This window comes from Hippocampus bargibanti, linkage group LG04 (assembly GCF_051943395.1).
Source record: "Hippocampus bargibanti isolate YZ-2025 linkage group LG04, ASM5194339v1, whole genome shotgun sequence".
In the NCBI taxonomy this organism is placed as follows: Eukaryota; Metazoa; Chordata; class Actinopteri; order Syngnathiformes; family Syngnathidae; genus Hippocampus; species Hippocampus bargibanti.
In genome coordinates, this window is record NC_142737.1 from 18,301,109 (window position 1) to 18,415,666 (window position 114,558).

Here is a 114,558-nt window from a genome sequence, read left to right on the forward strand (position 1 = left end):
CCGAAGAGGAGGTTTATGGATGTTGTCAAAGAGGACATGAAGGTAGCTGGTGTGAGAGAAGAGGATGCACAAAACCGGGTTAGATGGAGGACATTGATTTGCTGTGGCGACCCCTGAAGGGAAAAGCCAAAAGGAAAAGAAGAAGATTGAAATGATGAAGTATTGGCGCACTGACTTGCGCAATGACCTGCATCAGCCTATACGTGTGTGTGTGCGTGTGCGTGTGTGTGTGTGTGTGCGTGTGTGTGCGTGTGTGTGTGTGTGTGTGTGTGTGTGTGTGTGTGTGTGTGTGTGTGTGTGTGTGTGTGTGTGTGTGTGTGTGTGTGTGTGTGTGTGTGTATGTATGTGTGTGTATGCGTGTGCGTGCATGTGTCAGCGCCTGTTTCTATGGGACAGCAGTCACTGCGTATGCACTGCAGAATCATGCACCTGATGGTCTTTGAAACTTGGGGAATTGTAAACGAGTCAAAAGGCACAAGAGTCATCATCCATTCATCGGCTTTGAACATCTTTTCTGATTGTGAAAAGGCCCTACAGCCTTCTCTCAGAATTGCAGAGTGAGAAGAATACATTCCATAATTATTTTAAGCAAGCCTAAACCCATCGCTTCAATCTATTTTAATAACCTATAGAAGTCTTGCATAATCTAGAGGGTGACTTGACACAAGCGCAGCTAGTTTCAAAATGTCGAACTTTTTCTTTCGGGCGAGAAGAGGAGGAGATTTTTGTAATCATATAGGAACCATTCAACAATTATACTCACATCACATGTGAATAATAAGACATTTTTCAATGCAATGCAGAAAGAGAGCATTTAACACAGAGGCGGGCTGTGGATTTCATCACTAGGCTTTCAGTAGTGCTATGTCTGAATCAATGCAGACGCAAAAAAGTGTGGTGTGATTTAACACAAGGCCATTAGAGGGTACAAATAGCCAGGAAATAAGTGACCGACTATTCTTAATGCTTTTCATTGATTCTTGAAAAGTCCGTCTTGAATGGCTTTAACAGTAAATCTCCAACCAAATCCATTTATCCCCCTCCTTAAGCCATTGTGGGTTGACAAAACTGCTATTAAAGGACAACCGACATCACTTCAAAAAAACGTTTTATAGCATCTAAAATACGCAAAACACGCAGGATTATATTTTTAGTCAAATGCAAAACACCAATAAAAATGACTAAGTGTCTAAAAACTACTTCAATTTGAAACCGGAAATGGCCGGTGTCAGAAGGTCCCGCCCCCTTGTTCGTGGTGTCACGCCAAGACATCTTGCCTTGCTCGAGAATCAAAACTATGGCTTCAAATTCATATAAAATGCTTTTTTGTTACTCATCCATTTATGAATATGATTCACATAGTCCTGAAAAGGAAAGCATACATGTTTGCAATTGATTAAAGAATTTATTTCGTGTCATTTTGAGGCATCTGGAGATAAATGTTGCACCCACAAGATGGCGACAAAGCTCCGAGGAAACAGGCTGATTTTTCTTGTTGGCATTTTTGTCAGCGAATATCAAATAGTTGTTCGGTGTAACACACAACGATTCACCATTACGTTATTTATGTTTTCCTTCTAATTTCGCCATCAACACGGATCAACACGAAGTTTTCAGACCAAACAAAGTACCGCAAAAGGCATTGAGGTGCTGAAAGGACTGCCACAGTATGTCCTTTCTCGGTCAGGGGTGTTCCTTCCGTGCCATGACGTCAGGAATCGTCACCAACTCAAAAACAAGACTTCCAGAATATTCAGCGCGAGTCTGAAAACGTAAAATATAGCTATAGGAATCTTTGTAAAATGCGCTCAGTAGAAGTCATTTGAAGCGATTTTAAAAATTAGGGACACAACTTGTCCGGAGGCGTCGGTTGTCCTTTAAATCACCACAATATATTTGCTTATGCAGCTCGCTACCGATGCTAGCTCTGACCTGTATGCTCTTGTCACTTGTGGCTTATGATCAGGGGAGTTTTGACATTTTGACGTTAACCAGCGCCTTGTTGGTACCCCTTAGGGTTGCCAACTCGAAATCTGATTGGTTAGAGCAACAGTTTGATCCACACATTTGATGCGACAGGGCCCACAGAACTGATTGTGAAGGCGTTCAGGTCGATTTCTGACCCTGGTAGTAAATGATGGCTGAAATGTGATTGGTTCTGAAAGACAATTTGGAATTATTATAATGAGAATTCATTGACAAAATATCATTAGCATTAGTTCGTGATTCAGATATTTTTAGGCCAGCAGAGAAGGCTATGCAGGCCTTAACGGTCCGCCACTGATGTATCCTCCAGGCAAGACGGCAGAAACAGTAGCGCACGCTGCCCCTGAGGTGTTCTATGCTCTCCGTATCTATCTATGTGCATCTCGTTTCAGCAAAAACAGAATATTATTGGCTTTGAAAAATTCTGTGTAATATAATTGTGTGTGCCTCTCTCTGCTCGCATCGCCATCATTGCTGCAGTCGTACCTTACCTTAAAAAGAACGACACGTTTACCTGTCTCTCTGCGTTGACACACCATGAGTCATGCTGTGGCGCTATTTTAGTATGCCCACTGGCAAACTCAGCTTCTTTGTCACTCCTCCTCTTCTTGCGTTGGTCATTTTCTTCTCGTCTTGCGGCATCATTTCCTTCTAATGTACACTCTTTGGCTGCCACAAAATGTGCCCAAACAAGCATGTTATGCAGGAAAGATATGAACTCTCATATGATTGTGATAGTTGGGTTTGAGAAAAAAAAGGCTGACGGCCTCGTCTGATTCAGAAAATAATTCTTGACCCTAATCGGGTCTCATCCAGTTTAATGGCCCATACAGCCTATGTGGTCCCACCATGATTCCGTCGGACCGTCTGCCCGTGAATGCAATTGCCAGGTCGAGACAAGATAATTAATCACCTGCTGATGAAACAGTCATCCAGAACAACATTCCTATCCTCTTGACATTTGCCGAGTCGCTCACGTTCACATAAATAGACAGGTTTATCGATGCGCCCCACCACCCGTGAAGTCTTCATGTGGATCAGGTGGGAACGCGAGAGTAGAGTCTGTGATTCCTGATGCAGTGATCCAGCTTCCCACTGAGCGTGACTAATTTGTTCATCTCCTTAATGAACATTATTGCCAGAATCACATTAAGTCGGCACTCCGCTGTCTTAATGACTACCGCCATGCTCACTGCTCACGTCATCTGCATGCCGCACGCGCTCATTTGATCGATAAGTTCAACTTAGTCTTTTCATTTGGGCATCATCAGCCGCAGTGAATCGTAGTGTACCGTAGTATCACGCTGGTTATGTAACCCACGGCGCCAAATCGTCAAAGCTCCGGTAAATCATTCACGGATGATAAGAAGTGGAGACCAAATGATAAGTCAAACAGGAAAACAAGTGAGATCCTTGATTATGAAGGAAAGGCTTCATTTGTCGCTCAGTGCTGCAGATAGTCTTAGATGTGCGCTTGTGTCTCCTTGGCAGTGAGGGCGGACACACACACACACACACAAACATCTTACCGTCTTTGTTCTGTGGGCACACTAACAACAAAGCGTATTCATAAAAAGGTGTGTCAATAGGGTGTGTTTACAGTCTCCTGCTCAAAGAATTTACAACTTCTCTTTAAATTCCCCAATGCTGACCCGCACGCTGTTGAAAATACAAAGCAAAATTGAGTACAGAAATCATTTTGGTCTTCTGGCTCCCCTGAAAGACACGCCAAACTTTGTTGTGAACAAAGTCGTTAAAGTCAGAGGGCACATGAGAGCATGAGAACTTGTGCAGCAACATAGTTGTGTGCGTGCACAACGCCGAGGCAGGCGATTCCTCATCTCTGCCTTCAACGCCTGCTCCGAATACATTTGTAGACAAGAAGACATATCAAACTCATTTCAAAGGCTGCTTTCTGATTAATGGCTTTGATTAGCATTCATAATTTAGCACTCTCGCGCTCTATTTTACACCCCCACATCAAATACAAACCTTTCTTGGATGTGAGCGTGGGAGTGGCCATGAGGTGCCCTCTGGACAGAGAAGGTGTGTTTACAGCTGAGTTTCATCTGACAGCTAAATCTGCACACTTCACCAGAAGTCAACCTCTGGTGGGCCTTCCACAAAACAACATTCATTTGGGGGTGCTTTCTCTCTTGAAAGGTACGGTAGTGATCATAAAATTATGATTTTTAAATATAACCTTTCCCTATTTTGCTGCAGAATATCACACTATAAAGTGCTGTGTTTACGAAAGAGGCTGTTTCTCTTACTACTGTTTGATTAGCATTGCGATTCTGGTTTATTCAGCCTTCAACAAGGCAGGAGGGTGCTTGTAATGAGGTTTTCCTCAAACACAAGACGGCGTTCTTAGAAGTCAACTGAACCTTTTACAGAGGCGCATGACTAGAAAACATGGCGTGTGACACATACAAAAGTAATTTCCCAACTTCTCCCGGCGTTCAGGCGCTTGATGGAGCCGTGGCTGAAAATGACGGTGTTTTTTCTGCTAAGTGTTCATCTCAAGACAGGTGAGTCAGATGATTTTTGTCATCCAATTTATGAGCCTTTTCTATTTATACAAGCAACTGGCTTTTGAACAATGACAGGCTGAATAGGCCTCGCACAGGAAGACAGTCTAGTCGGTAATTCACGTAGCGTATTTTCCAGTGTATAACGCGCAACGGAGTAAAAAGACCCCCACCCCTATGAATGGTGTATTTTCAAACATTTTCCTATATACGGCGCACGAGACTATAAAGTGCGCATTCAATGAATGAAAAAGGTTTTCCAAATATAACATATAGATACATAAAGGTTTTCCAAATATAAGACACACCACATTATAAGATCCTACAGTGGAGTATGGGGTTACGCACAACTTCTTCTACAGGGGGAAATGGAGATGGGTGCTGCCGACAGTAGTTGTAAGACCGTAGTGGCTCAATATTGTTGTAAATTTTCCCATTGTGGGACTATTAAATTACAGGATTTCCGATTCTGATTATTTCACGTCCAGCATAAGGTGTACCCGCGTATAAGGAACAGGGTCATCTTTTGAAGAAAATCAAGGCTTTTGGGTGTACCTTATACACCGGAAAATACGGTATTTGGACATCTAATAGTGAAGGTAACGTCGACTGCTTTGCAGATGTGCATTGCAGATGTGCATTGAAGCGTGCGGGTGTGGTGTCATGTCGCAGGATGCCCAGACCACCTTTGTAGCTCTTCATGAATTCCCTGAGCAAAGAAAAACAAGACCAAGCTTAAAACGCCAAAGTTTCCATATTGCATCATCTAATTCATTTGTATTTATTCTGAATAAATTGGTCCATCGTGCCTAGCGCCTGGCCATTTCCAGTGCGTTTGAATCCTGTCAAGTCTTTAATTCATCACATTTCATGACGGGTTTAGTTGCCTCCGTGCTTGTAAGACACATCATCTTAAGGCGACAGCATTTAGCTCAAAGCGGTCTGAGGTACTTTTCGAGCTGTAAACATTTGACTGAATAATCTGAATTTTTCCCAGAATGCCTTTATCACATTTGTCACTTTCAGGCTCTAATGAATGACTCAGTGTACTTTGTTTGTGGCGATAGCATTAAGGTGCCTTCGTAGGCTTTGTGAGGAGATTTAACAGCGAGGGGTGTCAGCAGAGGGGCTGGTTGGATTTATCAGCATTCTCCATTTAGAAATTAGGCAAGGTCGAAAGATCTAAATGGGAAAATGGGGCGAAGATGAATGACGACATTAGAAGTTTAAATATGCAGAGTGCCGTTGTCTTCTGCGCCTCCATAAAATGTCGACTTAAGATGCGTACTGTGTCTGAGGGCTCGTTTTTTTTTTGGGAATACATTCACACGCGATAGTTCTGAAGACTGCAAAATGTGAAGAATGTATGGACAGAGGTGGCATAGGTTATAATGTCAACACAATCATATGACAAATGTTTTAAAACTTACAGCATGGAGGTCAATTACTTTCAAAGCAGTGCTCCACTCTTTTTAGGAGTGCGGGCCTTGAGCTTGAATGCCATTAAGCAAAAACTGTCATACATTTTAAAGATATTCACTTGTCTTCTCATTGCACGTCGATGGTGGTTTTAGCTTCTGCAAACCGGAGAACAAGAATAGTAAGAAATCCGCCTAATAGTGATAACATAAACACTGTCAGTTAAAAGTATTGTGTATTTGTCTGCAGCAATAGCTTTATTGTTTAAAAATATTGTTTTGACATCGTGTTTTTGCATTTTCATGTAGATACATACAGGTGGATTTCATCACAAGCAGTAAGACAACATTTCTCAGAAAATCAACTAATCAAATAATAATAATATTTTATTTTAGTAGTCCAACACCCAAAACCCACGAAAATTAAGTTATGTATTTTACTTTACGTGTTATGAATCAGCTTCTGATAGAATTTTAACCCCTCTTTAAAAAAAAAAAGTATTCACCATTTCAAGGGTTTTCCAAATTATTTGGGGGAAGATTTTTGTATACCATTCTGAGTTATATATAGTTAGTCTGAGTTATGTATAGTTCTATCTGCTATTTTATTATGTATCATTTTACTTATGGTTTTATTGTTATGTGCTTTGTTTTATTGTTTTTATTGTAAAGTGTACTTGGGTGTTTTGAAAGGCGCTTGAAATAAAATGTATTATTTATTATTATTAGTTATGTTTACATGGTTATTTGATAACATTGTTAGACTGCGAATATGTGTACGGTATATGTATTGATTTTTAGACACATACACAATGCTGTGCATTAGCTGTATTGGTTGTTATTTTCATAGTGATCTTTCTGATTGAGTAGAAGAGTAGTAGGACAGGGTAGGATAGTCCGCAGGCCTCTCGGAGTAGTTCACTAATAATGGGACAACTGTAATTTCTCAGGAATGTTGCGGTCATGATCTTTTGACACTGTGAACACTGGCAGAAATAAAAAATGCATCATTTAGATATTGTCTGTTTCCTAATTATTATGGGAAATTATTTGTCTTTACATCAAAATAATAAATTGCACATTATAACAAATACCATATTTTCAGAGGTATAAGGCGCACCCAAAAGCCTTTATTTTCTTCAAACGATGACCCTGATGAGCCTTATACGCGGGTGCGCCTTATTTCTGAACTAATATTGAACCACTACAGGTCTCGCAACTACTGTAACCATCCACCAACTCCATTTCCCTCTGTGGAAGATGTCGTGCTTCACTCCAGCCTCTACTCTAATGTGGTGTGCCTTATATTTGGAAAATATATTTATATATTATATTTGGAAAACTTTTTTCATCCATTGAAGGTGCACCTTATAGTCCGGTGCGCTTTATATATGGAAAGAGTTTCAAAATAAACCATTCATTGGAAGTGCACCTTATACTCCGGTGCCTCTTATACACCGTAAAATACGGTAATTCTTTGTAATAAATGCTGTCAATATGATTTTTTTAACCAAATACTGAATCTGATATTCGGCACAACAAAATTACTGAATGTTTTTTTCCCATTAAAAAAACTGATACCAGATGTTTGAAACATAGCCTCACATTTATCAGTAGCCACAAAATTGTTCTCAGCTTCAAACAAGTTGGTCAGCTGAGTTGTTTCAAACTTGTGTGAACGCATAGATGTGACACAGGCCATGCAGGTGACATCCACGGGTCCGCAGACCATCCAGAAGGCCCAGGGTGAAAACCTCCTGATCGGGTGCACCTACACCCCCGGGTTCCAAGACACCGGGGAGCTGGACATTGAATGGTCCAACGTCAGCCCGGACATGACGCAAAAAGACAAACTGGTGGGCGTGCTATGAACACCGTAGGAGGAAGGTTTTGTGTCTTTGCAACCATCCGATGTCATCTTCTAACTTTGAGCTGTGTTAGTTGTAAAACCTGCTTTGCTCTTTCTTGTTTGTTTATCAGATCTTGGCCTACACCGAAGGGCGTATACACAGCTATGACCCCAGCCTCTCTGGCAGGCTGAGCTTTATAGGAGACCCCAAGCAAGGGGACGCATCTATCAAAATCACCAATTTGAAGGTTTCAGACACGGCCACCTACCAGTGCAAAGTCAAAAAATCGCCAGGTGTCGACATGCGGAAAGTTACCCTTGTCGTTATGGGTGAGGAAGAATTTCTCCTCAACTGGTTTTACCAGTAAATTTACTTGCTTCTCACTCAAATGGAATGTCCTTCTCAAGCTGTCGTCACGTTCTGTCTCCCACTTTCCAATGACAGCGTGATTTCCTTTTTTCCTCACCAGTTCCCCCGTCTGTGCCAAAATGTTGGATTGACGGCAAGGAGGAGAAAGGCAGTCCGGTCACTCTCCGCTGCAAATCGTACCAGGGATCCTCGCCTCTTACGTATTCATGGACAAGAGAAAGCGGCGGAGCAAAACCACCTCTGGCTGTGCCTCTAAGTAAGACACTTTCTGTTAGCTGAAATGTAGCACAGCCAAAGCACACTGCCTTAATTACATGTTCCTCTGGGATGTCTCTTATTCAGACACACAAAATGGGGAGTATTTGATCAAGAACCATTCAGACAGCTATGCTGGAAATTACGTGTGCGAGGCCAAAAACCCTGTTGGCAAAGCTCAGTGTAAACAGGCACTGCAGGCATACAACCGTAAGTAAAGGGGGACATCCATACTAATTTGACTTTCTGAACCTCTCAGGAACATCTTACAATCCAAAAATGCTGCCTTTTGATTAATTCCTGAAGCTACGTGAAATTTCAAACGGTTCTCAGGTGTCTTGAAGCGATGTCCTTTTGTCATAATACTCCAAGGATAACAAACTACACCAGAGGTGAACCCAAATTTGGATTGATTCAGCCTTTATTAGTCTCACAGTGGAGGAATTTACATTTCACAGAAGCAAATTTATGGAACGAAGAGGAAACGAAGAAGTAGAAAAAATAAAATACAGGAGTTGCTGGAAAGGCAGCTACTCTTGTGGCACCATCTTGAAGTCAAAAGTACAAAAGATAGATAAATATGAAAACACAAAGACACAGTCATTCAATCGTAAGCACTTTCTGCACATTCTTTGTTGTATGAAGCAGTTGTAGATGAAAGAGGAGAGGATCAAAGCGTCCTTTTCACCAGTGGATTAGGGATGTCATGGTGAATTGTGCACATCTGCTACAAGCTAAATGTTGAAAGCAAATTGTAGCGTCCATGGAAGAAAGAGATTGTCTCACAGCTCCTTTCTAATGTAAATCCGCTTCAATTCCAAGCCGCAACAGTAATTTGTGAGTTCCATGCTGGCCCCCCTTTCATGCAAGTGAGCGACCGGACATTATAGGGGGGGATTACTTAGTAAATAAGCAAGACAGAAGATCAGTTTACTCCAAACACATTTTCCCAAAAGAGGGTGATAACAAAGATTATTGTTGCTCAGTTGTAGGCCTTCAATAAAAGAATATTGCGGCCATCGATTAACCTGTTGATTGGTTTGTTGAATAATCAATGGGTCCGAATTTTTCTCGTCACATATTAATTTCGATCGCTTTAGTCAAAAATACAGGACATTATTTCAAGCTGACAGTGGATAAACATCAATGTTTTATAATTCCGTTATTGGTGCATGCCAGAAAATATATTGATGATTGTATTCCCAAGTAAGATCCATTGTTTTATTTTGATTCAACACCAAATCAGTCTGCTTGTATAGAGAGCAACAGAAACGCTTGTTGAGAATCTTTCAAGTACAGTAAAGTCTCGTTATATCGATATTCAAGGGAGTCCGAAAAAATATCGATATAACCGGGACTATCGATATATCCGACCCTGTTTGCATGTAATTTTCTCCGTGCGTGCATAGAAATAGTATCGATATAACCGGGACTATCGATATATCCGATATCGATATAACGAGACTTTACTGTATTTGGATCACTTTAATTCATAAACCATTCTGAATTATCTAAACGAAATGACAAGTGGGTAACGGACGGGTGAATTATTAATTTGAGATTCAATTATTTCTCTATTAAATTGATTAATCATGCATCTAAAGCACTGAAAAAGTACTTTATTTTCAGTTGTACAGGCACATGATTAAATGTGGTTAACTCACACATGTCATTTGTTTGTTTTTGATGAAAACACAGGAAATTGACATTAAGTTACCATATTTTAATCTCGCACAACCGATGTACATGTGCGACGAAAGTGAATCCTACGGAAGTGCGTTAATTTTCCCATTGTGAGTTGTTTAACTCATCCACTTAATTCACAAATTAATTCGGGAATTGAAAATGTGACGTGGAGCGCCATTCCTGAATTTGTTTGTTTTTTTTTTTGTTTTTTTTTCTTGGGTGCCGATGTAGCGCTGGTAAGACCTCTGCCAATGTTTTTTCAGTACACGAGGGGGCAGCATTTACCTATCTTCCATGTAAGCGCTTAGTTCGAGCTTCAGCTGTTGTGAAAGCCCTATATAAAGCAATATGTATGTATTGCATTGTATTTTGTACAGCCACCCTCATTTCTAGCTCATATAACTCCAGACTCATAGAATTTAGGAATTAACTTTTTTTTCTAATGAAAGAAAAGAGTCCAAGGTTTCTTACTCTGCATTGGATGTTTATGTAGTCCTAAAACTCAATATTCTGTGGGCCCTGCAATTTGAGTGAAAATCACAGAACACCTGGCACTGGAGTGGACACATTTTTGGACATCGTCTGGCAGTGAATCAGTAATTTTCCCCTTCATAGTTGTAAACAAGCAATTCAAAGTTGTATTTTCCATAGCTTATCCCCTCATGACTATTGTTAAACGTATACTCGCAATATGAAGCATAATGATCTTTTTGGAATCGTCTCTGTGATTGCATCTCATTGGATTGTGTGATGCGGTTATCATGCTGTGGCTGTTGTCTGTGGGACATCTGACAAAAGTGTGTCGAGTGAAATGACATCCTGTCTTCCAGCCACCAATCGAGTGGGTGTCATCGTCGGGGCTGTGATCGGTGCTCTTCTCCTCCTCCTCCTCCTGTTGCTGGCCATCTGGCTGTTGGTCTGCTGCTGCCTCAAGTTACGCTACGAGAAGGAGGTTGCCAATGAAATCAGGTATTGCAGTGGAGAGCATACTGAGAGCATTCGGTCGCGTTCTCTGAGTGAAACCCGTGTGTTTCTTCAGGGAGGATACCCGTGCCCCGGAGAGCCGCCCCTCGAGTAAGAACTCCAGTTACCGCTCCGTCCTGGGCTACCGTACCCACCAAGGGGTGTCCTACAGCTCGGTGGGGAACCGCCTGACGAGTGTCAATGAGTCCAATGGCAGCCACCCTAGCAACAGTGACAGGGGGTCAAAACAAAGCGCTTCAATGAGAAAGCCCCTTCCGCCACTCAAATATGACCATCGCTATGGTTATCCTGTGTAACTGCAAACTTTACACAACAGACCTCTGTAATGAAGCAGAAAAAACATTTTTTTTTCAGTGCCAAACATGTTTTTATTTTGAAGTGTCGCTGTTGGAGAAACTGTTGCCGAGATAAATTGTGCCAAGCAGCCTCTTAAACACAACCGTGAAGGTATTCATTTAATCTGCAGATACTTGCAAGACTTTGATAGAACCGGACCGTATCTATTCGACTGGTCATTCTACATAATGCACTGTACATGTTTTGTGTTGCTGTTGCTGTCAGATCTCAATATTAAGTGAATGTTGCACAGATTTATATAAAAGTTGTAAATAACAAATAGTTTGTATTATACTTGATGTATTCCTTTTACATTGCCTCAAGCCAGTTCCGTGCATTTTTATCAATAAAATAATGATCAATAAAATAATGTGTTAACTAACATTCTCAAGAGCGGAATACTGTGCATTCTAGATCTCGCTTTTGGTTCCTTGACCTCATCGTTGAGTTGCAAAGTCGGATATAATGAACCGTCAGAGATGGCACTTTGGGTCCTTTGACTGGCCCCTTAAAAACAACCGATTTGGGATGTAGATGTAATTCTGTTGTAAACAAATTGCCATCTAAAATTCTGATGATGTGCGGAAACAAGACGCTTTCCCCTGGCTTTGTATTCGCCTTTTGGAAATTTTTATTTGCACAGCGACATGTTGCACCACTGCCTTGTATGCAGGGTTTTTTTTTGCACAGCAACTGGTCAACTACTTTATAGTCTCATGGCTCGTGGGGGCACAAACCCTCTGTGTCCACCCGGTTAAGGCAGTCAGCATGTTGCTTACGGACCATTTTCTCTCCGAAAGCTCTTGATTTAGCCTGATCATGGTTCTTTTTATATTGCATTTATAATAGCTGCAGGAAGCAGGGCACACAAAGACCATCAGTGACAAATTCTGGGCCAGTAAAATAATGCACTCAGACGAAGACTAAAACTCTTCCATGAATGTACAGTATAACATTATTGTATGTATACTTAGCTGCCGCTGCTCACCCGCAGAAAAACTTGTGACTGTGAAGTGTCCTTGAGCGTTTTGAAAGGCGCTTATGAATGAAATTTACTACTACCACTTGCCTGTGCTGAATGTACTGTACTTTTTGCTGACAATGTTGTACAGTATTCATGCTCTACATGTTTTGATAATAATTATACTATCATAAGAATTTAGGGTCATTATCATTATTATTAACTCATTCACTGCCATCGCTCAATTTACTCAGGAATTGAAAATATGACATTGAGTACCACTCCCGAATTTGTTCAGGTTTTGGTTTTTCTTGGGTAGGTGCCGATACAGCGCTGCCCAGACGTCTGGCAATGTTTTTTCCCCTTCCACAAAGTGCAGCATTTCCCTTTTTTCCGTGTTAGCTCTTTCTTGGATCTTCAGCTGTTGTTAAAGCGCTATGTAAACCAATATCTATGAATTGCATTGTATTTTGGACAGCCACCTTCATTTCTAGCTCTTATAACTCCAGATCCATATATTTTATGAATTAACTGTTTTTTTCTGATGAAAGAAGAGAGTCTAAGGTTTCTTACGCTGCATTGAATGTTTATGTAGTCCTAAAACTCAATATTTTGTGGGTCCTGCAATTTGAGTGAAAATGACAAAAACTCTGGGACTGTAGTGCAGTGTTTTTCAACCTTTTATGAACCAGGGCACGTTTTTTACATTGGAATTTTTTTGCGGCACACCACGAACCATCTCGCAGGAAAGAGGCAATCAGTGACGTGTTGCCACACGGACGAATATGAAATTACCCTCCCAGTCTTTTGAGCACGGACACAGGACAATGAAATAATATTGTCAGAAAATGATTAATATATGTTTGTAAAAAATTTAATTTGAAAAAGGGGCATTGGATAGTTTCTCGCGGCACACCTGACGATCTCTCACGGCACACTAGTGTGCCGCGGCACAGTGGTTGAAAATCACTGCTGTAGTGGATACATTTTTGCACATCATCTGCCAGTGAATACGTTTTTTAATAATAATAATAATAATAATAATAATTGCAATTGATTTTAATGAACTGAATTGTTGTGTTCACTTGTGTTGTGTTAGTGTGTGCTCTAAAATAAACAGCTATAGTATAAATGAGCATGGAGAAGGGTGGGAGCCATGTTTTGGGGGTTCGTAATGGCTTAGCGGATGTGTCAATCAAAATACATAATTAAATAGATAAATAAAAAAAGGAATGCCACCTTGGTTCTATTTTAGCACGCCTGCCTCACGGGGCAGAGGTGTACAGTTCCATTGCGGCTTTCCTGTGTAGAGTTTGCATGTTGTCCCCGTGCTTGCATGGTTTATCTCCATGAAATCTCTCATTCCAAAAACATGCACGGCATATTCGTAAACCACTTTGAATCATCTCTAGGTGTGAGTGTGAGCGTGGATGCTTTGTTCGTCAATAGATGCCCTGTGATTGGCTGGCAAGACAGAAGACAGCTGAGGATAAACGGATCATAAATTAGATACATTGATGTGTGTGTGTGTGTGTGTGTGTGTGTGTGTGTGTGTGTGTGTGCGTGCGTGTGCGTGCGTGTGTGTGTGTGCGTGTGTGTGTGTGTGTGTGTGTGCGTGCGGATGGATGAATAAAAAGTAATGCTCTATCAAGTAGATTGTGGCTTATGTGGATAATTTTTGGAATGTACAATTGTTGGGAATCAGATTCAAAATTCCAAAAAAGGAAAAGGTTTGCATTTTGATTTGCATCTGAAACATTGTTGCTGTTCTTGTAATTTTTTTCACTTAAGGTCCACTTGAACACTGTGAGCTTCTGTGTTATGAATTTTAAATGTTCCTCTTTAGTGTTTGCCCAAATTAAATGGTCAAAAGTTGAAATGAGAATGGTTTCAAAGATTGAAAGTGCACACAGAAGCCTGTCCTACAGTAATGAAGCCAGAAAAATGTGTTGAAATGAAGACGAGCGCTTGCAAATATTTGTCTGGCAGTTTCAATCAGGAACCTCATTTCCTGTTAATTTCACTCTGCGGTGGTATGTGATGTTCAAATGGAAAAGCTCAGTGCTTTCTCATGATTTTTTTGAGGGGGGTTGTTTGTTTCTATGTGGTATATAATTGAGATCGGGAAACTTTTAAGTTCCTGTCAGTGCTTTTTCTAAGGGGGAAAAACAGGATATCAAATATCTCGTGAACCATAATGATGTACTGTTTGACGATTTGTGCATGCAAAATAAACAAGAGATGGCAAAAAGAGGTTATTGTACTCTTTGTGTGATTTTTCCCATCGCCCAGTCAGAAGTGAGTTAACTTCACCTATTCCTCAACATGGTAGAAAGGTTATGTGCGTTTTGTAGCATGCAAATGGGAGTGTGCGGACTGGTGTTTGTAAATATGTGGCCAGGCTGCGGGAATACGCTTGCGTGAGAAGTCCCACTTATCCATCATGGCGCACTGATAAAAATACAGCAAAGTCACAGGATCAATCGCACTGACCACATATCCTGTGCATGCCGTGTGACTGCAAATACAGCCTTATCACTTCCCGTGGTCACGGCTGATGCAAATCGCATGTAATGTTCAGACGTATAAATGTCCGTCGCGTCTCCTCCTGCAGCCAACTTTGGGCAAGGATTAACACTTGCAGCAAGAAAACCAAATGTGTGATTCTTCAGGCAGAGCCAATGATGCTGAAAAGGACTGTGAGGAAAATGTAAGAAGAACCCTCCAGTAGGATTGAGAATGGTAAATTAAGAAATAAACCCAGCCACTGTATTTTAACACAAGATTCGGACTTGGCCTACAAAAGAACAAGCGGGCAGATTGTTACTGACGTAGAATAATTGTGAGAGTCATCACCTTCAGTCTCAAGTATACCAGGGATAGGAGGAGCTTCTCATCATGCTTGAAACAAACAAAATGTCCATGTGGCTCTTGACGGGCACGTCAGCTGTCACCACGGTGTTTTTCAATGTCTACATTTTCCTGACGTGCGCGTTCCACTCCAGGCAGAAGAAACAGTGGAGCCCCAGCGAGAGTATCATTGTGGCTTTGTCGCTGGCAAACATCACACATCAGCTTGTCTGCTACTTCTGGATGAGCATGGACGAGGTGGACAGCAAGTGTTACATCGCTCAGGTGCCCTACACCGTCATGCTGGTCATCACCTTCAGTCTCAAGTTCACCATTGTCCGGTTAAAACTTCGTTTGTCTTTCCTGGTTCGCGCATTGTCTGGAGTTCACTTGATAAAAAATATCAGCAAGTACAATAGATGGTGAACAAAAAACTACTTTATTCTAATGAGACAGAGAAAGCACTTCTCGTCTCGGTGGGACGAAGACATGAGCACGAGAGCACAAAGAACAAAGAGAAAGAGCTCCCGCTCTGACAAGTTTTTAAACATACAGAGTGGCGATCTGTTGTCCAATCAGTTGCGAACAAGTCGACCTTTCCCGTCCAATCGGTTACGAGCAATTCAGCGTTGGGCGGGTCTCAGATTGAAGTTGGAGCTGTTGCTTTTTCTCCACGACTATTGACTAATAAGACTGATAGTTTTATTTAACTAAATTAGACTGAAATTAAACGTGCACAATTCATTATATGCTAAGCTAAACATGAAAAAACATATGTTTACTTAATCTAAACATGAAATAACGTAATATGTTTACTAATGTGCATAAACACTCTATCATTCCCTCCTGTTGTACATTTAAACATCAGTTCATACATTTCCAAAATATTTCATGCATGCACGTCATACTAATTGCACAGGGAACCATTCTAATCTCATCTATCCAACGTCTAATATTATTTAACTTACCATGGAGAAGGCGAAAAACCTCTATCACAATTTTGCTGCTGTGATATATAACCTCTCCATTTTTGAGGGTTTTTAATGAGGAAAACTCCTTCTCGGCTCTCCGTTTTCTTTTTTTGCTTTTGTTCTTTGGAGCAACCACTCTCTGGCCATGGTGTACTATCCCTAGCTACAGCACTGGGTTCCCTTCACGCATTTGTTGATACAAAACCTTTGCGTAATTCACCTGGGAATTAGTTATCATATTCATTAGCATTGTTCTTAAGCATGGAATAATACAACCAATGACTAAGAAAATAAGTACAATCACAATTGCGAATGGGATAAACATTCTGAGCAAAGTCTTAGACCAAGAGCCCCCAAAGAGCCCGTCAAAGATCCACGGTTGATCAGGCCGGTGATCTTTGGCCATGGCATCTCTGAGATCCCTGACAACAGACAGAGCATCAGTCATGTTTATGGAATTCGCTTCTTCGGGTATGTACGTACAACAAGTATCACCCACCATAGCACAGACGCCCCCTTGTGGCGCTGTCAAAAGGTCCAAAACCATTCTATTTTGCAGCACCATTTGTCTAATTGCTGCAATTTCAGTGTTTTGCATTTCATCTACTTCCAAACTGGCGTTTACAAACACTTGAAACCTGTAGTCAATTGTTTCAATTCGTAGCATGTTTTTAGCTACTCCAATTTGTGGAAAAAGAGCTAACATTACCTTACTTCCCGTGCTATGGTGTTTGAATTGTTCTGGAACATCAGTTCCCCAGATCGAATCGTGGGGCTTAAACGACACTCTTCTTTTCACATGATGGTGTGCTGGACGACTGGTAATGATGAAAGTATTGTCAGTCACAGTAACAGGTGCGCACATACCGTAGGCTTTCGGAGGAATAAAAGAATATACTTTCCAACCACATAACCACCAAAGATGTGAAGATACAGGTAAAATGGTGACATTGGTGTTTAACGGTAGCACGTATAAACATCTATTCTCATCTATAAAACCTAGATTTTGACCTGTACCGTCATTGTGCCAGTTCCAGTTCCTAACCAGTTCCCTGGAGTTACCTTTCTGACAATTCGTTTTGCTTCTTGGGCACAGCTATTTTGAACCCATTTTGTTTTGGGCTCAGAATGGACCACAACTGAGTCCCAACCAGTGGTCCAAGTCTTCCCTGACTTGATACGAGCGTACCAAGAACCATGAGGGTAATCACTTCCCGTTTGTCGTGCTTCGTTCCTGAGGATGTTAAGAGGAAATGAGATGATTCCTGCATCTTGTAGTGGCAAGCAGGCTACAGGATGTGCCATGCTAGGGCACTTTTCTGTCATCGTTGGTTGCAATGGTGGAGTTTGGCAGGCTGATGGAATGGGAGGCTTTACGTGCGTCATCTGGATTGCCTCCACTAATTCATACAGCAAGATGATGTGGACCAAACCCATGGCTATTGAGTGGTTTGGCTCCGTCTCTCTTCCACCTGCTCCGGATCTGGTTGGTGAACGATTTTGCAGTGGCTTTGATGCACCCAGGTGGACCTCTCGGCGATTTTGATGGCAGTTGGCGTGGTTATCAGCACGGTGAATGGCCCCTCCGACTTTGGTGCAGACCTTGATCAGCGCCTTCGGGGAGCCCAGCAGCCTCTCTGTTCCTGCAAAGGGAACACAGGACTGCGGCAGTACACGTGCTGTGGACCTCTTTGTTGTTGTACAACATTTCACACAACCATTTTGCCAACAAAGCGCCTGGATCTGAATTATTCTTTTAGAATAAAATGCAACTGGTCTCAGCTTTTGTCCATGCTTTTGTAACAGGACTGAAGTCATGTATTTGTCTTTGCAGTCAACTGTTTGAACAAAAGGTTTGTCATAGTCAGGTAAAGCTAAGACGCTAGTGTTTGCTATCAAATTTTTTAATTCTGTAAATGCTTTACTGCCCTCTTCGGTCCACTGAATAGAGTCTTTCAGTGCCATTTCGTCTTGGTATATAAGTGTCAATAATGGTTGGGTAACTTGTGCATAATGCGGAATCCAAGTTCTGCAATAATTGCACAGTCCCAAAAACGTCATCATCTGTTTTTTCGTCTTAGGTCGAGGAACCTGCAAAATTGTCTGTTTTCTCTTAGTTGTCAACTCTCTTCCCTTTCTTGACAAAAGATGTCCTAAGAAAACTACTTCTTGTTGACAGAACTGCAATTTATCCAAAGAAGCTTTGTTACCTGTATTCGCTAAATATTGGAACAAAGCTATTGATACAGTCTTGTTCTCATCTTCAGTCGGTGAAGCAATTAAGATGTCGTCAACATACAAAAGAATCTGAGAAGATTCAGGATGTTTAAAATCAGCAATACACGAAGACATTTCCTGTGAAAAAATTGTAGGACTATCTGTAAACCCTTGTGGTAATCTTGTATATGTATATTTTTTCCCATTAAATGTAAATCCGAACCAATGACGTGAATTTTTGTGTAACGGAATGGAGAAAAAGGCATTGCTCAAATCAATCACTGTAAACCATTTTTTGTCAGGTTTTAAACTGTTCAATAATGTGTGCGGGTCTGGCACACACGGAGCACGTGATTGTATGGATTTATTTACCTGTCGTAAATCATGCACCATTCTCCAAACTCCAGATTCCACTTTTTTAACAGGAAATATCGGTGTATTACATTCACAAGTTGGGTCTTCAATCAAAATACCAGCTTTCACCATATCCCGTATTACAGGGGTGATGCCAATAATAGCGTCCTGTTTTAATGGATATTGTTTAAGTCTTGGTCGATAAGTCGTTTTAGGCAATACTTCAACTGGTTTTGCTGTTTTAAGTAAGCCCACATCAGTTTTTCCCGATGACCAAAGGGTGGCAGGGACGTCTGAAAAGTCCTCCGCCCCTAAAGTGGCCATCAGTCATAATTCTAGTGAATCGACCTTTATTGGGTCCCCCATAGCGTCAACTACGAAGGACTCCAGAAAATTCACTTTTTTGGGTTTATACCCTTCTTCTGTTGGTATTAAAGCTATTTGCAATTTTTGTAACAGGTCTCTCCCCAACAAATTTATAGGACACTCTCCACTCAAGACCATAGTGACCTTGTATGGAGTTAGTCCCTCATCTAAAATTTTTATTGGTTTGGAAATCGGTAACAATGTCACTTTCCCATCTGCAGATACCACATAAATTTGTTGTCGACTCGGAGTGACACCTGGAATGGTGTCTCTTAACACTGATCTGCATGCACCACTATCGCAAAGAAATTTGACATCCTTTTTCCCGATTTTTAGCCAATAATAAGGTTTTTCGTTTTCCGGTAAGGTTAAGGCAAACACATTAGTCAAATCCAAGATTTCAACTGGTTTTATTGATTCCCATTCCTCACTGTTGTGATTGTTGTCATCAGTGTTGAAATGGGGTTCCTCGCGTCAATCTGAATGTTTTGTTTTATGTCCTTCACCATATCGCGTATTATATGGTGGAGGTCTGTAAGATTTCCCATGTTTCCCTTTCGGTATAGGTTTCTTTTTGCAGTGGCGAGCAATATGCCCTACACTGCCACAACTGTAGCATCGATCATTGTGCGGCATCCGTCTCTTCATCCGATCCTGGTATAACACGTTCTCCATTATGTTACCCATGGTAGATGCCATCACATGTTCCATCGGCGAATCTGCACCATTTCCCCACTTTTTTCTCACCACTTCTTGGGCGTGTATTGCCCATTCCATGAGATCAACCAACCTTCCAGTCCGGTGTTGGACATAATGTTTGCGAATGAAATCTCCAATTTCCGGCGTCAAATTCTGCAAAAATGTTTGCTTGAATTGGTTGACATATATGGAATTCTCATCAGCAGATTCAGGAATACAGCAGTGGTTTCGAAAAACATTTTCCAAGCGTCCCCGAAAAATGTTAATATCTTCCCCACGTAACTGTCTACAATTCTGAATCAAGCCAAAGTTTGGTGTTTTTTTCCATAATGTTCGGACGTTTTCACAAATCAATCTTCGTTGGGTTGACGCTTCCTCGTACGTCATATTCGTTCCCATCGATGTTTTCCCAGTAAAGTCACCTTTCACCCGATTCCAATGGTGTCCCAAGCATCTCCTGAGAACCTTAAGTGTTTCTTGTCCATTCAACTGACAAGAAGCACATAATTCCTCAAAATTCTCAGTCCAACTTTCTGCATTTTCAACAACATCACCTAGTCCTTTACACGCCTCTGCAACATCACTGTCGCCCCATGGCCGATAAACCAAGATAGTTTGATCATGTATGCTTGAAGAATTAGGATTTGCTACCTGAATGAGTGGCAAAACGTCACAGTCGCTTCCATTATTCATTTCAATTCCATTCAACTCTTCAAACGGATACAATTGTCCAGAACAATTTGCTTTGCTCCTCGTACGCGAAGAGACACAATCAGCAGCAATCTGATTTTTAATATCAGGTTGTAATCCTCGTATTCCTCCAGTAGGGGTCATAAGCGCTCCATTCTGCTGGTCTGCCCAACAGACATTTGGAGTCATCACCTGGGGGGCCCACCCAGGGGGGCCCACCCGCCCCACAGGGGTTGAACAAATGGCGTCCTCCCCCTTCTTCAGCCCTGCGGAGGAGGGGTCGAAGGAGTGGTAGGAGGGGGGTTGTCGTGGCGCCTGCTCGGGGCAGCCGCCCCCCGCCCCTCCTCCTCGCCTCCCGTGGGGGAGCTCTGGGGATTGAAACAATGGCTGCTCTCCATTTTCCACCAACTTTTCATTGGGACGTGCAACAGACGAAGCCACAGTCTCATCGTCAGAGCTCACTTTGGAAGACATTGCAACTATCGCTTTCTCCTCTTTTTTCATCCGTTTGGCTTCCATTTCTCTCTCTCTGATTTTTGCTTGCGCAATCCAAGCTTCGCAGGCAATTATCTCGGCACGTATCTTTCCAAGAGATTTTTTCATCGCGGATGCTTCCTGAAGTTTCAATCGAAACATGACTTCCGTCAAAAGCTGTAGTTGCAAAGCACCAGAGAATGTACTACAGTCCATCCACTTCTTGCAATAAAGTTCGCTACCTGGGAACTTTTTGGACATAAACTCTACGTCCCTATGAATTGGGGTCTTTTTAGAAAAAATAGCACCCATTTTCACGATTGCAACAACAAATTCCTTCTTTAGCTATCACAAGAAAGGAAGCACACCTCGCGATGTTGATTCAAACCCAAGAACAAAGGGCGTGATTCGCGCCAATCCTCAGCCAGGATGCGCGTTCACGCACACACACAAGGAATGCTCTTACGCACACACGCACACACACACACACCAACGGCTCAAATGACTTCGCCCCCACCCTTTTTTCTCTCCGAGACAAAGAACTTTCTCTGTGCCACCATGCTAGCATAGACAAACCAAGTTAAGAATGTATTTTTGATCTTATTTCTTTCCTCTCGACTCAGTACTATAGCAGCTGCCCTAAAACACTTCCGCTCTTCAGAATAAAAGCGGTCCACCACACAAACTGAATTCCAGCTATCACCACCTTGTGAACAATATTCTTTCGCTGGAAAACTTCCGATTCACAATTCGGCGTGTGGATACTTCGTGCACATTAATATGCACTCCTCCACCGGCATACGTATTCTCATTTGGCCACCTTGCCTAACGAAAATCGCTTCACACCGGTCCGTACGTGAGTCAAGTGGAAGAGACCGTCTCTGGCCAAGAAGAGGTCTCACAATGCATTCAAACAATGGCTGCTAGCTAGCGCGCTACTTACTTAGTGAACTTTTGAATGCTGCCGTGTAGTCCTTCAGCCAGAACGCGAGGAGCCACAACGCCACCAGAAAGTTGTGATTCTTTCCGTCTCTCGCGTGGAGGATTGCACGAGCAGGCTTCAGTGAAGAACGAAAAAAATCTTCGTTTCTTCCGTAGGTCGCCCCAATCAAAGAGCAGGTTTGACGCGCATCTCAAAGCGTGCCTCCCGTCAAAAATCATAAAACGGGTCAACCACCAGGAGCTTCTTTAGCTCCCGTCTCGCCTTGACTGGTCACCCAGTGTGGTCCTCACGCAAAGACTGGTTGACTTGGCACGGGTTTCTTGGCACCAATTAATGTCCGGTTAAAACTTCGTTTGTCTTTCCTGGTTCGCGCATTGTCTGGAGTTCACTTGATAAAAATATCAGCAAGTACAATAGATGGTGAACAAAAAACTACTTTATTCTAATGAGACAGAGAAAGCACTTCTCGTCTCGGTGGGACGAAGACATGAGCACAAGAGCACAAAGAACAAAGAGAAAGAGCTCCCGCTCTGACAAGTTTTTAAACATACAGAGTGGCGATCTGTTGTCCAATCAGTTGCGAACAAGTCGACCTTTCCCGTCCAATCGGTTACGAGCAATTCAGCGTTGGGCGGGTCTCAGATTGAAGTTGGAGCTGTTGCTTTTTCTCCACGACTATTGACTAATAAGACTGATAGTTTTATTTAACTAAATTAGACTGAAATTAAACGTGCACAATTCATTATATATGCTAAGCTAAACATGAAAAAACATATGTTTACTTCATCTAAACATGAAATAACGTAATATGTTTACTAATGTGCATAAACACTCTATCAACCATCATGTGAGACAGCGGCTTCCTGACGTTCTACTACAGCACCAAGCTGGTGAGCACGCCCAACCAGTGCTACACGCACATCCAAGCCACCATCATCAAGCATGTGACACTTGCTGTTTTCATCATCCCTCTGACTGGCCTAGGGACCTGCATGCCCATGCTGGTGGTCTTCCACGCCGTCAATGACACCAGGGAAGACAAAGACTGCGGGGTCTTAATGCCCGACACAAAGCCTGGAAAGATATACGAGGCCCTCTATTTGATCCTGGCGGATGTGCTGCCGGGGATGTTCATGGTAAAATGCTGCATCTCCATCAGCGTGCACCTAGCGGTGCATCTCTGCCGCATGAAGGCCAGCACCAATGGCGCTCATGTCCCGAAGTTGGGCACTCAGATGAGAGTGATCCAAATGGCTCTCTCCCTGGTGGCCGTCTTCCTCCTCTTCCTCATGGTCGACCTTTATGTTAACTACCAGATAGTCGTGCATCACGAGAACGCCATCACGCTGACGTTATTCTTCACATCCATCTATACTACGGTTTCTGCCATGGTGCTGATCTATGGCAGAAAAACACTTTGGAAAGCTTTGATCCATGATTTTAACATCTGCATGGATGCATATCCGGGTTTGGCTTATCTGAAGGTGCCTGTGCAGAAACACCAATCCGTCCGATGTCCCGCAAAGATCAAGAATTGAAGGATCAGTTTATGAGAAGCAAATATTTGCACTGTAATCCAGCGATATCCCTACTCTCCATCCAACGTCATCTAAGTGGTTGGAAATGATTAATTATTCACGACAAATAATGTGCTTGTTTAACCATCTACAGGAGCATTGTACAGTGAAGGAGGGTACAATTCACTCTTAACACATGTTCATCTGAACAAGCCCAATTTTTGCATAGTGTCAGGCAATTTTTGATGAATTTGGAACAAGATCATTATTTTATTCTATCTTTTTTTCTTTGAGTTTTTTGTGTGGTGTACCGTGACAATTTTGTAATGCATAAAAAGTGCTTGAGCTCAATAAAGCTTGCAAAACATTCTATAATCCAACTGTGACATTGTAATTTTCTAGACCATTTTCTAGATTTTGTATTGTCATTGTGCAAGTAAGTACGACAAGTCTGAGAAAGTCAAGGTCTTTTTGTTTTTTTTTATATCCCTCAATCGTGAAAGGGTCTGAAAGGACTGCATCAGACGACAGTTGACAAATCCCCTGACCAAAATCCTCAAGAAGGGAACGTAAGGAAAAAAAAAAACATATGGGGGTGTGGGTGGTGAAATAAGAAAAAAGGAATATAAATCCGTATTTTGTATTCGTTTCGGATACAAAAAGCCAACCTCTGATTGAGATGAAATAAGCCAAAACAAGACAAGACAAGATGAAATGAGATGCGCAATGGAGAAATTACCAAATTACATCACCAAAAATATTTAATGTTTTTAATTTCTTTATATTAAAGGTGTAATGGAACCGGTGTTGTTTCGGTGATGATCATGGTTCAAAACTTTTATTGTATAGTCTGTTTCTAGCAGAGATATTTTCTATAAATTAGATTAGATTTGCCTTTAATTGACTCACACGGGAGAAATTTACATTTCACAGCAGCAAAATGATGAAAGGATGAGGGAAGGAAAAGAAGAAGTAGAAAAACAAAATGCAGGTTCTGCTGTCAAGGCAGCCACTCTCGTGGCACCATCTTGAAGTCAAAAGAACAAGATAACAAATAATATGACAACACAAAAACACAGTCATTCAATACGTCTGTGTAAGCTCTCAGTCGTACAGGAGTGGTCCAGCGATGAGAAGGTTTCTTCAGCCGTCATCTGTACTTTTTTGAAGGTGTCGGACGTTTCGCCTCCTACCGAAGAGGCTTTGTCAGCAAACTAAAGTCTTACTGTCGATGAGAAGGTTTCTTCAGCCGTCATCTGTACTTTTTTGAAGGTGTCGGACGTTTCGCCTCCAATCCGGATTGGAGGCGAAACGTCCGACACCTTCAAAAAAGTACAGATGACGGCTGAAGAAACCTTCTCATCGCTGGACCACTCCTGTACGACTTAGAGCTTACACAGACGTAGTCTTACTGGTCGTATCGGCCCTATTTATATATCCCTAATGTCCAGACATCGCGGCGCCGGACACAGCTATGATAGGTCCCTACTCTCAGGTTGACTTTATCAACATCGCAGGGATAATAATAGTGGGCCTCAATCGGCAGTACATTTGCACCTAAAAGCTAGCAACCACTCATTTGACGACAATGAGGTTAAAATCTTAGCGAAAGAACATAGATGGTTTGAAAGGGGAGTAAAAGAAGCAATTCTCATAAAACAACTAAATCCTTCATTAAACCGGTTTGGTGGGGTGAGGTTCAATTTGGATCGTTCGTACAACAGCCTGCTTAGGCAAAACAGGTTAGGCAACATTTGTAATGCTGATGAGGTGATGCCGGTGGGTGTGGGGCAAACAGGCCAGTCATTAGTCAGGAATGTAGGAACAATCAGTGGGACCACAGGGAGTGGTCCTCTGCTGCCCCCAACCTGAGAGTAGGGACCTATCATATCTGTGTCCGGCGCCGCCATGTCTGGACATTAGGGATATATAAATAGGGCCGATACGACCAGTCAGACTTTAGTTCGCTGACGAAGCCTCTTGGATAGGAGGCGAAACGTCCGACACCTTCAATGATGACGGCTGAAGAAACCTTCTCATCGACAGTCATTCAATCTTAAGCACATTCTGCACCCTCTTTGTTGCATGAAGCAGTTCTACATGAAAGAGGAGAGGATCAAAACGTCCTTTTCACCAGTGGATGAGGGACGTCATGGTGGAATATGCGTGTCTGCTACAATCTAAATTTTGAAAGCAAACACGAAGCTGTAGTATCCATTGATGAAAAGAGAGTGTCTCACATCTCCAGTCCCACATACATGCGCTTCAATTCCTAGCCGTGACAGCCTGTAGTTCTTCAAGGAATGCAGTGACTCAAAATATTCAGACTTAAAGCATTTTCTGTTTATGCATTAACTTTTCAATATTCATTTTAGTTACTTGATGTTTGGAGGGACGGTGAAACATTTGGTGAGCAGGTTTCACACATGGCCGACGACATTTCTCCTTTGGAGTTTACATGTTCTCCTTTTGCATGTGTGGATTGCCTCTGAATCTTACGATGTGAGTTTTGATTAATCTTAAACTTTTCCACATAGGCAGCAATTCAAACAGCTGGTGGGCAGGGTACAATTGGTCTTCAAGATCTGCTTTCTGCAATGTGAAGTGAGGGGGATGGGAGTTGAATCTTTGTGGGACAAGGCACAATAGACCTTTCATGTTTTGTACACTTTTTGGGATCCTTTGAAGAGACTGCAGAGCTTATGCATTTGGAACAGAAGAATAGGAAGTAAATATTTCATTGGTGCATAAAACTGAAGAACAAGCACAGAACCTTTCTGGCGCAAGACGCAATAGAGCAGCAATCGTTGTACTAAGTTCATCCTGTCTACTTGATATCTAATTTAAAGCAGATTCTTTACTTACAGACAGTGTAGGTGTTCAAATACCTGACATGTTCCGGTGTCTACTTGCGCCTTCCTTGTGGTTAAATGCCAAAGGAAGGCGGATGTCATGCTTAGTGAACGTGTGGAATGCATTATTTGTATTTGACAGGTATATCCGAAATTAATGTCATTTCAAAGTTTAATCACAGATTGCATGGATCAGTAAAAGCAGAGAAAGGATTGCGATATCTCACATTAATGATTTTGTCTGTTTCTTAATCACTCAATCATAAAATTAAGTACATCTGTAAATAATGATAATGATGTTTTGATTGAAACTATAAGAAAGGTAGTCATTTCACAACATGTGGTGAGTGTAGTTTGCATTGCTTAACAGTTTTGTATTTGGTTTTATAAAGTGTGTGAGGACGTTATAAGCTACCTGTGCCCAAAGTCGGCTGAGATAGGCTTAAGTTTCAAAGGAGCCTGACAAGATGAGCAGTCGTAAAAATGAATACAGTAAATAGATAGAGTGATGAATGCATCTGATTGCCTACCACCCCATCAGTGGCGGGCCGTGGATTTCATCGCATGGCCTTCAATAGTGCTCCATCTCAGTCAATCCCGACTGAAAAAAAATGTGGTGTGTTTTACTATAAATCCACTAGAGCAGTGTTTTTCAACCTTTTTCAAGCCAAGGCACATTTCTTCCGTTGAAATTATCTCCCCCCCAGCTGAAGATGTGGGGAAAGTATTAACTGTTAATGTATGCTTTTTTCACCTTTTTTATGATATTATTAATAATTAACAATATACCAGCCACAGCATACACAAAACACATAATGTGCAACACAATATGACAGGTCATAACATATTGTTAATAACAATTAAATAAAAAAATACATATATAACAATGTTATATTGGTAATATAAGCTTTTTTTAAACGTTGAAGAATGATGTTATATTATAACATAGGATTTAACTAAACACAAAGAAAAAAAGTATTTTATAATCTTTCATATTTATATTTACTCAGTGTGAAACCTGGGCCTGATTGGACGAACAGAGATCTGATATCCTGGCCGGGATGGATGAAAGACAGACACGAAGCTCTTCCTCCACAGCTCTCAGTCTTTCTCTGTCTTTTGTTATTACTGCAGTCAGGCTTGAAAAGCTCACCTCACACAGATATGTTGTGGAAAATGGGAGCAATGTCAAGATAGCTTTGTTTGCCCGCATGGAGAACTCCTTGGCAGTTGCCAACCAAAAACTGTCCAAAGGTAGATCAGCAAAGGTTAGCTTGAGGCCACGATCTTGTCTCAGTTCAGTTAGTTCCTCCTGCTCCTGTAAAGACATGTTTATTCCAACAGCCGATGCTGAGCTGAATGGGTCATCTTCTCCTCAAGAGTTTTCAGATGTTTCACTATTAACTCACACAGTGCAGTAGTATTGACATCTTGCCGTTTATTGGTGAGTGGGAACATTTCAAGATTGCCCCTTTCCACGTGTTGCTGCCAGAGGTGCACCTTTGAAGGAAAAACCATTTATTTTATCTGAACTTGTAAGCAGTTTTTCATTTCATTTGGAGAGCTTTTCACCACAGACCAATCACAATGGAGTCGGTGCCGCTGCATCTCCGGTAAAAAAAAAAGTAAATCCAAATGAAACATAGCTTTCGTTGTATTGCCTCGCGCCACAAACCTTGCTCGACGTCACTGTCTTTGCTAGGGCCTTCATTTGGGTCCGGGTTTTGTCCAGGGTCCACTTCTGAGTCAGCATTTTTCCTCTTCAAAAACCTCTCCATCACTTTCACCGTCGTCCCGCTAGCCACAATCTGCACTTGCCGCGCTATCCATGCGTCACTAATTCGCGTCTCTCAAAGCGAATTAGTGACGCACAACTACCCGCTGTTGCAACCTGCTGGTATGGAAGAGTACTACATGATTACTCTGCCAGGCGCTATACTGCACAGGCACACAAATCGGATAATTTCCCGCGGCACACCTGACGATATCTCGCTGGCAGAGGTACTGCGTGGGGGCGTTCATCCTAGCGGTCGACGGAGGTACTGCACCTGCATAGAAATGAATGGGGGAAATACCCTCCCATTCAAAATGAATGGGACGAGCCCCACCTAGGACGCCGAACGAAGTACTGCAACGCTTTTTATTTTTATTTACATTTTTGACAGAAAGGTTAGGGCGCCCTCAGGTGGTCAGCAGAGGTACTGCGTAGGGGGCGTTCACCCTAGCGGTCGACGGAGGTACTGCACCTGCATAGAAATGAATGGGGGACTACCCTGCCGTTCAAAATGAATGGGACGAGGTGTGCCGCGGCACACTGGTTGAAAAACACTGCACTAGAAAAACACTGAAACGCGACAGTGACCGCGAAAGAGAGGCTGAGGGGGTGTGTGACGACGTCTATATGACACTACTTCATTCCCAAACAGGACGATGACTTTGATGGCTTTAGTTCAAAGGAGGAAGATGAAGACGCCTTACTGTGATTTTTACCAGTATGTTCTTTTACCAGACATGTTATACTGTGTTGCTATTGTGTTTCTAGCGTGTTGTTACCATGTTGTTACCGTTTTACTGCCGCGTCACAGGCACTGTTTGGGAACAAAGTATCTTATTATTATTGTTAAATTATACATGCGGCTTATGAAGTATACAGGTGCGGCTTGTGTATGTACAAAATCGGTTTTCCTCTAAAAATGTAGTGGCTGAGGCTTATAATCAGGTGCGCTCTATAGTCCGGAAATTACGGTGAATCAACACAAAAAATGCTTGCAACAAATACAGTGTGATAGCTCTGACGAGTATGCGCTTATCACTCGCGGCTGGTGATACTATGATTGGCTCGTGACTAGTCAATCCTAATTTGCGAAAACTGACGTTGCCAGTGCCATCGAACAGGCCTTGGGTTGCCATTGTTGCACTCTCCACTATGGTAAAGGAGATACAGTGTTGTGTGATTCAGAAAAAAAAACACAAGACAAGCGGTGGTGTACGTCTTAACTGAACCGTGGTTTACTTCGAATGCAAACGTATGCGCACAACAACTTCCTGTCCAACAATTTAAATCGGTTCGACACGAAACACTAAACAAAGCAGGCGTTCCTTGTTTAAATAAACATTTTAGATGTTTACCATTTGCGATTTGCTTTACCTGTAACTAAAATATTAAATAAGGTCCTTTTTAACCTGTCACACCATCTCAAACTGTGATGAGTTAAAACAACAGCTTCATCACCATTAATTGTTATGCTGATGCTCCACAGCCGACAGACTGATTGTGAAGGCGTCCAGGTAGATTTCTGACTAGCAACAAATGGCGGCTGAAATGTGATTAGTTAAATGCTTAAATAGAAAAACACGTTTGGAAGCAGTGCAACAGTAGTGAAAGGAGGCTGAAAGACAATTAAAAAGAAAGAGAATTGTGTAAAAATAATTTCTGGACAAAATATAATAAATTAGTCTGTGATTCAGATATTTTTAGGCCATCAGAGAAGGCCTGCACTCCATATTCGTCTGGGCAATAACTTAAAAAAAAAAAGAGTTGAATTCTCTTAAATTACGGCAAACAGTGAATGTGTGATTAATATTAAGAAATGATGTGCTGACCTATACTTAATTTTGCTCTGTTTATGCATGTATTTGTCATTTCACGTTTTATGTGAAACTTGACAATCTGCATCGAGTAGATCCGGTGTGCACACATCACAGCCACCAAATTAAGTGTTCACTATTCGGATCACATGCTCACCACACAGTACCTGTCAATGTAAATATTTCATTGACGCATATAACTGAAGCACAAGCATAGTGGGCCGGACAGTGTTAGGCCCCTCCAAAAATGTTAAAAAATATATGTGACATTGAGGGCACTGAGGAAATTAATAAAACAAGAGTTACCCACAGTGTGAATAGTTTTTTTAGTTGTTTAAATGAAAGAAGGTTCAAGAGTTCTGCTTCAGGTCAGCAGATAGCACCCTCAGCAAAACACTCTGCAGTAAAAATACATACACGTGCAGTTTATATAGATTATAAATGAAAGCCGATGTAAATGCTCCATAGTGGGATCGTGTGTGTGTGTGTGTGTGTGTGTGTGTGTGTGTGTGTGTGTGCGCGTGCGTGTGTTTTATGTTAGTGTGAGACAGACCCCTGGTGTTCCTGAACAGTGCCGTCATGGTGAACAAATCTACCCTCAGCAACTTGGAAATAGAACATATTTGCCATACTTGAATGGTTCACACCCTGTGGCACCACCCACTGAGGTTCAAAGATGAGCTAATCCCAGACGCCTGCGATGCCTCCAGCAAGCCAACGGAAGGCCGCATTTTCTTTTGTTGAGAGCAGTTCAATCATACCTCATGTCACAGCCTCCATCATTTACTGCCTTATCCATTGGAGTGGAGCTATGCCTCACTTTGGCTCAACAGAACACACAACCAATAATAATATCCACATGGTGATGGATATTGGGGTTTTTCTTGTACATTTTCTGTATGTCCATTCAATTGATATTTTTGGATATTTTAAACATACATTAAAACTGAGCTCTCACATCTCACTCCAAGATCCACACGATAACAAGCATCAGCTAAAATAAGCATTATCCATCCATTTTCCATGTTCAAAATTAACATTAGTAATAGAACATTTATGTGACAGTGAAAATCAAAAGTAAACATTTGCCATGTATTGTTATTTGATGCAACATTTAGATTGCACACCATTATACAAATGACGTAACATGATTACTGCTCAGTATATCGGAATATTGCATCGTTATAGTTCTTTACATTTCACAATGAGTTTGGTGTAATTTAATTTTACGATGACATGCATACATTTAACACATTCAAAATAATGCAGGAGTTGTACAAACTACAAAGGACAAATCAACTCAAATTGTCAAACTTCAATCCTCATGGGACACCATCCAGTATATTTTAGAACAGACTGGATTCCAATGATCATCTCATCACCAAGCTTTGCAAGAGCCTGATCATTTCAAATGTGTAATACAAGCAGGACACTAGCCCATGAGGACTGTACAGTCAACTTGTACATTGTCCACCAAGGTGATTCTATAAAGACAGTAAATACTGCCTCTTTAGCAGACACATTTCCACAAGTTGTGACCGAGTAGCCTGCCTGGTCACCTCTTGATCCATTTGTCCCTTGGACTCAAATTGATATCCTAAGATTGACGACGGCATCAAGTTCCGAGTGGAGTGGTATCCAGTACATGTGCTAGACTCGTTTGCAACATTCCAGGCACCTGGGGCAACAGTAACCCAGAGTAATATCACTTGGAATAGTTGTTTCTCATGGATAATGCAACCAAGAGTGCTACACTGTGTCACACTCTGACATAAAAGAATAGGCCATGAGCAATCCAAATGTAAAAAGGGAAGACCCATCAAATGACTCCCAATAAACATCCTATAAACTCCTCCCTGTAGACAGCCAACAGCTTGTAGATTAGTGTTAGCTTTTCCGGCAGCATTTTCCATCTCCTACCCTAATTGTATTTGAAACACATCAGCCTTGGTGCAGTGGCATCCAAGATGCGGTAACCTTGAACAGGAATCAAGAACTTCGGTTGGTATGGTAACAGTGGCAGAGAGTAAGGAGAGGTGTTTAAAAGTTTGCAGAAACTTTTTAATTTTATGCATTCAACAAGAGCGTAGAAAATCATTCTATGAAACGGTTGTTCAATGTATATTCATCAGTGTGCAGTAGAAAAAAATAGAATTCTCTTGAAACTATTTAAAAAAAAACTCTATTTAAATACTGCTAACTTTCATTGATTCCATGGCATTGTTTTGGCAATCTAAAAGGCACATGTAACTTGGTGGTAAATACATGTGCTGCATGACATGCATGACATTTCTTTTTTACTCCGGATCTGCAATACAACAGCAATATTGGACTACAACGAACAACAATAAATTAATTTCAGGAATAGCCATGAAATTCATGGAGGCATGAAGATATATATGAACTTTAAAATGCCTCCGTGTTTGTACCACAGTGTTTAGGATTCTTCAAAGAAATAGTTTGACATTTTACATACATGCAACAGGGAGCCGGTGAAATTTGCAAAACCGTGAAGTAAAAAGATGTCTGCAAACATCAATATTATTATTTTTTGCAAACACAACTGGAGCTCAAGTTGTACATTCTATCCACCACCAACATTATCAAATGAAATCAGAAATGAAATTGAATATTCACACGCATCACTGTTTTCAGTCAGACGCTATAAAAGTACATTTGTTTTTTGTTCCATCAACATGTCTTGATGTTTTAAAGAAAAAAACATTTTCATCCCACAATGTCAAACTATTCTTTTGAATAAAAAGCACCAACATGATGCTGCTTGAAGGCAAACAATTACAGCACTCACATCATAAACGACCAATAAATGTGTAGCACATTCAATAATGCCATCCAGTGTTTCTGAAACAAAGTTTTAGCTCCAACACCCACACCGCAAATGCACGCACAAATTACAACACACAGTTTGCTCTAAATTGTTTTCCTTGGTCATGATTAACGTTAAGTATAGAATACAGCTTTTACCTGTTGAAATGTGGAATAAATCTAAGCAGCGTCAAGCTTGATCTTTGTGATCAAAAAGCAAATCTAATCGAACTATTTCATAAAAATTGGTGGCACCTGAAATAGTGTTCCACATTATCTTTCATTGAGGGTTGTGAAAAAGGCCCCTGAAACTTGTAAATATATCACTGAGATGCTCCTGCATCTGTTGTGAACTCTGGAGTTCCACCGTCTCAAACGAAGCTGCACTTTATCACAGCATTGCATGGAAGAAGCAGCAGTTTGATGGTCCGTGTGGTCCTACTGGGGACTTTGCTCATATGAGGGGAACATGGACTTCCGAGTTTTGGGAGGCGGCGGTGGAGGCTTGCTATCAATTTTCACTGGCAGCGGAGGAATGAACTGCAAAGAAGCAGAGAGTGGTGTTATATTTCTGAATATTTAAGCGTTTATATTCCATTAAATATGCATTAGTGGGTGGGATGGCATTTGCTTTGAGCAGATGCACCTCTGAAGAGAAGGCAGCGATGTCAATCTCATGCGGGTGTTTCTTTGGAGGCATTGGTGGGGGTGTCCCTGGGGTGTCAATGGTGTTGGCATCATTGTCACTGAGCAGCGATGAAAAACCTACCACATAAGAGAGAAAATGATTCCGATCCAGACAGCATGCATCTGTCAACATGCGTATGTGTGAGGCCTAATTTGGGCTTTAGAGCAGAATGCGCTTACACAAGGTGGCTATATCTGTCATGACTGACAGAAAATGAAATGATGACAGGCAGTGTATGTGTGTCTCTCAGAGCGGTAGTTTGTGTTTCATACTTGAGCTGCGTGGTGTAAGAGGCGTGTGAGGAGAGGCAGGTAGAGGACTGAGTGGGTTGGACAGGCTGAGCTGGGACGAGACACCCTGGAACAAGGAGAGCGCCAGTCGTCTGTCGCCCAGTTGTAAACTCTTGGGACGCTGCTGCTTCTCTGCAGGACTCTGGGATTAAAGTGTAAAAAAAAAAGTGAGAATTTTCATTAAGCAGAAACGCTGAGGTCCCCCAATTCACAGGTGGCTAACACACAGACGCTCCTCGACTTACAAACATTCGAGTTACGAACAACGGTACACCTGAACATTTTTGTGGGCATGTTGATAAATGTTCAGACAGAGATGCTGTAAATTAGATTTTGTATTGTGTGCCTTTTTCCGGCCAAGCTCGCTTGCGATTGGCGGCCTACTGTGCTTCACGCACACACACAGACACATTGTAGGTTTGAAGGGCTGGATGTTGACACTACGGACACAAAGGCTGACCAATCAGCGCCCGGCTATTCTGAAGTGTTTCCAACGAGTTCAGGCCCCGATCCGCCAAGCTCGTTTACGGCTGTGTAGAGTATGTGGGCGGGGAGGAAATCCCTCTTCCCAGTTGACACTCCAGGAGAACTCGATGCATAACAACAAGTAATTGCTGCGGGCATGTAATTTAGTAATTACGTGCTAGCAGCTTCAGTAATGGCTGACTGAAGATCCAATGTATATATTTCGTCATGCTGCAGTAAGCGTGAATTTATTTTGACTGTTAGAACGTCTATGTTTTATACTTCCCCCATTCAGTGTTTGCTTAAAAATACATTCCATAAAAAATATAACACAGAAACCACTTATGAACAAATTCACCTTACGGACGACCACTTGAAACATATCTCGTTCGTAAGGTGGGCAGCGTCTGTATAAGCCACACTCAAAAGCCTTGATTCTCTTCAAATGATGACCCTGTGCCTTATATGCAGGTGCGCCTCATATGTGAAGTAACATTTAACCACAACAGGTCTTGCAACTACTGTCAGCAGCCACTGACTCAATTTCCCCCTGTAGATGAAGTCGTGCGTAACCCGAGCCTCTACTGTAGCACCTTATAATGTGGTGTGCCTTATATTTGGAAAACTTTTATACATATTTCTATATTATATTTGGAAAACATTTGTTGTACCTTATACTATGGGGCGCACTATAGACCGGAAAATACAGTAATATAAATAATAATCATAATAATAAACAGTATGGCATTGGTTCACAAAATGAAAAGAGAAAAGTACTCACCTCATATGCATCCTGTCTCTCCAGCAGGACCTGAGACTTGCTCACACTCCACTCCTTTCTGTTCTTTCTTGCGATTCTGTTGTCCTCCTCTGAGCGGGACAACACTGAGTTCCTACGATCGCCGGGGCGGGACAATAAGGAACTGGTTGAGAATGATGAGGGAAAAGAAAAGGAGAAGCAGGAGGATGAAAACGTGTTGCAAAATCTGCTAATTGAGAGAGGCTTGCCCTCATGATCAGTGAGCAGGAACACGTACGAACGCTGGCTAAGGGAGACAAAAGGGGCTAACAAGGAAGTACTGACTCTTGGGAGGAAATGCCTGAAGGTCCGTCGGAGGACGCAGAGCCGCTGGAAAGGGCTGAGGAGGCGTTGGAGAGGGTTGAGACAGTGGACATGCGGCGCAGCGTGGAGGACAGGATGTAGGGCATCACCACAGAGCCCACGCGACTCTTTTTTTTCTCTGCGAGAGAGCAGGGCTGGGGCACACAAATAGGATTAAGCATCATGAGGGAATTTTGGCAGGCGAAGGCACATTTGGCATATTGATTGTGAAAAAAAATTAAAGTTGCAAAGCACTAGTGAAAACGTATTTAGCCAGGACTAAAACAATGTTCACTGCTCGTTGAATGTGAACTGGGTGGTAGCAAGAAAAGCGGGCCAAAGAATCACGTTTGTGTTCTTCTTCCTTTAAAATTGAGTGTTCATCTGGCAACGCACCAAGGTTATGACGCCGTAATGCTTCTCCACTTTCTCCCGAAGGTCCTGGAAACAAGTAACCAGGCGGTTGTGTAAGGGCTTCAGCTGCTCCGTCGTTTTCTCCCCGTGGATGCGAATGCCATCTGCCAGGACAGGGATCTGGAGGGGGAAGACGGGCGGTCAAGTGTGACGCGACGTATTGTGCTTGAAGAACAACGTCAGTGAGAAAGCTGGTGCAAAGATTCACCTGCAAGGCAATGAGCTGCTTCAGAACCTCAATACGCTCGTGGTCTTCGGGATGTGAGTGAATGTAGGCGTCGGTAAAGAAAGCCTAAAGAAGATGGACTGTTTTAAAATAAAAAATCATAAACATGCACCCCTCAAATATTGTCCCAAGCTACACTCAATGCAGGAAGTTTCAACATCATGACAAATAAGTTACAGCAGTTCCCTTGTGAACATAGCAGTCTCCAGGCCATCAATAACTCGTGCTCCTGTTTTTATCGGGGTGAGGAATTAAACATTCACTTGAAGTGTATTTACCAAAGGTGCGGAAAAGTCACATATGTGGAAATTGAAAAGCATGACGTGGAACTCCATTCCCTAAATTTGTTCGGGTTTTGTTTTTTCTTTCAACGGGTGCCAATAAAGCACTGGTTAGACCACTGGCAATGTTTTTCCCTTCCACAAGGCGGCAACATTTGCCTCTTGTACAGCCGCCCCCACCTCTAGAGCTAAGCAAGCTCAAAATATTTTTGTTCTGATGAAAGAGGAGAGTGTAAGGTTTCTTACGCTGCATTGAATGTTTATGTAGTCCTAAAACTCAATATTCTGTGGGTCCTGGAATTTGAGTGAAAATGACAAAAACCTTGGCACTGGAGTGGACAATTATTTGCACATTGTCCGGCAGTGAATGTGTTAATAATAATAATTTAATTGAGAAGCACCTTTCAAAACTCTCAAGGACATTTTACAGTATAAAATAAAAACACACCACAGAAAAAAAACATTAATGGTGTTCGAAACCGGCTTTGTATTTACTAATATATGTAATTTAGTCAAACTAGACAGTTATAATTTTCTATAATTAAGGTATCAGATAACATAAATAATAAAAATAAATAAATAAATAAAATAAAAACAATAAAAACACACCACATAAAAACACTAATGGTGCTTGAGACCGGCTTTGTATTTACTAAAATATGTAATTTAGCCAAACTCGACATTTATAATTTTCTACAATTAAGGTATCAGATAAAAGAAAGAAAGAAAGAAAGAAAGAAAGAAAGAAAGAAAGAAAGAAAGAAAGAAAGAAAGAAAGAAAGAAATATAATGAATAAATACAATAAAAACACACCACATAAAAAACACAAGTGGTGTTTGAGACCGGCTTTGTATTTACTAAAATATGTCATAAAGCCAAACCAGGCGCTTATCATTTAGGATTTTGGTAGGGTTAACAAATAAATATATATGTATTTTTTTACTGTTGTGCAAATTGCTCCCATACAACAGACTTGTATAATGCTGCTGGCCTATCATCAAGCACTAACGACAATACTTTTCACTTGTCATGGCAGGCAAACATTCAGTCAGTGTGTAGTGCAGCGTCCCCTTCCACCTTTCTTGACACTACAGGATACACAGGGGCACCCCTGACCAAATTAAGGCCCCAAGCAATTATTTTATACGAAAGCACACACACGCGCACACACAAAACACAGCACAGCTAAAAATCACAAAGAGTGCGGTGAGCAGTGTCGTGACAGACCAGAGGCGCCAACCTTCTCATAATTGGAGAAGCCACCCATGACTGCAGGATCAACGATGCCACTGAGCATCATGGAGAGTGGGTTGATGGACAATGAGCGATCACAGGCTTGCTGTTGCACCAGGTTACTCAACTTTTCATTGGCCTTTTCCATGGTCTCAATTGCATTCTCCAAAGGACTGATCTCCTCCTGTTCATGGTGAGAACATTTTGGAAAAAGGTTAAAGAATAAGTGAAAGTAATGTTCACGCTTTAGACTGAAAAACAACAAGAGAATTCTTCTTACCACAGAGACAGACTTCACTTCAAACCATTTCAGAATCCCGGGGAAGTGATAGGCAGTTAAATAAGTGGTTCTCTCAATCCACATGGTCTGTAGGGGAAAACTTAATACCGTGACTTATGTGCCAACACGGTTGTTTATGCATTACAGAATATACAGGTAACATCCGATTTACGACCGGCTTCCGTTCCGACAAAACGGTCGTAAGTCAAAATGCATTCAATACGGCCGACGGAAGGTTTATACGACAGAATAGTATATGATGTCAATGTGTTGTTTTTAACACACACACACTGGGTCCGAGAGGACAGTAATTTCATCTGTGTTGTATGTCATGCATATTAGAATATTTGACAATAAAGCTGACTTTGACTTTAAAGAACGTTTTCTATTGAATACTATTATATACCAAATTGCTTACAGTTCAATTATAAATCTTATGACTCAGTGTCATTTTTATCATTTTATATTTCGTATTAACAATTTTTATTACTGTGTCGCAAATACGCACGGCTTTCCACACATGCGCGCTGTTGAAAAATCGCTCTCCTTGCTAATGGAGAAGCCAGAAGGGGTCGCCCAACACACACTCTCGGACTTAGGCGGATGCCGAAGGAAAAAAGTCTCAAAGAGGCGGTGGCGGCGTGGGTCCGAATGTTGAGCGGATCTGGCAACGCAGCCACAACACTAGATATGGTCCTTTGAGAGCAATAAAAAAAAAGTTTTTATACAATGCTGAGAGAAGCGGTTGGTCTCTGTGCTCCGGCAAATAAACATCCTACTTGTTCAATCTAAACAAGAAGGACCATCTCGAGTCTTTATTCAACCAAATGCATTGCAAACACACTGCAGATCTCAACAGCGTTGCCGGGCTGCCACCGAAGCGGTCTCATCCGTAGAATGAAAAAAAAAAAAAAGTTCTGGCGGTCGTGGTCATAAGTGCGGGTGGTCGTAACTCGCACCGGTCGTAAATCAGATGTTACCTGTAATTTCAAATATTATAAGAATAAGAACCCAAACAACACTCACTGCAAATTCATTGTCTGGATCCTTTTCACCTTTTCTGAAGGGCCGAGAATACTGGAATTGGTCCACTTCATTGGTTCGGTAATAACTGCAAGAGCAGAGACTTGGTGATTGGATGCCAAGACATTAGAAATCTGTCGTGGTTAAAAGAACTCAATCACTTTAATATCTGCTCTGGAACACCCTTGTCTTTAAACCGGTCTGGTACAACGAGCACTGGCTTGACAGTAAAACACTGGATGTCTGAAGTTCAACTAAGGAAAAAGAAAGTAGGACTGTGGAAGAACAGTTAAATGGAGGTGAATTGGCAGTAGGCTTTTTCCATTAAAACAATGTGTGCCTTACGTCTGTGTAAGCTCTCAGTCGTATGTGTGCCTTAATCAAAATATCATTGGTTTTCTACATTTTGATTGGAAACAAAATAAGATGAGCTATGGAAGGATCCCACCTTCACACATTGAAGCCAATAAAATATCAGGCTATATTCTCTTGTACGGAGCATTTTTTTTATCTGCATCTGGATTTCCACACTTTTCTTCTATGCACATGCTCTTCTTTGGACTAGGGACACAGCTGAAAGGTTTCCCGGTGTGTAATTTAGAGATTTGTGTGTAACCAATGTAGTGGTGTAATTCGTTGAAGTCGGGGGCTAGCTGGAAATCATGGTGCAGTTTTGCCAAGACTTGTGAATATTATTGAAATCCATTTGAAAAATAGCGCAAACTTTAGATATGAAAGTATGTGAGCACAATTCTGCTATATACTCCACTTATAAGGAGAGCATTTTTTTCCTATATGAAATAAACCCAATAAATGTAGTCAGAATATTGTGCTCGTAAACGAGTGCATGTTTAGAGGGCCATCATTCATAAACGGGGGTGTGATTGCCATTCTACAAACCAGCGGTGCCCTAACTTCCTTTGGTCACACACGGGGTGATTCACACTAAACATAGACATAGTTTAACAACCGATACACAAAGAAAAAAAGAAGGCTGAATGTCTATATCACCACATCATCATTACAATTATTGTAATTGGTAGAATAGTCAGAACCCTGTACTTTCCTCCAAAAACTCATAAGATCAAACAAACAATAAAATAAAACTTAAAATAAAGACAATATAAAGCAGAGTGCTATTTTTCTTTTTCTCTTGAGGTTTCATTGTAATTTACAGAACCGTTCATCCAACCAAGCCCTGGTTTCCTAAAGAAGAGCTCCTCAGATTTATTTTAGCCAGATATGTTGGACACACTGATTGACATAAGCTGTTTTCGCTCATGCAAGGATACACTGTCCAGGAGAGCTGCTGATGCTGTCTCCAGGGGGTGCTGTGCTGGTCATGCGAACAGCATTTGGGAACTGAGAGAGTAACTTTAAACTGAAGTCTTCTAGCCACTCATACTCTTTGCCTCTGTAGATGAACATCTTGTTCTGGATTGAAAAATAACATTAGAACTCATTCAGAACTCAACCCTTTCAGAAATGCACTTGCAACTAAATGTTATATTTTTAATGGAAGGGGGCTAGGTATGCATTGATAGGGCAACCAAATGCAATTAAAAACTAGCTAAACTTAGAGAAGGGAGGAAAAAAACAATATACTGTAGTATACTGATGTAATTGTGGCTCTTGAATAATCAAACTGTTGAAAAGAGTATAATGGCACATCTTTAAAAAGGTATTTCAAAGAGCCAGTTCATTGAATATATAACATTGTATGTTTATTCATCATTTCTTACCCTGAGGAAAGAAGGGAATCCAAGGCCGTAGTATCCAACAGCAAAGTATTCTGGCTGTGGTCGCATGGCATGCATTATTTTTTCATAGAACTCTGCTTGTTTTTTCTGCAAGACATAACTCAAATGTTGACATATTTGGCGTCTCTTTGTGTTTACTGAATAAATATACAGTGGGGCATTGACATACAAGCTTAAGTTGTTCCTTACCCATGCTCATAACTCAAAACACCCATATTAATATTCTTGTTTCCTGACTGAAATGAGTGGAAATGCCATTAAATAAATGCCTAAAATATGAAATGCCATTAAATAAATGCCAAAAATATGCATGAAAAAAACGATACTTTATAAGCTATAAAATAAGGACACAATGAAATCGAATACAAATATTTATCCTAGTGTGGTCACACTTTCTTCTTCAATTGTGCTGCTATTTATGTTGTGCGAATATTGGCAACCTAGGCAACCTAAGCTCTCAGTCGTACAGGAGTGGTCCATCGATGAGAAGGTTTCTTCAGCCGTCATCTATACTTTTTTTGAAGGTGTCGGACGTTTCGCCTCCTATCCAAGAGGCTTTGTCAGCGATATATCCCTAATGTCCCTAAAGGACATTAGGTATATATAAATAGGGCCGACACGACCAGTAAGACTTTAGTTCGCTGACGCCTTCAAAAAAGCACAGATGACGTGAACTATATACCGTATACTGTGTTTATATATATATATATATATATATATATATATATATATATATATATATATATCCCCTCGCCTCACCCCTCATGGGTGGTGTTTGGCCTCCATTTTTTAGCTCGGATCCTCTACCAGAGGCCAGGAAGCTTGAGGGTTCTGCGCAGTATCCGTGCTGTTCCCAGCACTGCGCTTTTCTGGACCGAGATATCCGATGATGTTGCAACCACTCATCGAGTTTGGGGGTCACTGCCCCGAGTATGTATGTATGTATGTATGTGTGTGTGTGTGTGTGTGTGTGTGTGTGTGTGTGTGTATATATACAGTAAAGTCTCGTTATATCGATATCGGTTATAGCGATAGTACCGCTTATTACGATATTATTTTCGTTTCCCTTGCACATTTCTAGTATTTTTATGTATAATTAGTACCGTTTAGTACGATACCCGGTTGTTACGATAATCCGGTTATTACGGTGCTCCTTTTCATCCCCCGCCGGCCATTTTTGTTGTTTACATCGATATATCCGTCGCGCCATTGGTCAACTTGGTCACATGAGCCGCCATCGGTCGCGCTATTGGTCGACTTGGCCGTGTGACTTTGTCACGTGACACGCCATCGGTCGCGCCATTGGTCAACTTGGTCATGTGTCTTGGTTACGCGTCACGCCATCAGTCGCGCCATTGGTCGACTTGGTCAGGTGACTTGGTTACGTGACCAGCACTCGTGTAGCAGAGCCATTTTCATTTTCAGACGCTAGCTCGTGTGTAGCAGACGAGATTGAAGTGTTTGTGTTAAAAGGTAAAAATGGGAAGCAGAAGAAGATTGATGACTTTTTTAAATTGTATACATAATACAGTAAGATGTAAGCATTGCAGTTTCCCTGTTGTGTTATGTACATGCCCACTGTACTGTATATGAATGCAATCGTTTTTTGCAACAATGTTTCTTGTTTTGTCTGCTGAAGCGCGATGATTTTGAAAATTATTAACATTCCATACTGTGTATTAAAGGACAGCCAATGTCACTTTTTATTCAAATGCAAATAAAAATGACTTCACGCCAAGACGTCTTGCATTGCTTGTGAATCCAAACAATGGCTTCAGATTCGGATAATATGCTTTCTTGTTACACATCCAGTTATGAATATGTTTCAAATACACTGTAGTTCTGAAGATTAAAGCATACATGTTTACAATCATTAAAGAATTATATGTGCCATTTTGAGGCAACATTGGGGGAACAAAAAAGGGAGCTAATGGCCAGCTCCGTTTCTTATATGGCGCTTGGCTGCCCTCTTTTGGCGGCTTTTGTTTAATGCAGTTCGGCGCAGGATCGGATATATCGATAGTCCCGGTTATATCGATATTTTTTCGGACTCCCTTGAGTATCGATATAACGAGACTTTACTGTATACAATAAAGTCTCGTTATATCAATATCGGTTATATCGATAGTACCGCTTATTACGATAGTATTTCTATGAACGCAAGTAGAAAATTACATGCGCAGGGTCGGATATATCGATAGTCCCGGTTATATCGATATTTTTCGGACTCCCGAGAATATCGATATAACGAGACTATACAGTATATATATATATATATATATATATATATATATATATATATATATATATATATATGATGTTAGACAATCTTTTTTTGTCAATGGACGCTACAGCTGCGGTTTTGCTTTCAACATTTAGCTCGTGGTAGACGTGCACATTCCACCATGACGTCCCTGATCCACTGCTGAAAAGGATGTTTTGATCCTCTCCTCTTTCATCTCAAACTGCTTCATGTCACAAAGAGGGTACAGAAAGTGCTGAAGAATGAATGACTCTGTGACTTTGTGTTGTCATATTATTTGTTATTATTTTATGTTACTTCCGGGTTGAGTGAGCGCTGGCGCGTGTGGCTGTCGCTGCTCACCCGCAGAAAAACTATCCTTATTCCTTAATCCTGTATCCTTATTATTATTATTCTTATTATTATTATATCTTGACATCACTAGATATAATAACACTATTGAACCAATATTGCACTCAACTGCTAATACTGACATAAAAGTAGAGTCTTCAAAATTACTGAATCAAATTACACTTCAGCCTCTGGCAGCCTTAAACAAATTCTCACAATTTTTCATCACGCATACATCTAAATTTACATTTGGATGCTTCATTTTATTTGATTTGTTATCTGTCTTGGTGATAGAATTTGGTTCATGCTGTAAAAGGAATGAATGCACATGCAGCTTCTTACCAGCAGCTGACTGAGCTCCGTGAAGTCAAACATGTGGCTCTCGTGCATCTTGGCCAGCTCCTTGCCGAGTTCAATAGCCTTCTCCCACATCTGAATCACAAAATGGATATCCGTTAGATAGCTTATGGCTTCACAGAAAATGTCTTGATGAGCAGATAAAGTTCCTTAGCAAAACTAGACTGATTAAAAAAAGTTATTTTGATAATTATCATTATTTGCCATTCCATGGTACTTTAGGGTTCAAAAAGGGCAAACAAATACAAAGCTGAGTTCATAATTATTTAATCCGATCCTCGTGAGGATATGTATAATGTATAATATGATATAGTATTCTTTTCAGCTTTTTCATACCTTGTCCTGACTGATAGAACAGAATATTTTTTTAGTTGGGGTGGTGTTCTTCCTGCGTCCCTACATTAATTTCTTTCGAGACACTTATTAATTTATCTTGTGTTCATAGCTGGTTGCTCTGACATCTGTGAAAAGTATTATTGAACATCAAAGCATGTTTTCATTTTTTGGGTGATACAACATTAACTTAGCAAGTATCATAGGTTTCTTCTTTTCCCTCTTGCTTGGTTAAGCATGACGAGGTTACTTGTTAAATGCCATCTAGGCGAGAATTAGTTATTTAGAAGAGAAGATTTGTACGACCGGACAAGGTTAAGTCGTGTCATATGGCAAATGCAGCTTCCTCGCTTATGCCTGGGCACGGTGCTTGTTGGTGCTAGATATTTTTCTTAATTTGCAAGCAACAGACCAGCACATTTGACCTGCCATGTGTAGTCAGGTTAGACAACATTCGTAATGCTGATGAGGTGATACCGGCGGGAGGGGGGCAAACAGGCCAGTCGTTAGTCAGGAATGTAGGAACAATCAGTGGGGCCACAGGGAGTGGTCCTCTGCTCCCCCCAACCTGAGAGTAGGGACCTATCATAGCTGTGTCCGGCGCCGCCATGTCTGGACATTAGGGATATATAAATAGGGCCGATACGACCAGTAAGACTTTAGTTCGCTGACGAAGCCTCTTGGATAGGAGGCGAAACGTCCGACACCTTCAAAAAAGTACAGACGACGGCTGAAGAAACCTCATCGATTATCTGGAATCGCAATGTTGATCGAAAAACAAGAAATTGTTCAGACCTATTGTGAAATATTTGAATTATGTCACAACAAAGAAACCTTAAGCCGATATGTAAAATTTTGAAACATTGGGTTTTGGCAATACTCACCTTGCCTTTGTCCAAATAACATATGATCTCCTGGAAGAGTCTTTCTTTCAACTCCTGTTGTGTCCAGACATGCTTCCCGTCTCGAGGAATCAAATGAGGTGCACATGTTTTGTCAGACCACTGGTACAAAATCAGGAAATCAGATATGTAAGTAAAAGCAACGTCTAAATGCAAATTTCCCCATTGCGGGACGAATAAAGGTATTCTGATTCTGATTCTGATTCTGATAAAATGTCTAAAGTAAGATCTGAATATGACTGACCTCAAGTAATTCAGCATGTAATAGGAGAGTATAGGAGGCCTCTGTGTAATTTTCACAGTCTAGGTGTAAATCCCGCAGTTTGTACAAGTACCTAGCGATAAGAACACATCAAAAAGGTGCATTTAATCAAACATCCAAATGACAACGGGGCTGTCTGACTTACCGGATATAAATGTCTTCCCTCTTTTTTTCCTTGTAGAAATTCTGAGATAGGAAGCAAACTAATGTCATGTCAAATAACTGTTTTGGTTCAGGGACAAACGTGTCAGCCATTGTGTGAATACAGGAGATGACCATACCAGCACATTGACCGTGCAGCTCATGCGATGCTCAGGACTTTCATCATGTGTGATGGTGCGGTATGCCAGGAGATTCTCCAGCAGACTGCTAAGCAGAAGTGCCAGTTCTTCACCTGACTGTGAAAGGTATCTATGGCGTCTGCAGTGCTCCAGTAACCTGTGGGTCCATATGTACCGTTTTTCATCAGACAGTCTGGTAGAGGCTGCCCCGACACCCTATCTAAAATATTTTCACATTATTATTGTACTATTTTATTTATATTATATATATTATATTTATGATAAATGCATGTTATTATAATCATAGTTTTGTAATGTTACCAATTGCTATGTCTAACTAAATCTTTCACCCAAAAAAAACACAAACTAAATCTCAAAGCCATCTATAAAAAATTACCGACCTATTCAGTTCCTGATGAAAATGTGCTAGCAAAGAAAGGTTTGCTTCTTAGCGTAAGCGACAAAAATTACGTTTTCTCCAGTAGGACTTTGTACTGCTCATCGCCTCGACCTCCTTCAACCTCTTGATCCAGTCTTGTTATAAGTTCATTTTCAAACTGAAAAGAAGAAAATGATGGGCAAATTATATCAGAATTCTCGTCCATTTCCTTGGTGAAAAGTAGTGGTTGCTCTGATTTAAAAAAAAAAAGGATGGCAAATGCAGACCTTTACAGGCAAATAGACCACAAATGACGTATAGAAACATTTTGATGATATTTAAAGAAAACACATGGTGCATAATATTGGAGATACCATTTCAAATGTGCGCCCGGGGCTGAAATTGTGCTCACACTGCATCATATCGAAAAAGATGGGAATCGTGGCCTTCCTCAGCTCTGGCTCAGGCACCAGAGTGACCTCCAAAATAGGTCCGACCATGGATGGGATGAACTTCATTTTATGGGGGCCTAGAGGAAAACAGATAATCACTCAGAAGAATAAGAGTATAATTTGAGAAGGCAATAAACTGCATCTTCATTTCACAACAAGCGTAGTGCAATTTAATAACGTTGCAAACAAAACAGTACAGTGAAACTGAGCAGTACAAACATTGTCTTGTTATTCTGGTTGTGTAACTGCAGACACTCTCCAGCCTCAAAATAATTAAATAAATTAAAAAATCACCACAATACGTATATGAGGGAAGACTAAATAATCACTCACCAAGATTGTACCACATATCTCTCATCTTAAAGCCAATTGTCTTCCTCATATCGCCATATCTGTTGCAAATGTAAATCAGTTGAGCACACATTTTCCTTATTCGGGCTAGAAATTAATTCCAATTCAGCACCGTGAGTTTAAAGATGGTACGTGAAAATCTTACTTGTTAAGTATCTTGTTGCGTTTCTCTTGAGAGAAGGACTCAACCTGCAGTGTCTTATGGGTGAGGAATGCCACTGTCAAATGAAAGTAACTATTCCAGAGCTGTGGATGATACATGGGTTTAATTAAAATGACTAAACCATTTTACGTGATACATCATTAGTCAGTATTTGAATTGAAAGGGGAAAACAGACCTGTTGTTCAAAATGTGCTTGGTCTAAGAAATACATATTGAGGACATCAGAATACTGGATTATGGCTCTCAGGAAGACTTGCATCTGCACCAGGTTCATAATCATCCAGTCAGCAGGGAATACCTTCCCCATGAGGTCCTTGAACATGATGAATGTCTCCATGAGAAAGTCCTGATGAAAGGAGACACTTCATCATAAGCGGCAGTTGAAGACTAGCATTGCTGCATATAAGGATTCATCATGTTAATACCACGAGATGCACACTGAGATTATGGTGTGGCCTGGGTGGTTGAATGTCCATTATTGATAGGATGTTAAAGGCTGAGGCGTAGAGCAACAACCAACAAAGGTCGCACCACAACACTTACAATGATATCCTGTCTTGTCTTAAAGGTGCCAATATAATGGGCATAATGCATGTCATCCATCTGCTTCAGGATTGCTGTCATGCAGGACAAATAGTGGCCCTGTCACAGAGAAGGTTATTTGTTACTTTAACATTAATCAGTGTCTGAAATTACATCTGCCGGGGTATGCAGCTTTTACGTCGGCCCGCCTGGGTGGCCGACAACTTAAAGCAAACGTTTGGAAATTTCGGAAATCTCGGTTCGTTTGGCAATTTGCATACTCAGCACGGCAGCCAATCAGAATTAGAATTGTGCATTTGCGGATCATTTTCCAAAGTAAATGCACAGAACCTCAGCTCCAGAAGAAAGATTCAAAAGTAAGCTAACAAAATGTATGACGCTACAAAACGTAAACGTACATTATCCCGTGACTATAAAGTGTCCTTGAGAGCTTTGAAAGGTGTTTAGAAATTAAATATATTATTATTATTGTTGTTAAAAGCATCGTGGAAAGATGAGTTAACGTGGCTTAAAGCAGACGACGCAACGCAAACATTGCATTGTGCAACATGCTGAACAGTGTATGGACAAACGACAACTGGAGCAAAATCATCAGCAAGGTATATTTATGATAAATTAAGCAAGGGAGCATTTGCGGTAGGTACATCCTTGATTAAAAAATATCCATAATACTTTGCAACAATGGTTTTTTTGCGAGTCTTATTGTGTTTCAAGTTGTGAAAAATGGGTCAGGCAACTTTATGGCTGGACAGGCAACTTTTCAAAGTTGTCTGCGCTGGTGTCCGGTAACTTTTTGTCACGAGTTTCAGACACTGCATTAATTCACAGTAATTCTCCAGTCCACACAAAAGAACACACATTAGCACTCATGTGTTTTATTCAAGCGAATGTTAACAAATGTGTGTATATAGTTTACCAGAGGTATTTTTTGTCTTAATAAAGAGCGCATTTAGTGTTACAAATGTTTGCACTTCCTGAGGACATATTACTGCAGTAACATCACACTTACTATGAGAGGGGACGATCTGTCCATGCTGATGACAGTGCGATTAACCCTGCGAAGTAGGCGCTCCATTATCAGCTGAATGTGCCCCCTGGTCGGACCCTGCACAAACACATTCACACATTCACGCTCATGTCCCTTTATAGCACAACAGGTAGAAGCATTCATTTATTGTTCAGGACTGTGGTTGTACAGCATTCGATTTGAGTAACACGCTATGCATATAAGCCATAGTTGTGTACAAGAGCAAAATGTTTAACCTATTCCACACCAAAATGTGTCGGAAAACACACATGCAATACCAATCGGGGAAACTGGGGAGTTAGAAATGCATGGTAATTATGAAACACAAAAAAGAGCAACTACAAAATTAAATACATTTCGTATGTGAATATACGCTTTCATGTCAGTATTCCTCCTCCAGAAAGAAATTGTTCAAATGCGCATCCAAATGTGTGTGTGAATGCTTGTCTCTTTGCATTCGCCTGCACTTTTTGTGTTTAACAGCACAACCATGCAATTATGCACGGAATCTGCAGCATTTCACTATTTCGGCTTTTCTTTTCATGTGTCTTCTATCTGTATCTCCATAAACCCTGGCAATGTGAGCCTGTAATATTGTTTTGACAAGATGCTTATGTAATTATATCCTGAGGTGCCAGCCATTTTGAAATGTTTTGAATAACTATTTACCACATCCTTGCGATCCACGATGTCCAACACAGTGCTAAGCAGTTGGACACAGGCCTCATAGTCAGGTTTACAGGAGTGATCATCCAGCTGCCCACTCAGCTGGTCATTGACAAGTGGCAGAAGCACATCCCGGCAATCTGTGGAAATAAAGCAGAGAAATGTGGTCACAATGTGACATTCTCCATTTCAAGTCACTGTTGGAACTGTGAAAATGTCATATGAGCATGAGGTGGTGTGCAATGCATCTTGAGGGAAATTTTATAATGTGAAATTAAGCAAAAATACCCTACCTGGCTGCATGAAAAGGTCACTCTCCACCATTTTGCACATGCAGCCCAGCTTCTGACGCACAAACTGTGAGTCGGGAATGCTCTCAATAAACTTCGCCAGTAAAATGCTGTAAAATGACAGTACACTTCCTATGTTATAATTATCTCTCAAACATACAATTCACAGTGTTTTTTGTTAACTTTAAAGTAGTTAGATTGAAAGAAAAGTATTCCACAATGGAAACAAATATTATTCCGTGTTGTGCAGCGCCCCTTGAGAATTACCTTAACTCTACGGGATCAAAGACAGTCTGCATATCATTAATGATGCCAGGGAGGTATTTCAATATCGCCCCCTAAAAATACAAAGAACAGGATGTCATCAAGTTGAAGCATTTCTTTACCTCTTTCACAACACGAGAAGGTAGCCTACAACTATTTTTCAGACTACAGAGTTTCTGAAATATACACAATGGCTGCAAAAATTAGAGGTGGTAACTCATCCTCAAACATTTGGTGATTAAGTTTATGGACTATGCACACCAAATCCAGCAGACATTTAAACAGCTTCTACCCCCAAGCCATTAACTCTTTGAACTCTTTCAACAGTAGCCAAAATGGAACTGTATAGTGCCACTTAGCAGTTTTTTTGACAACGATACTAGTGCAGCGTGTTCTACCGGACACAAATTCCTTGTGTGTCCTACATACTTGGCAATAAAGATGATTCTGATTCTGATTCTGATTCTGATAGCTGCGAAGTGAACAGCCCAAGACTGTCAACAGAATACTCTGTACTGTATCACTTGCCATAATCTATAAAAATGATGTGTCAGTCAAGGAAAATCGATGAGAAGGTTTCTTCAGCCGTCATCTGTACAAAAGTGAAGGTTTCGGACGTTTCGCCTCCTATCCAAGAGGCTTCGTCAGCGAACTAAAGTCTGACTGGTCGTATCGGCCCCATTTATATATCCCTAGGGATATATATTTAGGGATCTGTACAAAAGTGAAGGTTTCGGACGTTTCGCCTCCTATCCAAGAGGCTTCGTCAGCGAACTAAAGTCTGACTGGTCGTATCGGCCCCATTTATATATCCCTAGGGATATATATTTAGGGATCCAAGAGGCTTCGTCAGCGAACTAAAGTCTGACTGGTCGTATCGGCCCCATTTATATATCCCTAGGGATATATATTTAGGGATATATAAATGGGGCCGATACGACCAGTCAGACTTTAGTTCGCTGACGAAGCCTCTTGGATAGGAGGCGAAACGTTCGAAACCTTCACTTTTGTACAGATGACGGCTGAAGAAACCTTCTCATCGATGGACCACTCCTGTACGACTGAGAGCTTACACAGACGAGTCAAGGAAAATGTAAGTAATTATTATTGAGAGTGGATGTGGGTGAGGGTTAAAAGAAAAATGGGGAAATACAAGAAATACAATACTGTATATATACCATTATCTTGAATCTAACCAGCACTTTATGTATACTTCTACGGTACATTTTTTCAAAACTTCTGCAATTTCATCTGTGGGTACATAAGAAATTGCAAATTTGGTTAAACCGTGTTGTAAAAGACAATAATTACATGCGGCGTGCTGTGGGCAACTGTGTACCGCTCGCTTGAAAATCTGGGAATTGATGTATATGACTGGCTATGATTCAACAACCCTCATCCGGGAGGTGCTCAAAGTCGAGCCGCTTCTCCTCCACATCGAGAGGAGCCAGATGAGGTGGCTCGGGCATCTGATTAGGATGCCCCCAGGACGCCTCCCTGGTGAGGTGTTCCGAGCACGCCCCACTGGCAAGACTGCCAGGACGAGCTAGAAGAAGTGGCTCGGGAGAGGGAAGTCTGGGATTCCCTACTGAAGCTGCTGCCCCCGCGACCCCACCCCGGATAAGCGGCAGAAGATGGATGGATGGATGGATGGATGATTCAACACATTTCGTGTGAAATATTGTGACAGAATTCCTACGACTGTTCAGGGGAGCATCACTTCGTGTGTCAGGGCCCTGACTTGACTAGTCATAAAGTGGGATGTTAACTTACAGTCTTTAGCTTTAGCCAAAAAAAACAATCATACCTTTATTTTCACTCCCTCATCAAGTGGTCTGTCCATGAGAGTGTTGAAAGATAGGAATAGAGAGCGAATTGAGTTGAAGAAAGCGTCCCCATCTTCACTGTTTCCATAGAACCTACAAAGGTGAATTGCATTACAAGCAAATCCTCTAAAAAAAAAGTATGACTGGGAGGGTGAGCGACCCTTATATACCTCAGGTAGAGTATCCGAGACTGGACAATAAATCTGAACAAATACTTGAGAGCCTTGAGTGCTGCATAGAGCTTCTCAGTGAGAAAAGGCTCCTCCGCGTGGCCAACATAGTGGTTGAGCACCCTGGTAAGCTTCCTGAAAAAGCAAATAATTTCAAGTTTAGGTCTTACGATAATTACACTATAAAGTAGGTGGAGAATCACACAAATCAGTGGTGTCATATTGCAAGCAATTTAAGATGGTAGGCACTCACATGTAAGCCAAAGTGGCACTAAAGTGCTTGTTTATGTAGGTTTCAAGGACTGGGTTAAAGTGCTGGAATTTTATGTCACCAATCAGCATGATAATAAAAACCTAGAGGGGGAAAAGAGACACAGAAACAGAAGAAAATGTTAATTTATCATGTGATGAAATGCAGTCTTGCTAGAGATAACAGGTGCCAGGTGGATACAGTAACTAACCAAGGCATTGAACACCAGTGTGTCATAGGTGTCCTTTTCTGAAGTCTCCATCATGATGTTGAAGAGAGCATCAAGGGTATCCTGAAGAAACTGTGCAACCCCCACCCCCAAAGCTTAAAATGTCGATCATATATAGCATATTAAAAAGTCTGTGTGACATTAATAGAGCAGAGCACCTACTTTAACTATCTCACCACCTTCAACCTCCATCAGCCTTTGCAGGATCAGGTCAAGATCATCTGGGTTAGACCTCCAGTTCAACAGGCCGAGTAGATCAACTAAAGTTTTGTGAACACATCAATTTCACATGTTATCGGGGCCTCAATGAAGGTTATTTAAGTTTTTCAATTTCAATCAATCAAGCCTTCAATAAACTGCGATCTATCCGCTGAATATAAATCAAGAACTCAAATAATTTCATGCACAGAAGGTTATATAGGCAGTGTGTAAAGGAGGCTGTACCCAATGAGTATTTTGGCATCGATTCACGATCAGTTTCAAAAAGCCAAAACTCAATTACCAATTTGATCAGGTACCATGAATTGGAACCAAACCGATTCAAATGTGAAAACGATGCTTCCATATTAGCCAGAAAACTTTTTTTAAAGTGCTCTGAAATACCGTTCTGAGTAAGTTTAGTGGAGCAAGTAAGCGTGGAAATCTGAAAGCTGTCCTTTGTGACAGGAATCACTCCCGAATGGTGGAACTGCTTCCCACTTTGTTTCTCCTTCTCCTCTACTTCAGCCCAGGTCCCTGGCAAGGTCAGATAAACCTTTGCATCATCTGCTCTTTTCACATCAACCTAAGAAATTCATAAAACAGTGTATAAGACAGGCAAATTAATGCCTATTTAATTTCAGACCAAAGGAGATTTCGAAAATTGATCACTCTATGTCAGTTGGGCATTGACTGCACATTTTCTGAATCAATTTGATTAATGTTATAGAATTTGCTTGTTTTTTTAAATAAAGTACAAGCCTTGGAGGCTACCTTATAAACAATAGGTTCATGCCTTCCATCCCTGAGTGTTGTCCCATCTCCTCTCATTAGGCGGACAAAGGCCATACCAAAGGGTTTTTCTGACTTGTCCCGAGCTGAGGAGGGGAGCAGAAACAGCTCTACTTACCATGGTGGAGAGATATACAGGTTTTTGTCAAATAACTATGCCACACAACAAGTCATAGTGACTCACAGTCCTGGGACGATCTATGTCGAAACATCACCCTCAGGTGACAGCGGCAAACGTCTTCAATGGGAATTGTCACCTTGCAGAGGAGACAAAAAACGAGAAATTACAGCTCCAAAATACATGATCGTCTATGCAGATTTACATTATCAGTACATTCTGGCTTTGTATCTGTTCTTTGAGATGATTTCCCTATTGAATAAATTTGACAAATTAATTTAAGACATAGGATGTGAGATTAAATGTTGTATGAGGGTTTATGACATAAGCCTACCTTTACTGTTTCATTCCAACAGGGTTGCTTCACCTGGTAGTATATGACAGACTTGTATTCTGTGATACCGTCGTAACCAGCCCCAGGAAATATAGCCTTCTGTTCAGAAAAAATAAATCACTTCAGGCATGTGGCAGAATGGTGGACTTAAGATGCACGTGGATTAAATCTTTAATTGAGTAAAATTTTGAGGAATGTTTCACACACAGATTGTACGGAGGTGTGCGTTACAATTTAGGATCGTTATCTTTGTATCGTTGGCTGTTCTATGACATCATTGTGCAATATTAGTGATTGATAAAGGACGTCACTCAATCTTCATTAGTCGTGCTGTATTATAGTAATTACACATGGCAATTGTTTAAAATTTGTTAAACAAGTTGTACACACGTATACGTATATACTGCTACTCACACTCGCAAACAAGTACGCGCACTCAACTGTGCTTGCGCACGCGTGTGTGTGGTTGTGTGTGTGGACACAAATTAGAAACAAATCAAAATGAATCATACCATTTTATGATGTCAAATATCATGCATTGTTGGAAAAAAGGAATTGACATATTGAGATGGTGAATAAGATAGTTATCTTCAATGACCAATAATACCTCCATGGCATTGCCTTCATCATCATGCACACTCAGTATAACCTCCACATTCTTGGGTGTCTTCTTTTTGCCACGGTCAAACTCTCCCTGCAGCAATGTTACATAAATATCATTCCTCACATTACCTGGAGAAAAGAAAAAATATGATTATGAAAATGTGCTGACAAATGACACCGTCCTTGAAGTTCTGTAGTCAATTCAAATGAACATGACTTCATTGTATGTAGAGAGAAAAAATAGGCCACCTGGGAGAATGATTTCTGGAAAGCCCATTTTTCTGACGATGGCTGTGCTACGGTCCACAAAGTGTGGGTAGTCCTTTCTGACCTGTGCAAGATCCCCCGGGAGCAGCTTGAGGGTCACAAATAACCCTGCCAGCAAACATGAAAAGAAAATCAACGAGGCAGAGACCACAGTAGCCTCTCGCACATGATTTATTTCCCTCAAAACCAAAAGGTGAATTGAGAACGATCTCTAAAACCGCATGGGATAGAGCCTATGTGAGGCACTTCATTTTACCCTGGCCTTTGTGATTGACCTCCCTCGTGGCAATGACTTTGTTGAAAACAGCAGTGAGTGGCTCATTCTCGCCTATGACTCGAGAGGGGATGAGGGGAGACATGATGAGTTGTCTCTGACGGATGTAGGTCTCCATTGCTATCCTGAGAAAGTTCATCAAGGTCAAAAAAAGATACAAGATGTACCGCAACCATATATTGATAAGCTGAAAAACAAACACACACACAGGTTGCTTGAAATAATATTTCCGACCTCTCTATGAAAAGCTGAGCATTGTTTTCATTTGTCCTTTGTTTAATCAAACATTGTGACCAGAGCAAAATAGTCAAAAACTATAGTCAAAAACTATTCAAGGCTATAGTATCCATGTGACATTTTAAGACACAATTGAAGAACTCAAAGGTATGAAAATGTTGACAAGATCAAGACTCACTGCTGAAAAGGAATGAAATGCTGTTTGTCCTCATCGTCTGTTTTGCCATGAGCAATATCAGTTATGTCCATCACTGCAATGATACCAAAGCATTAAAGACTGGCCCCGGCAGCCTACTTTGCAGGATGCAAAGCATTTCTTGCAGTTGTCTTAACTGCAAACAACAAGACGAAGCAAGCTTGAAAAGCACAGTGTGGGTGTGCGACATGGACATTCAAAGATGGGACAAAACTCTTCTGAATGTTGGTTCAAAGATATAGACATGTGAAAGTGCGCACGCGTACACACACACACACACACACACACACACACACACACACACACACACACACACACACACACACACACACACACACACACACACACACACACACACACACACACACACACACACACACACACACACACTGTCACGTTTTGGTTTGCAACCAACAAGTGGCCCTATCGGGCCCTGCCTGCAGCTGGACAGCTGTTGGTGGTTGAAATCAGTGGCCATTAAAAGGACACGACCATTCAGTGTCGGGTCATTGTTTCACCGTGTCTGGTTTGGTTTGTTTTCAGTCATGTTTTAGTCGTGGCTTTGTTTGCGACTTTAGACCTTTTCGTTCTGATGACTTAGTTGTTTTAGATTTTGTTCCTGCCAACTGTATTTAATACAATTTGTCAAATACACCCTCTCTCTCTCTTGCCTGCTTTTTGGGGGTCCACAACAACCTTGCAAATTGTGACACACGCACACACCCATACGCACACACTGAGTCAGATAGATACTGGGTTTGTTTGCTGAGCTGTTAATGGAGTGAATGAAAAAAAAATCCAAACAGTGCAAACACATTTCTTGGGAGAGGAGAAGAAACTCCAGCAATCCCTCAGGAGATGACAGAAATCTAATGGTAGATACTCTCCATATGGAAATTATATTTTCTGCTAATTCTGGTGCAAGCATCTGTTTATGTCTTTTGACAGTGATGTGCGCATTGTCAACCCCCCGCACCCCCCAAAAAAGATAGAAACCAGTGTTACCTGTAATATATGCATTGATAGTGGTACTTGAGCACATTGCAAGTTGTACGTGGCAACATTGAATAATTTATCCATCCATCAATCCATCTATTTTCAAATCCGCTTTATCCTCACAAGGAGTGTGGGGGTGCTGGAGCCTATCCTAAGTCTTCCGGCAGTAGGTGGTGGACAACCTGAACCGGTTGCCAATCGCAGGGCACAAAGAGAGGAACAATAATCCACGTTCACACTCACACCTTGGGAAAATTTTTTGTTGTTAACCTGGCATGCATGTTTTAGTAAAAGTGGGAGAAAACCAGACTGCCAGAGAAAACTCACATATGCCGGAACTGCAATCAAACCTTACGCCTCCCTACTGTAAGGTTGACGTGCTAACCGGATCACCAATTTATTTCTCAGATAAATCTCGTGGCACAGCCATGCCAAAATCAAAGCCGTGTGTTGAGTAAAATGTGTCTTCTTCCTGGGCCACAGAAAATAACTGAGAAACACGAGTATCGAGCAGTTAAATAACATCAAATAGAGACCAAAAACTTGACTATAATTGACTTGACTGCAGCTGAAGTTTACTGTGCATATGATACACAATTACAAAAATCTACAATTTTCATGCAAAGAAAATGCATCTTAAAATAATCCCCGCATTGTAACACATCATATACAGGGAACGCAATATTAAGAATGGAACATGCACAGCACGACCGACAATTCATGTCTCTAAGACGGAAGTGCTACCAAGTTGATGTTGCTAGAGCAAATATGTATATATATAGGACTGCAAAAACATACCAGTATGTATTTTCAATCTTCTCTGCACGGTATTGCCTCGACTATAATTCAGGCTCCACAGTGGCATTGTCACAGTCATCACTTTCAATATCTCTTTCCACTGATGAGCTCAAACGTGTCGGGTTTGAAAATACTCGCTTCTGTTGGCTCCCGTGTAAAAATCTTCTTCCTCAAATTCCATAACCTTGCTAGCATTGCGGATGTACTGTATTGAGTAGCATGTGGAAATTGTACAGTACCTCTATGACAGGGGTGCTCACACTTTTTCAGCATACGAGCTACTTATAAAAACAACTAAGTCAAAATGATCTACCCACGACAAAAAAGCAAAACATAATTATTTTCAAATGTTTTAAGGATTCTTTGTATGTACAATGTATGTTCATGTACATTGCATAACTGAATAAGCCAATATTGCACAACACACATAATAACTACATATACATAACATAATAAATAACTATTAACATTTTTGTAATTACCTGAGTTTACTTTGATGACTTGCACTGAATTGAATCAGCCAGGGATGCATAGTCCGTACAGTAGCTGCTGACAGCCAGCCTCAAGCACATTTCCAAATGTTCATCATTCATGGTGGAACGGTAGTCGAGTGGTTAGCACACCGGCTTCACAGTGCAGAGGTCGCCGGTTCGCGTCCCGGTCTGGCCTCCCTGTGTGGAGTTTGCATGTTCTCCCCGGACCCGCGTGGGTTTTCTCTGGGTCCTCTGGTTTCCTCCCACACTCCAAAACATGCATGGCAGGCAGATTGACCACTCCAAATTGTCCCAAGGTGTGAGTGTGAGAGTGACTGTTGTACGTCTTTGTGTGCCCTGCGATTGGCTGGCAACCAATTTAGGGTGTCCCCCGCCTTGTGCCCGAAGACAGCTGAGATAGGCTCCAGCAACCCCCGCGACCCTAATGAGGAATAAGCGGTACGGAAAATTAGATGAGATGAGATCTTCATGTAGGAAAAGGCTGACTCCCATAAATAAGTGGAGCCGAATAATGCAATCAAGGAGGTAGCACATTTCCTCATGTTGGGGTACTTTTCCTGTGTAAGTTACAGAACTGTCCATGAGCTCTGGACTTCAGCAGTGAGAACACTCACAATCTCCGATGTCTTTCCATATTTGCTGGATTAAATCCTCAGCCATGGCTTCACAGCGCCGTGTCGTATGTCTTGACAGCTGCAGAGCTTTGATTGAAGATAATATCTCTGCCTTATTTTTAAAGTCTCTGAACAAGGAGTCAGCTGCTTCAACGAATGCTTCTTTTACCATCTCTCCGTCTTGTAAGGACTTTTTGTTTTTAACGATGGCGTGACTCACCCGGAACAATGCTTCGGTGGCGGCTTTCGCTTTTGAAGTATGTTGAGTGAAAAATGACTGCTGTCCGGACAACTGGGATTTTAGTTCATCCACCGTTTTCTTTCTCAGCTGGCTTTTCGGCGGGAAGTCAATGTTGTATTTTCCATGAACAGTCCGAAAATGCCGCTCCACATTTTCCCATTCCGTATGAAAGTAATATGTTTTGCCCCCTTACTTGATCCAGGTTTCTCACTCATTTGGATCACCATATGTTTAGCAAGGGCTTAAAATCTGAGGTAATTTGCTGACTAGCTTGTAAATCTTGCTGCGTTTAGCGCCGTTGTTTACGCATGCACGGCGACCTAAAGGTAAAAATTCAGTTGTTATCTGAATGGTTGCCCTGTATGTCAATCAAGTGACGGGACGTTTGATAGGCTGACAAATGTTTTTTTACTGTCACGCTGAGATCGACCAGTACTACCTCCGCGATCGACCGGTAGATCGCGATCGACGTAATGAGCACCCCTGCTCTATGATATACCATGCTGGTCAGAGACTAAAATGTCAGTTCCAGTTATCGTAGGGGTGGCAACAATCGCCACAATCCATCAAATTTCTAATAAACCTGGAAACACTTGGATTGAGTAATTAAAATCACATTTTTAATCAAACTGTTTTGAAAAGTACTGTGAAAAAAAACATACAGTATTACCAATAGAAATATATCTATGATCTGAAAAATATATGGAATCTGGTTTTCTCATATATTCATAATGCTGTGTTTAGACTGGTGATGCAGCCTCTTTTTATTACCAAAAAATTAGGGATTCATTTCGCCATTGAAGTGTACTATATATTGCATGTACCAGCTGCAATGTGCTCATACACTACCCCTGGTTGCAACACTGCGATGGACCTTAAGACCACAGCCATCAGCATGAGGCAAGATGCCATTTCAGTCAGTGACCACATGAGCACACATCTGTATTATTACTATCGGTCCCAAAATAACATTAACCAACATGTGCATGTCTGGCATTTTTGAATAATATTACGAAACATGTATTTGTTGTTTACAGAAAACAGTCATCAAAGATTTATTGAAAGACAGACAGTGACCCCCTCCCCAACCAAACTTGACAAATGCCCCCTGGCCCAATTACAGATGCTAACATTGGGCGAACATGTTGAACTTCATCTTCATTCTGGATGGCCTATCCACTACGAGCTTTAGAAGTATTGTATCGTGACATTCAGTGGACTCGTTCCCTGGAAACAGGAACCGCCATTATGGCAACTGCCACTCACAGATTGAATGTTTTGAATCTTGCAGTTCCAAATAGTGTTTTTTTCAAGGTAACTGTGACAGTATGTGATTGCTATTGCAAAAAAAAGAATTTTTATTTTAGACATCTTTCCACCAAACAATGCTCCATCCAGTCTTTTCAAATTCATTTAGTTGTAAAAATGCAGCAACTACATGCTGTCTACAATCAATAAACAGACTAATCAATGAACCCAACATAGAATTAATAACGACGATGCAACTTTAAGAAATAAGTATCGAACATCCATTTTGGCCTCTGTGAGGTTGCCTACCATATGCCTGAAATCGAACAGTACAGTACGACGAAGAATCCATTCACAGCAGGGGGGTCAAACTCCGGTCCTCGAGGGCCGTAATCCTACGTTTTCCAAGTCTCCCTGTTACAACATACCTGTTGCAACACAGCCTCAGGTGCGTTGCAACAGGGACACTTGAAAAACATCTAGGACAACAGCCCTCGAGGACCGGAGTTTGACAAACCTGATTTACAGTGATTGTCCTGGACGGTGATTAAGCATTTGGATTGGATTTTTGCCTTTATTAGTCTCGCAGCGGAGAAATTTACATTTAACAGCAGCAAATTTTTGAAAGTAATGAAAGTAGAAAAACAAAATACATGAGCTGCTGGAAAGTCAAAAGAACAAAAAAAAAAAAAAACACTAAACAACCAATAACATGACAACACAGATTTCTATTAACTGTTAGGCACAGTGTTTTTCCCCCCAAAACTGAAAGGAAACTATTTTGTTGTAATGATCAGTCCTGAGGTGTCTCCCAATTTATTTAGGACAATTAAAATCTATTTTACTGTGGTATGACATTTATGTCTTTTCTTCCTCAAATGAGATAATATCCAGCCAAAATGTCTCTGAGATTAAGTGGTCCTAATGTTCATGCAACAAAATGATGATGGTTTAAAACTGTGTATTTTACCCAGGTGTTTGAATGTGTTTTATTTTCCTGGCAGAGAGGAATAATGTGACTTCTAAGTTGGCCACATTTTTGATTGTGGTTTCACTCCATTTGTTGAGAATACATTTCTCCACAAATAGGCAAATAACACTCTTCCTGATGTCATTTTTCCTGATTCTACTTTTTCCAGGTCAGAAAACAGATGTTGGTATTAACGTCAGCACATGGATCCCTCAGAGTGTACAATTCAAAAGGTAGCGCAGAGCAAAAAAAACGCTATTTTCATTGTAAAATTGTTTCTAGATTGGATGCAAAGATACGTATAGTATGAGATCTTGTAAAAAAAGTGTCTTACCAGCCACACCAAATGGTCTCCTTAATCCACCTGTTTGTTTCTTCCCCTCTTTGAGCTCCATGCTTCCCACTCTGATAATCTGACACACCAAGAAGAGCCGTTGCCTCATCAGGTCACTTCTGCACAGCTCCTGGATGTAAAAAAATAATCCAACAATAGCTATTTTGTTACAGATTAAGTGTAAAAGTCAGAGAAGCTTGAGTGCAGATAATTATTATTAGATGTTGAAACCCCCAACCAAGTGAACCTTTCTATCTGCACGTTTTCACCTTTTGGATGACTTTGTGAGTGAAGTGAGTCATGATTTGCTTTGAGGACCATTAAATGTTTGATCTCATTTTCAGGACATCAGGCCACAAATGACTTAATTCAACATTGCGCTTCAATGGCATTGAAGAGGAACTCAAGTGAAACATTTTATTTTTAACATATTTCAAGAAATACCACTAGTTTGAACACATCGTTTTGATTAATACCGTTTGTGAAATATGAATTAATCAGCAAAATGCAATCTGTGTTATCTATCTCAGAGCGGCCATTTTACCAATTGCTGTCTACTGCAAGTAAAATCAGTGTCTAAGGACTCAGGCACGACCAATCACGACTCACTTGTTTTCTGGATTTTTTTGTAGGCGCTACTGGGCCGTGCAAAGAACGAATTGCAGAGAAGTGAAACAGGAATACATGTACCGGTACATTAAATTTGTGATTTATTTGTTAAATATGTGCAAAGAATAACGGCTCAGTTTGACATTCACATTGATACAGGAACAAATTGTCCCCCTTGTCTCAGACTTGATTAGTTTAGTAGTCTGAATCTGAACTATTGTTCAATAGTAATTTATATAATATACACTCTATATAATATAACTAATAACTATATATAATATTACTAATAACTAATATACACTTTATATAACAGACACTCTGACGAAGGGGAAAGTATACGCCGAAACATGTCAGGTAATTGAACACCTAAAATACACTGTCTGTAAGAAAAGAATCTATTTTAAATTAGATAGTAGTAGACAGGATGAACTTAATACAACTATTGTTCAATAGGATGTGATGTAGTTACCGTGAAGAGTGCTGGCAAGTTGTTGAGTTTTTCAATTTCTTTCGGCATCCCCATACTGTCCCACCGCACCAAGAAGTTCTCACTGCATGAATTTAAACACGGACCAAGTCAAGAATTACATCCAAAAATAAAAATACAAAATACAAAACATATATATGTGATGCAAACCTCCACAAATATGTTCATGGATTGGGATTTAATGTAAACATATTATGGCACTGACTTTAACATATGCTTATATATCAAGATTTTTGTGATCTGCTGTGAATTAAAATTAATAAATAAGTTATAGTCGTTATTTTTGTGGGAAAATGAGATGAGGAAAAAATAAAAACAAACTAACAAAAATAACATTTAAAATATAATTAGATTTAGGAATTACATTGAAAATAATGTTGAGGTTTTCTTTGGTTGGATAGGATCACGAATGAACTATATCAGAGGGACAACTCATGTTAGAGGCTTTGGAGAAAAAGTCAGAGAGGCCAGACTGAGATGGTTTGGAGAGGTCTAGAGGAGAGAGAGTGACTATATCATGAGAAGGATGCTGAGCCTTGAACTGCCAGGCAGGAGACAGAGAGGAAGACCTAAGAGGAGGTTTATGGATGTTGTCAAAGAGGACATGAAGGTAGCTGGTCTGAGAGAAGAGGATGCACAAAACCGGGTTAGATGGAAGACACTGATTTGCTGTGGTGACCCCTGAAGGGAAATGCTGAAAGGAAAAGAAGAAGAAGAAGAAGAATGACATTGAAAAGTGTCTCATAGAATAATTCAAATCAATTGATCGCCATTGATTTTTTTTAAACCAGATGAACAGTTGTTTTTGACAAATAATTATTTTGTAGAATTTGTTGGCAGCAAATCCATATTTCTTCTGAGATATGTATATTGGTTCATATAAAGTCATGAATGTCTAACAATGTTCAGGTGTGAAAATCTATCATGTAAAAGATGCGGCCGTTTTGGACCTTCAATTATTCACCATGAGTCATATGTACATTAGTATTTCAGAGGAATTTTATATTCCGGTTCCACAATGCAAATCACTCTCTACCATGTCGACTTTTGACACTTTTTAGACCATTAAAAAGAATCACTTTCGACCATTTGTCATCAATTCACATTAAATCCTAAATAACCTTGGCGTTACACTGTACAGTTGGGAAATAAAGTGAGGAGTGAACCTGATAAATTCTGACTGATCTGGGTCATAAAGAGACATGAGCAGCTCCGCATCTTCTCCAATGTTGCATACAAAGTTTTTCAGGTTCATGAGGAGGCTGTAGGTGTGAACAGAACTAAAAAGAGCCTGGCGCCTCCTTTCCAGATTTTGTAACCGTGTCTGGAAACAAAACAAAAAAATATTTATACAGTATACAAAAGCTGAATTGTTCTACAGATATACAAATGACAATAAAAAATAAATGCTCATGCCTTCTCCTCTTGTATCCTGTCATCAACACTACGGGATGCAGTCTCATGGGCACGGAATAGACTGACAGTGCTTGTAAAGTCAGGATTCAGTGTGTTTCCTGCTTCATCTCGCACAACCAGATCCAAGCCCAAAATCCTGAGCAGCACATTACCACAGACTGTCACATTTACAATCGCGGCAGGGGGCGAATTATGGTAAGGCAGTAAGTCAGCAAGAGTCATACCGGTTCCCGTAGTCAATCTTGGCAGTAACTTTTTTTTTTAGTTCTACAAGGTCATCCTTGGGTAATGTTCCAGACACTATCTGTGATCGATATTCTATCAGACTGTAGGCCATCTGCTGAACACTTCTGAACAGGGAGGCTTTGTTTGCCTGTCACACGAAAAAAAAATGTAACAGCATGTAACACTGCAAGTCTCAAGGCAACAAAATGTTCGTGTGCATCTTCAAAAATAAACAACAACAAAGAAAGGAAAATACTCAAAGTATGCTTAAATGTTTGCAGATAGAGACAGAGTACAGTGTACCTACCACAAAGAGCTTGTGCCATATCTGTGCCCATTCCCTCAGAGTAGCTCCAAGCTCCTGCACCAGAGGTAATTCTGCTGGAATAATTATTTCCTGCTGGCTAACAGCCGCAAAGGCAAAATAATAGGTTATTGAAAAAAGTGTCTCGTTGCTTACTGAGCATATCGTATACAGTAATTTGAACAGGCACAAGAGCATTCATTGGTATATGAAAAATAGATGGTTTCCTTTCATAGTCAAGAAAATAATTTATTAACCTCCACTTCAGATAATTATAAATGGACTTGTATGTCACGAGAGGTGAAGCACAACATATCCAAAGTAGGGAGTATTACAATGACATTTTTACTGATGAGTGACCTTACCCCATCCCCTCAACTGAAGCCTCCTTTAAGTGGATATACGATGATGGAAAAATTCCCTGAGGAAAGAATCAAACAATTTTTAAGGATCCAAAAACAGTTGAAAAATCAAATCGACAAACTTTCATTTTATCTGAACAAGGAATGTCCACACCTATTGTTTGAGGGCTGCTGATGAGAAATTTGGGGTGGCCAACAGACCTCCATCTCAGAGTATATCCAGCTCTGTATTAAACAGCAGTCGAAAAACAACTGTAGCGACTTGATAATTTTCCCAGTTACTTGAGGATCATTAAAGTGATATCTTCATAAATCAGCCATACGGCACAAAGAGAAAGAAACATTTTTTTGCCTCTAAAATGGAATTATCTTTATTCATTGCAGTGTTTGGAGATACGTTATGATATTTGATACGTCGCGTGGTGCCATCAAGAAGAGCGAACTGTGGGATGGAAATGGGCTCATCCGCCAGCTCTGAAGTAGTATTATAAGAATCCTGACGGTGTAAATCAATGGTCTTGCTCCTGGGAGATCTGGACAACAGGCAGGACAGTCGCTGGCCAATACCAAGTTTGGACACCCCTGATGTAATGGGTGTGCATAATGATGGTTAAATGAATTAAATTCCATGACAATTGGCTTGATAAGTAGCTTCATAATTGGCATGAATATGTACAATTCTAAAAATTCCACCAGAATTCACCATCCTTGATTTAGACCAGGAATGGAGGACTCCGGTTCCTGCCTGTATTCGATTCCGCTCAATTTCAACATGCTTGATTCAACTGATAAGATTGTCAGCGAGCTCATTTGAGGCCTGAAACAGTCATGAGCAATTGAATCAGGTGTGTTGGGGTAGGTCGTGATCTAAAACAGGCAGTAGGTTTAACCGATAGGGAGAGCCCTACTTGATTTAGACATTTTCATAAAAATCAATTTAAACTCTAGAGCAGGGATGCCCAAATGGTCAATTGCAGACTGATCCCAAGTCCATCACGAGAAGCAGATGAGGGAAATGAGAGAAGAGAGGGAAAAAAAAGATTTGTGTCTCTGTAGGTTTTGGTTTCGTTCATTTTCGGGCGTTAACAACTATTGCTTATCGTAGCATGCATGTTGATATACACACGCACACACACAGGGTTGATCTCGGAAAATTTTACATTTAACCACTAGAGGGAAATAGAGAGAACCACAGTAGACATTCAGATTATAATACTGTACAGTAATTACAGAATTACCCACTCGTGTGTCATTCTGCATTCAAACGTCTGAATTAATTAGACAAAGGTTACATACAAATGTAAACAAATTAAAACACAGTTTCACACATTTTTTATACATTAAATATGAACTTGCTTGCTCACAACTACTTTTTTTAGATGGTGAATTGATCAGCATTTTGCCAATACGCGTATCCAGAAACAGTTTTCCTTGGAATATGTGTAAGAGTTTTGTTGATGTTTGTGTTCTCACAAAAATATTTCACGTTTGAATATGGCTGAGAGAAGTATGGGGTTCTCTGCGAAAGCTGCTGCCCCTGTGATTTAACTTCGGATGGCCAGAAGATGGGTGGATGGATGGATTGGTGGGTGGATGGATGGATTATTAATGTAAACCATTGCATGGTTTTATTCAATCTCACTTTAATTGCTAATGTTTCAATAGCCATTATAAATAAAGAGAAGAATTCTTACTGAGATTCCTTCACATGGTCACAGTATTTAAAACATGACCATTATTCATGCATGATTCTGCAGTTTAATGCAGTGTGATCCACAGCGCTTCGTTTTTTTCCCACAATTTATGTTACAGCTTCATCCCAAAATCAATTTAATTCTAGGCACCAGACCCAGCCGATTTACATTCCTCATTTTCACTTGCCAACATAGCAGTTGAAAGTTGCAATTGATCACTTCCTTTTCAAGACTCACTCACTTGCTCCATTTTCCATCGCTTCCTTTTGAGTGTGTCCATCGACTTTTTCAACTTTGTGACATCAGCCATATAATGAAATATTTTCCATCTGCAGAAGTAAATGTTTTGTCTTCTTTCAGTTGGTTATGTTCCATATTCCATTATGATAGCTAGTCTCGAGTACGTTTGGAATCTCAATACCAACTTTTTCCTTAACTGGGTCAAATCATTCGACGATTGTCCATGTATATTCGTGTTGTTAAATGGAGCATATACAATTTTTCACAGAAACTATTTTTTTACACTTAAAATGAACATTTCTATGAAGGTTCTGCAGAATAAATCTGGGCTTGTTGAGACATCGTCTCAGCTTATGTGTGTGAGTGAGAGCAGTCATCATGACAGCCACTCAATGCCAGCCACCGTCCCTTTGCCTCGATTCGCCTAAAAGCATCATCTGTGCCGACCAGCATACGTTTTCCAATCCGTGCAAAATATGTTTGTTGACATCTTCGCAGCTGCCATTCAATTCTAGAACAATTTGTCAAAATGTTCATATTTTTCACCTTTGTCAAGTTCATTAACGTGGGAACCAGTGATGGGAGCTCATTTGTGTGTCAGATATCGGGGTTTGACTTCATCCTTAAAAGGACAACCGACGTCTCCGGACAAGTTGTGTCCATAATTTGTAAAATGGCTTCAAATGACTTCGACTGAGCGTATTTTACAAAGATTCCACCGTATATAGCTATATTTTACGTTTTAAGACATGCACTGAATATTCCGGAAGTCTTGTTTTTGAGTTGGTGAGAGTCCTCACCCTACGTCATTGAAGGAACGCCCCTGACCGAAAAAGGACACATTGTAGCAGTCCTTCCACACGTCAATGCATTTTGCAGTATTTGTTTGGTCTGAAAACGTCGTGTTGCACCAAAAAGAGGCAGAAGAGGGCGACAAAGCTCCATGTAAGAAATTTATCAGCCTGTGGAAACGGGCTGATTACTTCCTCACACGGAGCTTGGTCACCATTTTCTGTCTCTTTTTTTGGTGATACCTTTCCCCCCAATGTTGTGTCAAAATGGCACAGAATAAATTATTTAATCAATTGCAAACATGTATGCTTTCCTCTTCAGAACTATTTGAATCATATTCATAACTGGATGTGTAACAAGAAAGCATATTCTCCGAATCTGAAGCCATTGTTTTGATTCTCGAGCAATGCAAGACGTCTTGGCGTGACGTCACGAACTTAGGGCGGGACTTTCTGAAAATGCCCAATTCGCAGCTCAATTTTTTTGCAGATTTTGGACACTAAGTCATTTTTATTGGTGTTTTGCATTTGACTAAAAATATCATACTACGTGTTTTGGTTATTTTAAATGCTATAAAACGTTTTTCTGATGTCAGTTAGGAAACAAAAAAAGTGATGTCGGTTGTCCTTTAACTTTGACATATTGTTACATCTTTTGTCAAAATGTATTCCTTTAAGAAAATTTTTACAACATTAAGGTGATATAAAAATAAAAATATGCAAGCTGACTTTCAATGTGAACCTCAATGTAACTTGAAAGTCAACATTGTAAACATGGCAGTTGTATTTATATAGTGCATTTAAAGGACAACCGACGGCTCCAGACAAGTTGTGTCGATAATTTGTAAAATGGCTTCAAATGACTTCTACTGAGCGTATTTTACAAAGATTCCACCCCATATAGCTATGTTTTGCGTTTTAAGACTCACGCTGAATATTCCGGAAGTCTTGTTTTTGAGTTGATGACGAGTCCTCACCCTACGTCACTGAAGGAACGCCCCTCAGCGAGAAAGGACATACCTTGCATCACCTCAACCTGCAACTTTGTTTGGTCTAAAAACTTGTTGATCCGTGTTGATGGCGAAATTAGAAGGAAAACACATAAATAATGCGATGGTGAATCCTTGTGTGTGGCACCGAGCATCTATTTGATATTCACTGCCAAAAATTATCAGGAATTAATCAGCCCGTTTCCACTGAGCTTTGTTGCCCTCTTCTGCCTCTTTTCGGTGCTACATTTCCCCCCCACATGACACACATTTGGTGCTACATTTCCCCCCTCAAAATGACACGGAATAAATTCTTTAATCGATTGAAAACATGTATGCTTTCCTCTTCAGAACTATTTGAATCATATTCATAACTGGATGTGTAACAAGAAAGCATATTCTCCGAATCTGAAGCCATTGTTTTGATTCTCGAGCAATGCAAGACGACTTGGCGTGACGTCACTAACTTAGGGCGGGACTTTCTGAAACTGGCTTTCAAATGAAGTACTTTTTAGACACTTATGTCATTTTTATTGGTGTTTTGCATTTGACTAAAAATATACTATCATTTTGTGTTGCCAAAGGACTCTTTGTAATTTTTTGTAAAAAAGAAGGCTACGCACACTGACCAATACTTACTTTTTGACTCTAACCACCCTTTACAACACAAACTAGGAGTTATCAGAACCCTCCAGCATAGGGCTAAACTAATACCAACTAGCATTGAAGGTAGAGAAAAGGAGTCAAAACATATCAGAAGAGCACTCCCTAACTGTGGGTACCCTCAGTGGTCATTCAACAAATGTCAGAAAGAAAGAATAGGGAATTAAACCAAAAATTCTCAAGATACAAAAAGGAGAGGAGTAGCAGTACCTTACATTGCAGGACTTTCAGATAAATTACAGAGTCCTTTGGCAACATAAAATTCCTACTTATTTCAATCCGATGAACACGTTAAGGCAAAAATTAGTGCATCCAAAAGATAGGCTACCAAATGAAAAACAAAGTAATGTAGTTTATTCAATACATTGTAAGAATGAAAATTGTAAAGAGCAGTACATTGGGGAGACTCAACCAATTCTCAAAAAAATACTTTATCAACATCGCAGGGATAATACTAGTGGGCCTCAATCGGCAGTACATTTGCACCTAAAAGCTAGCAACCACTCATTTGACGACAATGAGGTTAAAATCTTAGCGAAAGAACATAGATGGTTTGAAAGGGGGGTAAAAGAAGCGATTCTCATAAAACAACTAAATCCTTCATTAAACCGGTCTGGTCTGGTGGGGTGAGGCGTACGCACTCACGCGTCGTATTGGCGTTCGAACACAGATTGATGTTCGAACGCCGAAGCAAGAATATCTCGAATATTTTGTTCGAACAGTGAGGCGTTCGAGAACCGAGGTACCACTGTATTTGATATTTGCTGACACAAATTCCCAGCTGACAAATCAGCCCATTTCCAATGGAGCTTGGGCGCCATCTTCTGCATTTTCTGGGTGCTACATTGCTGTCATTGACGGCTCGAATTGATATGGGAGGACTCCTTTAATCAATTGCAAACATTTATGCTTTCGTCTTCAGAACTATTTGAATCATATTCATAACTGGATGAGTAAAGAGAAAGCATCTTCTCCGAATCGGAACCAATTGGTTTGATTCTCGAGCAAGGCAAGACGTCTTGGCGTGACGTCACGAACAAGGGGGTGGGACCTTCTGAAACTGGCCATTTCCGGATTCATTTTGAAGTCATTTTTATTGGTGTTTTTCATTTAACTAAAAGCATCAGCCTGCCTGTTTTGGGTATTTTAGATGCTATAAAACGTTTTTCTGATGCCAGTGGGAAACAAAAAAAGATGGTGCCGGTTGTCCTTTAAATGTAGTGTGTACAAACCTCATAGCACAGTAAGTACACTACAACCCAATTTATTAAATGTCTTTCAAATGTGAAAAATATCCCTGATCAGTTAATAAATTTGTCTCAAGGAATATGCAAGATATGGCGTTTACACACTATTTCGCAGATACTTGGAGGAGGAAATGAAAATAGATTAAAATAACATATGCACTATGATTTATCAAGATTGTGTCTGTTTTTAATAAGTTTCCATCGAAGGGGCAAAGTTAAATAAATCAACATTTATTGAAAAATGGAATCACTTTCAACATTCAAAACACATTATTACACAACGAAATGTTCAAGCTCAATAATACCTACTTGTTAAATTCCGCAAAATCATGGATGGTTTGTCCTGACCGCGGGCTCTACAAACTCTCCACTGACGCCCTCGCCTTCACACGCAAACAATACACGTGTACCGTCGCCGAGCACACAGACAGACTACCTGCTGTTGAAAAAATTTCGGCACGGCAGCCAATCAGAAGCCTGCTTCTTTCTTCCGGACTTTCGCAAGCATTCTAAGGTCGTGCATTTGCATATCATTTTCCAAAATAGATGCACAGAACCTCAGCCCAGAAGAAAGATTAAAAAGAAGCTAACAACATATGTGATGCCACAAAACGTAAATTTACATTAAACCGTGACTGTAAACTGTACGTGAGACTTATGAAAGAGGCTTAGCGGCTTGTAGCAAGCAATGCAAACGTTGCATTGTGCCCCATGATGACAAAAGACTACTGCAGCAAAATCTACACTGTAGATTTGTCGTACATTATACACTTTCATAACTGCCACAGTTTCAGTGCAGATCAAACAGACACACTTCCCCTTGAATTCTTTGAAGCAATATTCACTCTCCCACCGTGTCTGAAATTTTCTGCACTCACTTTCTACATTTCGCTTCTTTGGTTCTGCCATGTTTAGTAACGGGTAAATTTCTTCTGGGATTGGCCTTTTTGGTGGAGCATCTGCCTTGATCAACAGTAGCTCCCCCTGGTGTTAAAACTTAGAAGTGCGGGCAAAATTTGAAGTGCGGGCCGTATTCCATCTGTTTATAAAATTTCTTGCGGGCCAATTAAAAATGGACTGTGGGCCGCAGTTGGCCCGCGGGCCGTAGTTTGGACACCCCTGCTGTAGGTACTGCTGTTGTAAAACACATTAACTTGCATTCAGCAATCCTGATCTTAAAAGGCGGAAACAATTTGTTAAACAATAGTTGCAGCCTGACTGTTTACGTGCGGTGCATTCAAATGTTGGACATTTCACACTCGAACAGAGAAAAAGTTCCTCAATGGAATAAATGTTGATAACTCTTAATATCTAATTGTAGGCTTTCTATCAATCTATAAAAGTTGACATATACCAATGACGGTGAAATACAAGATATATGTGTTCTTTCAAAAAAGCTGCAGCTGTAATAAAGTACTTACTTTTGTATTTTACATAATTGCAATAAATGGGCCATTTCACTACTCGACCTCATCAAATCACCAGGCTTCCATTCTTCAGTTCAGTGGTTGGGATGTCAAATATATTCAATGACATTTTATTCTCCCCAAAGGCTTACGTTATAAAAACAAATATTTTAATGCCCGAACAGACCTGAATATAAATAAAAATATCAGGAGTATGTAAAAATGTTAATTTCTTGTTCAATTGTTCTCAAGTGTTTAAAAAAGTTCACAATGTTGGTGTTTTTGGAGGGGTTGAAAGCCTTCTAATTCGTTAATTTATTGTATGTTGTAGAACAAATACAAATAAAACAAATTTGAAGTCATTTGCTGTCAGCTATTATTTTAGTGCTTTTTACTGATGTTGTAAGACTTTGTATTTTTTTTTTTTTGCTGTGGTAATGTTTACTTTGTCTTCTTTTAAAGTTATGCCGATTAACTGACATCAATCAGTGTTTTCTGCAAACAAAGGTAATGTTAGAGTAAAATATTTTGCAAATATATCTTCAAAAATCGTCAATCTTTGATGGTATTATGTTGACTTGGCATTGCAATGTCAAAATCTCTCAGCAAATTCGATAATTTTGCAAGGACACTAAGTTTGAAAAAGGCTCAGCAAACGGATGCACGGATGGATGGATGGATGGATGGATGGATGGATGGATGGATGGATGGATGGATGGATGGAAGGAAGCACGGGCGGGTTTTGGTCGGGCGTGCAGGCTGGCCTGGGTGGGGCAGGGCAGAGCGAGGCGGATGGATGTATGAAGTGATGATTTTGAAGAAAAAGTAAATTGACCGCATCTAATGCCAAATGGCAGCACCCACCACTTTCTGTATTCTGGTGACTCAAGGTTCATATTTGTAAAATTAAACTGAACTTAAAATTTCCGTCTTCACAAAGAATCTCGAAAGCCTGGCATAGACTCTATTACAAGTATTGCATTCATTAAAAAAATACTATTCCCTTTCATAGGAGCGACAAACTTGGGGGAAAGACCTTGGGGAGTATATGGAAATGATAAAACAGTCACTCATTTTGTGGCCCTTGTTAAGATCAGAATAAATATATGTGAATGGTACTCATACCGGGCGGCCCGGTAGTTCAGTGGTTAGCACAACGGCTTCACAGTGCAGAGGTCACCGGTTCGCGTCCCGGTCCGGCCTCCCTGTGTGGAGTTTGCATGTTCTCCCCGGACCCGCGTGGGTTTCTTCCGGGTCCTCCGGTTTCCTCCCACACTCCAAAAACATGCATGGCAGGCAGATTGACAACTCCAAAGGTGTGAGTGTGAGAGTGACTGTTGTTCGTCTTTGTGTGCCCTGCGATTGGCTGGCAACCAATTCAGGGTGTCCCCCGCCTCGTGCCCGAAGACAGCTGAGATAGGCTCCAGCACCCCCCGCGACCCTAATAATACATTTCATTTATAAGCGCCTTTCAAAACTCTCAAGGTCACTTTACATGAGGAATAAGCGATACGGAAAATGGATGGATGGATGTACTCATACCTTATGTGATTTCTCTCGTAGTGTATATCCCCGAAACCAGCCTGAGGAGATTAAAATTAAAGAATCATGTTACACTGAGGGGGGAGAGATTGTGGGAATAATCACAGTCTTGGATTCAGGAAGTCTGTGTACAAACCGACATGCTTATTTTTAAATTACACAATATATTTAATGACAGTTTGCATCTCCTATTTCCTGCAGTAGTTTGTTTCAAGATGGAAGACAGATGTCTCACGGTCTGATGTGTATTTGAGTTTGCTTACCTTCCAATTTCTCCAGTATGTGCACAGTGTCTCCAACCTGTAAACACAGCTCCAGTTCACCAACGGGATCATAATTGCAGATCGCTAGAAGGGCAGAATTAAAATAAAAATGGATCTAAGTTCAAATTCTTTGTACATGGGTGAAAATTTCTATCAGTAAAGATTGATTAAGTAATTCTATCTCACCTTTCCGCTAACAGTTACCTGTGAAATTGAAGCTATATTGTAATTGGAGTTATGTATAAAGTTGACAATCTTATTAAGAACCTGAGCAAATAGCTGAGGCTAGGAAAAGTGGCTTCATGGCCTCTGTTTTTTCCTATCGGTCAATATTAATATCCTGTAAATTCAGTTTCTCACAGCTGACTCACTTTGAACTCTAAAGGTTCCTGTAATCACTGTTATCATGAAGGTGACCATGTCAGTGTATTTTCTATAACAACTACTACAGAGTTATGGGCAAGATCCAGTGACAATGCATGCAGAGGCAAATATATTCACGTAGAAGAGGAAACCAGAGCTCGCAATGTGTCATGACTCTCTGGAGCTGCAACAACATGCAGCCCGTCAAGCACATAGGACTATGAATAGCGATCTGTCTCAACTTGTATGTGCTGGAGGCTACGTTTCACCGCACACTTTGACTTGCTTAAAGGACAACCGACATCACTTTTTTGTTTTTTAACTGACACTAGAAAAACGTTTTATAGCATCTACAAATCGTGAGACTTAACAAATCCCGTGAGTGTAAAGTGTCCTTGAGAGTTTTGAAAGGCGCTTAGAAATTAAATGTATTATTATTATTAAAATACCCACAACACACAGTATGATATTTTTAGTCAAATGCAAAACACCAATCAAAATGACTTAAAGTGTCCAAAAGCTGCAAAAAATTGAGCTGAGAATTGGGCTTTTTCAGAAAGTCCCGCCCCCCTTTCGTGACATCACGCCAAGACGTCTTGCATTGCTGGAGAATCAAAACAATGGCTTCAGATTCAGAGAATATGCTTTCTTGTTACACATCCAGTTATGAATATGATTCAAATAGTCCTGATGAGCAAAGCATACATGTTTGCAATCGATTAAAGAATTTATTTGGGCCATTTTGAGGCAAACGGGCGGGGGGGGGGGGGGGGGGGGGGTGTCTCAAAAAGAGGCAGAAAAATGGCGACCAGCTCCGGTGAGGAATTGATCAGCTCTTTCCACAGCTCTGATACATTCTTTCCATGGAGTTTGCCTCCCTCTGCTGGCGGCTTTTGGGTGTAAGACATGGTTTAAAAAAAAACAGTACAGCAAAATACATTGACGTGATGGAAAGACGCTACAATGCGTCTTTTTTACGGTGAGGAGGCGGTCCTTTTCTGACGTCACGTACGGACTCGTCACCAACTCAAAAACAAGACTTCCGGAATGTTCAGCGCAAGTCTTAAAACGTAAAATATAGCTATATGCGGTGGAATCTTATTAAAATACGCCCAGTAGAAGTCATGTGAAGCCATTTTACAAATTATGGACACAACTTGTCCGGAGACGTCGGTTGTCCTTTAAGTTACACTTCAGTTTAAAAAAAACACATGACAAAACACTAAATGATTGTGTTCTGATTCAGTTTTGAAACTTTTGCACAGATATATCTCTGAGGCAGTTTAATAGGTTTGTGTCCCTTGATCCTGGGCTTTGTTGCTGTTGTACACTTGGGATTCACTTCTCCAGAGAACACCAAGTGACGCAGGATGTAGCCAACATGGAAGATCACATGATCAACCATGACATAACACTGAGCTAAAAACTTTTGAAGAAGAAGAATGTTGAAACTATCAATCGATCCATCCATTTTCTAATCTGCTTATTCTCACAAGGGTCGGAGTCCTGCTGGAGCATATAAATTGTTTTTGGGCAGTAAGCGGGGTACACCCTGAACTGGTTGTGAGCCAATCGCTGGGCACACATATCCGAACAACTATACACACTTACACCTAGGGACACTTTAGAGCAGAGGTCTGGAACCTATGGCTCGCGAGCCATATATGGCTCTTTTGATGATTGCATCTGGCTCACCGATAAAACTAAATACATATTCGTGCCTTTTCGCTGTTCATTTTCTGTTTGGACTGCAGGTGGCGGAAAGCGCAATTATGATTTGATGATACTGACCGAGGTTGGCAGAAAGCGCAATTTTGATTGGATGATACTAGCCGTTCATGTTGAAACAGGTAAACGTTTAATAAGCCCGTCTGTGTAAGCTCTCAGTCGTACAGGAGTGGTCCAGCGATGAAAAGGTTTCTTCAGCAGTCATCTGTACTTCTTTGAAGGTGTAGTACGTTTCGCTTCTTATCCAAGAAACTTTAAATATTATATATCCCCACTGTCCAGACGTGGCAGTGCCGGACTCTGCTATGGGTCCCTGCTCTCAGGTTGGGGGGAGCAGAGGGCTACTCCCTGCAGCTCCACTGATTGTTCCTATTGTGTGACTAACGACTGGCCTGATTGCCCTACTTCCACCGGTATCACCTCATCAGTATTACTAATACTATTTTGCCTAAGCAGGCAGTTGTACGAACGATCCAAATTGAACCTCACCCCACCATATCGGTTTAATGAAGGATTTAGCGGTTTTATGAAAATCGCTTCTTTTACTCCCCTTTCAAACCATCTATGTTATTTCGCGAAGATTTTAACCTCATTGTCGTCAAATGAGTGGTTACTAGCTTTTAGGTGCATATGTACTGCCGATTGAGGCCCACTAGTATTATCCCTGCGATGTCGATAGTCTTTTTTGAGAATGTGTTTAATCTCCCCAATGTACTGCTCTTTACAATTTTCATTCCTACAATGTATTGAATAAACTACATTAATTAGTTTTTCATTTGGCAGCCTATCTTTTGGATGCACAAATTTTTGCCTTAAAGCGTTTCTCGGTTTGAAATAAGTAGGAATTTTGTCTTGCCAAATGACTCTTTGTAGTTTTCCAGAGACTCCTGCAATGAAAGGTACTGCTACACCTCTCGTTTTGTATCTTCAGAATTTTTGGTTTAATTTCCTATTCTTTCTTTCTGACATTTGTTAAATGACCAATAAATAAGGCCGATGAGTAAAAAAAAAAGACGAGTATCGTACACTTCAGGTTGAATTAACCAAAGGATTGGCCTTTGTGGAGAGAAAAGGTTCTGATTCTAATTTGCAATGAAACAATACTATCGATGAAACCGTCGAATTTCAGTGGAACTTTGACAAGCCCCATGCTAACGTTAGCATCACTATACTTCTGTGAGAGACATCATTCTATTGTATTCTATTTGTGATTGTATTTTATTTATTATAGTACCTATGCTTGTCTGTGACTTTAAAGTGTACTTGGGAGCTTTGAAAGGCGCTTAAAATGTAATGTAGTAATATTATAGTTGAAAGCAAGCACGGAAGCTAATGAGCCGTGTGCAGGCTAGCTAGCAGTAACATTTTTTGACTTTCATTCTGATCATTGGGCTGGATTTTTACCAATCACAAGGAACGGAAAATCATTCATGTTAATGGTGAGTACGATAACAATAATACATTCTGACATTTTGTTGAAAAGTGGCCACGCGTGCGTGTGTGCGTCTGTGTGCGTGTGTGTGTGTGCATGTGTGTGCATGTGTGTGCGTGTGTGTGTGTGTGTGTGTGTGTGTGTGTGTGTGTGTGTGTGTGTGTGTGTGTGTGTGTGTGTGTCTGTGCGTGCGTTTCACTGAAAAACATTTCTAAATATTTTACTTTTATGGCTCTCTTAGTCAAAAAGGTTCCCGACCCCAGCTTCAGAGTGTTCCATGATCATTTAAATAGTTTTTGGAAATTGCACGCTTTGTGTGCTCCGTGCCAAAAAGGAACCAAACCATCTAGACTGTTATGAATGCAAAGCCAGCATTTGTGATGGTATGGGGGTGTGTTGGTGTAATTGATGTGGGTAATTTGCACACCTGTGAAGGCACAATTAATGCTGAAAGGTACATAAAGGTTTTCGAGAAAATGTCTTTTTCATGGTCGCCCCTGTCTATTATGGCCAGCGTGCAAGTAAAGTTGTCATTAGGTGTCTGAGAATGTGAGAAAAGATAAGCACTCGTAGTATGTTGTATATTTCTCTTATAGAATAACTGACAATATCTCCAACACGTCTGTGTAAGCTCTCAGTCATACAGGAGTGGTCCATCGATGAGAAGGTTTCTTCAGCCGTCATCTGTACAATTTTGAAGGTTTCGGACGTTGCGCCTCCTATCCAAGAGGCTTCGTCAGCGAACTAAAGTCTGACTGGTCGTATCGGCCCTATTTATATATCCCTTTAACCTTCAAAATTGTACAGATGACGGCTGAAGAAACCTTCTCATCGAATATCTCCAACAATATCACAGGATATCGTTGTCTTGAAAAAAATGGCTAGGGATGCATAATAATTCTTCCACACAAAAAAGTGATAGATTTGTAGTATACAAAAAAATGAATCAGTTGTTGAAACGTAAACAAAAACCGTTTCCTACCAAGTTCGCAGGGTTGGAGAATGAAAAAATAATGTACAGTCGCACGTTTTGTTATTTTCTGTACTCGTCACCTCAGACTATGAGGCAATATTAGCAATCCCCAAAGCTCTGATGCATATCTGTAGCAACTAATAAAGTTGGATGTTTTTTTGTTTGGAGCTTGAAGGCAGTCTTATTTACCTTAAAGCAGACATAGGACCCAGCCAAACAACCCAACTTCTATCCTCACTGCATGTTAACCGTATCGGACAGTGGGTTTAAAAAAAGTATAATAAAAATAATCTAAAAAATAATAATTAAAGCAACCGTATTAATGAATGCCACTGAGCTATACCTGTGGGAATTGTGATTTTACGGCAAATTTAAGATCCATTGCCGATGGCTCCCATAAACCTACATTAAATATATTATGATGATATGTCTTGTTTCATCCTCAATGTAGTTTTCCCATGACAAGATCTGACTCATCAGACTGATGACGAGATGTTCACGGTCTAATAGTTTTTCTTAGGGTTAAAAATGATGTTAGCGATTCCTGTCTATTTTTTGGGGGGGTAAAGACAGCACAAAAGCATTGACAACAGACTCCAGTGGAGTGCCTTTGAAAGTCACGGCAATTGAAATCTGAAAGGATTAATAACATGAAACATCACCCGCAAAGAAAGGTGATTTGCCTTTGCTGAAACATACAATTACATCAAAATGATTTGTGCTGGAATGGCAGCAGGATGACCAAGACAGAGGGGGGAACATGGTTAGGGCTTCAAACAACAAAGATGCATAACGCGGTTTCGGAACATTTGGGAATCTTGCAATAAACAGCAACTTTTCTGTAGAAATGGTGCATTTAAACCCACATCTATTGAAAGCACCAATTAATTCTGCTCACAGAGAAGGATTTAACCCTTGGACAAAAGATGCACAGATTTGCCTTGAGGCTGTAGGACGAGCAGTCTGCACACACAGGTATAAAGGCCACACCTTTAAAAATCTACAAGCCAAGAGAGGTAAAGTCCAAAGAGGAATTGCAAAAAAACAGTAAACTCTGCTAGTTTTCCACAAATACTGCAATCCCGCTTGATGTAATTTTGTTTCATCTGATAGGAAGCCCAAACAGAGAGGGCTTTCAACGAAAATGAAATGGATGGTTTTAAATTCCTTCCATCTTGGCTCAATGCGATTACATACAAGAATGATTGGCATTCGTGCTGAAATCCTAAATCATTTTCCAGCGTTCGAAAGCGCCGTAAAAAACGCCGTCAGTGAAGTTCAAACTTGGAAATCGTGAGGAGTTATTTTCATTCACCACCCATTAACAACACATACATCTTGGCTTTTCCTGTCCTCTTTTTAAGTGAATTGAGTTTTGCTTGCAGTTCACTCGGCGAACTTTCAAATGGCACAACAAACGTGGTGAGCCAACTTGTTGGGGAAACTTACCCACGCCGTACTTCTCTTTCTTTGTGGGCACCCAGCGTGTCATGGCGTTGTTGTTGTGAAGAAACCCCCAAATATGTATCCAAATAAATAAATAACTATTTACAATGTATATTGGAGCGCGGCTAATGTACTAATCCTGCTCGTCCCGAAGTTTACTAGAGTATTTCCGCCATCATGCCATGTAAGGGGCGGGGAGGGCGAGAAGACTGAGAAAAAAAGAGTGGAGCGGGAGGGTTCCTGTCTAGGGAAGAAAATTTGATGCATTAGATGCATTTGCACGCACCACAATGCAGTACTGTGACGTAAGACGCACTGTTTCAACTTGTCACCACTGTGTCAAAGGTACTCACTAAATACAGCCATACGTTTTTGTGGTCTGTAATATTATTTACATGAATCCCATCTCATTGAGATGGGTTTCTAATATTTTGACATTCCGATTTTGATATATGAGCAGTTATCTTTTCAATGCAACAAAAATATTTGGAGGTAATCAGTGGCAGACCGTCAAGGCCCGCAAATGTAACCGGCCTCAGGCCTAGGGGGTACCTGAGTCGGTTCAAACGCGTCACAAGCAGGTAGCACTGTGAACGACGAGGAAAGACGACACGAGACAACCGTGTTAATCTGCTTCACACAACGGCATTTATGACCACTTATTCATCAAAACATCAATTCAGCAATTTCAATATCAGAATACATTCATGTGTAGATCTATACATTCAACATCTATACATTGTATATATCCTCCACATTCGCACATGCTTATGCACGTCTGCCCGCTCGTGTGTGTTGTACTGGGAACTACAATTTACATCCAAAAATCCAAATTCATCAAAGCCACAAAATATTCATCAAAGCCACAAAACAAGGTTCCATATCTAGCATCGCCCAATAAGTCCCCAATTACTTTAACATCTTGAGAATGTCTAACACTTATTATTTTGAATACCTGTGAACGACGAGGAAAGACGACACGAGACAACCGTGTTAATCAGCTTCACACAACGGCATTTATGACAACTGCGCATGCGTGAGCTGAGCCTACATCGCCTTCCTCTGTTCCATTCACAGGCGCGTAGCGCCCTCTCCTGACTTGGTAGTCTAATCGACTAACATACAATAACAGAGGTCGTTCCTAACCCCCTACACTCTCCCCTGTTTTAAAAGATGTCCCCCGACATCTTGACTATACCAACAAGTAGAAACACAGTCATCTGTCTGGTCTCTGTAGGGTGGTGTCAATCACATTCTACCGCAACTACATTCAAGTCCATACCGTCGGGGTAGAGTAGCAATAGTGTTCAGGTCGCACTAGATAATGAGTCGTGGGGTAAAGCATGCAAGTATACAACACACTTGCCCCAGGTCTCCAAGCCTGGTATGATGGATGACCCAAGTGTTCATATGTGAATATCTCTGTGGGTATTCGAGTACGAGTAGACCTTCTTGGCAGCGATTCCATTCCACTTTGTGACGCGGTGTCCGATTCCACCAACTCCGCCGGCGCTCCTGCATCACCCTCATTATCATCCATTACAAGTTGTTCCGGGCTTCCCTCAGCAGGCAGGCTGTCAGCCTGTGTTGGTTTTGGTAATGATGCTGGTACGACCAATGGAAACGCTTCCTCTAGCTGCTGCCCATCCTCTGGTTCCGTAGTTTGTGCCTGGGGGTGGAATTCTGATGCCACCGCTCTTAAATTGTGCGGTTCAGGTTGAGACACCTGATGACTGCCTGTCCTCCTTGTATACACAGGTAACCGTCGGAGATTGTATGAACATCCCTCCTCTTCATCTGAATATCCAGACTCCTGCCCAACTGCTTCCCTGCTATAAGCCTGTCTGTCTAGCTGTTTTTTCTGCTTCTTTGCCTGTCTGTCGAGTTGTTTTTTCTGTTTATTTGGCTGTTCAACTGGCAAATCATTGACAGGCATTAGGAGATTACGGTGCAACACACGGGTAGTTTTGTCTCCGTTTTCTGCCTGAACCTTGTACACTGGTCCATCTCCCACTCTTTCAGTGACCCTGTGGACTTTTTCCTCCCAGTAAGCCCGGAGGTTGCCAGGTCCACCCCTCTCAGATAGGTTCCTGACAAGTACACGATCCCCTGGCTGGAGTGCAATGCCTTTAACACCACGGTCATAGTATTTCTTCCTTTTTTCAGCGCTCTTTTGACTGTTCTCGGAGGCAATTCTGTAAGCATCTTGCATTCGACAGGCCCACTTACGTGCATATTCCTGTCGGCTTTTTACTTCTTCGTCCGCTGTCAGACCAAAAACTAAGTCGATGGGCAACCGGGGAGACCTTCCATAGAGGAGGAAGAACGGTGAATAGCCAGTGGACTCATGTCTTGTACAGTTGTACGCATGAACTACATGAGGCAAATAGTCTTTCCACTCAGCTTTCCTTTCTTCTTGGAGAGTGCGTAGCATCTGTAACAATGTTCTATTCAGACGTTCTACAGGGTTGCTCTGCGGATGGTATGGGGTGGTTCGGGAATGCGCAATGCCAGACAACTGTTGAAGCCGCTGGAATAGACTGTTTTCAAACTCCCGACCTTGATCATGATGTAGTCTCTCTGGATAAGCGAACCGTGGAATAAAATCACAAAAGATTTTCTCAGCAGCAACCTTGCCTGACTTACTCTTAGTCGGGTAGGCTTGTGCAAAACGAGTAAAGTGGTCTACCAGGACTAGAATATACTCATAGCCTCCTTTACTTGGCTCCAGATGGAGATAATCAATCGAAATGAGCTCAAATGGGGCACTAGTAGTGATGTTGCCCATGGGTGCTTTTTCCGGAATGGTGGGGCGTTTCTGTTTAATGCAGGAACATTGGCGAATGACGTAGTTTTCTATTTCGTGCTGCATGAATGGCCAATAGAACCTCTGCCTTGCAAGGTTGATCACCTTGTCAGCTCCAACATGACCCATGTCATCATGCAGGTGTTTAAGCACCGTCGACTTCAGCTTACTAGGGAGAACGAGCTGTTTCCATTTCCCCGCCTGTCTGTATAAAATCCCCTTGTCCAGTTTCAGTCTATTCCATTCGTGTACTAGTCTCCTTGCCTCTGGTCCCATTTGTCTTTTATCTTTGTCATTGGGGTTCCATCCCCTCCTCTTCAGTGTCATTACCTCAGAGATTGACGCATCCTCTTCCTGAGCAGCTCTGATATCATCTGGAGTGATAACGGGGACTGTCACTGGAAGAAAATCCTCACCATCAGAGGTGAGTTGCAACGCCGCCATCCATGGCACATCCTCCTCAGCCACAGCCTTGTCCCCCTGCCATATGGTGGAAACCACATCTGGGGGCAAAGTTTCAGTGTACTCCTCTGTGTGTCCCTCCAGTTTAACTGGATAACGCGACAGTGTGTCGGCATCAGCATTCGCCTTGCCTGGCCTGTACTTTATTGTGAAGTGGAAATCCGCCAATTCACCCACCCAGCGATGTCTGGCAGCATTGAGTTTGGCCGTGCTTAGAACGTACGCGAGAGGGTTATTGTCCGTGTACACAGTGAATGTGGGTGCATAGTAGAGATAATCTCGAAATTTGTCGCAGATTGCCCACTTCAACGCCAGAAACTCAAGCTTTCCCGAATGGAGATGATAATTTTTCTCTGAAGGTGAGAGTGTTCTGGATCCATAAGCAACAACGCGAAGTTTATCTCCCTGCTGCTGATAAAGCACAGCCCCCAGACCTTCATTGGATGCGTCCGTATTTAACACAAAGGGCAGATTAAAGTCTGGGTAGGCTAAAATAGGTGGACCGGTCAATACATCTACCAGGCGGGAGACCACAGCACTGTGTTCGGGGCCCCACTGAACAGGGTTACCAGAGGGAAGCTGGCCTAACTTGGTGACTTTCCTTTGGCGTGCAGCGGTGTTGTGAACTGGCCTCTGGTCAGGCTGAGTGGCCCCCTCTACCAGTTTAAACAGCGGCCGTGCAATCCTGGCAAAGTCCTGTACGAAGGATCTATAGTAGCCCAAGAACCCCAATAGCGCTCTGACTTCCCCTACATTGCGTGGTTCTCTCTCTTTTAACTGCAAAACGGCTTCCAGGTCTTTAGGGTCTATGCGGACACCATCAATTGACACAAGACGACCCAAGTACCTCACTTGTCGTCTGAACAGTTCACATTTATTCGGCCGCAGCTTTATGCCATGCTCCCGCAGCCGGTTAAGCACTTTCCTCAGGTCCTCTACGTGTTCATGAAATGATTTTGAAAAGCAGAGCACGTCATCCAGATAAGGAGAGCAGCATTCGTCCCTCAGGCCATCAAGAACGTCCTCCATACATCTTTGAAAGGCTGCTGGCGCATTAGTTAGGCCAAATGGGAGGCGGAGCCACTCGTACAGCCCCCAAGGGGTGCTGAAAGCCGTTAGATGCCTGGAACTGTCATCAACAAAGCCCTGGTGGTAAGCGCTGCCTTGGTCAAGTATTGAGAACCAAGAGTAGCCCCCCAGGTTATCTAGCAGATCTTGAATGCGTGGGAGTGGATGACGATCAGGGACAGTTTTGCGATTTAGCTCCCTAAAGTCAACGCACAGGCGCAAGCTTTTATCTTTTTTCCTAACACAGACGACAGGAAATGAGTATGCTGAAGTGGATTTTCTTATCCAACCATGGTGAAGTAGGTTTTGCACATAGTCTTTCACCTCTTGATAAAGGGGTTTTGGAATGGCATTGTAACGCTTTTGCACCGGCGTGTTGTCAGTGAGTTGGATCTTGAGTTGCAGGTTTGGAATGCAACCTATATCAGCATCACCTCTTGCAAAGACATCTGACTCTTCATACAACATGTCTCTGGCAATCCCCTGTTCTTCCTCTTTAAGATGTGACAAGTCTACCAGAGGATGCCACTTGTCTGTGGTCAGAGCCGCGCAGCTTTGAACGGTGGGACTGTTTAGTTGCTTTGGATTGTCAGAGCACTCCTTAAAGGGCACGACCCCAGTAACTTCCTCAATTGAGCCGAGAACAGTTCTCTGTGGAAGGTAAATGTCATGTTTACTAACATTCTGAATGGGAATCTTTACCATTTTTGTCGGCCCACTGGGTACATGTACTAACGAGGAGACCGGCTCTAGCCCCTCAGGGCAGCTGTTCCCTGTACTGGGCTCAAATAGCATTGTTCCCCCCTTGGCCCATGCTCTTACTCTGCACTTCACCTCCCATACCTTGCCCGCAGGAATAATGAGTCCCTTCTTCCCAACACACACAGGGTACTGGAGGAATGTCTGATCAGGGCCCGATTTCTGAAGCACAGAAATCAAGGTCTCTACTGTGCGTTCACTGACACTCATGGCTTCTTTCAGTATGGCTCCAATGTCCACCTGTTCATTATTCTCTTTGATCATTTCTGCAATCACATTGCTTCCTAAGAGAGGACAGTTCGCACAACTCGTACTGATTAGTATGGGCACTTGTATGTCAGCATGTCCATGGCTTCCACTCCGTATCTGCAACCCCACATTTACCCATCCATCAAAGGGAACCGCTGTGCCATTCGCTGCAGATACCTCAAACGGTTGGTCCGGAAATAGGGATGAAAGTGGCTGAATGGTTACGTTGGGCAGTGCTTCCTCTACACATGCCCTACTCACCACGGTCACTTGAGACCCTGAGTCAAGCAGCATTTGGAGTGGGACCCCATTGAGTGCACAGGAGACCATACATCGCTTGCCAATTAGTTGTGCTACATGTTTTTTTGATGTTGACTGACACTGCGTCGTCAGACTTATGGATGTTACTGGTTCCACCAAGTTGATTTGTACTGGAGGCTTATCATTGGCATTGATCACTGTAAGCCTCACTCCAGTGACCTTTCCCCGTTTCCCAGTGCCTTTCTTCGCAGACAGCCCACAGCTCTATGTCCTTCCTGACCACAAATGAAACAGTGAGGGCAGCTTTTAATGTTCTTCCGCACACAGGCCTGACACCTGCCCCTAGTCTCATTCGTTGGTGTCTGGGGTCGCGTCGAGGATCGAGTCAGGGACAGACCTGGAGCTACCTGAGGCGCCGATTCTGTAGGTTTAACAACTTGGGCAAAGTGTTTGGTCAGTGCGGTCACTTGTGCAGTCAGCTCGAGAATGGCAGCACGGTTAGCCTGTAATTCAGAGTCAACTTTGGTCTGGTTAATCTGGTCAGTTTGATTAGTTTGAGCAGCATGGACATTCACAGACCGATTTTTAGTCACAGTACTGAGGCGTTTCACTCTCTCAGCCTCTTCACTTGTGGACTTGGTAAGTTGTTCTAACAGGACATCATCACGAACCTGTAAATCGGTAAGGAATGGTTTGAGATCACATCTGACATGATAATTCTTCTCATTTAGCCCTTGATAGAGTGTGTGCAGAAATGTACCTTGGACAAGTTTTTGATCGTAACCAAAATCTGCACCTGGTTGTTGTGACTCAAACATAATTCTTTGCTTCAAACCCATCAGTCTATATAAAAATTGCTGTGGGGACTCACTGTCTCGCTGCTGAGCGGTACTGAGTTCGTTGAAGAGCTCAGAGCTGCTCTTATCGCTGATATGTGATCGTAAAATTGTTTTTAACTGTGACATTGTAAGACCCTCTGTATCACTTAGCATGTCTTGGAATGTTCCAGGTTTTGTTATCTTCGACACAGTGCGGATAACCTCAGACTCGCTAAACCCTTCTTGTAGTCCCTCATCCATTTGTCTACACAGGCTACGGTATGACAGTTCAGACCCGGTGTCAGAAATCTGACCACCATAAATTTTGAACTCCCTCCGTGGAAACAGAGCAGCTACATCTGTGTACTTCACCACCTGCTCCCCCATACCGGAGGATAAGCCGGCATGTTCAGGAGGAGCACCACCCGAACTGTTGGCGATGATGACGTTCCTGACCGGTGTGGGGATGTCTCTCGGTGGAAGAGGTGTGACCTCAACTCCTCCTCTCAGGTCAGCTCCTTCCCCAGTAGGTTCCTCCGGGGCATCTAGGAGCTCGCTGATCATGTCATCGAGGTGAAGGAGTTGAGACATGCCTTCATCTTCTATGTGTCTTAATTTGTCACCTCTGACGTAGTCAATAATCACATCAAACAGTTCTGGTTCACTAAGGCCCGCAAGGTCCTCAGTATCACTCTCATCCACTGCGCTGGCAACAGTTAGTAGCTGATTGACATTCAAAGCTAATAGTCTCTTTTGGATCTTGAAAATCAATACCCGTCGTGGAGTTGTGGGAGCCATCGTTAGCCCCTGAAGCCTCTACTCTCTGGAGAACGGACAGCACTACAGTCTTCCCTGAAGCTTTAGGCACAGGTTCTCTTCGTAGCAGCTCCCACTCTGCCCACGATCCCGGACGAGCCCCCAATTGTAACCGGCCTCAGGCCTAGGGGGTACCTGAGTCGGTGTTAATCAGCTTCACACAACGGCATTTATGACCACTTATTCATCAAAACATCAATTCAGCAATTTCAATATCAGAATACATTCATGTGTAGATCTATACATTCAACATCTATACATTGTACATATCCTCCACATTCGCACATGCTTATGCACGTCTGCCCGCTCGTGTGTGTTGTACTGGGAACTACAATTGACATCCAAAAATCCAAATTCATCAAAGCCACAAAATATTAATCAAAGCCACAAAATATTCATCAAAGCCACAAAACAAGGTTCCATATCTAGCATCGCCCAATAAGTCCCCAATTACTTTAACATCTTGAGAATGTCTAACACTTATTATTTTGAATACCTGTGAACGACGAGGAAAGACGACACGAGACAACCGTGTTAATCAGCTTCACACAACGGCATTTATGACAACTGCGCATGCGTGAGCTGAGCCTACATCGCCTTCCTCGGTTCCATTCACAGGCGCGTAGCGCCCTCTCCTGACTTGGTAGTCTAATCGACTAACATACAATAACAGAGGTCGTTCCTAACCCCCTACACAAAGCCTTCTCTGCTAACTTAAAAATATCTCAATCACAGACGGATGTTAACAATACTTAGTTCATGAATTCTTATTAAATAATTCAAAATTGTTTTTCAGCTTCCTTTTATTACTTTCCCCCTGTTGTACTGCTTTCAGACGTGTGTTTTTGTATTGAAGCATTTAACCAATCACATTTCAGCCATCATGTGTTTCCAGATTCAGAAATCTACCTGGACGCCGTCACAATCGGGTACCAGCGCCTTCTTGCAGCCGTCAAATTTTGCACACATTATGATTGGTTAGTCTATAACCAATCATAGTTTGCAAAAACTGATCTTATCTGTCGCCGCAAATGGCAAGAGCAGTCTGGCCAGTGTTAGCACACTGTATCACGTGCGAGCTGCATAAGCAAATACAGTATATTGTGTTGATTTAATAGTGGTTTTGTCAACCCACAATGACTGAAGGAGGAGAAGAAATTAATTTGGTTGCAGATTTAGTGTTAAAGTTTTCAAGACGGACTTTTCAACAAAAGTTGGACTTGTAAAAATAGCAAATAATATTGCAATTTCCTGAGGTTGTTATAGATGCTATGCCATCCTTCGCCAATTATCTTCTCTGCGGTGTGAAAGGTTATTTCCTGTCTAAATTACCCTCTAGTACAGTACAGGACTTGTAGTAAATCACACTACACTTTTTTTTACAGTGGCAGCTGTGTATAGATTCAGAAGTACTACTGAAGCCGAGCACTACTGAAGGCCTAGGAGTGACACGCACGGACCGCCACTGGAGGTAATATATTTGTAATAGCATCTATACACCACTGATGTAAAACTCAAATCCCAGTGGTGAGGGCTGGCCCGCCACATCAATTTAACTCCCAAGGACGACATAAGTAGGCAAGGCGAGCTCAAAATATACTCACCAGTGATGGGGTATTTTAGCAGTGTATATATATATATATATATATATATATATACAGTAAAGTCTCGTTATATCGATATCGGTTGTATCGATAGTCCCGCGCGCAGGGTCGGATATATCGATAGTCCCGGTTATATCGATATTTTTCGGACTCCCGAGAATATCGATATAACGAGACTTTACTGTATATATATATATATATATATATATATATATATATATATATATATATATATATATATATATATATATATATATATATATATAGTAATCAGTAATGTCATGAGAGGCTAGCTCTCAGCGGGACAGGACAGGGAGTGCAATGGGCGACAGGTTTGAATACAAACAAAGGATTTAATAAAGGGTTTCAGGGGGAATTACAAGTAACAAAGGCAAGAATAGTGTCTCTTCCAATATTTAAATCAAAATAAAGTCTCTTCTGAGGTGAAACTAAAGACGGAGTTCTTTTCCATGAGTTTCTAGGCCTCACCCCTCTTGATGTCCTCCTCATGTAGCCGAGCCACCTTTAGCAAGGTCCGAATCCAGTGTCCTGTCGTATGGTCCCAACTGGCAATGAGTTCCACGCAGCAATCAGTTTCTCCACAGAGCACAGCAACAGAGCTTGTCTCCCCCGGGCCCACACTCAGAGGCTCTCCGCCTTAAAAGCCTTGCCTGCCAATCAAGCCGTGATCAACCACAGAAGTTTTGTTTGAATTGCTGCCTTCCACCAGATGGGGCCAAAACTCTCTCTGGGTGAAGCCATCTTAGGGGGATCTATTTGCCCTCCAGAACCCAGCCTCTCGTGACATCACACATCCCCCCCTTGAGACCGACGTCCTCGACGGGGTGAAGGATGCGAAACAGGCAAGGAAGGCCTCCCTTCGGGAGAGGGCATCCGCATTGCCTTGGCGCTTGCCAGCCCTGTGGACCACAGAAAAGTTAAAGGCCTGCAGGCTCAAAAACCACCTGGTTATTTTGCTGTTGGTCTCCCTGTTTCTGGCCATCCATTGTAGAGGAGCATGATCAGAGACCACCGTGAAACGTCTACCCAGGAGATAGAAGCGTAATGACTCCAGCGCCCATGTAATGGCAAGACACTCCTTCTCCACTGTGGAATAGTTCTTTTCCCTGGGCAACAGCTTTCTGCTAAGGTAAAGGATGGGATGTTCCTCTCCTCCATGTACTTGCAAGAGTACGGCCCCCAGACCAACTTCTGATGCATCAGCTTGAACAATGAAGTCCTTGCTGAAGTCTGGTGCCACCAGGATCGGACTGGAGCACAGTGCCTGTTTTAGATTGACGAAGGCCATTTCGGCCTCTGGGCTCCATTTCACCAACCGGGAGTGTTTTTTGGTCATCAATTATGTCATGGGGGCTGCTATAGTAGCAAAGTCAGTGATAAAGTGTCTATAGTAGCCAGCCATGCCTAAGAACGACCTCACCTGCTTCTTGGAAAGGGGCTGGGGCCAATCTTGTATAGCCCGTAGTTTTGCTTCTTGAGGCTTCACCAGCCCCCGTCCTATAGTGTAGCCCAGGTAGTTGGTCTCGCCAAATGCCAACCTGCACTTTTTTGGGTTTGCTGTGAGACCTGCTTTTCTGAGGGAGTCAATCACAGCTTGCACTCGGGGTAAGTGACTCTCCCAGTCGGGACTCTGTATGACAACATCATCCAAGTATGCTGCTGCGTACCTCTTGTGGAGGGTGAGAATCCGATCCATTAGGCGCTGAAACGTGGCCGGTGCTCCATGAAGACCAAACGGGAGCCTGGTGTACTGGTAGAGTCCCTCAGGTGCGGCGAAGGCTGTCTTCTCCTTTGATGCCGGGGTAAGGGGCAATAACCCTTTGTGAGGTCAAAAGTGGTGATGAAGCGTGCCTGTCCCAGGGAGTCAATAAGATCATCAACACGAGGCATCGGATACGCATCAAATTCAGACACCTCATTCAACTTCCGATAGTCATTGCAGAATCGTATTGACCCGTCTGGCTTAGGAACCAACACGATCGGGCTTGCCCAGGCACTTTGGGACTCCTCAATTACTCCAAGTTCCAGCATCTTCCTTATCTCCTCCTGAATAGCGACCTTACGGGCCTCCGGCACACGGTATGGACGCTGGTGTACTGTTTTTCCAGGTATGGTGCACCACCTCTGTGTGCCCAGGTATGGAGCAGAAGACGTCTTGGTTACGCTCGACTAATTCGAGCGTCAGCTGGCGTTGGTGTGGGGACAAACTTGGACCCATCTGGACGTCTTCTCTGGCCGCTTCCTTCGCCTTGCTGGGGGGTAGGCAACTAAACAGCGCCTCTCTGGCATGCCACTTCTTTAGGAGGTTAACGTGGTAAATCTGCTCAGGTTTCCTCTTACCAGGTTGTCTCACCGTGTAGTTTACCTCCCCCACGCGTTCGATGACCTCAAAGGGCCCCTGCCAGGATGCCAGGAACTTGCACTCCACAGTTGGTACCAAGACCAGCACTCGGTCCCCTGGCTTGAACTCTCGAGGCTGGGCAGGTCTATTGTAGGAGGCTTGCTGCTGTCGTTGGGCCGCTTCCATGTGCTCTCGCACTATCGGATAAATGGCCTTCATCCTTTCCCTCATGTCCCCCACATGCTCGATGAGGGTACGTTGTCGGCACGGCTGCTCTTCCCAAGCCTCTTTGGCGATATCCAGCAGTCCCTGGGGTCTGTAAGAGTACAACAGCTCAAAGGGTGAAAAACCAGTAGAAGACTGGGGTACCTCCCTCACGGCAAACAGCAAGTACGGCAGCAGTTGATCCCAGTTTCGGTCATCTTCTTTGATCACTTTCCTCATCATGGCCTTGAGGGTCTTGTTGAACCGTTCTACCAACCCATCCGTCAGTGGGTGGTAGATGGTGGTTCTCAGTTGCTTGACCTTGAGCAGGGCACATAGGTCCTTCATGGCTTCCTTGGTCTGTCAGTATCTCCTTTGGGATTCCCACCCGGCTGGTGAGAGCAAATAGTTCCTTTGCAATCTGCCTACTGGTAGCCTTTCTGAGGGGAACAGCCTCTGGAAACCGAGTGGCATAATCAACCATAACTAAAATATACTGGTGTCCTCTAGCACTTTTTGGTAGAGGTCCAACTATATCCAGCCCAAGCCCCTGAAAAGGGGTCTCAATGATGGGTAAGGGAATGAGCGGGTTTCTGTATGTGGGCTTTGGCGCCACCTGTTGGCACTCGGGGTAAGAACGACAATAGTTCTCCACATCCCTGTGCACCCCTGCCCAGAAAAACCGTTGCAAGATTCTCTCTTTCTTCTTTTCTACCCCTAGGTGTCCCCCTAGCACAGGGGTCGGGAGCCTTTTTGACTAAGAGAGCCATAAAAGTAAAATATTTAGAAATGTTTTTCAGCGAGAGCCACACGCACGCGCGCGCACATACAAACACTCGCGTGTACGCGCGCACACACACACACACACGCGCGCACGCGCGGCCACTTTTCAACAAAATATCAGAATGTATTATTTAAAATAACTTTGTGATAGTACTCACCGTTAACATGGATGGTTTTCCGTTCCTCGTGTTTGGTAAAAATCCAGGAAAACGATCGGAATGAAATTCAATTTGCCGGTCCAGAGGCGAAGTTACTGCAAGCTAGCCTGCACACGGCTCATAAGCTTCCACACTTGCTATCTGCAATCTACTTCTCGCAGAAGTATGTCGATGCTAACGTTAACATGGGGCTTGCTAAAATGTCACTGACATTCGACTGTTTCATCGATGGTATTGTTTCATTGCAAATTAGAATCAGAACATTTTCTCTCCTCTAATGCTCCGGTGCGTTCAGGCTGACGTGCACTAGTTGGGCTCATTTAAAGGGGCGTTTACCTGTTTCAACATGACGGCCACTATCATCCAATCAACATGGCGCTTTCGGACATTCTAGGTCAGTATCATCCAATCAAAATTGCGCTTTCCGCCAACTGCAGCCCCAATGGGAAATGAACGACGAAAAAAACGACAATATGTATTATGTAATATTTATCGGCGAGCCACATGCAATCATCAAAAGAGCCATATATGGCTCGCGAACCATAGGTTCCCGACCCCTGCCCTAGCAGGTGTGTGTGTGCCAAGTCCAGGACTGTAGCTCGGTGTGGCTGTGGCACGAGAAGTTGTTCACGTACTTCACCATTTTGCTTCGTTACCTGGTATATTAACCCCCGGTCAACAGCAAAATGGGGGTATGTGGGACATTTCCCCCAGTACTACACCCTCTAAAACCTGCACATTTTTCATGGTGTTGGCAAGGGTAGGATTCTGTAACTGGGCTGTACCATACCGGCCTGTTAGAGGAGGCAGCTTCTGGGTCCCTGGGTTCTCATCACCACTGGAAGCCGGGGGATTTTCTGGGGCTGGAGTCTCCTCGGCTGTCTCTGGGCCAGACTCTGTCTCCGGTGGTGCATTTGCTGTCCCTAGGAGAGCACAGGCTGGGGAGAGTGAATTAGGGTGGTAGACTTGAGTATTCACCGCACGCGTCTTACCTCTCTCCTTCCGAGGGAGTCGGGCCAGTCTTTCCTGTGTTTCTCTCCACAGTGGGTGAAAGGCCTGGCAGTCGCGTCCAATCAGGAGGGGACAGGGAGAGAGTCAACCACGCCAGCTACCATGCGGATGATTCCCTTGGTTGTGGTCATGGTGAGTTCGGTGGTGTGGTACTCTCTGGTGTCTCCGTGGACACAGGAGACTGGGAGGGTTTTCTCTGGAGACAACCTGGTTGGATCCACCAGCGTTTGTCGCACCAAGTTGACCAGGCTTCCAGAGTCCAGCAGGGCTTCAACATCCTGTTGATTCACTGTCACTGGACAGGTGGGGGGTCTTGTTAGTGGGCTGTCACTCTCCCCCAGGAGGGAGGCATAATGAGCAGGGTGGGCAATGGAAGAGTCAGCTGTCGGCATGGGCTCTTCCGTTGGCTTTCCACACTGCCATGAGATGTGTCCCGTCTCTCCGCATCTGTAGCATCGTCTGGGCTCAGTGCCCCTGGGTATCCGCCACTGCCTGGGTGGGCTTCTGATGCCGCCTGTGTGTGTATCAAGTTATGTTGTTTTTTTGAGTTGAGTTTTTGAGATGCACTTCTTGGTCTTCCAGCCAGACGGAGTTATACATCTTTTTTATGTCTCCCAGGGCAGCATGAACTCCACATCTGAATCTGAGCAGTACAGCTCGGATCTGATTAAGGCCATCAGGGCCTTTCATCAGCAGGTCATTCATGCTGACACCTCTGCATCTTTGACTGCTATTCCAGACAATTCTTATTGGAGTTGTAACCGAGTGTGGGTTTGGAGCAATGAGGTGACTGAGATACCAAACTGGTCAATTCCAACTGGTGATGGTGCCTTTGGGTAGTTTGAGGGCTGCTTTTCTGTTTACCATATCATGGACTTGTGCAGCATAAGCCACCTTCCACTCCGGTCTTTTGGCCAATTGTTTTTCTGTTCTTAGGAATGTAGCCTCAACCATTTTTCTGTTGTTTGGTAAGGAAATGGGGTCCTCCACCCAGGGATACCTGGCATGCCAGTGTGGCTCTTCGCTGTGGTGGTCCTCTGTGACATAGGTGAGGCCGTCCCTTACTACTTCAAGTTCCCGTTCCTCTGCGAGAGTCATCTCTTTGCCGCCTGGTTGACATTTTCCACAGCGGCATCCTCCACACTTTGGATCACATGCTGCACCAATACTGTCCCATTTCCACCACTCTAGGAAGTCCCGGTAGGTGCTTGAAGTGCTTGACCTCTGGAGCTTGGCGTGAACATGAGTGTTGGGAGGATTTGTTATAGCTGGGCCAGTGAGTTCTTCGTACTTTAAGGCAGCAGTCCTCATTGATCTTGCAAAGTGAGTCCTGGACATGTGGGCGGACACAGTAAGGTCTTCAAAGAGTCCAGGATGAGAGCCTCCGACTCCGACGGCCATATTTGTAGTTTGCCGAGACAGTGTGTGTGTTGGGGGGGTTTCAATATACAAATGGTGTTTGATCAGCTAATGCTTTGTTGTTCTCTCAAATAGGTTCGAGTTCTTTTTTGCATCTTTTGCTTTAAAATACAGCCAATGCAAATAGGAAGGCTCCATGTGAAAGAAAAAAAACGCAGTTTGAGTTAAATAGTGTTTGGAATAGTCTTTTTTTTTCAAAAGACAGAACCAATGGAGACATAATGGAAAAAAAAATAAACCAGGGGTCGGAAACCTTTTTGACTAAGATAGCCACAAAAGTAAAATATTTAGAAATGTTTTTCAGTGAGAACCGCACGCGCGCACGCACGCACACACGCAAAGACGCAAACACACACGCACGCGCGGTCGCTTTTCAACAAAATGTCAGAATGTATTACAGTGAGACCTCAGCTTACGAACACCTTACCTTATGAACTTTTCGGTTTACGAATGTCAAATTTATGAAAATTAAACCTTGAAATACGTACTACTTTTCGCGAGACACACCCACCCTGGCTGGCGGAGTGATCTTCGGATCTTCGGCGGACCGAACAGCGCTCCGGCCGGCGCACCTTTCCACACCCCCTCTCTGAATTCACACGTCAATCGCCTCTGAGGAGCTTTTTGCAGATAATTTTAGAAAATGAATGCAAGATGAACCCCTAATAATCACCGTTGAGGAGAGGAAGGAGATCATTGAGAAACACGAACGAGGTGTGCGTTTGTGGCGTCGCATGTGCACACTGCGGCTGTCATATGAATCTCAGTCCGACACATCTGTCACGCTGTGTGTCCCTTCCCTGAGAATAACTTTCTACGGCCATTCTCCAAATAAAAAGCCCGGTACCGTTCACCATTGCTACCATCCTTCGCCTAAAAGCTTTACACAAAGGTGTTATTTAGTCGATGCTTTCACGTGACTGATGACACCGAAATTGTCACGTGCGAGCTGGGGCGGGGCCGCCGCTCGTGACCTCCGCCAGCCGAAGAAGACACTTCAATTTCATTTCATTTCAACTAGTCGCTGTCACCTCACCAGTGACATGATTACGACGCTTGTGCTGGCAAGTCAACAGTTTGCTTTGCCGGAGGTGATTGTTAGCCGAGATTGCGTAAGTTTGGTGCTTTCCGGGAACGCGAATGTGCGTGGTGTGCGTGTTGATCCCCTCATCACCGATACTGGGACATTTCAACGAGTCGCTGTCACCTCACTAGTGACATGATTACGAATCCTCGCTGTGTCTTGTGCTGGCTAGTTCAAGAGTTTGCTTTGTCGAGGTGATTGTTAGCAGCGATGGCGTAAGTTTGGTGCTTTCCGGGATCGCGAATGTGCGTGGTGTGCGTGTTGATCCCCTCATCACCGATACTGGGACATTTCAATGAGTCGCTGTCACCTCACTAGTGACATCATTACAAAACCTCGCTGTGTCTTGTGCTGGCAAATTCAAGAGTTTGCTTTCTCGAGGTGATTGTTAGCAGCGATGGCGTAAGTTTGGTGCTTTCCGGTATCGCCCCGCCTGCCTTCTTTTGGCGCGTTTTATTCCGCGTCCGTGGAATCATCGGACTCGCGCCGTTTGTTGTTATAAAATCTCTGCCAGCACCTACGGGACTCGAAGTGGATGCAGATGACATCAAGGAGCTTGTTGCTGACCATAATGAGGTCCTCAACACAGAGGATTTGATTTGCCTTCAAGAGGACCAGCAGAAGCAGGCCATTAATGAGTTGATGTGCAGGCTTTTATTGAACAGTTCCATCCAGAAAAGGCTATAAGAATCATCAACATGATGAATGATAATGTGATGCCTCAGTTTCTTGTAAGACCTGTAAGATCTTACAAGTCAGAAAGCAACAGGTGTCAATTAAGAGCCATCAACGACCATCACAAATGTAAATAAAGTGACTTGTTTATATAGTTCAGTGTATTTATTTCATTACAATTCAATAGCACATTTATTATACATAGAATAAGGTATGTTGTGTGTAGTTTTAAGGCTTATTTACTGTATTTTCACGACCAAACGGCGCACCGTGTGAAAAGGCGTAGTCTCATTTATGTGTGCCATTTCTGTATTTAACACACACATTGGGCGTACCGGATGAAAGGACGCAAGTTTTATATACCGGTACAAATCCTCTTCTGCTATACATACGTCTGCCTCACAACAACACACAAGCATACAAATATGCGTATTTAAAAAAACAGATGGGGAGCAAAACTGAGTTTGGTAGTGCTTCATTTATTAATTACAAAGGCACAACATTTTGTAATCATCACTCAATATGCGTCGGCATGGTAAAAAGGAGCACATTACCGGTACCGACTTTTCCGAAAGCTCAAACCACCGTGCTAGCAGACACGTTAGCATCCACAATCCATTGGCAAACTGTGACGTAACATCCAGCCCTTTTTGTTTACCTTAAGAATGATGTAGGGGGTTAGAAACGACCTCCGTTACTGTATGTTAGTCGATTAGACTACCAAGTCAGGAGAGGGCGCTACGCGCCTGTGAATGGAACAGAGGAAGGCGATGTAGGCTCAGCTCACGCATGTGCAGTTGTCATAAATGCCGTTGTGTGAAGCTGATTAACACGGTTGTCTCGTGTCGTCTTTTCCTCGTCGTTCACAGGTATTCAAAATAAGAAGTGTTAGACATTGTCAAGATAAAGTAATTGGGGACTTATTGGGCAATGCTATATATGAAACCATGTTTTGTGGCTTTGATGAATATTATGTGGCTTTGATGAATTTGGATTTTTGGATGTCAATTGTAGTTCCCAGTACAACACACACGAGCGGGCAGACGTGCATAAGCATGTGCGAATGTGGAGGATATATACAATGTATAGATGTTGAATGTATAGATCTACACATGAATGTATTCTGATATTGAAATTGCTGAATTGATTGTTTTGATGAGTAAATGGTCATAAATGCCGTTGTGTGAAGCTGATTAACACGGTTGTCTCGTGTCGTCTTTTCCTTGTCGTTCACAGTGCTACCTGCCTGTGACGTCTTTGGACCGACCCAGGTATCCCCTAGGCCTGACAATTGGGGGCTTGTCCGGGATCCGTGCCGCTAGTGGGCAGAGTGGGAGCTGCTACGAAGAGAACCTGTGCCTAAAGCTTCAGGGAAGACTGTAGTGCTGTCCGTTCTCCAGAGAGTAGAGGCTTCAAAGTCAAAGTCAAAGTCAGCTTTATTGTCAAATATGCTAATATGCATGACATACAGCACAGCTTCAGGGGCTAACGATGGCTCCCACAACTCCACGACGGGTATTGATTTTCAAGATCCAAAAGAGACTATTAGAATTTGAATGTCAATCAGCTACTAACTGTTGCCAGCGCAGTGGATGAGAGTGATACTGAGGACCTTGCGGCCCTTAGTGAACCAGAACTGTTTGATGTGATTATTGACTATGTCAGAGGTGACAAATTAAGACACATAGAAGATGAAGGCATGTCTCAACTCCTTCACCTCGATGACATGATCAGCGAGCTCCTAGATGCCCCGGAGGAACCTACTGGGGAAGGAGCTGACCTGGGAGGAGAAGTTGAGGTCACATCTCTTCCACCGAGAGACATCCACACACCGGGCAGGAACGTCACCACTCCATCGCCATTCAGTATCATCGCCAACAGTTCAGGTGGTGCTCCTCCTGAACATGCCGGCTTATCCTCCGGTATGGGGGAGCAGGTGGTGAAGTACACAGATGTAGCTGCTCTGTTTCCACGGAGGGAGTTCAAAATGTATGGTGGTCAGATTTCTGACACCGGGTCTGAACTGTCATACCGTAGCCTGTGTAGACAAATGGATGAGGGACTACAAGAAGGGTTTAGCGAGTCTGAGGTTATCCGCACTGTGTCGAAGATAACTAAACCTGGAACATTCCGAGACATGCCAAGAGATACAGAGGGTCTTACAATGTTACAGTTGACATTTTTATTTTGTTATGCTTAGAATATCTTGTTTTCTATCCTTTCACTCCCACCCCAACCCCATCCCTCTTCAATTGCTGCTGTGGACTGCAAATTTCCCCATTGCGGGACGAATAAAGGTATTCTGATTCTGATTCTGATTCTGATTAAAAACAATTTTACGATCACATATCAGAGATAAGAGCAGCTCTGTGCTCTTCAACGAACTCAGTATCGCTCAGCAGCGAGACAGTGAGTCCCCACAGCAATTTTTATATAGACTGATGGGTTTGAAGCAAAGAATTATGTTTGAGTCACAACAACCAGGTGCAGATTTTGGTTACGATCAAAAACTTGTCCAAGGTACATTTCTGCACACACTCTATCAAGGGCTAAATGAGGAGAATTATCATGTCAGATGTGATCTCAAACCCTTCCTTACCGATTTACAGGTTCGTGATGATGTCTTGTTAGAACAACTTACCAAGTCCACAAGTGAAGAGGCTGAGAGGGTGAAACGCCTCAGTACTGTGACTAAAAATCGATCTGTGAATGTCCATGCTGCTCAAACTAATCAAACTGACCAGATTAACCAGACCAAAGTTGACTCTGAATTACAGGCTAACCGTGCTGCCATTCTCGAGCTGACTGCACAAGTGACCGCACTGACCAAACACTTTGCCCAAGTTGTTAAACCTACAGAATCGGCGCCTCAGGTAGATCCATGTCCGTCCCTGACTCGATCCTCGACGCGACCCCAGACACCAACGAATGAGTCTAGGGGCAGGTGTCAGGCCTGTGTGCGGAAGAACATTAAGAGCTGCCCTCACTGTTTCATTTGTGGTCAGGAAGGACATAGAGCTGTGGGCTGTCTGCGAAGAAAGGCACCGGGAAACGGGGAAAGGTCACTGGAGTGAGGCTTCCAGTGATCAATGCCAATGATAAGCCTCCAGTACAAATCAACTTGGTTGAACCAGTAACATCCATAAGTCTGACGACGCAGTGTCAGTCAACATCAAAAAAACATGTAGCACAACTAATTGGCAAGCGATGTATGGTCTCATGTGCACTCAATGGGGTCCCACTCCAAATGCTGCTTGACCCAGGGTCTCAAGTGACCGTGGTGAGTAGGGCGTGGGTAGAGGAAGCACTGCCCATCGTAACCATTCAGCCACTTTCATCCCTATTTCCGGACCAACCGTTTGAGGTATCTGCAGCGAATGGCACAGCGGTTCCCTTTGATGGATGGGTAAATGTGGGGTTGCAGATACGGAGTGGAAGCCATGGACATGCTGACATACAAGTGCCCATACTAATCAGTACGAGTTGTGTGAACTGTCCTCTCTTAGGAAGCAATGTGATTGCAGAAATGATCAAAGAGAATAATGAACAGGTGGACATTGGAGCCATACTGAAAGAAGCCATGAGTGTCAGTGAACGCACAGTAGAGACCTTGATTTCTGTGCTTCAGAAATTGAGACATTCCTCTAGTACCCTGTGTGTGTTGGGAAGAAGGGACTCATTATTCCTGCGGGCAAGGTATGGGAGGTGAAGTGCAGAGTCAGAGCATGGGCCAAGGGGGGAACAATGCTATTTGAGCCCAGTATAGGGAACAGCTGCCCTGAGGGGCAAGAGCCATTTTCCTCGTTAGTACATGTACCCAGTGGGCCGACAAAAATGGTAACAATTCCCATTCAGAATGTTAGTAAACATGACATTCATCTTCCACAGAGAACTGTTCTCGGCTCAATTGAGGAAGTTACTGGGGTCATGCCCTTTAAGGAGTGCTCCGACAATCCAAAGCCGCTAAACAGTCCCACCGTTCAAATCTGCTCGGCTCTGACCACAGACAAGTGGCATCCTCCGGTTGACTTGTCACATCTTAAAGAGGAAGAACAGGGGATTGCCAGAGACATGTTGTATGAAGAGTCAGATGTCTTTGCAAGTGGTGATGCTGATGTAGGTTGCATTCCAAACCTGCAACTCAAGATCCAACTCACTGACAACACGCCGGTGCAAAAGCGTTACAATGCCATTCCAAAACCTCTTTATCAAGAGGTCAAAGACTATGTGCAAAACCTACTTCACCATGGTTGGATAAGAAAATCCACTTCAGCATACTCATCTCCTGTCGTCTGTGTTAGAAAAAAAGATAAAAGCTTGCGCCTGTGCGTTGACTTTAGGGAGCTAAATCGCAAAACTGTCCCTGATCGTCATCCACTCCCACGCATTCAAGATCTGCTACATAACCTGGGGGGCTACTCTTGTTTCTCAATACTTGACCAAGGCAGCGCTTACCACCAGGGCTTTGTTGATGACAGTTCCAGGCATCTAACGGCTTTCAGCACCCCTTGGGGGCTGTACGAGTGGCTCCGCCTCCCATTTGGCCTAACTAATGCGCCAGCAGCCTTTCAAAGATGTATGGAGGACGTTCTTGATGGCCTGAGGGACGAATGCTGCTCTCCTTATCTGGATGACGTGCTCTGCTTTTCAAAATCATTTCATGAACACGTAGAGGACCTGAGGAAAGTGCTTAACCGGCTGCGGGAGCATGGCATAAAGCTACGTCCGAATAAATGTGAACTGTTCAGACGACAAGTGAGGTACTTGGGTCGTCTCGTGTCAAGTGATGGTGTCCGCATAGACCCTAAAGACCTGGAAGCCGTTTTGCAGTTAAAAGAGAGAAAACCACGCAATGTAGGGGAAGTCAGAGCTCTATTGGGGTTCTTGGGCTACTATAGATCCTTCGTACAGGACTTTGCCAGGATTGCACGGCCGCTGTTTAAACTGGTAGAGGGGGGCACTCAGCCTGACCAGAGGCCAGTTCACAACACCGCTGCACGCCAAAGGAAAGTCACCAAGTTAGGCCAGCTTCCCTCTGGTAACCCTGTTCAGTGGGGCCCCGAACACAGTGCTGTGGTCTCCCGCCTGGTAGATGTATTGACCGGTCCACCTATTTTAGCCTACCCAGACTTTAATCTGCCCTTTGTGTTAAATACGGACGCATCCAATGAAGGTCTGGGGGCTGTGCTTTATCAGCAGCAGGGAGATAAACTTCGCGTTCTTGCTTATGGATCCAGATCACTCTCACCTTCAGAGAAAAATTATCATCTCCATTCTGGAAAGCTTGAGTTTCTGGCGTTGAAGTGGGCAATCTGCGACAAATTTCGAGATTATCTCTACTATGCACCCACATTCACTGTGTACACGGACAATAACCACCTCGCGTACGTCCTAAGCACGGCCAAACTCAATGCTGCCGGACATGGCTGGGTGGGTGAATTGGCGGATTTCCACTTCACAATAAAGTACAGGCCAGGCAAGGCGAATGCTGATGCCGACACACTGTCGCGTTATCCAGTTAAGATGGAGGGACACACAGAGGAGTACACTGAAACTTTGCCCCCAGACGTGGTTTCCACCATATGGCAGGGGGACAAGGCTGTGGCTGAGGAGGATGTGCCTTGGATGGCTGTGTTGCAACTCACCTCTGATGGTGAGGATTTTCTTCCGGTGACAGTCCCCGTTATCACTCCAGATGATATCAGAGCTGCTCAGGAAGAGGATGCGTCAATCTCTGAGGTAATGACACTGAAGAGGAGGGGATGGAACCCCAATGACAAAGATAAAAGACAAATGGGACCAGAGGCAAGGAGACTTGTACACGAATGGAATAGACTGAAACTGGACAAGGCCTTGCAAGGCAGAGGTTCTATTGGCCATTCATGCAGCACGAAATAGAAAACTACGTAATTCGCCAGTGTTCCTGCATTAAACAGAAACGACCCACCATTCCGGAAAAAGCACCCATGGGCAACATCACTACTAGTGCCCCATTTGATCTCATTTCTATTGATTATCTCCATCTGGAGTCAAGTAAAGGAGGCTATGAGTATATTCTAGTCCTGGTAGACCACTTTACTCGTTTCGCACAAGCCTACCCAACTAAATATAAGTCAGGCAAGGTTGCTGCTGAGAAAATCTTTAGTGATTTTATTCCACGGTTCTCTTATCCAGAGAGACTACATCATGATCAAGGTCGGGAGTTTGAAAACAGTCTATTCCAGCGGATTCAACAGTTGTCTGGCATTGCGCATTACCGAACCACCCCATACCATCCGCAGAGCAACCCTGTAGAACGTCTGAATAGAACACTGTTACAGATGCTACGCACTCTCCAAGAAGAAAGGAAAGCTGAGTGGAAAGACTATTTGCCTCATGTAGTTCATGCGTACAACTGTACAAGACATGAGTCCACTGGCTATTCACCGTTCTTCCTCCTTTATAGAAGGTCTCCCCGGTTGCCCATCGACTTAGTTTTTGGTCTGACAGCTGACGAAGAAGTAAAAAGCCGACAGGAATATGCACGTAAGTGGGCCTGTCGAATGCAAGATGCTTACAGAATTGCCTCAGAGAACAGTCAAAAGAGCTCTGAAAAAAGGAAGAAATACTATGACCGTGGTGTTAAAGGCATTGCACTCCAGCCAGGGGATCGTGTACTTGTCAGGAACCTATCTGAGAGGGGTGGACCTGGCAAGCTCCGGGCTTACTGGCAGGAAAAAGTCCACAGGGTCAATGAAAGAGTGGGAGATGGACCAGGGTACAGGGTTCGGGCAGAAAACGGAGTGTGTTGCACCGTAATCTCCTAATGTCTGTCAATGATTTGTCAGTTGAACAGCCAAATAAACAGAAAAAACAGCTAGACAGACAGGCAAATAAACAGAAAAAACAGCTAGACAGACAGGCTTATAGCAGGGAAGCAGTTGGGCAGGAGTCTGGATATTCAGATGAAGAGGAGGGATGTTCATACAATCTCCGACGGTTACCTGTGTATACAAGGAACACAGGAAGTCATCAGGTGTCTCAACTGGAACCGCACAATTTAAGAGCTGTGGCATCAGAATTCCACCCCCAAGCACAAACTACGGAACCAGAGGATGGGCAGCAGCTCGAGGAAGCGTTTCCATTGGTCGTACCAGCATCATTACCAAAACCAACACCAGCTGACAGCCTGCCTGCTGAGGGAAGCCCGGAACAACTTGTAATGGATGATAATGAGGGTGATGCAGGAGCGCCGGCGGAGTTGGTGGAATCGGACACCGCGTCACAAAGTGGAATGGAATCGCTGCCACGAAGGTCTACTCGTACTCTAAGACCCAGAGAGATATTCACATATGAACACTTGGGTCATCCATCATACCAGGCCTGGAGACCTGGGGCAAATGTGTTGTATACTTGCATGCCTTACCCCACAACTCATTATCTAGTGCGACCTGAACCCTATTGCTACCCTATCCCGACGGTATGGACTTGAATGTAGTTGCATTTGAATGTGATTGACACCACCCTACGGAGACCAGACAGATGACCGTGCTTCTACTGGTACTTGACTACTTGTATAGTCAAGATGTCGGGGGACATCTTTTAAAACAGGGGAGAGTGTAGGGGGTTAGAAACGACCTCCGTTACTGTATGTTAGTCGATTAGACTACCAAGTGAGGAGAGGGCGCTACGCGCCTGTGAATGGAACAGAGGAAGGCGGTGTAGGCTAAGCTCACGCATGCGCAGTTGTCATAAATGCCGTTGTGTGAAGCTGATTAACACGGTTGTCTCGTGTCGTCTTTTCCTCATCGTTCACAGGTATTCAAAATAAGAAGTGTTAGACATTGTCAAGATGTTAAAGTAATTGGGGACTTATTGGGCGATGCTATATATGAAACCTTGTTTTGTGGCTTTGATGACTATTTTGTGGCTTTGATGAATTTGGATTTTTGGATGTCAATTGTAGTTCCCAGTACAACACACACGAGCGGGCAGACGTGCATAAGCATGTGCGAATGTGAAGGATATATACAATGTATAGATGTTGAATGTATAGATCTACACATGAATGTATTCTGATATTGAAATTGCTGAATTGATGTTCTGATGAGTAAATGGTCATAAATGCCGTTGTGTGAAGCTGATTAACACGGTTGTCTCGTGTCGTCTTTTCCTCGTCGTTCACAGTGCTACCTGCCTGTGACGTCTTTGGACCGACCCAGGTATCCCCTAGGCCTGAGGCCGGTTACAATGACGCCTGCTGGAAATGTCTCTTTAGGCAAAGCCTTTCTTTAAAAAAATCACAAACGCCGGGAGTTTCTCTCCGTTAGCATGGCAGCCTTTTCGCCAGCTTTTCAGAATAATTCGCCGGCCGTCGCTACAGTAGTCCCGGTCCGCATGGAAAAATCGCAGTTTCATAAAATGCCAGCACCAAGACGGGCCTCCTTGGAAATGTTCAATTTTCATTTCCTCCGCTAGCGTTACTGCTCTGAGTGGGACGGTGACAGTCGAAACGCTCCTTCCGCTCGCTCTTAGCTCGCCGATCGATTGCTTGAAGCTTTCCTCCAACTCCGGCCACCTTGCCTTATGTCCGCGTATTATGTCACGGCGGCTCCATTCCCATGTTCCTCGGTGTAGTTGATAGCCTTCAGTTTAAATAAACTGAGCTTCATAACCATGTCTCTTTGCCATTTTCAGGGTTGTTAAAACAGCAATGTTCTACATAAAGCACACACCTGTTCGTTTATACACAAACCACGCCCGCACACACCCCTCGTTTTCTCTACACGTCCTCCTCATGGTGGTCTCTAACACGTCCGCACTACAGGGCGCACCGCACATTTTGATAAAAATCTGAGACGTTTATATGCGCCTTATGGTCGTGAAAATACGGTAGTTGAAAATTATATTTTATGGAGACCTGGGAACAGATTATTCTCATTTTAATGGTTTTCTATCTGAATTTTTTTTGGCATACACACTTTTCTCCTTACACACTCTGTCTGGGAACCAATTAAGTTTGTAAGCCCAGGTCTCACTGTATTTAAAATAACTTTGTGATAGTACTCACCGTTAACATGAATGGTTTTCCGTTCCACATGGTTGGTAAAATCCAGCCAAATGATCGGAATGAAAGTCAACTTGCCAGGTCCATACGCGTTGTTCCTTCTAGCTAGCTGATTAGCTTCTACACTTGCTTTGTGCTGTCTCTCACAGTAGTATATTGATGCTAACGTTAGCATGGGGCTTGTCACAGTGCTGCTGTTTAATTGCAAATTAGAATCAGAACGTTTTATCTCCACAAAGGCGAAGCCTCCGGTCATTTCAAGCTGATGCGTTTGTTGTTTTTTTTTTAACTGTCGGGCTGATTTAAAGGGGAGTTTACCTGTTTCAACATGACGGCTAGTATCATCCAATAAAAACTGCGCTTTCCGCCAATTACAGCCCCAACAGGAAACGAACAGCGAAAAAACGAGAATATGTATTTAGTTTTATTGGCGAGCCATATGCAATCATCAAAAGAGCCATATAAAGCTCGCGAGCCATAGGTTCCCGACCCCTGCCGTAAACTAAGAAGATTATGTATTAGCAACAGCATTTAAATATATTTTTTTAAATTTGTACATTCCCCACTACGCTTAAATAACATAACATGGAAAATGTAGTTTGAGAAAATTGTGATATCGTTTTGAGAATATTCTTCTACCATGGCAAAGACACTCACCTACATCAAATTAACTTGGGACACCACCGTTTTGTCATGACTTCAAAGCATACGAGATGTGTGAACTGTTGATGACTGATTTGAAGGCGCTTACAGATGGTATACAAAACTTGCTGTTTTCACCCTCACACTAAACTAAAATGTAAAGATGCACGTTCATCGAATGCTATGGGGGGGGGGGCAAAAAAGGATACAATATTGCCATCACCTGACTCATTTGTAGTACTGCAGACAATAGGATGTTAATAAGAAAACCTTACAAATTATTCCCGTTTTGCTGTATTCAATAAAAATATATGATTTTGATAAGATGCTGATAGAGTGTTTATGCACATTAGTAAACATATTACGTTATTTCATGTTTAGATTAAGTAAACATATGTTTTTTCATGTTTAGCTTAGTATATATTATGAATTGTGCACGTTTAATTTCAGTCTAATTTAGTTAAATAAAACTATCAGTCTTATTAGTCAATAGTCGTGGAGAAAAAGCAACAGCTCCAACTTCAATCTGAGACCCGCCCAACGCTGAATTGCTCGTAACCGATTGGACGGGAAAGGTCGACTTCTTCGCAACTGATTGGACAACAGATCGCCACTCTGTATGTTTAAAAACTTGTCAGAGCGGGAGCTTTTTCTCTTTGTTCTTTGTGCTCTTGTGCTCATGTCTTCGTCCCACCGAGACGAGAAGTGCTTTCTCTGTCTCATTAGAATAAAATAGTTTTTTGTTCACCATCTATTGTACTTGCTGATATTTTTATCAAGTGAACTCCAGACAATGCGCGAACCAGGAAAGACAAACGAAGTTTTAACCGGACATTAATTGGTGCCAAGAAACCCGTGCAAGTCAATCAATCTTTGCGTGAGGACTACACTGGGCGACCAATCGAGGCGAGACGGGAGCTAAAGAAGCTCCTGGTGGTTGACCCGTTTTATGATTTTTGACGGGAGGCACGCATTGAGATGCGCGTCAAACCTGCTCTTTGATTGGCTTCGACCTACGGAAGAAACAAAGATTTTTTTCGTTCTTCACTGAAGCCTGCTCGTGCAATCCTCCACGCGAGAGACGGAAAGAATCACAACTTTCTGGTGGCGTTGTGGCTCCTCGCGTTCTGGCTGAAGGACTACACGGCAGCATTCAAAAGTTCACTAAGTAAGTAGCGCGCTAGCTAGCAGCCATTGTTTGAATGCATTGTGAGACCTCTTCTTGGCCAGAGACGGTCTCTTCCACTTGACTCACGTACGGACCGGTGTGAAGCGATTTTCGTTAGGCAAGGTGGCCAAATGAGAATACGTGTGCCGGTGGAGGAGTGCATATTAATGTGCACGAAATATCCACACGCCGAATTGTGAATCGGAAGTTTTCCAGCGAAAGAATATTGTTCACAAGGTGGTGATAGCTGGGATTCAGTTTGTGTGGTGGACCGCTTTTATTCTGAAGAGCGGAAGTGTTTTAGGGCAGCTGCTATAGTACTGAGTCGAGAGGAAAGAAATAAGATCAAAAATACATTCTTAACTTGGTTTGTCTATGCTAGCATGGTGGCACAGAGAAAGTTCTTTGTCTCGGAGAGGAAAAAGGGTGGGGGCGAAGTCATTTGAGCCGTTGGTGTGTGTGTGTGTGCGTGTGTGCGTAAGAGCATTCCTTGTGTGTGTGCGTGAACGCGCATCCTGGCTGAGGATTGGCGCGAATCACGCCCTTTGTTCTTGGGTTTGAATCAACATCGCGAGGTGTGCTTCCTTTCTGGTGATGGTTAAAGAAGGAATTTCTTGTTGCAATCGTGAAAATGGGTGCTATTTTTTCTAAAAAGACCCCAATTCATAGGGACGTAGAGTTTATGTCCAAAAAGTTCCCAGGTAGCGAACTTTATTGCAAGAAGTGGATGGACTGTAGTACGTTCTCTGGTGCATTGCAACTACAGCCTTTGACGGAAATCATGTTTCGATTGAAACTTCAGGAAGCATCCGCGATGAAAAAATCTCTTGGAAAGATACGTGCCGAGATAATTGCCTGCGAAGCTTGGATTGCGCAAGCAAAAATCAGAGAGAGAGAAATGGAAGCCAAACGGATGAAAAAAGAGGAGAAAGCGATAGTTGCAATGTCTTCCAAAGTGGGCTCTGACGATGAAACTGTGGCTTCGTCTGTTGCACGTCCCAATGAAAAGTTGGTGGAAAATGGAAAGCAGCCATTGTTCCAATCCCCAGAGCTCCCCCACGGGAGGCGAGGGGGTGGGGCGGGGGCCTGCGCCGCCGAGCAGGCGCCACGACCCCCCTCCTCCGCAGGGCTGAAGAAAGGGGAGGACGCCATTTGTTCAACCCCTGTGGGGCGGGTGGCCCCCCCTGGGTGGGCCCCCCCGGTGATGACTCCAAATGTCTGTTGGGCAGACCAGCAGAATGGAGCGCTTATGACCCCTACTGGAGGAATACGAGGATTGCAACCTGATATTAAAAATCAGATTGCTGCTGATTGTGTCTCTTCGCGTACGAGGAGCAAAGCAAATTGTTCTGGACAATTGTATCCGTTTGAAGAGTTGAATGGAATTGAAATGAATAATGGAAGCGACTGTGACGTTTTGCCACTCATTCAGGTAGCAAATCCTAATTCTTCAAGCATACATGATCAAACTATCTTGGTTTATCGGCCATGGGGCGACAGTGATGTTGCAGAGGCGTGTAAAGGACTAGGTAATGTTGTTGAAAATGCAGAAAGTTGGACTGAGAATTTTGAGGAATTATGTGCTTCTTATCAGTTGAATGGACAAGAAACACTTAAGGTTCTCAGGAGATGCTTGGGACACCATTGGAATCGGGTGAAAGGTGACTTTACTGGGAAAACATCGATGGGAACGAATATGACGTACGAGGAAGCGTCAACCCAACGAAGATTGGTTTGTGAAAACATCCGAACATTATGGAAGAAAACACCAAACTTTGGCTTGATTCAGAATTGTAGACAGTTACGTGGGGAAGATATTAACATTTTTCGGGGACGCTTGGAAAATGTTTTTCGAAACCACTGCTGTATTCCTGAATCTGCTGATGAGAATTCCATATATGTCAACCAATTCAAGCAAACATTTTTGCAGAATTTGACGCCGGAAATTGGAGATTTCATTCGCAAACATTATGTCCAACACCGGACTGGAAGGTTGGTTGATCTCATGGAATGGGCAATACACGCCCAAGAAGTGGTGAGAAAAAAGTGGGGAAATGGTGCAGATTCGCCGATGGAACATGTGATGGCATCTACCATGGGTAACATAATGGAGAACGTGTTATACCAGGATCGGATGAAGAGACGGATGCCGCACAATGATCGATGCTACAATTGTGGCAGTGTAGGGCATATTGCTCGCCACTGCAAAAAGAAACCTATACCGAAAAGGAAACATGGGAAATCTTACAGACCTCCACCATATAATACGCGATATGGTGAAGGACATAAAACAAAACATTCAGATTGACGTGAGGAACCCCATTTCAACACTGATGACAACAGTCACAACAGTGAGGAATGGGAATCAATAAAACCAGTTGAAATCTTGGATTTGACTAATGTGTTTGCCTTAACCTTACCGGAAAACGAAAAACCTTATTATTGGCTAAAAATCGGGAAAAAGGATGTCAAATTTCTTTGCGATAGTGGTGCATGCAGATCAGTGTTAAGAGACACCATTCCAGGTGTCACTCCGAGTCGACAACAAATTTCTGTGGTATCTGCAGATGGGAAAGTGACATTGTTACCGATTTCTAAACCAATAAAAATTTTAGATGAGGGACTAACTCCATACAAGGTCACTATGGTCTTGAGTGGAGAGTGTCCTATAAATTTGTTGGGGAGAGACCTGTTACAAAAATTGCAAATAGCTTTAATACCAACAGAAGAAGGGTATAAACCCAAAAAAGTGAATTTTCTGGAGTCCTTCGTAGTTGACGCTATGGGGGACCCAGTAAAGGTCGATTCACTAGAATTATGACTGATGGCCACTTTAGGGGCGGAGGACTTTCCAGACGTCCCTGCCACCCTTTGGTCATCGGGAAAAACTGATGTGGGCTTACTTAAAACAGCAAAACCAGTTGAAGTATTGCCTAAAACGACTTATCGACCAAGACTTAAACAATATCCATTAAAACAGGACGCTATTATTGGCATCACCCCTGTAATACGGGATATGGTGAAAGCTGGTATTTTGATTGAAGACCCAACTTGTGAATGTAATACACCGATATTTCCTGTTAAAAAAGTGGAATCTGGAGTTTGGAGAATGGTGCATGATTTACGACAGGTAAATAAATCCATACAATCACGTGCTCCGTGTGTGCCAGACCCGCACACATTATTGAACAGTTTAAAACCTGACAAAAAATGGTTTACAGTAATTGATTTGAGCAATGCCTTTTTCTCCATTCCGTTACACAAAAATTCACGTCATTGGTTCGGATTTACATTTAATGGGAAAAAATATACATATACAAGATTACCACAAGGGTTTACAGATAGTCCTACAATTTTTTCACAGGAAATGTCTTCGTGCATTGCTGATTTTAAACATCCTGAATCTTCTCAGATTCTTTTGTATGTTGACGACATCTTAATTGCTTCACCGACTGCAGATGAGAACAAGACTGTATCAATAGCTTTGTTCCAATATTTAGCGAATACAGGTAACAAAGCTTCTTTGGATAAATTGCAGTTCTGTCAACAAGAAGTAGTTTTCTTAGGACATCTTTTGTCAAGAAAGGGAAGAGAGTTGACAACTAAGAGAAAACAGACAATTTTGCAGGTTCCTCGACCTAAGACGAAAAAACAGATGATGACGTTTTTGGGACTGTGCAATTATTGCAGAACTTGGATTCCGCATTATGCACAAGGAAGGGAGAACGGTGACGATTTTTACGGACAGTCAATATGCGTTTTCCACACTTCACTGCTTTGCAGCTCAGTGGAACCGCAGAGGAATGACTACATCGAACGGAAAATCTGTCGAACATGCAGATTTATTGAGAGGCTTATTGAAAGCTATCCTCCTTCCAAAAAGTGTAGCTGTATGCAAATGTGCAGCGCACACGAGAGCTAAAGACAGAATTAGCTCAGGCAATGCGAGAGCGGACACAGCAGCCAAGAACGCCGCTCAGACTACTTTCAATTTGGTCAATCAAGAAATGCGTGAATTAGTGCCTACACAAGTTTTAAAGGACATGCAAGCGTTAGCTACAAAGTCCGAAAAAGATTTGTGGCTTGCCGATGGTGCTAAGCTCGTTGATGAGTTGTATAAAATAGACAACAAACCATGTTTACCAAGAAACATGTTCCCTATGGTGGCTCGATTGAGCCATGGTAGTTCACATATATCAACAGGGGGCATGGTGTTTATAGCAGGGAAAGTATTCCATTTAAGCAGAGGTTTCAATTCGTATGCAAAAAACTTTTGTCGGAGTTGTTTGATCTGCTGTAAACACAATCCACAAGGTAACATGCGACCAAAAAGAGGAACATTTCCACAAGGGTCACACCCCTTTGAAGTGGTCCACATGGATTTCATTGAACTAAGCACAAGTAATTCTTATAAATACTGTTTGGTGTTAATTGATTCATTCACCAAATGGGTGGAAATTGTGCCTTCAAAGAAATCCGATGCATTATCCGTTGCAAAAGCATTATGCAAACATATTATTCCAGAACATGGCATACCAAGAATAATTTGGAGTGATAATGGACCACATTTTGTTAATGACGTAATCACCAAAATTTCTGAACATTTAGGTATTAAATTAAAAAACCACTGTGCATATCATCCACAGAGTGCAGGATTGGTTGAAAGAACGAATGGCACAATAAAAAATCGACTCAGAAAAACCATGGAGGCAACAGGCAAACCTTGGCCTGAATGTCTGTTTTTGGTTAAATTATATATGAGAATAACACCCACTAATAATGGCTTAACGCCTTTTGAGATCTTGCATGGCAGACCTTTCATCCTCCCATTATGGGAAGGTGTGCCCTGGCAAGAAAATGAATCAGATCCAGGTGCTTTGTTGGCAAAATGGTTGTGTGAAATGTTTATAACAAAAGAGGTTCAGTCAGCCTGTGTACTGCCGCAGTCTGCCCTGTTGTCTCCACAGGAACAGAAGCTGCTTCGCCCCGGAGACCACGTGCTGATCAGAGCGATTAAACGGAAATCCTGGTCGGCGCCAAAGTGGGAGGGGCCATTCACCGTGCTGATAACCACGCCAACTGCCATCAAAATCGCCGAGAGGTCCACCTGGGTGCATCAAAGCCACTGCAAAATCGTTCACCAACCAGATCCGGAGCAGGTGGAAGAGAGACGGAGCCAAACCACTCAATAGCCATGGGTTTGGTCCACATCATCTTGCTGTATGAATTAGTGGAGGCAATCCAGATGACGCACGTAAAGCCTCCCATTCCATCAGCCTGCCAAACTCCACCATTGCAACCAACGATGACAGAAAAGTGCCCTAGCATGGCACATCCTGTAGCCTGCTTGCCACTACAAGATGCAGGAATCATCTCATTTCCTCTTAACATCCTCAGGAACGAAGCACGACAAACGGGAAGTGATTACCCTCATGGTTCTTGGTACGCTCGTATCAAGTCAGGGAAGACTTGGACCACTGGTTGGGACTCCGTTGTGGTCCATTCTGAGCCCAAAACAAAATGGGTTCAAAATAGCTGTGCCCAAGAAGCAAAACGAATTGTCAGAAAGATAACTCAAGGGAACTGGTTAGGAACTGGAACTGGCACAATGACAGATATCCAACTCGTTATCGTAACCCACAAGGTTGCAGGATGCATGGACTTGAGACTCTGTCCTGATTTTCGTGAACATCACACTGGTTTTCCTGTAACTATATGCATGATGTCATCTTTGACAACACCAGTCGTGACATCGCCTTTCCAGCGCAAACCGCACATCAAACCGACAGCCTGGATGGAAACACCTGACAAAAAAGCCCAAAATTCAGATGTCATGGACGCATTATATCAACCATTTGCAGGAGAATAACATGACTGGAATCCGTTGTTATCAAACACGTGGTATCGTTATGCTACATTAATTGCTAAACAAAATAGGAAAAGTAATTGCTTTGTTTGTTCTTTTATGCCACATTCTGTAACGCAACAAAGAGTGCATTCAAAGGTATTTGGAGATAAAATGGCTCGAGCTGCGTATATGTTAATATCTTCGCATAAACCTGATCAACATTTTCCAGTTCTTCGCAATGCTTCGAGAGGAGAGATTGTTCCAAGTTTGGATACCATTTTGGAAACTGAAAATCAGGTTATGACCGAGAGCGGATTGAGATTACCAGTATGCGTTGCAATGTACGGTACAGGTCAAAATCTAGGTTTTATAGATGAGAATAGATGTTTATACGTGCTACCGTTAAACACCAATGTCACCATTTTACCTCTATCTTCACATCTTTGGTGGTTATGTGGTTGGAAAGTATATTCTTTTATTCCTCCGAAAGCCTACGGTATGTGCGCACCTGTTACTGTGACTGACAATACTTTCATCGTTACCAATCGTCCAGCACACCATCATGTGAAAAGAAGAGTGTCGTTTAAGCCCCACGATTCGATCTGGGGAACTGATGTTCCAGAACAATTCGAACACCATAGCACGGGAAGTAAGGTAATGTTAGCTCTTTTTCCACAAATTGGAGTAGCTAAAAACATGCTACGAATTGAAACAATTGACTACAGGTTTCAAGTGTTTGTAAACGCCAGTTTGGAAGTAGATGAAATGCAAAACACTGAAATTGCAGCAATTAGACAAATGGTGCTGCAAAATAGAATGGTTTTGGACCTTTTGACCGCGCCACAAGGGGGCGTCTGTGCTATGGTGGGTGATACTTGTTGTACGTACATACCCGAAGAAGCGAATTCCATAAACATGACTGATGCTCTGTCTGTTGTCAGGGATCTCAGAGATGCCATGGCCAAGGATCACCGGCCTGATCAACCGTGGATCTTTGACGGGCTCTTTGGGGGCTCTTGGTATAAGACTTTGCTCAGAATGTTTATCCCATTCGCAATTGTGATTGTACTTATTTTCTTAGTCATTGGTTGTATTATTCCATGCTTAAGAACAATGCTAATGAATATGATAACTAATTCCCAGGTGAATTACGCAAAGGTTTTGTATCAACAAATGCGCGAAGGGGACCCAGTGTTGTAGCTAGGGATAGTACACCATGGCCAGAGAGTGGTTGCTCCAAAGAACAAAAGCAAAAAAAAGAAAACGGAGAGCCGAGAAGGAGTTTTCCTCATTAAAAACCCTCAAAAATGGAGAGGTTATATATCACAGCAGCAAAATTGTGATAGAGGTTTTTCGCCTTCTCCATGGTAAGTTAAATAATATTAGACGTTGGATAGATGAGATTAGAATGGTTCCCTGTGCAATTAGTATGACGTGCATGCATGAAATCTTTTGGAAATGTATGAACTGATGTTTAAATGTACAACAGGAGGGAATGATAGAGTGTTTATGCACATTAGTAAACATATTATGTTATTTCATGTTTAGATTAAGTAAACATATGTTTTTTCATGTTTAGCTTAGTATATATAATGAATTGTGCACGTTTAATTTCAGTCTAATTTAGTTAAATAAAACTATCAGTCTTATTAGTTCAATAGCCGTTGGAGAAAAAGCAACAGCTCCAATTTCAATCTGAGACCCGCCCAACACTGAGTTGCTCGTAACCGATTGGACGGGAAAGGTCGACTTGTTTGCAACTGATTGGACAACAGATCGCCACTCTGTATGTTTAAAAACTTGTCAGAGCGGGAGCTCTTTCTCTTTTGCTTTTTTGCTCTTTTGCTTTTTGTGCTCATGTCTTCGTCCCACCGAGACGAGAAGTGCTTTCTCTGTCTCATTAGAATAAAGTAGTTTTTTGTTCACCATCTATTGTACTTGCTGATATTTTTATCAAGTGAACTCCAGACAATGCGCGAACCAGGAAAGACAAACGAAGTTTTAACCGGACAGATATAATGAGACTTTACTGTATATGCGAAAAATTAGGAATGAGCAGATTTCAAGACAGAGATCTCTCAGAGACAGAAAAGGCGGTACTAACCAAAGGTTTACATTTCTCAGTATCTCCTAAAACAATACCTACAATAGATTATATCACAGCTACTGAATCGGCTATTAAAAATAACAATAACAAATTTTCGTATGCAGAGGCAGATGATCTACGCATTAAAATATCAGCCCTTCTCAGTAGTGCCAAACTACCTTCGTCCAACATAACATTAGAAGAGAGAAAGGCGTTAACTACTCTACAAAAATACCAAAATATTACTATTTTGCCAGCGGACAAGGGCAGATGCACAGTTCTTCTCAACACATTGGATTATGAAGACAAGATAAACAGGTTAATCAGTGATTCTAACACAATTAAGTTTGTAAGCCCAAGTCTCACTGTATTTAAAATAACTTTGTGATAGTACTCACCGTTAACATGAATGGTTTTCCGTTCCATGTGGTTGGTAAAATCCAGCCAAATGATCGGAATGAAAGTCAACTTGCCAGGTCCATACGCGTTGTTCCTTCTAGCTAGCTGATTA

The 114,558-nt window shown here is 42.3% G+C and overlaps 3 protein-coding genes and 1 long non-coding RNA gene across 5 annotated transcripts; 2 read left to right on the forward strand and 2 right to left on the reverse strand.

Annotated features, from left to right (window-relative positions):
- The first annotated feature begins 4,034 nt into the window (after positions 1-4,034).
- Positions 4,035-11,518, forward strand: vsig8b (V-set and immunoglobulin domain containing 8b). Of its 2 annotated transcripts, none has more exons than XM_088994532.1 (8): positions 4,035-4,149; positions 4,453-4,517; positions 7,622-7,791; positions 7,916-8,114; positions 8,255-8,410; positions 8,497-8,619; positions 10,926-11,064; positions 11,135-11,518. In XM_088994532.1, the coding sequence occupies exons 2-8, from the start codon at positions 4,460-4,462 to the stop codon at positions 11,373-11,375; spliced, it is 1,086 nt and encodes a 361-aa protein (XP_088850658.1). In that variant the 5' UTR covers positions 4,035-4,149; positions 4,453-4,459; the 3' UTR covers positions 11,376-11,518. The 2 variants fall into 2 exon arrangements, with proteins under 2 accessions (XP_088850658.1, XP_088850659.1); XM_088994533.1 differs by having other exon boundaries at positions 4,076-4,149; positions 7,633-7,791.
- A 3,574-nt stretch (positions 11,519-15,092) lies between these two features.
- On the forward strand, positions 15,093-23,723 carry tas2r202 (taste receptor, type 2, member 202). The gene is made up of 2 exons (XM_088993839.1): positions 15,093-15,567; positions 22,797-23,723. Exons 1-2 carry the CDS (start codon positions 15,275-15,277, stop codon positions 23,476-23,478), a joined length of 975 nt encoding a protein of 324 aa, XP_088849965.1. The 5' UTR covers positions 15,093-15,274; the 3' UTR covers positions 23,479-23,723.
- A 3,486-nt stretch (positions 23,724-27,209) lies between these two features.
- On the reverse strand, positions 27,210-28,121 carry LOC148899355 (uncharacterized). The gene is made up of 3 exons (XR_016114604.1): positions 27,985-28,121; positions 27,719-27,809; positions 27,210-27,627 (listed from the first exon to the last, which is right to left on the reverse strand). It is a non-coding gene; the product is annotated as an uncharacterized LOC148899355 (long non-coding RNA).
- Positions 28,122-31,936: 3,815 nt separating this feature from the next.
- dock5 (dedicator of cytokinesis 5) lies at positions 31,937-78,909 on the reverse strand. The gene is made up of 51 exons (XM_088994535.1): positions 78,722-78,909; positions 72,777-72,860; positions 72,514-72,554; positions 63,945-64,000; positions 63,583-63,679; positions 63,275-63,423; positions 63,051-63,186; positions 62,801-62,958; positions 61,617-61,698; positions 60,539-60,668; positions 54,826-54,898; positions 54,393-54,535; positions 54,119-54,244; positions 53,874-53,998; positions 53,267-53,365; positions 52,999-53,071; positions 52,797-52,900; positions 52,428-52,608; positions 51,987-52,084; positions 51,807-51,896; positions 51,599-51,699; positions 51,346-51,480; positions 51,157-51,268; positions 49,353-49,423; positions 49,089-49,195; positions 48,799-48,935; positions 48,112-48,207; positions 47,103-47,201; positions 46,735-46,905; positions 46,542-46,642; positions 46,379-46,437; positions 45,968-46,122; positions 45,686-45,771; positions 45,215-45,371; positions 45,079-45,119; positions 44,916-45,006; positions 44,654-44,773; positions 43,422-43,511; positions 40,469-40,573; positions 40,019-40,160; positions 38,888-38,969; positions 38,730-38,814; positions 37,704-37,790; positions 37,431-37,607; positions 35,891-35,974; positions 35,665-35,802; positions 35,251-35,423; positions 34,948-35,089; positions 33,684-33,843; positions 33,370-33,488; positions 31,937-33,263 (listed from the first exon to the last, which is right to left on the reverse strand). Exons 1-51 carry the CDS (start codon positions 78,762-78,764, stop codon positions 33,162-33,164), a joined length of 5,613 nt encoding a protein of 1,870 aa, XP_088850661.1. The 5' UTR covers positions 78,765-78,909; the 3' UTR covers positions 31,937-33,161.
- Positions 78,910-114,558: the final 35,649 nt, after the last annotated feature.

What these genes read in the sequence shown, in the direction of transcription:
- vsig8b (XM_088994532.1), top strand. Translation starts at nt 4,460, where the DNA reads ATGGAGCCGTGGCTGAAAATGACGGTGTTTTTTCTGCTAAGTGTTCAT. An exon ending in ACCTCTGGCTGTGCCTCTAA is followed by an intron (nt 8,411 to 8,496) that starts GTAAGACACTTT and finishes TCTCTTATTCAG; the next exon opens with ACACACAAAATGGGGAGTAT. An exon ending in GAGGTTGCCAATGAAATCAG is followed by an intron (nt 11,065 to 11,134) that starts GTATTGCAGTGG and finishes GTGTTTCTTCAG; the next exon opens with GGAGGATACCCGTGCCCCGG.
- tas2r202 (XM_088993839.1), top strand. Translation starts at nt 15,275, where the DNA reads ATGCTTGAAACAAACAAAATGTCCATGTGGCTCTTGACGGGCACGTCA. An exon ending in CTCAAGTTCACCATTGTCCG is followed by an intron (nt 15,568 to 22,796) that starts GTTAAAACTTCG and finishes CATGTGAGACAG; the next exon opens with CGGCTTCCTGACGTTCTACT.
- dock5 (XM_088994535.1), bottom strand. Translation starts at nt 78,764, where the DNA reads ATGACACGCTGGGTGCCCACAAAGAAAGAGAAGTACGGCGTGG. An exon ending in GCTTCAGTTGAGGGGATGGG is followed by an intron (nt 63,680 to 63,944) that starts GTAAGGTCACTC and finishes TGCGGCTGTTAG; the next exon opens with CCAGCAGGAAATAATTATTC. An exon ending in TCCAGAAATCATTCTCCCAG is followed by an intron (nt 53,999 to 54,118) that starts GTGGCCTATTTT and finishes TCTTTTCTCCAG; the next exon opens with GTAATGTGAGGAATGATATT.